Raw genomic sequence first — 129,340 nt, 5'->3', positions numbered from 1 at the left:
AGTTATTCCCAACAGGAGCAAAGTTACAGGCCACTCTTCATGGGTAATCATCTCTACCCATGTCCACCCATCTCCACCCATGTCCAGCCACACTCATATTGGCCTGAACTTGAGAAATCAATTTTTCTGAGGACTTTAAAGGGCTTTTTCTACTCAAGGATATCATAATGAACAAAAAATGTTTATATTGTGCTGAGTTATTCCCAACAGGAGCAAAGTTACAGGCCACTCTTCATGGGTAATCATCTCCACCCATGTCCAGCCACACTCATATTGGCCTGAACTTGAGAAATCAATTTTTCTGAGGACTTTAAAGGGCTTTTTCTACTCAAGGATATCATAATGAACAAAAAATGTTTAGATTGTGCTGAGTTATTCCCAACAGGAGCAAAGTTACAGGCCACTCTTCATGGGTAATCATCTCTACCCATGTCCACCCATCTCCACCCATGTCCAGCCACACTCATATTGGCCTGAACTTGAGAAATCAATTTTTCTGAGGACTTTAAAGGGCTTTTTCTACTCAAGGATATCATAATGAACAAAAAATGTTGAGATTGTGCTGAGTTATTCCCAACAGGAGCAAAGTTACAGGCCACTCTTCATGGGTAATCATCTCTACCCATGTCCACCCATCTCCACCCATGTCCAGCCACACTCATATTGGCCTGAACTCGAAAAATAAATTTTTCTGAGGACTTTAAAGGGCCTTTTCTACTCAAGGATATCATAATGAACAAGAAATGTTTATATTGTGCTGAGTTATTCCCAACAGGAGCAAAGTTACAGGCCACACTTAATGGGTAATCATCTCTACCCATGTCCACCCATCTCCACCCATGTCCACCCACAATCATATTGGCCTGAACTTGAGAAATCAATTTTTCTGAGGACTTTAAAGGGCTTTTTCTACTCAAGGATATCATAATGAACAAAAAATGTTTATATTGTGCTGAGTTATTCCCAACAGGAGCAAAGTTACAGGCCACTCTTCATGGGTAATCATCTCTACCCATGTCCACCCATCTCCACCCATGTCCACCCACAATCATATTGGCCTGAACTTGAGAAATCAATTTTTCTGAGGACTTTAAAGGGCTTTTTCTACTCAAGGATATCATAATGAACAAAAAATGTTCATATTGTGCTGAGTTATTCCCAACAGGAGCAAAGTTACAGGCCACTCTTCATGGGTGATCATCTCCACCCATGTCCACCCACAATCATATTGGCCTGAACTTGAGAAATCAATTTTTCTGAGGACTTTAAAGGGCTTTTTCTACTCAAGGATATCATAATGAACAAGAAATGTTTATATTGTGCTGAGTTATTCCCAACAGGAGCAAAGTTACAGGCCACAGTTCATGGGTAATCATCTCCACCCATGTCCAGCCACACTCATATTGGCCTGAACTTGAGAAATCAATTTTTCTGAGGACTTTAAAGGGCTTTTTCTACTCAAGGATATCATAATGAACGAAAAATGTTTATATTGTGCTGAGTTATTCCCAACAGGAGCAAAGTTACAGGCCACTCTTCATGGGTAATCATCTCCACCCATGTCCACCCACAATCATATTGGCCTGAACTTGAGAAATCAATTTTTCTGAGGACTTTAAAGGGCTTTTTCTACTCAAGGATATCATAATGAACAAGAAATGTTTATATTGTGCTGAGTTATTCCCAACAGGAGCAAAGTTACAGGCCACTCTTCATGGGTAATCATCTCTACCCATGTCCACCCATCTCCACCCATGTCCAGCCACACTCATATTGGCCTGAACTCGAAAAATAAATTTTTCTGAGGACTTTAAAGGGCTTTTTCTACTCAAGGATATCATAATGAACAAGAAATGTTTATATTGTGCTGAGTTATTCCCAACAGGAGCAAAGTTACAGGCCACACTTCATGGGTAATCATCTCCACCCATGTCCAGCCACACTCATATTGGCCTGAACTTGAGAAATCAATTTTTCTGAGGACTTTAAAGGGCTTTTTCTACTCAAGGATATCATAATGAACAAAAAATGTTCATTTTGTGCTGAGTTATTCCCAACAGGAGCAAAGTTACAGGCCACTCTTCATGGGTGATCATCTCCACCCATGTCCACCCACAATCATATTGGCTTGAACTTGAGAAATCAATTTTTCTGAGGACTTTAAAGGGCTTTTTCTACTCAAGGATATCATAATGAACAAGAAATGTTTATATTGTGCTGAGTTATTCCCAACAGGAGCAAAGTTACAGGCCACTCTTCATGGGTAATCATCTCTACCCATGTCCACCCATCTCCACCCATGTCCAGCCACACTCATATTGGCCTGAACTCGAAAAATAAATTTTTCTGAGGACTTTAAAGGGCTTTTTCTACTCAAGGATATCATAATGAACAAGAAATGTTTATATTGTGCTGAGTTATTCCCAACAGGAGCAAAGTTACAGGCCACTCTTCATGGGTAATCATCTCCACCCATGTCCAGCCACACTCATATTGGCCTGAACTTGAGAAATCAATTTTTCTGAGGACTTTAAAGGGCTTTTTCTACTCAAGGATATCATAATGAACAAAAAATGTTTAGATTGTGCTGAGTTATTCCCAACAGGAGCAAAGTTACAGGCCACTCTTCATGGGTAATAATCTCTACCCATGTCCACCCATCTCCACCCATGTCCAGCCACACTCATATTGGCCTGAACTTGAGAAATCAATTTTTCTGAGGACTTTAAAGGGCTTTTTCTACTCAAGGATATCATAATGAACAAAAAATGTTTATATTGTGCTGAGTTATTCCCAACAGGAGCAAAGTTACAGGCCACTCTTCATGGGTAATCATCTCCACCCATGTCCAGCCACACTCATATTGGCCTGAACTTGAGAAATCAATTTTTCTGAGGACTTTAAAGGGCTTTTTCTACTCAAGGATATCATAATGAACAAAAAATGTTTAGATTGTGCTGAGTTATTCCCAACAGGAGCAAAGTTACAGGCCACTCTTCATGGGTAATCATCTCTACCCATGTCCACCCATCTCCACCCATGTCCAGCCACACTCATATTGGCCTGAACTCGAAAAATAAATTTTTCTGAGGACTTTAAAGGGCCTTTTCTACTCAAGGATATCATAATGAACAAGAAATGTTTGTATTGTGCTGAGTTATTCCCAACAGGAGCAAAGTTACAGGCCACACTTAATGGGTAATCATCTCTACCCATGTCCACCCATCTCCACCCATGTCCACCCACAATCATATTGGCCTGAACTTGAGAAATCAATTTTTCTGAGGACTTTAAAGGGCTTTTTCTACTCAAGGATATCATAATGAACAAAAAATGTTTATATTGTGCTGAGTTATTCCCAACAGGAGCAAAGTTACAGGCCACTCTTCATGGGTAATCATCTCTACCCATGTCCACCCATCTCCACCCATGTCCACCCACAATCATATTGGCCTGAACTTGAGAAATCAATTTGTCTGAGGACTTTAAAGGGCTTTTTCTACTCAAGGATATCATAATGAACAAAAAATGTGTATATTGTGCTGAGTTATTCCCAACAGGAGCAAAGTTACAGGCCACTCTTCATGGGTAATCATCTCTACCCATGTCCACCCATCTCCACCCATGTCCACCCACAATCATATTGGCCTGAACTTGAGAAATCAATTTTTCTGAGGACTTTAAAGGGCTTTTTCTACTCAAGGATATCATAATGAACAAAAAATGTGTATATTGTGCTGAGTTATTCCCAACAGGAGCAAAGTTACAGGCCACTCTTCATGGGTAATCATCTCTACCCATGTCCACCCATCTCCACCCATGTCCACCCACAATCATATTGGCCTGAACTTGAGAAATCAATTTTTCTGAGGACTTTAAAGGGCTTTTTCTACTCAAGGATATCATAATGAACAAAAAATGTTTATATTGTGCTGAGTTATTCCCAACAGGAGCAAAGTTACAGGCCACACTTCATGGGTAATCATCTCCACCCATGTCCAGCCACACTCATATTGGCCTGAACTTGAGAAATCAATTTTTCTGAGGACTTTAAAGGGCTTTTTCTACTCAAGGATATCATAATGAACAAAAAATGTTTATATTGTGCTGAGTTATTCCCAACAGGAGCAAAGTTACAGGCCACTCTTCATGGGTAATCATCTCCACCCATGTCCACCCACAATCATATTGGCCTGAACTTGAGAAATCAATTTTTCTGAGGACTTTAAAGGGCTTTTTCTACTCAAGGATATCATAATGAACAAGAAATGTTTATATTGTGCTAAGTTATTCCCAACAGGAGCAAAGTTACAGGCCACTCTTCATGGGTAATCATCTCTACCCATGTCCACCCATCTCCACCCATGTCCACCCACACTCATATTGGCCTGAACTCGAAAAATAAATTTTTCTGAGGACTTTAAAGGGCTTTTTCTACTCAAGGATATCATAATGAACAAGAAATGTTTATATTGTGCTGAGTTATTCCCAACAGGAGCAAAGTTACAGGCCACTCTTCATGGGTAATCATCTCTACCCATGTCCACCCATCTCCACCCATGACCACCCACACTCATATTGGCCTGAACTCGAAAAATAAATTTTTCTGAGGACTTAAAAGGGCTTTTTCTACTCAAGGATATCATAATGAACAAGAAATGTTTATATTGTGCTGAGTTATTCCCAACAGGAGCAAAGTTACAGGCCACTCTTCATGGGTAATCATCTCCACCCATGTCCACCCACAATCATATTGGCCTGAACTTGAAAAATCAATTTTTCTAAGGACTTTAAAGGGCTTTTTCTACTCAAGGATATCATAATGAACAAGAAATGTTTATATTGTGCTGAGTTATTCCCAACAGGAGCAAAGTTACAGGCCACTCTTCATGGGTAATCATCTCTACCCATGTCCACCCATCTCCACCCATGACCACCCACACTCATATTGGCCTGAACTCGAAAAATAAATTTTTCTGAGGACTTAAAAGGGCTTTTTCTACTCAAGGATATCATAATGAACAAGAAATGTTTATATTGTGCTGAGTTATTCCCAACAGGAGCAAAGTTACAGGCCACTCTTCATGGGTAATCATCTCCACCCATGTCCACCCACAATCATATTGGCCTGAACTTGAAAAATCAATTTTTCTAAGGACTTTAAAGGGCTTTTTCTACTCAAGGATATCATAATGAACAAGAAATGTTTATATTGTGCTGAGTTATTCCCAACAGGAGCAAAGTTACAGGCCACTCTTCATGGGTAATCATCTCTACCCATGTCCACCCATCTCCACCCATGTCCACCCACACTCATATTGGCCTGAACTTGAGAAATCAATTTTTCTGAGGACTTTAAAGGGCTTTTTCTACTCAAGGATATCATAATGAACAAAAAATGTTTATATTGTGCTGAGTTATTCCCAACAGGAGCAAAGTTACAGGCCACTCTTCATGGGTAATCATCTCCACCCATGTCCACCCACAATCATATTGGCCTGAACTTGAAAAATCAATTTTTCTAAGGACTTTAAAGGGCTTTTTCTACTCAAGGATATCATAATGAACAAGAAATGTTTATATTGTGCTGAGTTATTCCCAACAGGAGCAAAGTTACAGGCCACTCTTCATGGGTAATCATCTCTACCCATGTCCACCCATCTCCACCCATGTCCACCCACACTCATATTGGCCTGAACTCGAAAAATAAATTTTTCTGAGGACTTTAAAGGGCTTTTTCTACTCAAGGATATCATAATGAACAAGAAATGTTTATATTGTGCTGAGTTATTCCCAACAGGAGCAAAGTTACAGGCCACTCTTGATGGGTAATCATCTCTACCCATGTCCACCCATCTCCACCCATGTCCACCCACACTCATATTGGCCTGAACTCGAAAAATAAATTTTTCTGAGGACTTTAAAGGGCTTTTTCTACTCAAGGATATCATAATGAACAAGAAATGTTTATATTGTGCTGAGTTATTCCCAACAGGAGCAAAGTTACAGGCCACACTTCATGGGTAATCATCTCCACCCATGTCCAGCCACACTCATATTGGCCTGAACTTGAGAAATCAATTTTTCTGAGGACTTTAAAGGGCTTTTTCTACTCAAGGATATCATAATGAACAAAAAATGTTCATATTGTGCTGAGTTATTCCCAACAGGAGCAAAGTTACAGGCCACTCTTCATGGGTGATCATCTCCACCCATGTCCACCCACAATCATATTGGCCTGAACTTGAGAAATCAATTTTTCTGAGGACTTTAAAGGGCTTTTTCTACTCAAGGATATCATAATGAACAAGAAATGTTTATATTGTGCTGAGTTATTCCCAACAGGAGCAAAGTTACAGGCCACACTTCATGGGTAATCATCTCCACCCATGTCCAGCCACACTCATATTGGCCTGAACTTGAGAAATCAATTTTTCTGAGGACTTTAAAGGGCTTTTTCTACTCAAGGATATCATAATGAACAAAAAATGTTCATATTGTGCTGAGTTATTCCCAACAGGAGCAAAGTTACAGGCCACTCTTCATGGGTGATCATCTCCACCCATGTCCACCCACAATCATATTGGCCTGAACTTGAGAAATCAATTTTTCTGAGGACTTTAAAGGGCTTTTTCTACTCAAGGATATCATAATGAACAAGAAATGTTTATATTGTGCTGAGTTATTCCCAACAGGAGCAAAGTTACAGGCCACACTTCATGGGTAATCATCTCCACCCATGTCCAGCCACACTCATATTGGCCTGAACTTGAGAAATCAATTTTTCTGAGGACTTTAAAGGGCTTTTTCTACTCAAGGATATCATAATGAACAAGAAATGTTTATATTGTGCTGAGTTATTCCCAACAGGAGCAAAGTTACAGGCCACTCTTCATGGGTAATCATCTCTACCCATGTCCACCCATCTCCACCCATGTCCAGCCACACTCATATTGGCCTGAACTCGAAAAATAAATTTTTCTGAGGACTTTAAAGGGCTTTTTCTACTCAAGGATATCATAATGAACAAGAAATGTTTATATTGTGCTGAGTTATTCCCAACAGGAGCAAAGTTACAGGCCACACTTCATGGGTAATCATCTCCACCCATGTCCAGCCACACTCATATTGGCCTGAACTTGAGAAATCAATTTTTCTGAGGACTTTAAAGGGCTTTTTCTACTCAAGGATATCATAATGAACAAAAAATGTTCATTTTGTGCTGAGTTATTCCCAACAGGAGCAAAGTTACAGGCCACTCTTCATGGGTGATCATCTCCACCCATGTCCACCCACAATCATATTGGCTTGAACTTGAGAAATCAATTTTTCTGAGGACTTTAAAGGGCTTTTTCTACTCAAGGATATCATAATGAACAAGAAATGTTTATATTGTGCTGAGTTATTCCCAACAGGAGCAAAGTTACAGGCCACTCTTCATGGGTAATCATCTCTACCCATGTCCACCCATCTCCACCCATGTCCAGCCACACTCATATTGGCCTGAACTCGAAAAATAAATTTTTCTGAGGACTTTAAAGGGCTTTTTCTACTCAAGGATATCATAATGAACAAGAAATGTTTATATTGTGCTGAGTTATTCCCAACAGGAGCAAAGTTACAGGCCACTCTTCATGGGTAATCATCTCCACCCATGTCCAGCCACACTCATATTGGCCTGAACTTGAGAAATCAATTTTTCTGAGGACTTTAAAGGGCTTTTTCTACTCAAGGATATCATAATGAACAAAAAATGTTTAGATTGTGCTGAGTTATTCCCAACAGGAGCAAAGTTACAGGCCACTCTTCATGGGTAATAATCTCTACCCATGTCCACCCATCTCCACCCATGTCCAGCCACACTCATATTGGCCTGAACTTGAGAAATCAATTTTTCTGAGGACTTTAAAGGGCTTTTTCTACTCAAGGATATCATAATGAACAAAAAATGTTTATATTGTGCTGAGTTATTCCCAACAGGAGCAAAGTTACAGGCCACTCTTCATGGGTAATCATCTCCACCCATGTCCAGCCACACTCATATTGGCCTGAACTTGAGAAATCAATTTTTCTGAGGACTTTAAAGGGCTTTTTCTACTCAAGGATATCATAATGAACAAAAAATGTTTAGATTGTGCTGAGTTATTCCCAACAGGAGCAAAGTTACAGGCCACTCTTCATGGGTAATCATCTCTACCCATGTCCACCCATCTCCACCCATGTCCAGCCACACTCATATTGGCCTGAACTCGAAAAATAAATTTTTCTGAGGACTTTAAAGGGCCTTTTCTACTCAAGGATATCATAATGAACAAGAAATGTTTGTATTGTGCTGAGTTATTCCCAACAGGAGCAAAGTTACAGGCCACACTTAATGGGTAATCATCTCTACCCATGTCCACCCATCTCCACCCATGTCCACCCACAATCATATTGGCCTGAACTTGAGAAATCAATTTTTCTGAGGACTTTAAAGGGCTTTTTCTACTCAAGGATATCATAATGAACAAAAAATGTTTATATTGTGCTGAGTTATTCCCAACAGGAGCAAAGTTACAGGCCACTCTTCATGGGTAATCATCTCTACCCATGTCCACCCATCTCCACCCATGTCCACCCACAATCATATTGGCCTGAACTTGAGAAATCAATTTGTCTGAGGACTTTAAAGGGCTTTTTCTACTCAAGGATATCATAATGAACAAAAAATGTGTATATTGTGCTGAGTTATTCCCAACAGGAGCAAAGTTACAGGCCACTCTTCATGGGTAATCATCTCTACCCATGTCCACCCATCTCCACCCATGTCCACCCACAATCATATTGGCCTGAACTTGAGAAATCAATTTTTCTGAGGACTTTAAAGGGCTTTTTCTACTCAAGGATATCATAATGAACAAAAAATGTGTATATTGTGCTGAGTTATTCCCAACAGGAGCAAAGTTACAGGCCACTCTTCATGGGTAATCATCTCTACCCATGTCCACCCATCTCCACCCATGTCCACCCACAATCATATTGGCCTGAACTTGAGAAATCAATTTTTCTGAGGACTTTAAAGGGCTTTTTCTACTCAAGGATATCATAATGAACAAAAAATGTTTATATTGTGCTGAGTTATTCCCAACAGGAGCAAAGTTACAGGCCACACTTCATGGGTAATCATCTCCACCCATGTCCAGCCACACTCATATTGGCCTGAACTTGAGAAATCAATTTTTCTGAGGACTTTAAAGGGCTTTTTCTACTCAAGGATATCATAATGAACAAAAAATGTTTATATTGTGCTGAGTTATTCCCAACAGGAGCAAAGTTACAGGCCACTCTTCATGGGTAATCATCTCCACCCATGTCCACCCACAATCATATTGGCCTGAACTTGAGAAATCAATTTTTCTGAGGACTTTAAAGGGCTTTTTCTACTCAAGGATATCATAATGAACAAAAAATGTTTATATTGTGCTGAGTTATTCCCAACAGGAGCAAAGTTACAGGCCACTCTTCATGGGTAATCATCTCTACCCATGTCCACCCATCTCCACCCATGTCCACCCACACTCATATTGGCCTGAACTCGAAAAATAAATTTTTCTGAGGACTTTAAAGGGCTTTTTCTACTCAAGGATATCATAATGAACAAGAAATGTTTATATTGTGCTGAGTTATTCCCAACAGGAGCAAAGTTACAGGCCACTCTTCATGGGTAATCATCTCTACCCATGTCCACCCATCTCCACCCATGTCCACCCACACTCATATTGGCCTGAACTCGAAAAATAAATTTTTCTGAGGACTTAAAAGGGCTTTTTCTACTCAAGGATATCATAATGAACAAGAAATGTTTATATTGTGCTGAGTTATTCCCAACAGGAGCAAAGTTACAGGCCACACTTCATGGGTAATCATCTCCACCCATGTCCACCCACAATCATATTGGCCTGAACTTGAAAAATCAATTTTTCTAAGGACTTTAAAGGGCTTTTTCTACTCAAGGATATCATAATGAACAAGAAATGTTTATATTGTGCTGAGTTATTCCCAACAGGAGCAAAGTTACAGGCCACTCTTCATGGGTAATCATCTCTACCCATGTCCACCCATCTCCACCCATGTCCACCCACACTCATATTGGCCTGAACTCGAAAAATAAATTTTTCTGAGGACTTTAAAGGGCTTTTTCTACTCAAGGATATCATAATGAACAAGAAATGTTTATATTGTGCTGAGTTATTCCCAACAGGAGCAAAGTTACAGGCCACACTTCATGGGTAATCATCTCCACCCATGTCCAGCCACACTCATATTGGCCTGAACTTGAGAAATCAATTTTTCTGAGGACTTTAAAGGGCTTTTTCTACTCAAGGATATCATAATGAACAAAAAATGTTCATATTGTGCTGAGTTATTCCCAACAGGAGCAAAGTTACAGGCCACTCTTCATGGGTGATCATCTCCACCCATGTCCACCCACAATCATATTGGCCTGAACTTGAGAAATCAATTTTTCTGAGGACTTTAAAGGGCTTTTTCTACTCAAGGATATCATAATGAACAAGAAATGTTTATATTGTGCTGAGTTATTCCCAACAGGAGCAAAGTTACAGGCCACACTTCATGGGTAATCATCTCCACCCATGTCCAGCCACACTCATATTGGCCTGAACTTGAGAAATCAATTTTTCTGAGGACTTTAAAGGGCTTTTTCTACTCAAGGATATCATAATGAACAAAAAATGTTCATATTGTGCTGAGTTATTCCCAACAGGAGCAAAGTTACAGGCCACTCTTCATGGGTGATCATCTCCACCCATGTCCACCCACAATCATATTGGCCTGAACTTGAGAAATCAATTTTTCTGAGGACTTTAAAGGGCTTTTTCTACTCAAGGATATCATAATGAACAAGAAATGTTTATATTGTGCTGAGTTATTCCCAACAGGAGCAAAGTTACAGGCCACACTTCATGGGTAATCATCTCCACCCATGTCCAGCCACACTCATATTGGCCTGAACTTGAGAAATCAATTTTTCTGAGGACTTTAAAGGGCTTTTTCTACTCAAGGATATCATAATGAACAAAAAATGTTCATTTTGTGCTGAGTTATTCCCAACAGGAGCAAAGTTACAGGCCACTCTTCATGGGTGATCATCTCCACCCATGTCCACCCACAATCATATTGGCCTGAACTTGAGAAATCAATTTTTCTGAGGACTTTAAAGGGCTTTTTCTACTCAAGGATATCATAATGAACAAGAAATGTTTATATTGTAATGAGTTATTCCCAACAGGAGCAAAGTTACAGGCCACTCTTCATGGGTAATCATCTCTACCCATGTCCACCCATCTCCACCCATGTCCAGCCACACTCATATTGGCCTGAACTCGAAAAATAAATTTTTCTGAGGACTTTAAAGGGCTTTTTCTACTCAAGGATATCATAATGAACAAGAAATGTTTATATTGTGCTGAGTTATTCCCAACAGGAGCAAAGTTACAGGCCACTCTTCATGGGTAATCATCTCCACCCATGTCCAGCCACACTCATATTGGCCTGAACTTGAGAAATCAATTTTTCTGAGGACTTTAAAGGGCTTTTTCTACTCAAGGATATCATAATGAACAAAAAATGTTTATATTGTGCTGAGTTATTCCCAACAGGAGCAAAGTTACAGGCCACTCTTCATGGGTAATCATCTCCACCCATGTCCAGCCACACTCATATTGGCCTGAACTTGAGAAATCAATTTTTCTGAGGACTTTAAAGGGCTTTTTCTACTCAAGGATATCATAATGAACAAAAAATGTTTATATTGTGCTGAGTTATTCCCAAAAGGAGCAAAGTTACAGGCCACTCTTCATGGGTAATCATCTCCACCCATGTCCAGCCACACTCATATTGGCCTGAACTTGAGAAATCAATTTTTCTGAGGACTTTAAAGGGCTTTTTCTACTCAAGGATATCATAATGAACAAAAAATGTTTAGATTGTGCTGAGTTATTCCCAACAGGAGCAAAGTTACAGGCCACTCTTCATGGGTAATCATCTCTACCCATGTCCACCCATCTCCACCCATGTCCAGCCACACTCATATTGGCCTGAACTTGAGAAATCAATTTTTCTGAGGACTTTAAAGGGCTTTTTCTACTCAAGGATATCATAATGAACAAAAAATGTTTATATTGTGCTGAGTTATTCCCAAAAGGAGCAAAGTTACAGGCCACTCTTCATGGGTAATCATCTCCACCCATGTCCAGCCACACTCATATTGGCCTGAACTTGAGAAATCAATTTTTCTGAGGACTTTAAAGGGCTTTTTCTACTCAAGGATATCATAATGAACAAAAAATGTTTATATTGTGCTGAGTTATTCCCAACAGGAGCAAAGTTACAGGCCACTCTTCATGGGTAATCATCTCCACCCATGTCCAGCCACACTCATATTGGCCTGAACTTGAGAAATCAATTTTTCTGAGGACTTTAAAGGGCTTTTTCTACTCAAGGATATCATAATGAACAAAAAATGTTTAGATTGTGCTGAGTTATTCCCAACAGGAGCAAAGTTACAGGCCACTCTTCATGGGTAATCATCTCTACCCATGTCCACCCATCTCCACCCATGTCCAGCCACACTCATATTGGCCTGAACTTGAGAAATCAATTTTTCTGAGGACTTTAAAGGGCTTTTTCTACTCAAGGATATCATAATGAACAAAAAATGTTGAGATTGTGCTGAGTTATTCCCAACAGGAGCAAAGTTACAGGCCACTCTTCATGGGTAATCATCTCTACCCATGTCCACCCATCTCCACCCATGTCCAGCCACACTCATATTGGCCTGAACTCGAAAAATAAATTTTTCTGAGGACTTTAAAGGGCCTTTTCTACTCAAGGATATCATAATGAACAAGAAATGTTTATATTGTGCTGAGTTATTCCCAACAGGAGCAAAGTTACAGGCCACACTTAATGGGTAATCATCTCTACCCATGTCCACCCATCTCCACCCATGTCCACCCACAATCATATTGGCCTGAACTTGAGAAATCAATTTTTCTGAGGACTTTAAAGGGCTTTTTCTACTCAAGGATATCATAATGAACAAAAAATGTTTATATTGTGCTGAGTTATTCCCAACAGGAGCAAAGTTACAGGCCACTCTTCATGGGTAATCATCTCTACCCATGTCCACCCATCTCCACCCATGTCCACCCACAATCATATTGGCCTGAACTTGAGAAATCAATTTTTCTGAGGACTTTAAAGGGCTTTTTCTACTCAAGGATATCATAATGAACAAAAAATGTGTATATTGTGCTGAGTTATTCCCAACAGGAGCAAAGTTACAGGCCACTCTTCATGGGTAATCATCTCTACCCATGTCCACCCATCTCCACCCATGTCCACCCACAATCATATTGGCCTGAACTTGAGAAATCAATTTTTCTGAGGACTTTAAAGGGCTTTTTCTACTCAAGGATATCATAATGAACAAAAAATGTGTATATTGTGCTGAGTTATTCCCAACAGGAGCAAAGTTACAGGCCACTCTTCATGGGTAATCATCTCTACCCATGTCCACCCATCTCCACCCATGTCCACCCACAATCATATTGGCCTGAACTTGAGAAATCAATTTTTCTGAGGACTTTAAAGGGCTTTTTCTACTCAAGGATATCATAATGAACAAGAAATGTTTATATTGTGCTGAGTTATTCCCAACAGGAGCAAAGTTACAGGCCACTCTTCATGGGTAATCATCTCTACCCATGTCCACCCATCTCCACCCATGTCCACCCACACTCATATTGGCCTGAACTCGAAAAATAAATTTTTCTGAGGACTTTAAAGGGCTTTTTCTACTCAAGGATATCATAATGAACAAGAAATGTTTATATTGTGCTGAGTTATTCCCAACAGGAGCAAAGTTACAGGCCACTCTTCATGGGTAATCATCTCTACCCATGTCCACCCATCTCCACCCATGTCCACCCACACTCATATTGGCCTGAACTCGAAAAATAAATTTTTCTGAGGACTTAAAAGGGCTTTTTCTACTCAAGGATATCATAATGAACAAGAAATGTTTATATTGTGCTGAGTTATTCCCAACAGGAGCAAAGTTACAGGCCACACTTCATGGGTAATCATCTCCACCCATGTCCACCCACAATCATATTGGCCTGAACTTGAAAAATCAATTTTTCTAAGGACTTTAAAGGGCTTTTTCTACTCAAGGATATCATAATGAACAAGAAATGTTTATATTGTGCTGAGTTATTCCCAACAGGAGCAAAGTTACAGGCCACTCTTCATGGGTAATCATCTCTACCCATGTCCACCCATCTCCACCCATGTCCACCCACACTCATATTGGCCTGAACTCGAAAAATAAATTTTTCTGAGGACTTTAAAGGGCTTTTTCTACTCAAGGATATCATAATGAACAAGAAATGTTTATATTGTGCTGAGTTATTCCCAACAGGAGCAAAGTTACAGGCCACTCTTGATGGGTAATCATCTCTACCCATGTCCACCCATCTCCACCCATGTCCACCCACACTCATATTGGCCTGAACTCGAAAAATAAATTTTTCTGAGGACTTTAAAGGGCTTTTTCTACTCAAGGATATCATAATGAACAAGAAATGTTTATATTGTGCTGAGTTATTCCCAACAGGAGCAAAGTTACAGGCCACACTTCATGGGTAATCATCTCCACCCATGTCCACCCACAATCATATTGGCCTGAACTTGAGAAATCAATTTTTCTAAGGACTTTAAAGGGCTTTTTCTACTCAAGGATATCATAATGAACAAGAAATGTTTATATTGTGCTGAGTTATTCCCAACAGGAGCAAAGTTACAGGCCACTCTTCATGGGTAATCATCTCTACCCATGTCCACCCATCTCCACCCATGTCCACCCACACTCATATTGGCCTGAACTCGAAAAATAAATTTTTCTGAGGACTTTAAAGGGCTTTTTCTACTCAAGGATATCATAATGAACAAGAAATGTTTATATTGTGCTGAGTTATTCCCAACAGGAGCAAAGTTACAGGCCACTCTTCATGGGTAATCATCTCTACCCATGTCCACCCATCTCCACCCATGTCCACCCACACTCATATTGGCCTGAACTCGAAAAATAAATTTTTCTGAGGACTTTAAAGGGCTTTTTCTACTCAAGGATATCATAATGAACAAGAAATGTTTATATTGTGCTGAGTTATTCCCAACAGGAGCAAAGTTACAGGCCACACTTCATGGGTAATCATCTCCACCCATGTCCACCCACAATCATATTGGCCTGAACTTGAGAAATCAATTTTTCTAAGGACTTTAAAGGGCTTTTTCTACTCAAGGATATCATAATGAACAAGAAATGTTTATATTGTGCTGAGTTATTCCCAACAGGAGCAAAGTTACAGGCCACTCTTCATGGGTAATCATCTCTACCCATGTCCACCCATCTCCACCCATGTCCACCCACACTCATATTGGCCTGAACTCGAAAAATAAATTTTTCTGAGGACTTTAAAGGGCTTTTTCTACTCAAGGATATCATAATGAACAAGAAATGTTTATATTGTGCTGAGTTATTCCCAACAGGAGCAAAGTTACAGGCCACACTTCATGGGTAATCATCTCCACCCATGTCCACCCACAATCATATTGGCCTGAACTTGAGAAATCAATTTTTCTAAGGACTTTAAAGGGCTTTTTCTACTCAAGGATATCATAATGAACAAGAAATGTTTATATTGTGCTGAGTTATTCCCAACAGGAGCAAAGTTACAGGCCACTCTTCATGGGTAATCATCTCTACCCATGTCCACCCATCTCCACCCATGTCCACCCACACTCATATTGGCCTGAACTCGAAAAATAAATTTTTCTGAGGACTTTAAAGGGCTTTTTCTACTCAAGGATATCATAATGAACAAGAAATGTTTATATTGTGCTGAGTTATTCCCAACAGGAGCAAAGTTACAGGCCACTCTTCATGGGTAATCATCTCTACCCATGTCCACCCATCTCCACCCATGTCCACCCACACTCATATTGGCCTGAACTCGAAAAATAAATTTTTCTGAGGACTTTAAAGGGCTTTTTCTACTCAAGGATATCATAATGAACAAGAAATGTTTATATTGTGCTGAGTTATTCCCAACAGGAGCAAAGTTACAGGCCACACTTCATGGGTAATCATCTCCACCCATGTCCACCCACAATCATATTGGCCTGAACTTGAGAAATCAATTTTTCTAAGGACTTTAAAGGGCTTTTTCTACTCAAGGATATCATAATGAACAAGAAATGTTTATATTGTGCTGAGTTATTCCCAACAGGAGCAAAGTTACAGGCCACTCTTCATGGGTAATCATCTCTACCCATGTCCACCCATCTTCACCCATGTCCACCCACACTCATATTGGCCTGAACTCGAAAAATAAATTTTTCTGAGGACTTTAAAGGGCTTTTTCTACTCAAGGATATCATAATGAACAAGAAATGTTTATATTGTGCTGAGTTATTCCCAACAGGAGCAAAGTTACAGGCCACACTTCATGGGTAATCATCTCCACCCATGTCCAGCCACACTCATATTGGCCTGAACTTGAGAAATCAATTTTTCTGAGGACTTTAAAGGGCTTTTTCTACTCAAGGATATCATAATGAACAAGAAATGTTTATATTGTGCTGAGTTATTCCCAACAGGAGCAAAGTTACAGGCCACACTTCATGGGTAATCATCTCCACCCATGTCCACCCACAATCATATTGGCCTGAACTTGAGAAATCAATTTTTCTAAGGACTTTAAAGGGCTTTTTCTACTCAAGGATATCATAATGAACAAGAAATGTTTATATTGTGCTGAGTTATTCCCAACAGGAGCAAAGTTACAGGCCACTCTTCATGGGTAATCATCTCTACCCATGTCCACCCATCTCCACCCATGTCCAGCCACACTCATATTGGCCTGAACTCGAAAAATAAATTTTTCTGAGGACTTTAAAGGGCTTTTTCTACTCAAGGATATCATAATGAACAAGAAATGTTTATATTGTGCTGAGTTATTCCCAACAGGAGCAAAGTTACAGGCCACACTTCATGGGTAATCATCTCCACCCATGTCCACCCACAATCATATTGGCCTGAACTTGAGAAATCAATTTTTCTGAGGACTTTAAAGGGCTTTTTCTACTCAAGGATATCATAATGAACAAGAAATGTTTATATTGTGCTGAGTTATTCCCAACAGGAGCAAAGTTACAGGCCACACTTCATGGGTAATCATCTCCACCCATGTCCACCCACACTCATATTGGCCTGAACTCGAAAAATAAATTTTTCTGAGGACTTTAAAGGGCTTTTTCTACTCAAGGATATCATAATGAACAAGAAATGTTTATATTGTGCTGAGTTATTCCCAACAGGAGCAAAGTTACAGGCCACACTTCATGGGTAATCATCTCCACCCATGTCCACCCACACTCATATTGGCCTGAACTCGAAAAATAAATTTTTCTGAGGACTTTAAAGGGCTTTTTCTACTCAAGGATATCATAATGAACAAGAAATGTTTATATTGTGCTGAGTTATTCCCAACAGGAGCAAAGTTACAGGCCACTCTTGATGGGTAATCATCTCTACCCATGTCCACCCATCTCCACCCATGTCCACCCACACTCATATTGGCCTGAACTCGAAAAATCAATTTTTCTGAGGACTTTAAAGGGCTTTTTCTACTCAAGGATATCATAATGAACAAAAAATGTTTAGATTGTGCTGAGTTATTCCCAACAGGAGCAAAGTTACAGGCCACTCTTCATGGGTAATCATCTCTACCCATGTCCACCCATCTCCACCCATGTCCAGCCACACTCATATTGGCCTGAACTTGAGAAATCAATTTTTCTGAGGACTTTAAAGGGCTTTTTCTACTCAAGGATATCATAATGAACAAAAAATGTTTATATTGTGCTGAGTTATTCCCAAAAGGAGCAAAGTTACAGGCCACTCTTCATGGGTAATCATCTCCACCCATGTCCAGCCACACTCATATTGGCCTGAACTTGAGAAATCAATTTTTCTGAGGACTTTAAAGGGCTTTTTCTACTCAAGGATATCATAATGAACAAAAAATGTTTATATTGTGCTGAGTTATTCCCAACAGGAGCAAAGTTACAGGCCACTCTTCATGGGTAATCATCTCCACCCATGTCCAGCCACACTCATATTGGCCTGAACTTGAGAAATCAATTTTTCTGAGGACTTTAAAGGGCTTTTTCTACTCAAGGATATCATAATGAACAAAAAATGTTTAGATTGTGCTGAGTTATTCCCAACAGGAGCAAAGTTACAGGCCACTCTTCATGGGTAATCATCTCTACCCATGTCCACCCATCTCCACCCATGTCCAGCCACACTCATATTGGCCTGAACTTGAGAAATCAATTTTTCTGAGGACTTTAAAGGGCTTTTTCTACTCAAGGATATCATAATGAACAAAAAATGTTGAGATTGTGCTGAGTTATTCCCAACAGGAGCAAAGTTACAGGCCACTCTTCATGGGTAATCATCTCTACCCATGTCCACCCATCTCCACCCATGTCCAGCCACACTCATATTGGCCTGAACTCGAAAAATAAATTTTTCTGAGGACTTTAAAGGGCCTTTTCTACTCAAGGATATCATAATGAACAAGAAATGTTTATATTGTGCTGAGTTATTCCCAACAGGAGCAAAGTTACAGGCCACACTTAATGGGTAATCATCTCTACCCATGTCCACCCATCTCCACCCATGTCCACCCACAATCATATTGGCCTGAACTTGAGAAATCAATTTTTCTGAGGACTTTAAAGGGCTTTTTCTACTCAAGGATATCATAATGAACAAAAAATGTTTATATTGTGCTGAGTTATTCCCAACAGGAGCAAAGTTACAGGCCACTCTTCATGGGTAATCATCTCTACCCATGTCCACCCATCTCCACCCATGTCCACCCACAATCATATTGGCCTGAACTTGAGAAATCAATTTTTCTGAGGACTTTAAAGGGCTTTTTCTACTCAAGGATATCATAATGAACAAAAAATGTGTATATTGTGCTGAGTTATTCCCAACAGGAGCAAAGTTACAGGCCACTCTTCATGGGTAATCATCTCTACCCATGTCCACCCATCTCCACCCATGTCCACCCACAATCATATTGGCCTGAACTTGAGAAATCAATTTTTCTGAGGACTTTAAAGGGCTTTTTCTACTCAAGGATATCATAATGAACAAAAAATGTGTATATTGTGCTGAGTTATTCCCAACAGGAGCAAAGTTACAGGCCACTCTTCATGGGTAATCATCTCTACCCATGTCCACCCATCTCCACCCATGTCCACCCACAATCATATTGGCCTGAACTTGAGAAATCAATTTTTCTGAGGACTTTAAAGGGCTTTTTCTACTCAAGGATATCATAATGAACAAGAAATGTTTATATTGTGCTGAGTTATTCCCAACAGGAGCAAAGTTACAGGCCACTCTTCATGGGTAATCATCTCTACCCATGTCCACCCATCTCCACCCATGTCCACCCACACTCATATTGGCCTGAACTCGAAAAATAAATTTTTCTGAGGACTTTAAAGGGCTTTTTCTACTCAAGGATATCATAATGAACAAGAAATGTTTATATTGTGCTGAGTTATTCCCAACAGGAGCAAAGTTACAGGCCACTCTTCATGGGTAATCATCTCTACCCATGTCCACCCATCTCCACCCATGTCCACCCACACTCATATTGGCCTGAACTCGAAAAATAAATTTTTCTGAGGACTTAAAAGGGCTTTTTCTACTCAAGGATATCATAATGAACAAGAAATGTTTATATTGTGCTGAGTTATTCCCAACAGGAGCAAAGTTACAGGCCACACTTCATGGGTAATCATCTCCACCCATGTCCACCCACAATCATATTGGCCTGAACTTGAAAAATCAATTTTTCTAAGGACTTTAAAGGGCTTTTTCTACTCAAGGATATCATAATGAACAAGAAATGTTTATATTGTGCTGAGTTATTCCCAACAGGAGCAAAGTTACAGGCCACTCTTCATGGGTAATCATCTCTACCCATGTCCACCCATCTCCACCCATGTCCACCCACACTCATATTGGCCTGAACTCGAAAAATAAATTTTTCTGAGGACTTTAAAGGGCTTTTTCTACTCAAGGATATCATAATGAACAAGAAATGTTTATATTGTGCTGAGTTATTCCCAACAGGAGCAAAGTTACAGGCCACTCTTGATGGGTAATCATCTCTACCCATGTCCACCCATCTCCACCCATGTCCACCCACACTCATATTGGCCTGAACTCGAAAAATAAATTTTTCTGAGGACTTTAAAGGGCTTTTTCTACTCAAGGATATCATAATGAACAAGAAATGTTTATATTGTGCTGAGTTATTCCCAACAGGAGCAAAGTTACAGGCCACACTTCATGGGTAATCATCTCCACCCATGTCCACCCACAATCATATTGGCCTGAACTTGAGAAATCAATTTTTCTAAGGACTTTAAAGGGCTTTTTCTACTCAAGGATATCATAATGAACAAGAAATGTTTATATTGTGCTGAGTTATTCCCAACAGGAGCAAAGTTACAGGCCACTCTTCATGGGTAATCATCTCTACCCATGTCCACCCATCTCCACCCATGTCCACCCACACTCATATTGGCCTGAACTCGAAAAATAAATTTTTCTGAGGACTTTAAAGGGCTTTTTCTACTCAAGGATATCATAATGAACAAGAAATGTTTATATTGTGCTGAGTTATTCCCAACAGGAGCAAAGTTACAGGCCACTCTTCATGGGTAATCATCTCTACCCATGTCCACCCATCTCCACCCATGTCCACCCACACTCATATTGGCCTGAACTCGAAAAATAAATTTTTCTGAGGACTTTAAAGGGCTTTTTCTACTCAAGGATATCATAATGAACAAGAAATGTTTATATTGTGCTGAGTTATTCCCAACAGGAGCAAAGTTACAGGCCACACTTCATGGGTAATCATCTCCACCCATGTCCACCCACAATCATATTGGCCTGAACTTGAGAAATCAATTTTTCTAAGGACTTTAAAGGGCTTTTTCTACTCAAGGATATCATAATGAACAAGAAATGTTTATATTGTGCTGAGTTATTCCCAACAGGAGCAAAGTTACAGGCCACTCTTCATGGGTAATCATCTCTACCCATGTCCACCCATCTCCACCCATGTCCACCCACACTCATATTGGCCTGAACTCGAAAAATAAATTTTTCTGAGGACTTTAAAGGGCTTTTTCTACTCAAGGATATCATAATGAACAAGAAATGTTTATATTGTGCTGAGTTATTCCCAACAGGAGCAAAGTTACAGGCCACACTTCATGGGTAATCATCTCCACCCATGTCCACCCACAATCATATTGGCCTGAACTTGAGAAATCAATTTTTCTAAGGACTTTAAAGGGCTTTTTCTACTCAAGGATATCATAATGAACAAGAAATGTTTATATTGTGCTGAGTTATTCCCAACAGGAGCAAAGTTACAGGCCACTCTTCATGGGTAATCATCTCTACCCATGTCCACCCATCTCCACCCATGTCCACCCACACTCATATTGGCCTGAACTCGAAAAATAAATTTTTCTGAGGACTTTAAAGGGCTTTTTCTACTCAAGGATATCATAATGAACAAGAAATGTTTATATTGTGCTGAGTTATTCCCAACAGGAGCAAAGTTACAGGCCACTCTTCATGGGTAATCATCTCTACCCATGTCCACCCATCTCCACCCATGTCCACCCACACTCATATTGGCCTGAACTCGAAAAATAAATTTTTCTGAGGACTTTAAAGGGCTTTTTCTACTCAAGGATATCATAATGAACAAGAAATGTTTATATTGTGCTGAGTTATTCCCAACAGGAGCAAAGTTACAGGCCACACTTCATGGGTAATCATCTCCACCCATGTCCACCCACAATCATATTGGCCTGAACTTGAGAAATCAATTTTTCTAAGGACTTTAAAGGGCTTTTTCTACTCAAGGATATCATAATGAACAAGAAATGTTTATATTGTGCTGAGTTATTCCCAACAGGAGCAAAGTTACAGGCCACTCTTCATGGGTAATCATCTCTACCCATGTCCACCCATCTTCACCCATGTCCACCCACACTCATATTGGCCTGAACTCGAAAAATAAATTTTTCTGAGGACTTTAAAGGGCTTTTTCTACTCAAGGATATCATAATGAACAAGAAATGTTTATATTGTGCTGAGTTATTCCCAACAGGAGCAAAGTTACAGGCCACACTTCATGGGTAATCATCTCCACCCATGTCCAGCCACACTCATATTGGCCTGAACTTGAGAAATCAATTTTTCTGAGGACTTTAAAGGGCTTTTTCTACTCAAGGATATCATAATGAACAAGAAATGTTTATATTGTGCTGAGTTATTCCCAACAGGAGCAAAGTTACAGGCCACACTTCATGGGTAATCATCTCCACCCATGTCCACCCACAATCATATTGGCCTGAACTTGAGAAATCAATTTTTCTAAGGACTTTAAAGGGCTTTTTCTACTCAAGGATATCATAATGAACAAGAAATGTTTATATTGTGCTGAGTTATTCCCAACAGGAGCAAAGTTACAGGCCACTCTTCATGGGTAATCATCTCTACCCATGTCCACCCATCTCCACCCATGTCCAGCCACACTCATATTGGCCTGAACTCGAAAAATAAATTTTTCTGAGGACTTTAAAGGGCTTTTTCTACTCAAGGATATCATAATGAACAAGAAATGTTTATATTGTGCTGAGTTATTCCCAACAGGAGCAAAGTTACAGGCCACACTTCATGGGTAATCATCTCCACCCATGTCCACCCACAATCATATTGGCCTGAACTTGAGAAATCAATTTTTCTGAGGACTTTAAAGGGCTTTTTCTACTCAAGGATATCATAATGAACAAGAAATGTTTATATTGTGCTGAGTTATTCCCAACAGGAGCAAAGTTACAGGCCACACTTCATGGGTAATCATCTCCACCCATGTCCACCCACACTCATATTGGCCTGAACTCGAAAAATAAATTTTTCTGAGGACTTTAAAGGGCTTTTTCTACTCAAGGATATCATAATGAACAAGAAATGTTTATATTGTGCTGAGTTATTCCCAACAGGAGCAAAGTTACAGGCCACACTTCATGGGTAATCATCTCCACCCATGTCCACCCACACTCATATTGGCCTGAACTCGAAAAATAAATTTTTCTGAGGACTTTAAAGGGCTTTTTCTACTCAAGGATATCATAATGAACAAGAAATGTTTATATTGTGCTGAGTTATTCCCAACAGGAGCAAAGTTACAGGCCACTCTTGATGGGTAATCATCTCTACCCATGTCCACCCATCTCCACCCATGTCCACCCACACTCATATTGGCCTGAACTCGAAAAATAAATTTTTCTGAGGACTTTAAAGGGCTTTTTCTACTCAAGGATATCATAATGAACAAGAAATGTTTATATTGTGCTGAGTTATTCCCAACAGGAGCAAAGTTACAGGCCACACTTCATGGGTAATCATCTCCACCCATGTCCACCCACAATCATATTGGCCTGAACTTGAGAAATCAATTTTTCTGAGGACTTAAAAGGGCTTTTTCTACTCAAGGATATCATAATGAACAAGAAATGTTTATATTGTGCTGAGTTATTCCCAACAGGAGCAAAGTTACAGGCCACTCTTCATGGGTAATCATCTCTACCCATGTCCACCCATCTCCACCCATGTCCACCCACACTCATATTGGCCTGAACTCGAAAAATAAATTTTTCTGAGGACTTAAAAGGGCTTTTTCTACTCAAGGATATCATAATGAACAAGAAATGTTTATATTGTGCTGAGTTATTCCCAACAGGAGCAAAGTTACAGGCCACACTTCATGGGTAATCATCTCCACCCATGTCCACCCACACTCATATTGGCCTGAACTCGAAAAATAAATTTTTCTGAGGACTTTAAAGGGCTTTTTCTACTCAAGGATATCATAATGAACAAGAAATGTTTATATTGTGCTGAGTTATTCCCAACAGGAGCAAAGTTACAGGCCACTCTTGATGGGTAATCATCTCTACCCATGTCCACCCATCTCCACCCATGTCCACCCACACTCATATTGGCCTGAACTCGAAAAATAAATTTTTCTGAGGACTTTAAAGGGCTTTTTCTACTCAAGGATATCATAATGAACAAGAAATGTTTATATTGTGCTGAGTTATTCCCAACAGGAGCAAAGTTACAGGCCACACTTCATGGGTAATCATCTCCACCCATGTCCACCCACAATCATATTGGCCTGAACTTGAGAAATCAATTTTTCTAAGGACTTTAAAGGGCTTTTTCTACTCAAGGATATCATAATGAACAAGAAATGTTTATATTGTGCTGAGTTATTCCCAACAGGAGCAAAGTTACAGGCCACTCTTCATGGGTAATCATCTCTACCCATGTCCACCCATCTCCACCCATGTCCACCCACACTCATATTGGCCTGAACTCGAAAAATAAATTTTTCTGAGGACTTTAAAGGGCTTTTTCTACTCAAGGATATCATAATGAACAAGAAATGTTTATATTGTGCTGAGTTATTCCCAACAGGAGCAAAGTTACAGGCCACTCTTCATGGGTAATCATCTCTACCCATGTCCACCCATCTCCACCCATGTCCACCCACACTCATATTGGCCTGAACTCGAAAAATAAATTTTTCTGAGGACTTTAAAGGGCTTTTTCTACTCAAGGATATCATAATGAACAAGAAATGTTTATATTGTGCTGAGTTATTCCCAACAGGAGCAAAGTTACAGGCCACACTTCATGGGTAATCATCTCCACCCATGTCCACCCACAATCATATTGGCCTGAACTTGAGAAATCAATTTTTCTAAGGACTTTAAAGGGCTTTTTCTACTCAAGGATATCATAATGAACAAGAAATGTTTATATTGTGCTGAGTTATTCCCAACAGGAGCAAAGTTACAGGCCACTCTTCATGGGTAATCATCTCTACCCATGTCCACCCATCTCCACCCATGTCCACCCACACTCATATTGGCCTGAACTCGAAAAATAAATTTTTCTGAGGACTTCAAAGGGCTTTTTCTACTCAAGGATATCATAATGAACAAGAAATGTTTATATTGTGCTGAGTTATTCCCAACAGGAGCAAAGTTACAGGCCACACTTCATGGGTAATCATCTCCACCCATGTCCAGCCACACTCATATTGGCCTGAACTTGAGAAATCAATTTTTCTGAGGACTTTAAAGGGCTTTTTCTACTCAAGGATATCATAATGAACAAAAAATGTTTATATTGTGCTGAGTTATTCCCAACAGGAGCAAAGTTACAGGCCACTCTTCATGGGTAATCATCTCTACCCATGTCCACCCATCTCCACCCATGTCCACCCACACTCATATTGGCCTGAACTCGAAAAATAAATTTTTCTGAGGACTTAAAAGGGCTTTTTCTACTCAAGGATATCATAATGAACAAGAAATGTTTATATTGTGCTGAGTTATTCCCAACAGGAGCAAAGTTACAGGCCACACTTCATGGGTAATCATCTCCACCCATGTCCACCCACACTCATATTGGCCTGAACTCGAAAAATAAATTTTTCTGAGGACTTTAAAGGGCTTTTTCTACTCAAGGATATCATAATGAACAAGAAATGTTTATATTGTGCTGAGTTATTCCCAACAGGAGCAAAGTTACAGGCCACTCTTGATGGGTAATCATCTCTACCCATGTCCACCCATCTCCACCCATGTCCACCCACACTCATATTGGCCTGAACTCGAAAAATAAATTTTTCTGAGGACTTTAAAGGGCTTTTTCTACTCAAGGATATCATAATGAACAAGAAATGTTTATATTGTGCTGAGTTATTCCCAACAGGAGCAAAGTTACAGGCCACACTTCATGGGTAATCATCTCCACCCATGTCCACCCACAATCATATTGGCCTGAACTTGAGAAATCAATTTTTCTAAGGACTTTAAAGGGCTTTTTCTACTCAAGGATATCATAATGAACAAGAAATGTTTATATTGTGCTGAGTTATTCCCAACAGGAGCAAAGTTACAGGCCACTCTTCATGGGTAATCATCTCTACCCATGTCCACCCATCTCCACCCATGTCCACCCACACTCATATTGGCCTGAACTCGAAAAATAAATTTTTCTGAGGACTTTAAAGGGCTTTTTCTACTCAAGGATATCATAATGAACAAGAAATGTTTATATTGTGCTGAGTTATTCCCAACAGGAGCAAAGTTACAGGCCACTCTTCATGGGTAATCATCTCTACCCATGTCCACCCATCTCCACCCATGTCCACCCACACTCATATTGGCCTGAACTCGAAAAATAAATTTTTCTGAGGACTTTAAAGGGCTTTTTCTACTCAAGGATATCATAATGAACAAGAAATGTTTATATTGTGCTGAGTTATTCCCAACAGGAGCAAAGTTACAGGCCACACTTCATGGGTAATCATCTCCACCCATGTCCACCCACAATCATATTGGCCTGAACTTGAGAAATCAATTTTTCTAAGGACTTTAAAGGGCTTTTTCTACTCAAGGATATCATAATGAACAAGAAATGTTTATATTGTGCTGAGTTATTCCCAACAGGAGCAAAGTTACAGGCCACTCTTCATGGGTAATCATCTCTACCCATGTCCACCCATCTCCACCCATGTCCAGCCACACTCATATTGGCCTGAACTCGAAAAATAAATTTTTCTGAGGACTTTAAAGGGCTTTTTCTACTCAAGGATATCATAATGAACAAGAAATGTTTATATTGTGCTGAGTTATTCCCAACAGGAGCAAAGTTACAGGCCACACTTCATGGGTAATCATCTCCACCCATGTCCACCCACAATCATATTGGCCTGAACTTGAGAAATCAATTTTTCTGAGGACTTTAAAGGGCTTTTTCTACTCAAGGATATCATAATGAACAAGAAATGTTTATATTGTGCTGAGTTATTCCCAACAGGAGCAAAGTTACAGGCCACTCTTCATGGGTAATCATCTCTACCCATGTCCACCCATCTCCACCCATGTCCAGCCACACTCATATTGGCCTGAACTCGAAAAATAAATTTTTCTGAGGACTTTAAAGGGCTTTTTCTACTCAAGGATATCATAATGAACAAGAAATGTTTATATTGTGCTGAGTTATTCCCAACAGGAGCAAAGTTACAGGCCACACTTCATGGGTAATCATCTCCACCCATGTCCACCCACAATCATATTGGCCTGAACTTGAGAAATCAATTTTTCTGAGGACTTTAAAGGGATTTTTCTACTCAAGGATATCATAATGAACAAGAAATGTTTATATTGTGCTGAGTTATTCCCAACAGGAGCAAAGTTACAGGCCACTCTTCATGGGTAATCATCTCTACCCATGTCCACCCATCTCCACCCATGTCCAGCCACACTCATATTGGCCTGAACTCGAAAAATAAATTTTTCTGAGGACTTTAAAGGGCTTTTTCTACTCAAGGATATCATAATGAACAAGAAATGTTTATATTGTGCTGAGTTATTCCCAACAGGAGCAAAGTTACAGGCCACACTTCATGGGTAATCATCTCCACCCATGTCCACCCACAATCATATTGGCCTGAACTTGAGAAATCAATTTTTCTGAGGACTTTAAAGGGCTTTTTCTACTCAAGGATATCATAATGAACAAGAAATGTTTATATTAAGCTGAGTTATTCCCAACGGGAGCAAAGTTACAGGCCACACTTCATGGGTAATCATCTCCACCCATGTCCAGCCACACTCATATTGGCCTGAACTTGAGAAATCAATTTTTCTGAGGACTTTAAAGGGCTTTTTCTACTCAAGGATATCATAATGAACGAAAAATGTTTATATTGTGCTGAGTTATTCCCAACAGGAGCAAAGTTACAGGCCACTCTTCATGGGTAATCATCTCCACCCATGTCCACCCACAATCATATTGGCCTGAACTTGAGAAATCAATTTTTCTGAGGACTTTAAAGGGCTTTTTCTACTCAAGGATATCATAATGAACAAGAAATGTTTATATTGTGCTGAGTTATTCCCAACAGGAGCAAAGTTACAGGCCACTCTTCATGGGTAATCATCTCTACCCATGTCCACCCATCTCCACCCATGTCCAGCCACACTCATATTGGCCTGAACTCGAAAAATAAATTTTTCTGAGGACTTTAAAGGGCTTTTTCTACTCAAGGATATCATAATGAACAAGAAATGTTTATATTGTGCTGAGTTATTCCCAACAGGAGCAAAGTTACAGGCCACACTTCATGGGTAATCATCTCCACCCATGTCCAGCCACACTCATATTGGCCTGAACTTGAGAAATCAATTTTTCTGAGGACTTTAAAGGGCTTTTTCTACTCAAGGATATCATAATGAACAAAAAATGTTCATTTTGTGCTGAGTTATTCCCAACAGGAGCAAAGTTACAGGCCACTCTTCATGGGTGATCATCTCCACCCATGTCCACCCACAATCATATTGGCCTGAACTTGAGAAATCAATTTTTCTGAGGACTTTAAAGGGCTTTTTCTACTCAAGGATATCATAATGAACAAGAAATGTTTATATTGTGCTGAGTTATTCCCAACAGGAGCAAAGTTACAGGCCACTCTTCATGGGTAATCATCTCTACCCATGTCCACCCATCTCCACCCATGTCCAGCCACACTCATATTGGCCTGAACTCGAAAAATAAATTTTTCTGAGGACTTTAAAGGGCTTTTTCTACTCAAGGATATCATAATGAACAAGAAATGTTTATATTGTGCTGAGTTATTCCCAACAGGAGCAAAGTTACAGGCCACTCTTCATGGGTAATCATCTCCACCCATGTCCAGCCACACTCATATTGGCCTGAACTTGAGAAATCAATTTTTCTGAGGACTTTAAAGGGCTTTTTCTACTCAAGGATATCATAATGAACAAAAAATGTTTATATTGTGCTGAGTTATTCCCAACAGGAGCAAAGTTACAGGCCACTCTTCATGGGTAATCATCTCCACCCATGTCCAGCCACACTCATATTGGCCTGAACTTGAGAAATCAATTTTTCTGAGGACTTTAAAGGGCTTTTTCTACTCAAGGATATCATAATGAACAAAAAATGTTTAGATTGTGCTGAGTTATTCCCAACAGGAGCAAAGTTACAGGCCACTCTTCATGGGTAATCATCTCTACCCATGTCCACCCATCTCCACCCATGTCCACCCACAATCATATTGGCCTGAACTTGAGAAATCAATTTTTCTGAGGACTTTAAAGGGCTTTTTCTACTCAAGGATATCATAATGAACAAAAAATGTTTATATTGTGCTGAGTTATTCCCAACAGGAGCAAAGTTACAGGCCACACTTCATGGGTAATCATCTCCACCCATGTCCACCCACAATCATATTGGCCTGAACTTGAGAAATCAATTTTTCTAAGGACTTTAAAGGGCTTTTTCTACTCAAGGATATCATAATGAACAAGAAATGTTTATATTGTGCTGAGTTATTCCCAACAGGAGCAAAGTTACAGGCCACTCTTGATGGGTAATCATCTCTACCCATGTCCACCCATCTCCACCCATGTCCACCCACACTCATATTGGCCTGAACTCGAAAAATAAATTTTTCTGAGGACTTTAAAGGGCTTTTTCTACTCAAGGATATCATAATGAACAAGAAATGTTTATATTGTGCTGAGTTATTCCCAACAGGAGCAAAGTTACAGGCCACACTTCATGGGTAATCATCTCCACCCATGTCCACCCACAATCATATTGGCCTGAACTTGAGAAATCAATTTTTCTAAGGACTTTAAAGGGCTTTTTCTACTCAAGGATATCATAATGAACAAGAAATGTTTATATTGTGCTGAGTTATTCCCAACAGGAGCAAAGTTACAGGCCACTCTTCATGGGTAATCATCTCTACCCATGTCCACCCATCTCCACCCATGTCCACCCACACTCATATTGGCCTGAACTCGAAAAATAAATTTTTCTGAGGACTTTAAAGGGCTTTTTCTACTCAAGGATATCATAATGAACAAGAAATGTTTATATTGTGCTGAGTTATTCCCAACAGGAGCAAAGTTACAGGCCACTCTTCATGGGTAATCATCTCTACCCATGTCCACTTATCTCCACCCATGTCCACCCACACTCATATTGGCCTGAACTCGAAAAATAAATTTTTCTGAGGACTTTAAAGGGCTTTTTCTACTCAAGGATATCATAATGAACAAGAAATGTTTATATTGTGCTGAGTTATTCCCAACAGGAGCAAAGTTACAGGCCACACTTCATGGGTAATCATCTCCACCCATGTCCACCCACAATCATATTGGCCTGAACTTGAGAAATCAATTTTTCTAAGGACTTTAAAGGGCTTTTTCTACTCAAGGATATCATAATGAACAAGAAATGTTTATATTGTGCTGAGTTATTCCCAACAGGAGCAAAGTTACAGGCCACTCTTCATGGGTAATCATCTCTACCCATGTCCACCCATCTCCACCCATGTCCACCCACACTCATATTGGCCTGAACTCGAAAAATAAATTTTTCTGAGGACTTTAAAGGGCTTTTTCTACTCAAGGATATCATAATGAACAAGAAATGTTTATATTGTGCTGAGTTATTCCCAACAGGAGCAAAGTTACAGGCCACACTTCATGGGTAATCATCTCCACCCATGTCCAGCCACACTCATATTGGCCTGAACTTGAGAAATCAATTTTTCTGAGGACTTTAAAGGGCTTTTTCTACTCAAGGATATCATAATGAACAAAAAATGTTTATATTGTGCTGAGTTATTCCCAACAGGAGCAAAGTTACAGGCCACTCTTCATGGGTAATCATCTCTACCCATGTCCACCCATCTCCACCCATGTCCACCCACACTCATATTGGCCTGAACTCGAAAAATAAATTTTTCTGAGGACTTTAAAGGGCTTTTTCTACTCAAGGATATCATAATGAACAAGAAATGTTTATATTGTGCTGAGTTATTCCCAACAGGAGCAAAGTTACAGGCCACTCTTCATGGGTAATCATCTCTACCCATGTCCACCCATCTCCACCCATGTCCACCCACACTCATATTGGCCTGAACTCGAAATAGTATATTACACTACAAGGGAAGAAAGTTGAAATTCCTGCCCTGTGTGATATGATGCCCGAGGCGAAGCCGAGGGCATCATGACACACAGGGCAGGGCTTTTAACTATCTTCCCGTGTGGTGTATACGATTTTTCTTTATACCTGGTCGAAAGTACGTTTATTAATTACATTTTTGAATACTATAAACAACACAACCACGTTCTGCCTTCAGCTGACAGGTCGGCCATGTTTTTTTTATTTGCTCCCTATTGACGCGCCTCTTTCGGACATACATAAAACTTTAATTTTTTTCCGTCTCCCTTTTTTTTTTTGTTGCGTTTTTGATGTCTGCCCCGCGACATTTGAAAGCACGAGCGAAGCGAGTGCGTCTGGTCGGCGGGGGCAGGCATCAAAAACAAAACCAAAAAAAAGACATAATTATACTTATAAAAAATAAAAATAAAAAATAATTATTTTTTTTCGAAAGAAATAAATTTATGCCTATGAACAAGATTTTTTTCCTGCCAATAAATAATATATAAATGAATACATAATCTTTCAATAATTAACCTCGCCTCTGCATCAAAATCTTTTATCACCTCATCCTCGTCCATAGAGTCATCAGATGATACTTTTTCAGTCATTTTATTATTGCAAGTACTTTCGTTGTCATTAATGCCTGGTCCCCCAGGCTATAGAATCTTAGCCATGCAGGGGGCCAGGCATTAATGACAACGAGTGTACACTGTTTACTTAAAATATCACAAACAACGAGACACGAAAACACTGACGTACATATAAATAAAGCAACGATCTATGATGTTATCGTCAAAAATTTTATTGATAAAGTGGTAGACGTTCAGTAGATGGCAGCAGCCGGCTGTTTCCGTAGGCACGAAAAAATTTTTTGCTCCCGGCGATGTAAGTGGGGCGCGTGTAACTCCACTAGGAGAGGGAAATGAGACTTTAGGCCTTAAAATTAGGGAGGGAAGTGCGTACTTTCGACTAAGGGATAAAGAAAAATAAATTTTTCTGAGGACTTTAAAGGGCTTTTTCTACTCAAGGATATCATAATGAACAAGAAATGTTTATATTGTGCTGAGTTATTCCCAACAGGAGCAAAGTTACAGGCCACACTTCATGGGTAATCATCTCCACCCATGTCCACCCACAATCATATTGGCCTGAACTTGAGAAATCAATTTTTCTAAGGACTTTAAAGGGCTTTTTCTACTCAAGGATATCATAATGAACAAGAAATGTTTATATTGTGCTGAGTTATTCCCAACAGGAGCAAAGTTACAGGCCACTCTTCATGGGTAATCATCTCTACCCATGTCCACCCATCTCCACCCATGTCCACCCACACTCATATTGGCCTGAACTCGAAAAATAAATTTTTCTGAGGACTTTAAAGGGCTTTTTCTACTCAAGGATATCATAATGAACAAGAAATAATTATATTGTGCTGAGTTATTCCCAACAGGAGCAAAGTTACAGGCCACTCTTCATGGGTAATCATCTCTACCCATGTCCACCCATCTCCACCCATGTCCAGCCACACTCATATTGGCCTGAACTCGAAAAATAAATTTTTCTGAGGACTTTAAAGGGCTTTTTCTACTCAAGGATATCATAATGAACAAGAAATGTTTATATTGTGCTGAGTTATTCCCAACAGGAGCAAAGTTACAGGCCACACTTCATGGGTAATCATCTCCACCCATGTCCAGCCACACTCATATTGGCCTGAACTTGAGAAATCAATTTTTCTGAGGACTTTAAAGGGCTTTTTCTACTCAAGGATATCATAATGAACAAAAAATGTTTATATTGTGCTGAGTTATTCCCAACAGGAGCAAAGTTACAGGCCACTCTTCATGGGTAATCATCTCTACCCATGTCCACCCATCTCCACCCATGTCCACCCACACTCATATTGGCCTGAACTCGAAAAATAAATTTTTCTGAGGACTTTAAAGGGCTTTTTCTACTCAAGGATATCATAATGAACAAGAAATGTTTATATTGTGCTGAGTTATTCCCAACAGGAGCAAAGTTACAGGCCACTCTTGATGGGTAATCATCTCTACCCATGTCCACCCATTTCCACCCATGTCCACCCACACTCATATTGGCCTGAACTCGAAAAATAAATTTTTCTGAGGACTTTAAAGGGCTTTTTCTACTCAAGGATATCATAATGAACAAGAAATGTTTATATTGTGCTGAGTTATTCCCAACAGGAGCAAAGTTACAGGCCACACTTCATGGGTAATCATCTCCACCCATGTCCACCCACAATCATATTGGCCTGAACTTGAGAAATCAATTTTTCTAAGGACTTTAAAGGGCTTTTTCTACTCAAGGATATCATAATGAACAAGAAATGTTTATATTGTGCTGAGTTATTCCCAACAGGAGCAAAGTTACAGGCCACTCTTCATGGGTAATCATCTCTACCCATGTCCACCCATCTCCACCCATGTCCAGCCACACTCATATTGGCCTGAACTCGAAAAATAAATTTTTCTGAGGACTTTAAAGGGCTTTTTCTACTCAAGGATATCATAATGAACAAGAAATGTTTATATTGTGCTGAGTTATTCCCAACAGGAGCAAAGTTACAGGCCACACTTCATGGGTAATCATCTCCACCCATGTCCACCCACAATCATATTGGCCTGAACTTGAGAAATCAATTTTTCTGAGGACTTTAAAGGGCTTTTTCTACTCAAGAATATCATAATGAACAAGAAATGTTTATATTGTGCTGAGTTATTCCCAACAGGAGCAAAGTTACAGGCCACTCTTCATGGGTAATCATCTCTACCCATGTCCACCCATCTCCACCCATGTCCAGCCACACTCATATTGGCCTGAACTCGAAAAATAAATTTTTCTGAGGACTTAAAAGGGCTTTTTCTACTCAAGGATATCATAATGAACAAGAAATGTTTATATTGTGCTGAGTTATTCCCAACAGGAGCAAAGTTACAGGCCACACTTCATGGGTAATCATCTCCACCCATGTCCAGCCACACTCATATTGGCCTAAACTTGAGAAATCAATTTTTCTGAGGACTTTAAAGGGCTTTTTCTACTCAAGGATATCATAATGAACAAAAAATGTTTATATTGTGCTGAGTTATTCCCAACAGGAGCAAAGTTACAGGCCACTCTTCATGGGTAATCATCTCCACCCATGTCCACCCACAATCATATTGGCCTGAACTTGAGAAATCAATTTTTCTGAGGACTTTAAAGGGCTTTTTCTACTCAAGGATATCATAATGAACAAGAAATGTTTATATTGTGCTGAGTTATTCCCAACAGGAGCAAAGTTACAGGCCACACTTCATGGGTAATCATCTCCACCCATGTCCAGCCACACTCATATTGGCCTGAACTTGAGAAATCAATTTTTCTGAGGACTTTAAAGGGCTTTTTCTACTCAAGGATATCATAATGAACAAAAAATGTTTATATTGTGCTGAGTTATTCCCAACAGGAGCAAAGTTACAGGCCACTCTTCATGGGTAATCATCTCCACCCATGTCCACCCACAATCATATTGGCCTGAACTTGAGAAATCAATTTTTCTGAGGACTTTAAAGGGATTTTTCTACTCAAGAATATCATAATGAACAAGAAATGTTTATATTGTGCTGAGTTATTCCCAACAGGAGCAAAGTTACAGGCCACTCTTCATGGGTAATCATCTCTACCCATGTCCACCCATCTCCACCCATGTCCAGCCACACTCATATTGGCCTGAACTCGAAAAATAAATTTTTCTGAGGACTTTAAAGGGCTTTTTCTACTCAAGGATATCATAATGAACAAGAAATGTTTATATTGTGCTGAGTTATTCCCAACAGGAGCAAAGTTACAGGCCACACTTCATGGGTAATCATCTCCACCCATGTCCACCCACAATCATATTGGCCTGAACTTGAGAAATCAATTTTTCTGAGGACTTTAAAGGGCTTTTTCTACTCAAGGATATCATAATGAACAAGAAATGTTTATATTAAGCTGAGTTATTCCCAACGGGAGCAAAGTTACAGGCCACACTTCATTGGTAATCATCTCCACCCATGTCCAGCCACACTCATATTGGCCTGAACTTGAGAAATCAATTTTTCTGAGGACTTTAAAGGGCTTTTTCTACTCAAGGATATCATAATGAACAAAAAATGTTCATATTGTGCTGAGTTATTCCCAACAGGAGCAAAGTTACAGGCCACTCTTCATGGGTGATCATCTCCACCCATGTCCACCCACAATCATATTGGCCTGAACTTAAGAAATCAATTTTTCTGAGGACTTTAAAGGGCTTTTTCTACTCAAGGATATCATAATGAACAAGAAATGTTTATATTGTGCTGAGTTATTCCCAACAGGAGCAAAGTTACAGGCCACACTTCATGGGTAATCATCTCCACCCATGTCCAGCCACACTCATATTGGCCTGAACTTGAGAAATCAATTTTTCTGAGGACTTTAAAGGGCTTTTTCTACTCAAGGATATCATAATGAACGAAAAATGTTTATATTGTGCTGAGTTATTCCCAACAGGAGCAAAGTTACAGGCCACTCTTCATGGGTAATCATCTCCACCCATGTCCACCCACAATCATATTGGCCTGAACTTGAGAAATCAATTTTTCTGAGGACTTTAAAGGGCTTTTTCTACTCAAGGATATCATAATGAACAAGAAATGTTTATATTGTGCTGAGTTATTCCCAACAGGAGCAAAGTTACAGGCCACTCTTCATGGGTAATCATCTCTACCCATGTCCACCCATCTCCACCCATGTCCAGCCACACTCATATTGGCCTGAACTCGAAAAATAAATTTTTCTGAGGACTTTAAAGGGCTTTTTCTACTCAAGGATATCATAATGAACAAGAAATGTTTATATTGTGCTGAGTTATTCCCAACAGGAGCAAAGTTACAGGCCACACTTCATGGGTAATCATCTCCACCCATGTCCAGCCACACTCATATTGGCCTGAACTTGAGAAATCAATTTTTCTGAGGACTTTAAAGGGCTTTTTCTACTCAAGGATATCATAATGAACGAAAAATGTTTATATTGTGCTGAGTTATTCCCAACAGGAGCAAAGTTACAGGCCACTCTTCATGGGTAATCATCTCCACCCATGTCCACCCACAATCATATTGGCCTGAACTTGAGAAATCAATTTTTCTGAGGACTTTAAAGGGCTTTTTCTACTCAAGGATATCATAATGAACAAGAAATGTTTATATTGTGCTGAGTTATTCCCAACAGGAGCAAAGTTACAGGCCACTCTTCATGGGTAATCATCTCTACCCATGTCCACCCATCTCCACCCATGTCCAGCCACACTCATATTGGCCTGAACTCGAAAAATAAATTTTTCTGAGGACTTTAAAGGGCTTTTTCTACTCAAGGATATCATAATGAACAAGAAATGTTTATATTGTGCTGAGTTATTCCCAACAGGAGCAAAGTTACAGGCCACACTTCATGGGTAATCATCTCCACCCATGTCCAGCCACACTCATATTGGCCTGAACTTGAGAAATCAATTTTTCTGAGGACTTTAAAGGGCTTTTTCTACTCAAGGATATCATAATGAACAAAAAATGTTCATTTTGTGCTGAGTTATTCCCAACAGGAGCAAAGTTACAGGCCACTCTTCATGGGTGATCATCTCCACCCATGTCCACCCACAATCATATTGGCCTGAACTTGAGAAATCAATTTTTCTGAGGACTTTAAAGGGCTTTTTCTACTCAAGGATATCATAATGAACAAGAAATGTTTATATTGTGCTGAGTTATTCCCAACAGGAGCAAAGTTACAGGCCACTCTTCATGGGTAATCATCTCTACCCATGTCCACCCATCTCCACCCATGTCCAGCCACACTCATATTGGCCTGAACTCGAAAAATAAATTTTTCTGAGGACTTTAAAGGGCTTTTTCTACTCAAGGATATCATAATGAACAAGAAATGTTTATATTGTGCTGAGTTATTCCCAACAGGAGCAAAGTTACAGGCCACTCTTCATGGGTAATCATCTCCACCCATGTCCAGCCACACTCATATTGGCCTGAACTTGAGAAATCAATTTTTCTGAGGACTTTAAAGGGCTTTTTCTACTCAAGGATATCATAATGAACAAAAAATGTTTATATTGTGCTGAGTTATTCCCAACAGGAGCAAAGTTACAGGCCACTCTTCATGGGTAATCATCTCCACCCATGTCCAGCCACACTCATATTGGCCTGAACTTGAGAAATCAATTTTTCTGAGGACTTTAAAGGGCTTTTTCTACTCAAGGATATCATAATGAACAAAAAATGTTTAGATTGTGCTGAGTTATTCCCAACAGGAGCAAAGTTACAGGCCACTCTTCATGGGTAATCATCTCTACCCATGTCCACCCATCTCCACCCATGTCCAGCCACACTCATATTGGCCTGAACTTGAGAAATCAATTTTTTTGAGGACTTTAAAGGGCTTTTTCTACTCAAGGATATCATAATGAACAAAAAATGTTTATATTGTGCTGAGTTATTCCCAACAGGAGCAAAGTTACAGGCCACTCTTCATGGGTAATCATCTCCACCCATGTCCAGCCACACTCATATTGGCCTGAACTTGAGAAATCAATTTTTCTGAGGACTTTAAAGGGCTTTTTCTACTCAAGGATATCATAATGAACAAAAAATGTTTAGATTGTGCTGAGTTATTCCCAACAGGAGCAAAGTTACAGGCCACTCTTCATGGGTAATCATCTCCACCCATGTCCACCTACAATCATATTGGCCTGAACTTGAGAAATCAATTTTTCTGAGGACTTTAAAGGGCTTTTTCTACTCAAGGATATCATAATGAACAAAAAATGTTTATATTGTGCTGAGTTATTCCCAACAGGAGCAAAGTTACAGGCCACACTTCATGGGTAATCATCTCCACCCATGTCCAGCCACACTCATATTGGCCTGAACTTGAGAAATCAATTTTTCTGAGGACTTTAAAGGGCTTTTTCTACTCAAGGATATCATAATGAACAAAAAATGTTTATATTGTGCTGAGTTATTCCCAACAGGAGCAAAGTTACAGGCCACTCTTCATGGGTAATCATCTCTACCCATGTCCACCCATCTCCACCCATGTCCAGCCACACTCATATTGGCCTGAACTCGAAAAATAAATTTTTCTGAGGACTTTAAAGGGCCTTTTCTACTCAAGGATATCATAATGAACAAGAAATGTTTATATTGTGCTGAGTTATTCCCAACAGGAGCAAAGTTACAGGCCACACTTAATGGGTAATCATCTCCACCCATGTCCACCCACAATCATATTGGCCTGAACTTGAGAAATCAATTTTTCTGAGGACTTTAAAGGGCTTTTTCTACTCAAGGATATCATAATGAACAAAAAATGTGTATATTGTGCTGAGTTATTCCCAACAGGAGCAAAGTTACAGGCCACTCTTCATGGGTAATCATCTCTACCCATGTCCACCCATCTCCACCCATGTCCACCCACAATCATATTGGCCTGAACTTGAGAAATCAATTTTTCTGAGGACTTTAAAGGGCTTTTTCTACTCAAGGATATCATAATGAACAAAAAATGTTTATATTGTGCTGAGTTATTCCCAACAGGAGCAAAGTTACAGGCCACACTTCATGGGTAATCATCTCCACCCATGTCCAGCCACACTCATATTGGCCTGAACTTGAGAAATCAATTTTTCTGAGGACTTTAAAGGGCTTTTTCTACTCAAGGATATCATAATGAACAAAAAATGTTTATATTGTGCTGAGTTATTCCCAACAGGAGCAAAGTTACAGGCCACTCTTCATGGGTAATCATCTCCACCCATGTCCACCCACAATCATATTGGCCTGAACTTGAGAAATCAATTTTTCTGAGGACTTTAAAGGGCTTTTTCTACTCAAGGATATCATAATGAACAAGAAATGTTTATATTGTGCTGAGTTATTCCCAACAGGAGCAAAGTTACAGGCCACTCTTCATGGGTAATCATCTCTACCCATGTCCACCCATCTCCACCCATGTCCACCCACACTCATATTGGCCTGAACTCGAAAAATAAATTTTTCTGAGGACTTTAAAGGGCTTTTTCTACTCAAGGATATCATAATGAACAAGAAATGTTTATATTGTGCTGAGTTATTCCCAACAGGAGCAAAGTTACAGGCCACACTTCATGGGTAATCATCTCCACCCATGTCCACCCACAATCATATTGGCCTGAACTTGAGAAATCAATTTTTCTAAGGACTTTAAAGGGCTTTTTCTACTCAAGGATATCATAATGAACAAGAAATGTTTATATTGTGCTGAGTTATTCCCAACAGGAGCAAAGTTACAGGCCACTCTTCATGGGTAATCATCTCTACCCATGTCCACCCATCTCCACCCATGTCCACCCACACTCATATTGGCCTGAACTCGAAAAATAAATTTTTCTGAGGACTTTAAAGGGCTTTTTCTACTCAAGGATATCATAATGAACAAGAAATGTTTATATTGTGCTGAGTTATTCCCAACAGGAGCAAAGTTACAGGCCACACTTCATGGGTAATCATCTCCACCCATGTCCAGCCACACTCATATTGGCCTGAACTTGAGAAATCAATTTTTCTGAGGACTTTAAAGGGCTTTTTCTACTCAAGGATATCATAATGAACAAGAAATGTTTATATTGTGCTGAGTTATTCCCAACAGGAGCAAAGTTACAGGCCACACTTCATGGGTAATCATCTCCACCCATGTCCAGCCACACTCATATTGGCCTGAACTTGAGAAATCAATTTTTCTGAGGACTTTAAAGGGCTTTTTCTACTCAAGGATATCATAATGAACAAGAAATGTTTATATTGTGCTGAGTTATTCCCAACAGGAGCAAAGTTACAGGCCACACTTCATGGGTAATCATCTCCACCCATGTCCAGCCACACTCATATTGGCCTGAACTTGAGAAATCAATTTTTCTGAGGACTTTAAAGGGCTTTTTCTACTCAAGGATATCATAATGAACAAGAAATGTTTATATTGTGCTGAGTTATTCCCAACAGGAGCAAAGTTACAGGCCACACTTCATGGGTAATCATCTCCACCCATGTCCACCCACAATCATATTGGCCTGAACTTGAGAAATCAATTTTTCTAAGGACTTTAAAGGGCTTTTTCTACTCAAGGATATCATAATGAACAAGAAATGTTTATATTGTGCTGAGTTATTCCCAACAGGAGCAAAGTTACAGGCCACTCTTCATGGGTAATCATCTCTACCCATGTCCACCCATCTCCACCCATGTCCACCCACACTCATATTGGCCTGAACTCGAAAAATAAATTTTTCTGAGGACTTTAAAGGGCTTTTTCTACTCAAGGATATCATAATGAACAAGAAATGTTTATATTGTGCTGAGTTATTCCCAACAGGAGCAAAGTTACAGGCCACTCTTCATGGGTAATCATCTCTACCCATGTCCACCCATCTCCACCCATGTCCACCCACACTCATATTGGCCTGAACTCGAAAAATAAATTTTTCTGAGGACTTTAAAGGGCTTTTTCTACTCAAGGATATCATAATGAACAAGAAATGTTTATATTGTGCTGAGTTATTCCCAACAGGAGCAAAGTTACAGGCCACACTTCATGGGTAATCATCTCCACCCATGTCCACCCACAATCATATTGGCCTGAACTTGAGAAATCAATTTTTCTAAGGACTTTAAAGGGCTTTTTCTACTCAAGGATATCATAATGAACAAGAAATGTTTATATTGTGCTGAGTTATTCCCAACAGGAGCAAAGTTACAGGCCACTCTTCATGGGTAATCATCTCTACCCATGTCCACCCATCTCCACCCATGTCCACCCACACTCATATTGGCCTGAACTCGAAAAATAAATTTTTCTGAGGACTTTAAAGGGCTTTTTCTACTCAAGGATATCATAATGAACAAGAAATGTTTATATTGTGCTGAGTTATTCCCAACAGGAGCAAAGTTACAGGCCACTCTTCATGGGTAATCATCTCTACCCATGTCCACCCATCTCCACCCATGTCCAGCCACACTCATATTGGCCTGAACTCGAAAAATAAATTTTTCTGAGGACTTTAAAGGGCTTTTTCTACTCAAGGATATCATAATGAACAAGAAATGTTTATATTGTGCTGAGTTATTCCCAACAGGAGCAAAGTTACAGGCCACACTTCATGGGTAATCATCTCCACCCATGTCCAGCCACACTCATATTGGCCTGAACTTGAGAAATCAATTTTTCTGAGGACTTTAAAGGGCTTTTTCTACTCAAGGATATCATAATGAACAAAAAATGTTTATATTGTGCTGAGTTATTCCCAACAGGAGCAAAGTTACAGGCCACTCTTCATGGGTAATCATCTCTACCCATGTCCACCCATCTCCACCCATGTCCACCCACACTCATATTGGCCTGAACTCGAAAAATAAATTTTTCTGAGGACTTTAAAGGGCTTTTTCTACTCAAGGATATCATAATGAACAAGAAATGTTTATATTGTGCTGAGTTATTCCCAACAGGAGCAAAGTTACAGGCCACTCTTGATGGGTAATCATCTCTACCCATGTCCACCCATCTCCACCCATGTCCACCCACACTCATATTGGCCTGAACTCGAAAAATAAATTTTTCTGAGGACTTTAAAGGGCTTTTTCTACTCAAGGATATCATAATGAACAAGAAATGTTTATATTGTGCTGAGTTATTCCCAACAGGAGCAAAGTTACAGGCCACACTTCATGGGTAATCATCTCCACCCATGTCCACCCACAATCATATTGGCCTGAACTTGAGAAATCAATTTTTCTAAGGACTTTAAAGGGCTTTTTCTACTCAAGGATATCATAATGAACAAGAAATGTTTATATTGTGCTGAGTTATTCCCAACAGGAGCAAAGTTACAGGCCACTCTTCATGGGTAATCATCTCTACCCATGTCCACCCATCTCCACCCATGTCCACCCACACTCATATTAGCCTGAACTCGAAAAATAAATTTTTCTGAGGACTTTAAAGGGCTTTTTCTACTCAAGGATATCATAATGAACAAGAAATGTTTATATTGTGCTGAGTTATTCCCAACAGGAGCAAAGTTACAGGCCACTCTTCATGGGTAATCATCTCTACCCATGTCCACCCATCTCCACCCATGTCCAGCCACACTCATATTGGCCTGAACTCGAAAAATAAATTTTTCTGAGGACTTTAAAGGGCTTTTTCTACTCAAGGATATCATAATGAACAAGAAATGTTTATATTGTGCTGAGTTATTCCCAACAGGAGCAAAGTTACAGGCCACTCTTCATGGGTAATCATCTCTACCCATGTCCACCCATCTCCACCCATGTCCAGCCACACTCATATTGGCCTGAACTCGAAAAATAAATTTTTCTGAGGACTTTAAAGGGCTTTTTCTACTCAAGGATATCATAATGAACAAGAAATGTTTATATTGTGCTGAGTTATTCCCAACAGGAGCAAAGTTACAGGCCACACTTCATGGGTAATCATCTCCACCCATGTCCACCCACAATCATATTGGCCTGAACTTGAGAAATCAATTTTTCTAAGGACTTTAAAGGGCTTTTTCTACTCAAGGATATCATAATGAACAAGAAATGTTTATATTGTGCTGAGTTATTCCCAACAGGAGCAAAGTTACAGGCCACTCTTCATGGGTAATCATCTCTACCCATGTCCACCCATCTCCACCCATGTCCACCCACACTCATATTGGCCTGAACTCGAAAAATAAATTTTTCTGAGGACTTAAAAGGGCTTTTTCTACTCAAGGATATCATAATGAACAAGAAATGTTTATATTGTGCTGAGTTATTCCCAACAGGAGCAAAGTTACAGGCCACACTTCATGGGTAATCATCTCCACCCATGTCCACCCACAATCATATTGGCCTGAACTTGAAAAATCAATTTTTCTAAGGACTTTAAAGGGCTTTTTCTACTCAAGGATATCATAATGAACAAGAAATGTTTATATTGTGCTGAGTTATTCCCAACAGGAGCAAAGTTACAGGCCACTCTTCATGGGTAATCATCTCTACCCATGTCCACCCATCTCCACCCATGTCCACCCACACTCATATTGGCCTGAACTCGAAAAATAAATTTTTCTGAGGACTTTAAAGGGCTTTTTCTACTCAAGGATATCATAATGAACAAGAAATGTTTATATTGTGCTGAGTTATTCCCAACAGGAGCAAAGTTACAGGCCACTCTTGATGGGTAATCATCTCTACCCATGTCCACCCATCTCCACCCATGTCCACCCACACTCATATTGGCCTGAACTCGAAAAATAAATTTTTCTGAGGACTTTAAAGGGCTTTTTCTACTCAAGGATATCATAATGAACAAGAAATGTTTATATTGTGCTGAGTTATTCCCAACAGGAGCAAAGTTACAGGCCACACTTCATGGGTAATCATCTCCACCCATGTCCACCCACAATCATATTGGCCTGAACTTGAGAAATCAATTTTTCTAAGGACTTTAAAGGGCTTTTTCTACTCAAGGATATCATAATGAACAAGAAATGTTTATATTGTGCTGAGTTATTCCCAACAGGAGCAAAGTTACAGGCCACTCTTCATGGGTAATCATCTCTACCCATGTCCACCCATCTCCACCCATGTCCACCCACACTCATATTGGCCTGAACTCGAAAAATAAATTTTTCTGAGGACTTTAAAGGGCTTTTTCTACTCAAGGATATCATAATGAACAAGAAATGTTTATATTGTGCTGAGTTATTCCCAACAGGAGCAAAGTTACAGGCCACACTTCATGGGTAATCATCTCCACCCATGTCCAGCCACACTCATATTGGCCTGAACTTGAGAAATCAATTTTTCTGAGGACTTTAAAGGGCTTTTTCTACTCAAGGATATCATAATGAACAAAAAATGTTTATATTGTGCTGAGTTATTCCCAACAGGAGCAAAGTTACAGGCCACTCTTCATGGGTAATCATCTCTACCCATGTCCACCCATCTCCACCCATGTCCACCCACACTCATATTGGCCTGAACTCGAAAAATAAATTTTTCTGAGGACTTTAAAGGGCTTTTTCTACTCAAGGATATCATAATGAACAAGAAATGTTTATATTGTGCTGAGTTATTCCCAACAGGAGCAAAGTTACAGGCCACTCTTCATGGGTAATCATCTCTACCCATGTCCACCCATCTCCACCCATGTCCACCCACACTCATATTGGCCTGAACTCGAAAAATAAATTTTTCTGAGGACTTTAAAGGGCTTTTTCTACTCAAGGATATCATAATGAACAAGAAATGTTTATATTGTGCTGAGTTATTCCCAACAGGAGCAAAGTTACAGGCCACTCTTCATGGGTAATCATCTCTACCCATGTCCACCCATCTCCACCCATGTCCAGCCACACTCATATTGGCCTGAACTCGAAAAATAAATTTTTCTGAGGACTTTAAAGGGCTTTTTCTACTCAAGGATATCATAATGAACAAGAAATGTTTATATTGTGCTGAGTTATTCCCAACAGGAGCAAAGTTACAGGCCACACTTCATGGGTAATCATCTCCACCCATGTCCAGCCACACTCATATTGGCCTGAACTTGAGAAATCAATTTTTCTGAGGACTTTAAAGGGCTTTTTCTACTCAAGGATATCATAATGAACAAAAAATGTTTATATTGTGCTGAGTTATTCCCAACAGGAGCAAAGTTACAGGCCACTCTTCATGGGTAATCATCTCTACCCATGTCCACCCATCTCCACCCATGTCCACCCACACTCATATTGGCCTGAACTCGAAAAATAAATTTTTCTGAGGACTTTAAAGGGCTTTTTCTACTCAAGGATATCATAATGAACAAGAAATGTTTATATTGTGCTGAGTTATTCCCAACAGGAGCAAAGTTACAGGCCACTCTTCATGGGTAATCATCTCTACCCATGTCCACCCATCTCCACCCATGTCCACCCACACTCATATTGGCCTGAACTCGAAAAATAAATTTTTCTGAGGACTTTAAAGGGCTTTTTCTACTCAAGGATATCATAATGAACAAGAAATGTTTATATTGTGCTGAGTTATTCCCAACAGGAGCAAAGTTACAGGCCACACTTCATGGGTAATCATCTCCACCCATGTCCACCCACAATCATATTGGCCTGAACTTGAGAAATCAATTTTTCTAAGGACTTTAAAGGGCTTTTTCTACTCAAGGATATCATAATGAACAAGAAATGTTTATATTGTGCTGAGTTATTCCCAACAGGAGCAAAGTTACAGGCCACTCTTCATGGGTAATCATCTCTACCCATGTCCACCCATCTCCACCCATGTCCACCCACACTCATATTGGCCTGAACTCGAAAAATAAATTTTTCTGAGGACTTTAAAGGGCTTTTTCTACTCAAGGATATCATAATGAACAAGAAATGTTTATATTGTGCTGAGTTATTCCCAACAGGAGCAAAGTTACAGGCCACTCTTCATGGGTAATCATCTCTACCCATGTCCACCCATCTCCACCCATGTCCAGCCACACTCATATTGGCCTGAACTCGAAAAATAAATTTTTCTGAGGACTTTAAAGGGCTTTTTCTACTCAAGGATATCATAATGAACAAGAAATGTTTATATTGTGCTGAGTTATTCCCAACAGGAGCAAAGTTACAGGCCACTCTTCATGGGTAATCATCTCTACCCATGTCCACCCATCTCCACCCATGTCCAGCCACACTCATATTGGCCTGAACTCGAAAAATAAATTTTTCTGAGGACTTTAAAGGGCTTTTTCTACTCAAGGATATCATAATGAACAAGAAATGTTTATATTGTGCTGAGTTATTCCCAACAGGAGCAAAGTTACAGGCCACACTTCATGGGTAATCATCTCCACCCATGTCCACCCACAATCATATTGGCCTGAACTTGAGAAATCAATTTTTCTAAGGACTTTAAAGGGCTTTTTCTACTCAAGGATATCATAATGAACAAGAAATGTTTATATTGTGCTGAGTTATTCCCAACAGGAGCAAAGTTACAGGCCACTCTTCATGGGTAATCATCTCTACCCATGTCCACCCATCTCCACCCATGTCCACCCACACTCATATTGGCCTGAACTTGAGAAATCAATTTTTCTGAGGACTTTAAAGGGCTTTTTCCACTCAAGGATATCATAATGAACAAAAAATGTTTATATTGTGCTGAGTTATTCCCAACAGGAGCAAAGTTACAGGCCACTCTTCATGGGTAATCATCTCTACCCATGTCCACCCATCTCCACCCATGTCCACCCACACTCATATTGGCCTGAACTCGAAAAATAAATTTTTCTGAGGACTTTAAAGGGCTTTTTCTACTCAAGGATATCATAATGAACAAGAAATGTTTATATTGTGCTGAGTTATTCCCAACAGGAGCAAAGTTACAGGCCACTCTTCATGGGTAATCATCTCTACCCATGTCCACCCATCTCCACCCATGTCCACCCACACTCATATTGGCCTGAACTCGAAAAATAAATTTTTCTGAGGACTTTAAAGGGCTTTTTCTACTCAAGGATATCATAATGAACAAGAAATGTTTATATTGTGCTGAGTTATTCCCAACAGGAGCAAAGTTACAGGCCACACTTCATGGGTAATCATCTCCACCCATGTCCACCCACAATCATATTGGCCTGAACTTGAGAAATCAATTTTTCTAAGGACTTTAAAGGGCTTTTTCTACTCAAGGATATCATAATGAACAAGAAATGTTTATATTGTGCTGAGTTATTCCCAACAGGAGCAAAGTTACAGGCCACTCTTCATGGGTAATCATCTCTACCCATGTCCACCCATCTCCACCCATGTCCACCCACACTCATATTGGCCTGAACTCGAAAAATAAATTTTTCTGAGGACTTTAAAGGGCTTTTTCTACTCAAGGATATCATAATGAACAAGAAATGTTTATATTGTGCTGAGTTATTCCCAACAGGAGCAAAGTTACAGGCCACTCTTCATGGGTAATCATCTCTACCCATGTCCACCCATCTCCACCCATGTCCAGCCACACTCATATTGGCCTGAACTCGAAAAATAAATTTTTCTGAGGACTTTAAAGGGCTTTTTCTACTCAAGGATATCATAATGAACAAGAAATGTTTATATTGTGCTGAGTTATTCCCAACAGGAGCAAAGTTACAGGCCACTCTTCATGGGTAATCATCTCTACCCATGTCCACCCATCTCCACCCATGTCCAGCCACACTCATATTGGCCTGAACTCGAAAAATAAATTTTTCTGAGGACTTTAAAGGGCTTTTTCTACTCAAGGATATCATAATGAACAAGAAATGTTTATATTGTGCTGAGTTATTCCCAACAGGAGCAAAGTTACAGGCCACACTTCATGGGTAATCATCTCCACCCATGTCCACCCACAATCATATTGGCCTGAACTTGAGAAATCAATTTTTCTAAGGACTTTAAAGGGCTTTTTCTACTCAAGGATATCATAATGAACAAGAAATGTTTATATTGTGCTGAGTTATTCCCAACAGGAGCAAAGTTACAGGCCACTCTTCATGGGTAATCATCTCTACCCATGTCCACCCATCTCCACCCATGTCCACCCACACTCATATTGGCCTGAACTTGAGAAATCAATTTTTCTGAGGACTTTAAAGGGCTTTTTCCACTCAAGGATATCATAATGAACAAAAAATGTTTATATTGTGCTGAGTTATTCCCAACAGGAGCAAAGTTACAGGCCACTCTTCATGGGTAATCATCTCCACCCATGTCCACCCATGTCCACCCATGTCCACCCACACTCATATTGGCCTGAACTTGAGAAATCAATTTTTCTGAGGACTTTAAAGGGCTTTTTCCACTCAAGGATATCATAATGAACAAAAAATGTTTATATTGTGCTGAGTTATTCCCATTAGGCCCTGATTAAAAAAAATGATTAAAAAGTATTTAAAATGATTTGTTTCTTAATCATTTTAAATACTTTTTAATCCTTCAAATCATCTCTAATCCTGTCTCTTATGGACATTTAACGTGTGAAATCATTTTTAATCATTTTTTTTAATCAGGGGGAGCAAAGTTACAGGCCACTCTTCATGGGTAATCATCTCCACCCATGTCCACTCATCTCCACCCATGTCCACCCATCTCCACCCATCTCCACCCATGTCCACCCACACTCATATTGGCCTGAACTCGAAAAATCAATTTTTCTGAGGACTTTAAAGGGCTTTTTCTACTCAAGGATATCATAATGAACAAAAAATGTTTATATTGTGCTGAGTTATTCCCAACAGGAGCAACGTTACAGGCCACTCTTCATGGGTAATCATCTCCACCCATGTCCACCGATCTCCACCCATGTCTACCCACACTCATATTGGCCTGAACTCGAAAAATAAATTTTTCTGAGGACCTTAAAGGGCTTTTTCTACTCAAGGATATCATAATTTCACCTTTCATTCGACTAATTCATTAAAAAAAAAAAATCGATATTTATTATTTTATATTTTTATTAGGTATTTATTTATGAGATCATAGATCTATTACAATAGATTCCTACTTTTGGACTATAAAATTTCCAGCATATATCTAAAATATAAGCCATCAGCAAAAATAAAATATAGTTTTTAGAATGAGTATCATTATTGTAATCCATCACTTTTATATCACAGCGAGCCGACTTAAATAAGGCACTAATTCCGCTAGTACGAAGGCTTTTATGTTTAAACTTGAAGCAGATCTTTATTTACTTGCAGACTGTATATTTTATCTTTGGTTGTCGCTCCGAGTACCTCAATAATATCTATACTATGAGCAATCTGATGTCTCTTGAATGAGTACACACTGAATGTGTGCTAATGTGATCGATCGATTCAACTATGTCATATTTACACATTAGACATTTTTTCCCTCGTGTTTATTTTATACCTTATGTCTTGATTCTGCTAACTAATTAATAACTTGACCTCTCCAGCTAATCTTAGGTATGCCAGTACCCTCAGTAGCTCAATTGACATTTTCACGTGTTGACTCCAGGACCATAATAGCAAAAAAGCGAATGTATATCAACAAAAAAAATAAATGTGGATAATAATTGTAATTGTAACCATGAGCTCTATTGTGTTTCAACTGGAGAATCCCTGCCATTGGAATACGTAACAGTCTTGTCATCAAACCCAGAAGAACCGTTTTTATAATAAAATTCAAAGACTCCAGGAAAAGTTACGACGAATTGAATTGACCAGTCATGAATCCAGTCTTTGATTTCAGAAGCCTCGGAAAATCCTCTGGCGTTCATGTTTGAAATAATTTTATGAGTATTTGGGTCTTTTGGAAACAGAATATAAAAATGACCGTCTCCAGGTATCAACTCATTGTCACTATTTTTTGATTTCTGCAAATCAACGCCAACTATCCAATCATCATCTGTACCCAGATTTTTTCCGTTCGCGATAATGATTTCTTTCTCATCTTCGCTCAATATTTCCGTAGGATTGTCAGAGTTAAACTCAACAGGAACTAACTGCTCCTGACATTCGTTCATGATATTTTTAACTAATTGCTCATAGACAGTAACATCTTCAATAGGTTTGTCATGATGAATGAATACCATCTCTCCTTCCATCTTGAGTGCAATTTTTTATATTTTTAATGCTTTTGTTTCTTATCTATAATTAGTCTCACTCTGTAAACAAATAAATGTTATTCAATTATAAGAAAAGTAAGTACGTACATACCTCATTTAGTTATCCTTGAGAGTAAAGACTTTCCAGGGAGTAACTCGCAATCGGAAAAATTTTAGGGACATGCGTACTCTGGACATGAAAAAAATAACAACAAACATGGATTTGAAGTAAAATCAACTCCTAGTTTGTTCAGAAATATAGAGAATAAATATCATTGTTCCGGAAACAATTACCCTAAATTTATATACATATATATATATAAATATATATATATTAACAACTAAATAGTTATACTGTTTGAGCAAAAAATAAATTTGAGGGGATAACTTTTAAACTCGATTAATTTTATTATAAATTTAAATGCTTATTAAGTATACATCCTTTTTAATATCTTATAATTTTAACAAGCATTACTAAAATTAATATATCTAAATTTATGACATGCAAAACAGATTAATGCCTCGCTATATTGTGAAAATTAATTTACTCACAATAAATTGCAGAATGGTATACACTTTATTTTTGGAATTATGAATTTATTATTATTCTTATTATTAGAAATTTGTAATTATATTGTAAATAAATAAAGGCGGAAATAAAATTTATTTATTTATTCATTTATTTATACTACAGTTATAAATAATTTCAAAATAACAATTATTTAGAAAAAAAAAAATAATAAATAAAATAAAAATGACAACATTGGTTACAAATAATTAAAAACCTCAATGTATAGTAGATTTGTATCTACTTGTAAAAATAAAGTTACATAAAATTTTAGATTGTATATGTTCTTTTTTGAATAATTTAAGGTCTAGTAATTTATTATTTAATCTTGCTAGAGCGTTAACTGAAAGCTATCAATTTCATTTTCTCTTTTATTTCAGTTTTTGGCCATAGAGTCGAAGCTCCTTGTGGTCATCACGAATACGATTATTTCATAATCAAAAAGTATATTGTAAATAAATATATGATCATATATAAGAATACAAATGCAAACTAAATTTATAATAACAATCAATTAAATTAAATTAATTAAAAAATTTAAACAAATTAATATATTTTTCAAACAATAACTTCTTATTTAAATAAAAAAATATTCACTGCAGAAGATTTTTCAACGACAATAGAAGATCTGACGGCTGAAAAAAATACCAGAGGCTGAATCCCCACCAGTAATTCCAGATCAGTTATTTTCTTCTTGTTTATTGCACTATCGGGTTTGTAGTCTTGAGACAAAACAATTTCTAGCAATATGAGAAATTTGTCGGCAGTTGCTGGTCACCTGAACATCAGCTTCAATGCACAAATGTTGAATAATTGAAACTACAATCAAAAATCAATAATGTCATTAATAATTTTATTTATTTGATTGATGTATTTTATGAGTCAAGTAAAACCCGTGAATTATATTAAATAAAAAATTAATTACTTAGTTTACAATAGCCAATATCAAAGTTAAATAAATCTGCAAGGCGGACAAATCTACCCGGTCCCCAGTATTTCGGAAAAAATTTATTTTTTTTTTTCTTTACCTTACATTTACTGAAGAGCTAACACAAAAATGAAAGAAAATCCGAAAAAAATTGATTTTTTCATTTTGATAACGATTAGACAATTTAAGGAACAAAACTTGTTCCTTTAATTGTTTTGCAAAACTTTGAGCAATCGGACCAGACAAACGGTTCAATGGATCAATCTGAAAATTTACAGGGTTTTTGAGGGTACATTAAGCTGTAAAATTACCTGGCAACATTATTTTTTTAACAATATGTGCAGAGTAGCGATGAGTCGACTAAAAAACCAGAAAATGGCCATTTTTTAAAGGTTTTTCAAATGGATATCACGGACGAAAAAAAATTTTTCTTTGAAAAAATCGAAAATGGAGCATGTAGGGAATTTATTCAAGTTTCTTAAACTGCCATTTACATTACTGTGCGACCATTATTTACTGAGATATCAATAATCAAAGACAAAAGGATCCTTTTTCATTTGAAGGCTGATATCTCAGCACCAAATTGACGTAAAGAGAAACAAAAAAAGCAAATTGTAGCTGAATAAATTTCCTAAGCCAGCCATGAATTCGTTTTTTTGAAAAAATATTTCCCGGCCCCGTAGACCTTAAAACAAAACCAAAAAATTTAGAAAAATTTTGTCTCGACCTTTTTCTTATGATTCCGCAAAAACCATGGCTCGAAAAAATATTTTGCTGAAAGATCTCCAAACTAGAGATTTCAAGCTTCAATTTGCTTTTTTTGTTTATTCGATACGATTATTTTTCACGAAAATAAAGCCTTCCAAAAATCACTAAAAAATTTATAAAATTTTTTCGTTCCTTTAATTTTTTGGATAAGTGTATTTAAAATAATTTAAATCGTCAAATTATTTTGAATTGAATTAAATGAAATAATAATATCTCGATTTCTTGTTCGTCAGATGATTCAAAATTATTTGAAATGATTAGAACTTTCGAATCATTTTTACTTTAATTGAATAAGAAATAGTATATTGTGTGACAAGGGATGAAACAAGACGATTTCAGACCAGGGTGAGGTTGGTTGCTCGAGCTGCAGGTGAGGGCTGACATTACCCGCAGTCTGAAATCGTGTTTTATCCTGAGTCACACACTTTATTTTTTCATGATTACCTGCATCGGAACTTCAGGTTTCTAGTAACTTTGACTACCACTAGTTAGTATGTATTTCCTATACCCCGACTATCCATTTTAGGACGACTTTTTCACCTGGACTACTATACTTGTAAAGAGTTATAACGAAAAACGTGCGCCGCGCGCAACCGATAATTGATAAAATAATAGTTTATTCAACAATTGTATTGCACAAAAAATTTTAAAAACTGATATGTTCGACGGTATTTATTATAAATTTTTTTTAGAAAATTTTCAATAGAAAAGTATAATTTTTTTTTTCTTGTTTTCCGTTATAACTTTTAGTAGTTTTATTTTATTTTATATTTGATTCTTGATTCTTTAATTATAATTAATAAAAGACAAAATTACCTTAATTGATTAAATCACATTTACAAAGAAGTCCACAAGAGCAGAAGTGAATGATAACACTTGTTGATTCTATGTTGATCCTATTAAACAGAAAAAAAAATTTTTATTAAGTTACAAGCTCAAGTTTATCTGTATTCTTCTGATTTTATTTAAAAAATAATCAAAAAAAATAGTTGGGTATTATTAATTTTTAATTACTAATAATTATTGAGTAATTATTGTAATCAACTATTAAATATTCAACTTATCTAATCAATAAATTGCTGCGGGTCGATTTTATAAATACTGTCATTACAATAAAAAATATATTAAATATATATGTACATCAATAGAATACAGAAAATTTTTTTGTTATTAAAATTCGTAATTAATAATAAAAATAAATAATTTACCAGTAATTTAATTTAAATAAAATAATTTGTAATTTTATTCGCGTGGTTTTTGCACTCGTATAGCAAACAGTGCAGCCAGATCGCGGACGAAAACTTCCCCTTCCCAAGCACCGTTGTGAGTGATGCTAAAATGGTGCGGAGGAAGGGGAACTTTTCGTCCACGATCTGGCTGCACTGCATGATAGCAAAATAGTATGACCGAATTATTGTTCGCTGTTAAGTTTGTTGGTGACACCTGCCAGTTGTCAGTAAGAAAGGTATCTCGATTTTTTAATTTTTTAAAAATAAATATCCATAAAAATGGTTATTTTTAATTTTAAAAATATGCGTCATTGTATTAAATATTGCATACTTATTTACAGCAGCTCCTAAATCATTAGTATATAATAAACGTATATTTGTTCAAAATAAACTCATAATTTATAAGTATTACTTAAAAAAAATACTAATTAAATATACTTGATCATAAATATCATCCCATACGTTACTTATTTACTATAAATTAATTTTATTTGTATTTATGAAATTAGTCTCTCGATAAATTGTTCAAATTTTGCGCCCATGAAGCCGCCATTTTTTCTCGAGTAGCGGGAACAGGAGAAAGTGTCCGTTTAAAAACAAAGACAGATGACTAATCACAATATATATTTTATTTTGATTTTTTAAAATAATATCCGACTCTAATCTCAATTAAATAGTAATTTTTATAAACATATCGATAACTCTAATCATTCATTACTTATTCGTTGTATTTAAAATAAAATTATGCTGTTCATTAAAAAAAAAAATCAACTGCTACGTCAGTAAATTTTTATAATATTTTATATCTATTTTCTACTTTATTAATTATGATTTATTTTTACAGATAATGAAGACAAAGAGGCTGAAAGTCCTACCAATACGCCAATCATAACTGTCGAAAAAGGCTCATGGAGCTCACGGGGTCTTGTCAGAGCCGGATGGAATGACAAAGAAGGCGCATCACCTACACCCGATGCTCGATATCAATCACGATAATTTATTTAATTAATAATACATGAATTTATTTGTTTTATTAATTATCGTTAATTGATATTTTAAGTATAAAATTTAAATAAAGAATTTGTGACAAACGTAGCAATATGAATTAATTAATAATTGTAATTATAATAAATGTTTTATAAGATCGAAAAAAATAAATTTTTTTTACGTAATAATAATTAGTAAAAAATATAAATTAAATGATTTGTTATTGTGATTAGTTAATTAAAATAAGTTGTACCTTTTAATTGTTAAAAAAAAAAAATGAATTAATGATGATCAAGGAAATGTAAAATTATAACTTAAGATAACTATAAGAATTTCTGATTGGTTGAATTTTTATACATTTGAATTTTGTATTTGAATGGAGTGAAAAGAGCGATGAAACAAAAATATTCAATCAATGCAAAACGAATATACTAGTCACATAACCATGTATATTTGTAATCTTGATGTGGAACTACATTGGTTGAAACTCTAAAATATGCAGTCAGCTATATTTTGAATAAATTTAAACTAAGGGTATTATTTTGCAAATACTTCAGATGATGTTACTTTAGCCGACGGTTTACAAAATTTTCTTTCATTGGAACATGCATGTTCAAACCATGATTTTCACGCTGGACAGCTTCTATTCATCATTCATAATATTGATTGAAAAACAATATATTTAACGACTTTGCGTCCCCGAAAACTTTAAATTTATTAAAATTATTTCGCCTTTTTTTAGATGTTGCTTCTTCTTATTTAATTTTACACGGAAAAAGATAGTACTGATTACTGATTTGCACAGTAATTGACGAAAAATATAGGGATAAATACATTTTAATCAATATTCTGAGCGATGAATAGAAGCTGTCCAGGGTACAAATCATGATTTGAACATTCATGTTCCAATTAAAGAAAAATTTTTTAAACCGTCGGCTAAAGTAATATCATCTGAAGTATTTGCAAAATAATACCCTTAGATTAAATTTATTCAAAATATAGTTGACTGCATATTTTAGAGTTTCAACCAATGAAGTTCCACATCAAGATTACAAATATACATGGTTATGTGACTAGTATATTCGTTTTGCATTGATTGAATATTTTTGTTCATCGCTCTTTTCACTCCATTCAAATACAAATGTATAAAAATTCAACCAATCAGAAATTCAGCTCCTCCCATCTTTTATCTCTTCCTTTTGAAAAAACCAAATTCTTGCCCTTATTAATTACATATTCATTGTTCTATTAAATAGTTATATCTTTTAGTGTATGTTGATTCAGAATTTTTTTAATTAACTTGCAGTAAACTAGAGAGAGAGAAAGAACGAAATAACTCGACCACTTTTTATACTAAATAAATTTCGTAGATTAAGAATGATGAGAAATCAATAGTGGATAAGAATTTATAGAGCTTAAAATTATTATATTAATAAATAAATTATTAAATTAAATACTTATTGTATTGATCAACTTCAATTTTTCTCAGCAGCAGACCGTGCAAGTGCAGCGTAGCAGCAGCACGATTTTTGGGCGAAACACGTGTGATTTTTTTTGTTCCATATTTAAAATATTTCTATCATATTTTGTCGTCAATTTATTTTTATTTACGATTTTTAATTTTTCTCTCAATTCTAATAATTTATTTTTTAAATATTTAAATTTACCGCGAAAACAATAAGAATAATAAATAAATTATTGATAAAAATAAAAACTTACGAGTATATTTTAGTCAAATCAATATAATTATTGACAAAAATGAATTTTAATAAAATTAATGAATTTCAATTTTGAAATTTGGCGCCAAGTTGGCATTACTGCGCGTCTCTGTTGCGCGTCGCTGTACTCAACGCTTACATTTTTGCTAAAGTGGGGGGAGGGAGAATGAAATCGCAAAATCGATTGCTGTGTATCAACTGACGGTTCGATAGCAGCAGTCAGTATCATTAATAATGGCAGTAGTAGTCTAGATCTTTCTTTACGTTTAAATAGAAACACAGTATTGCAGTTAATTCGTGAAATAATCCGTCAAATTTATTGCTCGTAGTCATTGTTTAATTAAATTGTGCAGTATTTGTAAAATTTAAATTGTGCAAAGTGTCTGTGGTGTCGTTAAGTGTCGAGTCTTTAGTGCAAGTGTAAAGTGTTGAGTGTTCAGTGCTAGTGTTGCTGATATGCTGATGCTGATACCTTCCTGATTCCTGAGCAAAATCATCTGGCATCGTCTGGTGGGAAGTAGCAGTTAAGTGACGTTTTTTAGCTGCAATGCACTTGGAGCAATTTAAATTAAATCTCCAAGTGTATTAGGACACCCTTCTGCATATTATTTCCCCACCAAGGTTTGTTCAAATACTCAAGTGTTTTTTTTTTTAATAATTTAAATATTTTTATATCATATTCTGCCGCTCTTTTATTTCAACCTACGATTTTAAATTTTTCTCCAATTTCTTATAATTTGTTTTTCAAATATACGCGACAGCTACTCGCAGCGCATTTCGGAATGCGCCCTTTAAAATAATGAAAAATTTAGTTGCAAATACTTTCATGGACTAGTAGCCTGAACTGGTCTGAACCATTTAATTATTCTGTGGGTTGATGTTGAATTTAAAATATTAAAGTCTATTTTTATGTCAGATAAAAATAGTATTGATACTTTATCTATTATGAGTATGATTGTAACTGACATGTGGTATTTTTTGAATTTTTAAGTAAATAAATAAAACGTAAGTAGAATAAAAATAAACAAAATTCATATTTAGATAAATTCAAGATCTGTACGCGCATTTTTTCAAATTTAATTATTTATTTAAAATTTATAAATTCTCTAATGTCTGCTACATTCACACTCATTATCTATTTGTGCCATTTAATTATCGTGAATCAGTGAATAGTGTTCATAAATTTTAAACTCAGTGTTCTTAAATTTTATACTTTAAAAATCCATTTCACGTCCGCTTAAGAACATCAAAACAAATGAGTAAATGTCACACTTTTTAATGATCTTGAAGTTAGCAGACAATTAAAAATTTTCGGATTTTTTTTCAACAAATCAATTACAAAAAAAAAAAAACTAAAAATATCCACATGTAGAAAATTTAAAAAACTACAGGTGCAATTTTTTCAAATTTTTTTTTTTTTATAATTTACCGTCTAAAGGAAAATCCAAAACTTATTAGACGTCGGCTAACTTAAGTGTCATCACTTTTTATGATAATTTAGTTGTAATTTATAAGAAAACTTTGAGAAAAAAATGATGAGTACAAATAACACCAACTTATAATTTTTGTTAAAATAAAAATTTCCGAATTTTTACTTATATTCTATCCACCGATTGGTTTGAAAAATATATAGATCATATTTTCAGAACTAAGAACATAAAATATTCGTCATTTTTATCTAGTGACGTAATCTACGTTACGAAAATTTTTATTTCTCAAAATTCATGATTTCTGTACTTCCAAAAATTAAAATATTAAAAAAGCTGATGAATAAAAAATATTGTCAGATACTTTTTCATTATATAAATTTTTTTCGACGCAAACTTCTTAGAAGAATCAAAATTATCATTTTCAAATTTCGCTGCCCGTTGAAAATTGAGCAAAAAATTTAAAATAAATGAAAAATACGTGCTGAGGTTTTTTCAATTAAAAAATAAATATAACACGATATATTATTATATTTTTTTTTAGTTAATACTTTATTTATTTATTTATTTAATATATTAATATATTATATTTATTATTATAATAATAATATATCTACATGCCACAAGTAATATCATACTCGGTAACGGCTGCTTGGATATGAGCATCCAGTGGGTTACTTTCGTCGACGCCTGGATGGCGATAACCATTCAGAAAATGACAAGTACCTGGTTCACTTGATGGAATTTCTTTAGGAAGGTTATCTCGGCTTCTTTCTTCTAATATAAATCCTGGTGTTTTAATCAGATGTCTAGAAAAAAAATTTGTTTTTATTATCAATTATAAAATTAATTTAATTAAATTAAATACACGGTACAAAATTTGCCGATTAAATCTGGAGTGAATGCAGAGCAGATGACTGCTTATTTATTTAATTTCCTTGGAGTGAAATTTACTCCGAAGAGGAGTTTAATTATGAGTGTGAATGTAACGATCCTGAAGTTAGCATGGTCCTGATGTTGGAAGACAATTAACAATTTTTTTCTCTATTAAATACAAAAAAAAATCTAAAAATATGCACCTTTAGAAAATTTAAAAAACTACAAGTGTAATTTTTTTAAATATTTTTTTTTTATTATTTATCGTCTTTTAAGAATTTGAAAATTAGTAGACGTCGGCCAAGTTCAGGTATCAAAGTTAGCAGACAATTAAAAAGTCTTGGATTTTTTTTTGAACAATTTGAAGAAAAAAAAATTAAAAATATGCACATGTAGAAAATTAAAAAGATTACAAGTGCACTTTTTTTTCATAATTTATTGTTTAAATAAAATCCAAAAACTATTAGACGTCGGCTAATTTATGATCTTGAAGTTAGCAGACAATTAACAATTTTTGAATTTTTTTTTCTACAGATCAATTACAAAAAAACAAAAAACTAAAAACATGCACATGTAGAAAATTAAAAAAACTACAAGTGCAATTTTTTCAAATATTTTTTTTATTATAATTTATCGTTTTTAAAAGGATCAAAAAATTATTAGACGTCGGCTAACTTCAGTATCATGCTAATTTCAGTATCATGTGAATGTAGCAGACCTCAGATAAATTTAAAATTATAAATAAATAGAGTAAATAATTAAAAAAAAAAAGTATTTATAAAAAATTCACTTATTGATTTCAAAATTTTTTAAACGCGCATTTTTTCAAAATTTTATTTTATTAATTATTTACTCTTTATTAATAATTTTAAATTTCTCTGATGTCTAGCACACTCACACTCGTAGTTTATTTTAATATTAAAGCTTTGAGTCGGAGTTAATGTGGATTTAAATAAAATCCAGACCAATCTGAATTCACTCCCGATTTTTTAGTGTATTTGATAAAATAATAAAAATAAAAACTTACTCATACGTAGTCGGACTGACGTTGACTCGTAATGGTTCACTAGTTGATTCAAATTTATTAGCAATCGTGACGTTGTGTCCAAATAGACAGTATCTTGGCATTTTTTTACCAACTACACCAGCCAATACCATTCCCGTATGAATTCCAATTCTCATCTATTTTAAATTATAATAGAAAAAAAAATTATTGAATGTCAATTTTAATTAATTTTTTTTTTGAATAATTTCAGTACAAGCGAGAGTTGATTTAAATTATAAATTAAAATTGAAATAAAAAATTTTTCGTGTTCAGTAGCAATTATTGTGCTAAATAATAGACTTTTTTATGAGTAATTGGAGTAAAAAGTCAGAAAAATTAATTATTTATTTAATTAAAAGCTCGTCTAAAAATAAATAAATTGATTAGATTTTATTAGAAAATAGAAATTTACAAAAATAAATTATTTTTGCTTTATAATTAACGATTAGAGTTTTTAAACTCGGAGCGATGCAGTTTGATAAGACATATTAATTAACCTACAGCATATATGTTCATGTGTATATATTTATATAGATATACACAGACATTGTGTGTATGATAAGGCTTAATTAATCTATTAGGAGAATGAGAGGCGAACAAGCTTGATCCCCCGAGGCAAAATGTGTCAAACTGCTTTGTTTTTCTTTTAACATAAAATTTCAAAGACCTAATTTTACCCCACGTTTATTGATTTTGTCAATATATGGCAATTAATTTAATATAAACGGATTAAATATTAAAATCGACGGGCTGTGATAATTTGAGTCAACAGTGGCGTCTAGTGAATTATAAAATTTCCGGTTAATTTATATATCGAACCTTTGTCATTGTATACGAGAATCAATTGCGATTATCCAATTATCGATTATCTCTCTCATTTGGAATATTAGTGTTATCGAGTATAAATTATGCGGTGATATATATTTAAATACTAAAAAATAATTCTATCGATCAATTCAACATCTACGAAATTTTTTAATTAATTATTTTTTTTTCTTATTAATTAAATGTGAGAAAAAATTGTAGAAAGTGAACACTGCAACCCGAAAATACTATAAATAGTAATTCTTATTTAAAATCCCGATGAAAAAAGATTTTATACAATTGTATAAAATTATATACAAAAAATGGCCCGATCCAATTGTATACAAACTGCATAGAAATTGTATACAATTCTATACAAATTGTACACAAGTCTATATAATTATATACAATTTTATACAAATTATATACAATTCTATATAATTATATACAATTCTATATAATTGCAATAATAGAATTGTATATAATTATATAGAATTGTATACAATTTGTATAGAATTGTATACAATTTCTATACAAATTGTATACAATTGGATCGGGCCATTTTTTCTATCCAATTATATATAGCCTATATATAATTATATATAGTCTATATATAATTATACATAGTCTATAAATAATTGTATAAAATCTTTTTTCATTGGGATAGGATTTTTTCTAATGGCGACAGTGACTACACGGAGAGAAATGTCAAGTAAATATGCCTATGCCTATACATTACTCTATAGTTTGTATAAGCAGTCGTATAAGACCGGCGTGACACAAAGTATAGAGTAATGTAATTATTACTATGCTGCATAGGCATATTTACTTGACATTTTTCTCCGTGAACACGGAGAGAAATTTATGGTAACAATTACAATATATTATGGTAACCATTATCATAATATTATAGTACCCATAACCAAAACATTATAGAAACCATTATCGTAATATTATAGTAATTATTATCATAATGGTAACCATTACCATACACGGAGAAAAATGTTGGCTCGAAGCCTACCAATTTTTTGAAACAGGAAGTAAAGCATACAAACAATTATTATGCTGTATCACAATAACTGCTACGCGCGAGAAACTTATCGATAAGTTTTAATAACAATTACTTTCATATGTTATAATAATTGTGATGCGATATAGTAACTTTTTGGATGTTTCACTTCCTGTTTCAAGTTTGCTCGACAACATAATAAAAATTGGTACACGGAAAGAAATTTTCTTTAAAAATTACCATTAAATTCACTGTAATCGTGGGACGAATGGCACGACCTAATCATTCGTCGGTAAGTGAGATAATTTTTAACTTTTTTCCAACAAATTTTACCGTATTCTACTGTAAATTTTATTCCGTTTTCGGTAAATTTTATTAAGTCTACCACAAAATAAATAAATTTTTTCGTAATTTTTATTACAAAAATGGTAATAAATAAAAGCACCGCATTATGTCCCACGATTACAGTGAATTTAACGTTAATTTTTAAAGAAAATTTCTTTCCGTGTAGGTTTTGAGCCAACATTTTTCTCCGTGTGGTAATAAAACCTTATGGTAATAACTCCCATAGTATATGGTAACACTTTTCAAAGTATCTAGGAACGATTACCATAATATTATGGGAATATTTCACATATATTATGCGAATGGATACCATAATATATAGGGTTTATTCCCATACGCACTTAGGAACCGTTACAATGTGGTTATAGGGTTTGTTCCAATTATGGGAACTGTTCCTACGTGTATGATAATCATTATAATAATTCTTTCACATGCGATATTGGAACTGTTGCCATAATGATGATAAATGTTCCCATGGCCATGGTAACTTTTCCCATAAAGTATGGGCCCATAAAGTAAAAAAAAAAAATTTCTGGATTTTAAACGAATTTGATTAAGTTGAATTTTTTTTTAAGTAATTTACATGAAGAAAAATTATATTTTACATGTTTATTGGATACAAAAGGAGAAAAAAAATTTTTGATAGTTTTTATCACAAAACAAACGTCATTAAATTTTTCAACTGACAATTGATTTTTGAAAAAGTTTATTAAAAAAAATTCCAAGTAACGCTTAATTATATTTACAGAAGTGATTTTGGAATGTTTAAAAACTATTTAAAATATAAAATTTTTTTTTATCAAATTTTGGGGGTACCCCGTTCTGCCTACGCTACCCCCTTTTGCCCCCCCCCCTTTCCCCTATATAAATTTCTTTTGGTGTATAACTCACTTTTTATCCCAACTTTTTATATAATTATTATGATTTATATAAAATATAAAAGTGACTGTTAAGTGACAAATAATAACTCAAATGAAATTATAAAATAGCGGTATAACTTAATAGAATGTAAGTTAAAGTTAAACAATAGGTATTCTTGTTTAAGTTTCTGATAATCCCGTATAAATTTACGCTAAGCCGATTACTTATTTATACAGCGAATATAATTTATTAGCTTTATTGTCAAGTCATTGAAATCATCGTACTATTAATTCAAATGTCTCATCTTATCCAATTTATTAACGAAAAAAAAAGTTAAAAATAATAATAATATTAATGAACTAACTTTTAAATCTATCAAAAGTTTACTCGATAATTTTTCGCTGTAAATTCAAATGAGCGGTCAATACTTTTTACTCTTATTTAATATTTAACAATAAAAATAAGATTAATGTTAAATATTACATACTTTAATAGGTTTTCCTTCGTGCGTTAAATGTTTAGAACATGTCTGTATCATTTTTAAAGCCATCCAAGCAATTTGTTGCGCATGTGTGCTCGTATTTCTGTGCAGACCGCAAGCAACACAATAAGCATCCCCTATTGTTTCGACCTAAAATTATGAATAATTTATTTAATTTTATCATTTATATAAAAATATATACATATATATATATATATATATATATATATATATATATATATATATATATATATATATATATATATATGTTATGGTTATAAATAATATTATCAATGCAGGTCATCTGAAAAAAAAAGGAACTAAAAATATATTAATGATCCGCTTACGATAAGAATCTGAAACTAATACTGATACTGAAATATTGATATTTTATATCTCGTAATCTCATTGTTAGTTACCATAATTATTTTTGTAATTATAACTTGAAATTAAATATAAACATGTGAGGGTAATTTAAATAAAAGCATTAGGGTAAATAAATTTTTAACTCGTAAGAGATTAAAATTATAATAGTAGAGCGCTAATAACGGAGTGCAACATTTACACGTCAAGAGTTGTTTAATTTTCTAGTAGAGTATCCTTTTGACTGTTTTCACCCGCAACCGTCGGTAATTTATACAGTTTGTCAGACTTTTAAGAATTTAATATCATCTTCCCTCACTCGTCTAAGTATTTAATTAAATTCTTTCGTCACATATTTTTTTAACGTCATTTTAATTATTTGATATACCGGTGACCATATTAGAACACTTGTAAAATTTTATTATTGATAAGAATTTGATATCTCGAATTATTTAATTGATTTTTATGGAATTTAGTGTAGAGATAAAGTAATTTCTTTTTTTTTTCACATTCCCGAGGGAATTTCTAATGGTCATGGTATAGAAATTGGAGATAAAAAAATCCTTGACTCGAGCTAAAAAATTCCGGATGATATTTATTATTGATTGTAAACTGTGCAGTGCAATTTGAAAAAAATTATTTTGGAGCGGACAGAAAAATTTTGAATAGCAACTTAAATCATATTTGGATGTGCGTAGATCTGATCTGAATTTTTAATTAAGATCTATACAGATCTGTGTAGGCCAAAGTAAAAAAAGCCAAAATCTCAACGGAAATTTGAATGAATTTCATACACAGAAAAAAAAGTTATCTTGAGTCAAGAAAATATTTTTGAAGAGAAACGTTTTCGGGAACCAAGTCAAGATTTTCTTGAGCCAAGAGAATTTGTCTTGGTTAAAAAAAATTCGTCTTGGTGGGAAAAGATTTCTACTTTATCTGAGAAAATTTAGGTCTCCAAAAAAAATTTTCTTGAATCAAGAATATTTACCTTCAGTCAAGAATTTTTTTTTTCTGTGTAGGATTCCGTTGGATCTCAATTATTTTTTTTCCCAAGATTTTATGATTTTATGTTTAGAATTTTTTTTCACTCGGAACCATTTGGAATTTTTATTGAAAAATTTTTAATACGATTTATCTCAAAATTTTCACGTAAAAAATTTTTTTTCTATCGCATAATTTAAATAAATTCTCGAAAATTTAATTACAAATTTTTGAACTTGAAGTTTTAAAAATGAGTATTGAATATAATGAATTAATAAATAAATGATTGAATTAATTAACGTAATTATTATTGATACGGATTTTCTTAATACGTCAAAGTAGGGTAAATGATTTAATAGGAGTGGAAAGATAGATTACTTTATAGACATCCAGTTGACCACAATACTGATCAAAACGTTCGTATAGATTCTGTAGCATATTGATAACCATCATTGGTGTGGCGGTAGAACATATTGCGGTAAATCCTACTATATCACTGAAGAGCATCGTAACATCCGGATAGGTCTTTGCCTCGATCGTTTCGCCTGTAATAAAAAAATAAAATTATCTTTATTGCATTTATCTATTATAGAAATTTTTATTCATCCAATTCAATTTAATTTGATGACAAAAAATAATTACACTGCAAAAAATCGCGAGTGATTACGGATTTTATTTAAATACAAACTCAATCCGTTACTCGGAGTCCCGGAGTTTAAAAAAAGATCACTCTGTATACGGAGTAAATAAGGAGTTTTTTTTTCCAACAGAGTGTGGATTTTATTAAAATCCCCATTCACTCCGGATTTACTTCGCTAATTTTTTAGTGTATAAAATAAATCATGATACTGAAGTAAACCGACGTCTAACAATTTTTGGATTTTTATTTAAACTAAATTATAAAAAAAAAAAAAAAAAAAAAAAAAGCGCCTTTAGATTTATTAATTTTCTACATGTGCATATTTTTATTTTTTATTTTTTTTGTAATTAATTTTCAAAAAAACAAATCCGAAAATTGTGATCTAAGAAATTTTTAGCATCATGAATTGAAAACGAAAATTTTCTTGACCCAAGAAATAATTTTCTTGGAGCGATTAAAAATTTCTAACGCTGAGATATTTTCTACTCTCAAGAAAATTATTATTTTCATTTCGTGATGCAAAATTTTTCTTGCGCCAAAAAATCCTTTTTTACCGTGTAGTTATATTGGCTTATTGTATTTATTCAATAATTATTATCATGATAATTTTTTTTTTCGACTTAAAGAGCTCGTGATATTCCCAAGTGATTGACGATTATTTACATTATCTTTGACTCTTTTATAATCGGGGTAAATATTTGGTAGCCCACCAGCCCAGAAGGGAGTATTGAAATTTTCGATAATACTGTTGATACTGAACGCCCTAAGCCTATACTTAACATTCGAACAGGGCAAAAGATTACTGAATAATTAATAAGCTATAAATCTAACAAGATTCCATTTTTTTTTCAAATTTAAAAAACCCCGCCTATTTTTCTTTTCCAAAAAAAATGTTTCTTTGATTTCATTAAAACTCTTATTTATTCAGATTTGATTAAACTGAGACTTGAGTCGGCTTTAGTAATTTTTTCCTTCAATCTCTCGAGATTTAAAATTTAAAAAAAATATGAAATGGAAAAAAAAAATATTTCTACGGCTAAAAATAGGTGACAATTCTCGAACGTCAATAAAAAAGGTTTTTAAAAATGAATACTGACATTTAATAATATATAATGATTACGTACCGAGCCAAAGACGTTTAGCAATATCAGGTGGAAATATAAGATGTAGTAAACTAACATTTTTTTCTCTCTCAGCGTCGACAGCACGGTTAGCCTCTTCAATAGAACTTTTCAATTTGTCCATACGTCGCCTCAACCCGTCCTGTTATAAAGAGAAATGAAAATAAAAAGAATAAAATAAAAAAAAAGAGAAGTAGTGATATTAAATGTGAAAATTTTGCCGAGAATAATATATCCATATAAGTAAATCCTTATTCATATGACATTCAATAAAAATATATTTTATTAAATTTTTTTATTCAATGTGAAAGACATATTCTATTGTATATGTATTTATATGGATATAGAAGTGTTTTTGTGGATGTGTATTTATTTATATTATACACGTTGGTAATAATGTGACAAGAGTGATTTAATAATATATATATACTTATATATAATACGGTTTGAATGATACGGATTACGATAGTCACCTGAGCCCTAGCTTGTTCGCCAACTAAAATTACGTCCCTAGTGGCATCATGAAGCGGAATGTCCGAAATAAATAGACCTCGTCCTGTGAGACCGTCTAGGCCATTGAGAAACGGTGAACTGACAAATAAAATTGAATCTGATTCTGAACAGTAGACCATTTGACCCTTCAATTCCAGCCCCTGGATTACAGTATAACGAAAAATGCTTTTATATATTTTTATATAGATTATGATAAATGCTTATTGTAGATAAAAGTATGATCCTGGAATGGACAGACAATCAACAATTTTCGGATTTTTTTTCGCAGATTAATTACAAAAAAATAAAAAAAATAAAATATGCACGTGTAGAAAATTAAAAAATCAATAGGTGCAATTTTTTTTTTATAATTTATCGCTCTGAAAAAAATCCGAAAATTATGAGGCGCCGGCTAATTTATGATACTGAATTTAGCCGACGTCTAATAATTTTTGGATTTTTTAAAAAAACGATAAATTATGAAAAAAAAAATATTTAAAAAAATTGCACTCGTAGTCTTTTAAATTTTCTACATGTGAATTTTTTTATTTTATTTTTTCTTCAAATTTAAGTGTTCGAAAAAAAATCAAAAAATTTTTAATTGTCTGTCAACTTCAGGATCGTGCTAATTTCAGTATTATATAAAAGTTTATTTAGTGCAGTACATAAATAATTATTATTTTGATAAACTGAAGACATAAAAAATTATGATGTTTTTAATAAGAAAAAAAAAACATGAAAATTTTTTTTAAAGAAAACAAAAAATTTGTTAATGAGTTTTTTAATGGATTCATTTTTCAATGGAGCCTAAAGTAAAATTAATTAGAAAAAAATAATTGGTCGAAAATAAATCGCGTGAGCTTTAGTGCTAAAGCATTTGGAGGCATACCAAAATAATGACGATAATCTAGCATCATTATTATCCGTAATCTAAATAAACGGTATCGACTCACCTCAGCCGGAAATTTATCAGCACCCGGTGGTTTCTGCAGCGCCAATACAAAGGGTGTATTCGCACGTTTTAAAATCTCATGAAATGTAAGTGTAACACCACGAGGTCGCGTGAATACAAAATACGTCGATATTTCACGACCAAGTCTATTGAGATTGTGACCGAAGATGCGCATGAATCCAACCCCTAGTTGCACTATTTCAAGCTGACGGTCCACAACAAAATGCCAAGGAAACGCTTTGCAAAAACTTGCAACTCCCATTCGTAAATCAACAGCTTTTTCGGATAATCTTCGTGATTCTGATGTCACAGCGTCACTACTGTCGTCGCATGTCGTGCCCAAATATTCATAACGTTCCGGTGTTATACGATACCTTCAATAAAAAAAAAACAATTTTTTTTACCCACAAATTTTAAAATAAATGATACTTAAGTTAGCCGACGTCTACACGGAAAGAAAATTATGGGAAGTTATGCTATGTATTATGGGAATAGTTCCCATAATGGTATAGGAATTGTACCCATACTATTATCGGGGTGCTTCCCATATATTATGGGATCCATCCCTACAATAGTATGGGTAAAATTCCTATATCATTATGGGAACCATGCCCATAATACTATGGGAACTATTCCCATATCATTATTGGAACCATTCCCATAATGGTATGGGAACTATTCTTATAATATTATGGAAACTATTCCTATAATGTTATGGGGACCATTCCCATAATATCATAAAATTTTTTTTTTGCAAAATAGTATAGAAATTTCCCTCATGATATTGAGAGATTCGAATAAAGTGTCTTTGACGCTACATTTATTAAAAAAAAAAAAAATTTGTTAAAAATTTTAATGTTTTTGTCAAATGCAAATTTTTTTTTCAATGTTTGAATTTTTACTTTTATATTTAATAATATTTCTGTGTATTATAGAAGTGATTTCCACACTTTTCTTTAAATTAATTTTTTCATGATAGTATGGGAACCATTCCCATAATTAGAGGAGCCATTCCCATAACGTTATGGGTATCATTCCCATAATTATAGGAACTATTCCTATAATTATAGGAACTGCTCCCATAATTTATGGTCGCAATTCCTATGTTGGTATAGGAAAAAATTTCACAAAATTATGGGAACAGTTTCCATAATTTTCTTTCCGTGTAATAATTTTTGGATTTTCCTTTAGACGGTAAATTATAAAAAAAAAAATTTGAAAAAATTGCACCTGTAGTTTTTTCAATTTTCTACATGTGCATATTTTTAGTTTTTTTTTTTTTTTTTTTTGATAACTTTAGGATCATAAAAATAATGATAATAATTATTATTTTAATTAATATGTCCCAGTTGAATATACATTGTATTATATTATTCATATTTTATAAATATACATTGAAATATATATTTAATAAATGTATATTAACTGAAATATTTACGTTTGCGCCAATTATTTATTTATTTTGTTCACGTAATTTTTTTTTCTTTCATTATCAAAGTATTTTAATACATATAAATATAAAAAATATATATTTAGCGTTATATCATTGCTGATATTTAAATATAAATGTATATGATAAATATAAAATAGTATGCATGACAAAATACCATTTGCCAATGAAAAAACACGCGCACGTATTTACAATCTATATGCTTTTACTCAGTATCAACTGATGAAATATATATGATCTGAATTGATAAAATTTAAATTTGAAATTACTAGGCTCACTGTACACGCGTACATACCATGTCAATAGTGTATATAAAAAAAATCTATATATATATATAGATGAATACGTTCATATATTGCCGTGTATCTTTACTTGAAACATTTTGACGCCGGTACGAAATAAAATTCAATTACAATTGAAATTTAAATTTATAAAAACATGGTATTGAGTTTTATAATATTTTTACATTGCTTTTACATCCCACGTGTTCTATTTATTTCATTTTTTCTCTTCATTCATTCAATCGAATGTTTTTCAGTGTCCAATTACAGCGAAACTGAATTTGCAATTTAAAACAAAAAATTGCGGAGGTAGAGAAAGAAATGACGCATTGAAAGTTGAAACAAAAAATATGAATCGTTAAAAAATTTCATTAAAATCTATTCGAATAGTTTTTAATTTTATTTCTTTAAATATTGAACGGATTTTAAATTCGAATTTTATAACTCGTAAGCTTTCGAATGATTAATAAATTTTTCAATTATTCAAAAATTAAAAAAAAATTTATCTCTGAAATAAATTTTTTCAATCCGCGGCAACTCTTACAAATCGATTTTTTAATTTACACCATAAAAATTTATAGTGCAGTTGAGGCTGAAATATCGCTCGTAATTTAAAAAAAAAAGTTTGCAAAATCTGTAATTAAAAATAAAAAATATCCACATACCTAAAGAATTTAGTATTGTATGGATCGGGTAGAATATAAACATCAGCTTTATCATTATAAAATTGTCGTGCAATGCCTTTGAGGCTACCGACAAGTAAATAAGCAATGGAAGGATGATCAGTCGTAAAATGAAGCTCGACTGCATCCGGAGTTGCAATACACACAAATTCAGCTTCTGTATTTGTACCAGATTGATGTTGTACCACATCATTCACGCCGTCGAGTGTCGTTAGAAATGCTTTCAGGTCATTTCCGAGACATCGAAATGCACGTTCGAGTAGACCAACGCAGGCTGTTGAAATTAATTCTTGACCCAAGTGGTCCAAAATCACATTCACTTCTATATCTGTAAAAACATTTTTTACATAATAATAATAATAGAAATTATTATTATCACTTATATAATTATACATATATATACTACACTATAAAAAATTATGATCCTGAAGTTAGCAGACAATTAGTAATTTTCGGATTTTTTTTTCAACAAATAAATTACAAAAAAAACAAAAACTAAAAATACGCGCATGTAGAAAATTTTAAAAACTACAGGTGCAATTTTTTCAAATATTTTTTTTGTTATAATTTATCGTTTAAAAAAAAGTCCAAAAATTATCAGACGTCGGCTAACTTCAGTATCATTAAAAAATTTGCGAAGCGAACGCGGATTAAATTCGGAGTGAATGCAGATTTACATAAAATCCGTAATCGCTCCCGGTTTTTTGCAGTGTAGGGGTGTGCGAATCGAATCGAATCGAATAAAATAATACGAATTATCCGAAAGTTTTATGATACTGAAGTTAGCAGACCTCTAATAATTTTTGGATCTTTTTTTAGGCAATAAACCATAAAAAAAAAAATATTTGGAAAAATTGCACTTGTAGTTTTTTAAATTTTCTACATGTGCATTTTTTTAGTTTATTTTTTTACAATTGATTTGTTGAAAAACAAAAATTCAAAAATTTTAAAATGTCTGCTAACTTCAGGATCATAAAGTTTTCGAATTATTTTTAACTTTTCAAATAACTCGATTTGAATTGCGAAAATTCTAATCAGCTTTAAAATATTCAATTTTTATTTAATGGAGAGCTTAGTTTTTAAAGTAACCACAAATAATATTGTCGTAGATTCGTGTCTGAGCTCTACTTACTTCTTACAAATATTTGAATTATTGGAAAAAATATTACAACTTTAAGTCGTTAAAAATAAAATTTTTGAATTATTCTTAAATTTTCTAATAATTGGGACAGTTGAAAATAATTAGAAAAATTTTAATTATTCGATTCGATTCGATACGAATAATTCATAAGTTAAAACTGTTCACACAGCCCTAATATTAACATATAAATCTACTAATTTGTTTTAAAATTTATAATTAAGGATTTCGAATTCACAAAGTGGATGTATATCAAAATATGTGTTAATAATTCTCTTGATAATTAACGCAAATTTAAATAGAAACTGACATGACATAATAAAATTGAATTATTAAACCAGTCAAGCCAGCTAGCTAGCCAGTAGTCTGGCTAACAAACTATGGAAATCGATAGTATAGCTGCTCTAGGCTTCTCATTAAATTTCACGTAGTAACTAAACTTCTACCCTCAAACTATGGTTTATAATACCCTTAAAAGTTTATGAAAAAGAAAAAAAAATAATAATAATAATAAACTAATAAGCGTGGCACTTAAGTTTTTTAAATTTTTATTGTATATGAAAGGAAAACAATAGATAACTTTTGAATTTTATGAGATAAATTCAGTTATGCGAACATTAAAGTTTTAGTTAATTAGTTATCAAAGCGCAGGAGAAGGTAATTATTTAATAATAAATACTGCAGACATGTTTTTGATGAGATAATGGACAGTAAAAATGAATATGAGATCGTAAAGGATTAATTTTATGTTAATATAATTATAATTATGGGTAGTTAATTTATTTACCATAACATATTTTCAATGATATAGTGGATCTAAAAAAGACATAAATTTTATAATCCTCGTAAAAAGGATATAAAAGATGTTTTACAGGAAAATGGAGGTTGAAAAATTTATAACATATATATTAATGGGTTTGAAAATTGGAAATTTCATTTGTGAAATTAAAGTGATCACATGTATCCACTGTAATCACTCCAAAACCAAGTGTGTAGTCGAATTTAACACACTTGCCGAATAACATTGAAACGCCATAAGCAATCTATAGATTTTCAACACACCGTGAAACGTGTTTTAAGTGACTACAAAAAACTATAGTTTGTTTATGGCCTTAAACATAGAACACAGTTAATATGTGTTAAAATAATACACTTGTAACACACTTGGTTTTAGAGTGATAGTATATTGCATAGTTAGGATACTAAGATAGTCTTTAGGTGGTGAGGGCAATGTTTTCAGCACGAGTCGTAGGGTTACATACACGGGCCGAAGGCGATCTGAGTGTCCTACTATTCATTATTTTTTATTCAACAATTGCCTGATTTACGCGATTAATGACAATCTGCGAAGCGAAGTGTAGCTGTTTAGCAACACGGTGTACCCACAAAATTACAACAAACCGTCGGCTGTAAAATTCAGAATTCATATTTAATTGATTTAAAATTTACTCGGATGTTTTAATTATTAATTTCAATATTTGTTAACAAAATAAATACAACACAACAATGTGGTATAACCCACTCCCCATATGATGAATTAAAGTAACAATATTTGGCTCCCTGCCTTTATAAATCCGGAATAATTTCTCATGCAAAAATTTCTCAGCATTAATTACTCAAACAAAAATTGATCCGACACAAAAATTTCTCGCTATATATTATTTGCCTTGAAATTCTTCAAGAAAATATGCCTTGAGAAATTATTGCTGAGAAATTTTTGCATGAGAAATTATTGCATGAGAAGAAAAAGACGGTCGCCACCATATTTAGTGTACTAGCCATTCAACATGGATTTTGACAAAAAACTTTAAGTCGTTCAACGAGTTCTTACGATGTTTAATAGATGGAGCTCAGTTAAAAATCTTGAGACGCGTGGTGAAATGTCATTTCAACACTCACTTTTCACAACGCCGGTGGAAGTCGAGGACATCTATTTTGATTTAACTCAACTTCTTTGCACCGGTCGATAAAAAGCCGTTTAGGGTTCGCATAGCAGATGTCATAAAGCGCGCAAATCAGGCCTGCGTTAAATAAAAAATTTTTTGTGTTAAAATGGTCCTGGGCGACTTTGCAAAGTCTGCTCGGATGTTTCTGAAGATTGGAACGATTTTCGCGCACCAACAAAAAAAAATTTGAAAGTAAAAAATCTACTGGATTACTAGATTTCTTAAATGTTTTGCACATAGATGCTGTTATATATATGTCAGCCGAAAATCTCAGGTCAACTTCAACCTCCAGAACTCCTTAAGCAGTCGAATCACATGAATTTTTTTTATTTTCGTTGCGCGAAAAATGTTTTGATCTTCAGGTACATCTGCTCGGTGTGAATGAAGGTGTTGAAAATTTTAACACTGAATCATTTACACCAGAGCGCGAACTCAAAATTTTTTACAGTGTGTTGATTTTGAAGTATTTAAAATTATTTTTGGATGAAATCAATACTTGTAAAGATACTACGAAGTAAACAAAAATGGAAATTTAGGATATGGCTTAAAAAAGTCGAAATGGCCGGAAAATTAAGAATTTGTCCTTTTGTGAAAAAAAGATTACTAACTTTCGACTTAATAAATTGAAAGGATAAATCATTTTTATAGCATCAACTTTATCAGTATATACTTATAATTTTTCAAAGCGCAACGGATCTCGAGAAAGAGGAAGTAACCGGAAAAGGATATCTTTTCACTTTGCCGGGGTTGATATCGCAATTTCAAAGGTCATTTTCTATGAAAAAGGGCGACATCTCCGATTTTCTCATTGTTACAAAAGAAGTGATAGTAAATCTATGTACATTAACTTTTTTCTAAGCCCATCGGACTTCGAGAAACAAAACATTTAGCCCTAAAAAAATACATTTTTGCTTTACGAAAATTGGTATCGCACTTTTGAGTCATTTTTCTGTGAAAATCCTCCGAATTCTCAATTTTCTCATCATTTAAAAAATTTTAACTTTTTAGCCCCATTATTTTTTTGCTCCATAGTAGTATATTATGAAAAAAAAAGTGATTAATCACGTAATTGACATTGATGAGTATAACGAAATTTCGGTTAGACGATAATAGGTTTTAAAACGTTCATAATATTTCAAAAAATATGAATAGTGGCTTGTAATAAAAATTACGATGACCTAAATTTGAGGAAAAAAAAGAACGAAAAGTATGATATCGATTCTTGAGACACAAAAGATAAATTTTTAATATCATTTAATGTAAATAATATATGACATAGTCAGTATGTAATTTTTTTCCAATATATGAGTGTGTGGGTAAATGGAGACCATGTGAGTAAATATATGTAATAAGAATGGACCGAAAACGGTTGGCGACGAGCACGTAATATAAAGGCCGGTGATATGACTCTAGTTACTCGTGGCTGGAAACCAACACACGTAAACTCAGTGAGATGTAGAAGATGTCAAGAGCAGAGATAGGATGAACTGAAAAAAAAAAAAGGAAGAAGAAGAAGATAAAAAATCCACGAAAGAAAGAAAGAAAAACGTTGATACGAGTACACAGCAGCAAAGAAAGAGAGTATTAGTAGAGCTCTTGATAAAACACACACGTTTTTAAGGCTCTCTTTCTTACGAACTGCACAGCCTCACGACACATACAGGTGAAAGCCAATTTTACTCCCTTACGAGTACACACGGAAAAACTCCATTTCTTTTTATTGACACGGGCGTATTACTAGTGACTTCTTAAAAAAGTGTGCCGTGTGTGAGAGTCATTCGTTGCACATTTACCCCAACCACCCGCCCGACCAGCACATCGCGAATTAATAGCGTGCACTTTATTTCCCTGTTAAATTGTTAAACTTTAATGTCTACTTATTTACGATCTATTTTATTTTACGATCCACCTAAATCATCAATTTCCAATAAATATCACAAAAGTTATGTTGGTAATAAAGTATACACCGGAAAAAATTGTGATAAAAAATTAATAATAGTCACAGTTTTCAATGAAAAATTACTCTTTTTTGGTAATTTAAATTTACTAGCAAAATTTTGACAAGGAAAATTAATTTTTTTACTAAAAAAAAGTTTGTGGCCGTCTAATTTTTCTGGTCATACAGTCAATTTTGATCAACTTTTTTCGTGACAATTTATTGTATTTATTGCTGTACACGGAGAGAAAATTAATGAAATGGTTCCAATAAATAATGGGACCTATTCCCATAATATATAGGAACTATTCCCATGTGTGTACAGGAACTTCTACACACACGGGAAATATTCTCATAAAAATGTCAGCCGTTTCCATAATAGTCATTTTTTCCATAATAGCAGAGAATTCAGGCCAGAGATGTCATTTTTTTATTTTAAAATTTTTAGTTGCGTTGTGTAGAAAGGGTGGGCAAGTTTGACAGTCTAAATAGTCTCCAAATTAAAATTTTTTTTCCAATGACCCATTTTACCTGTCAGTTTTTTCTAGATCTCAAAAAATTTTTTTTCAAATTCAAAATCAAGTCTAGTAACGAAAAACTGATATTTATATAAATTTATACAAAAAATTATTATATAGGGGAGGGTGGGGCAGAGCGGCCCCCCTGAAATTTTGGGTATCAGGCGTTTTGAGCACCTGACAAAATATCCCCGACAAAATATCTCCGGACAAAATATCCCCATGAAAAGAAAGCAAAAATAGTGAAAGTGGCAACTATTACATAATAATATTATGGGGGACATTTTGTCCCCATAAATATCCCCATGATAAGAATGCAAAAATAGTGAAAAAAGCCAAAAAAACTGACACAAAACTGGGGATATTTTGTCCAGAGATATTTTGTCGGGGATATTTTGTCGGGGATATTTTGTCAGGTGCTCAAAACGCGTGGAACCGAAATTTTGATAAAAAAAAATTTTTTTTTTTCGACTAATTACTATAAATCCAATATGTTTGCGCATTTTTACCCTTACGCATGACATTTGGGGCAAAATGAACAAGCCCAAAATTTTGAAAAAGTGATTTTTTCAAATTTTTATCGTCAAGTTAAAAAAAATTAGTATAATTCCACATTTCTAGCCCTACGCATAACACCTGGGGCAAAATGGACCAGCCGAAACTTCCGAAAAAATTATTTTTTCATATTTTTCGACCGTTTCTCTATGTAAGAGGCAAATTTGGTCACTAAAAATTTATAAAAATAAAAATTTTTATTTGAGTTGTTAAATTTTTGAAATAAAGTAAAACTATAGAATTGTTTTTTTTTTTTTTATTAAATAACAGTTAGTAATTAAGGTAATCGAGAGTGAACGATTTATTACACCTTAAAAAATTTTTTTCGAGTAATATAAAACCAAAAATCGTTGTCAAGAGAAAGAAATACATTCTTAATGATGAAAACAATTAAAAAAAAAAAAAAACGAAAAAAAAAAATTTTTATCATTTTTTGGAGGGGGGCTGCTCTGCCCCACAAAAAATTTTTTTTTTTTCAGAATTTTGGCAAAATGTACATAAATTTGTTCGAAATAGGACAAAAGTAAAGTGATCTGATGGCTGAAAGCCACAAAAAGTAATAATTGGCTTAGGGGGGCCGCTCTGCCCCACCCTCCCCTATTAAGATAATAAATTAATAAAATACTTATTAATTAATTAACTTTGTAATTTAAAAATCCAATTGTTCAATTAATTCACCTGTAAATTAACAAAGCAGATGTAGCAATTCAAACAGAGTTTATGTCTCTACGTCTTCATCAAATGTCTCTTTGTCTCAACTTCATATATACATATATCTTTGTTTTTCTATTATTTCACTCATCAACTAAATTAAACTTTACCAACACTGTCAAAAGTTTACATACATTACAAATACTGAATAAATTATATATTTACACCCAGTAACACAATGTCTCATACATATAAATTAAAATTGTTTTTTCAGATTTATTATTTTCCCTTTGTGTACTAAGTAGTACATTTTTCTTTGTCGCATGTCAGGTGACAATACTTTTTTTTTCATAACATTCTTTCAGTTTCTAATGAAAAGATATTAATTTAAGGATTAAAAAAAAAGTTACAGACTTAATTCAAAAATATGCGTTTAAATGTAAAGTTGGTAATTAATATTTGCATATATTTTCATTAAAATAAAATTACACGCGTAGTAACATCATCTTTCAAATACAAACTACGTTGAGAGGCGAAGCTCTAAAGCTTCATCTTATTCATCTCTTATTTGCATATTATATTTTTTTTATACATATATATGTATGAAGTTAAAGAAAAAAAAAAAGTGCACATAAAATGCACGTCACGTACTACGTAAATGTCTCTTGAGTCGTTTGACATAGTGAAAATTGTGTGATAAAATTTTAAATATCTGGGAAACCATAAATCATTTATTAGTAAATTGTAAAATTACACTTGTATTATTTGTTTAAATCAGGTTGAGGTAAAATGGGCATGGTAACAAAAGAATTAAATTTGGGATTTAAAAATAAAAATCTTTTACAGACGAGTGAACTCGAATTAAATAAAATAGTTTTAATTAGTATTTTTTAATACGTAGTAAATTCTAAGTACTGCAGTACTTAGGACTCCAATTAGCGTTGAGTACAAATACTTTATAATTAGTATACAGTTGTTTATAATTACTACATCTATTCGCACTTACCAAAAGTTTTATAGTAGTTTTAAGCAAACGTGTGTTTTCAAGTGTTATTAATACGGATTTAAATAAATTATAGGAAAAATCTTAAATTCAATTTTTAAAAATCCCGCCAATATTTTGGTGACGATTTAGTGCAGTTTTAAGTTTATCCAACGTTGAGGGAGATAGGAACTGTGAAATATAAAAAAAAAATTTTTTTTTTTTATTAGATCAAAGTTTATGTATTCAAAAATATGTACCTAGTTTTATATGAAAATTCCGAATATTTTTCAAGTTATAGTCATTTTTGTGACAGGGCGTCAGCTGACGTTGCATCGACTAAAACTTTAAACGCGTTTTTCTCGAAACTACTTTTTTTGAACTGGTGGCATCTGTAATTTGCATAAACATCAACCGATTCGCAACTTTTTTTTCCGTATTCGTCTATTCAGTAGCTAAAGATGCACGTAGGGGATTTTGAAAATTTTGATTTTTAAGATTTTTTAAGGCTGTTTGAATCCAAAAAAATGAGAAAAAAAACGAAAAAATTAATATGTCGCCTTTGTTTTTCAAATCAAAATTTTCAAAATCTCCTACATGGAACGATAACCACATGTATACAGATTACAACGCGGCTTGGTTTTTTTGTTTCTGATAATCCGTTTTTGAGTTAGAGATGAGACCGTGGTGGGGGAAATTTTTTTGTTGCTCCACAAAAATGCTTATAACTTTGTAACAACATGATATTTTTTAATGAAAATTTAGGAGAATTATCTTCAATGTATACTTTATAAAACAAAAGAAACCCGATCCCCAAATTATTTTATTATTCCAGTCAAAAAAATTCCCGAAAATCACCTATTTTTTCGATCCTCAGTGGCTATCCCCCTTAGTTAAAATTTTCTATCCCTGATTTTAATCCCTATTTTTTTAATTGATAAAAAAAATCGGCGTGAAATAAAGCAGTAGCGAAGTGAAATCTTAAATAATCTGTAGGCTTTCAAGACCAAGTGGCCGATACTCTTATCAGATTTTTTCTGAACTAACGATGGTCTTAAATCACTTCAAAATTGATTGTAATTCTCTCCCACAAGATAAACTTCTATTTCCGGGCAGTCTTATTGGAAATACACTAAAAAACTGATAAATCGTTTTTTTTTTATTTTTTTAAATAAACTTTTACTTTGTTCTTAATTTTTCCCGTTTCAAAAATTTAATAATTACGTTAAATTCACTTGAGCTTCAATGCGAAAATAATCGAGACGTGGCAAAAAAATAATTTGCATAAAAAATTCAAGATTTTATCTTTTATGTCATACATATTTATATAAAGTTATTAAATTATAAAAATTTATATAACGTATTACATCTGAATAAATTTCCTCAGTGATAAAAAAATAAAAATTTTATCTTTTATATTCTAGATCAACTTTTCTATAAAAAAAAATTTATTTTTTTTTCTTATAATATAAGCATAATAGTAAAGTGAATTCTTTTTTTTATAAGCGTTTATATTTTTTCCTGTACCCGTGCCCAAGAAAAAGATCCGTACAGTAGATATTGTATTACTTTCGAGGGTCTTTCAAAAGCTTTTTTTTGCAAAGAAGATAAAATGCTTGAGAAAAGCTCAGATAAGAGAAATAATTAATAATAACAAAATATATATAAGTATTTATAAAGAAAAATGATAAAGACATAAATTAGTCTATCGGTTTCACAAAAAAAGTAAAAGGATTAAATTTTAACTTGTGACATAAATAGTATGTTAGTTATTGTTACACTAGAGTGTTTTCATTATTTTTATAAATTTAATTTTTTTTATTTTCGCGTTCGTTTTATTTTATTTTTCGGTCGTTCTTTTCGACACAAAGAAACGAGTGTAAAAGGAAAACAAAAATTCTTTGTGCATGACCAAAGAAAAGTTCATTATACATACGGAGCGAAAAAGTAGTCACTCGGCTCTGTATTCTTTGCTTTTCACTTTAATATTTTTTTTTTATAACTTATCCTCGGGCATTTTGTCGACAAACCTTCCGACACTTTTTTTGTTTTGTTACATAGATAAAAAAATATTTTAAATATATGGATAAAATTGTGTGATAAATTTTTTACATATTTTTACTCGCATGAAAATACCATATATGATAAATATATATGGAAAAATATATAATCAATATGGGACCATGTGAGTGGCCAAAACGATATATATTTTCTTATATATAATATAGTAGGGGAGGGGGGGGGGCAAAACGGGGTACCTAAGGAAATACTAAGTTTTCGAGGACTAAAATACGCTAAATCTTTTTGTTTTTAATGATATTCGAGGTAAATAGACAAAATTTTTAGCTGCCGTTAAAAAATAAGATTTTTATTTTTGGCGGGCAAAACGGGGTACCCTTAAAAAAAGTTGAAAAAAAAAAAATTTCTGACAATTGATCAAATTTTATTACTTGTATCTTTTATATGTAATATACATAAAGAAAAATTACATTTCACATCATTGGTGGACACGAAGGCAAAAAAAAAAAATTTTGTGGGGCAGAGAGGCCTCCCTCCAAAAAATGATATTTTTTTTTTTTTTTTTTTAAATTGTTTTCATTATTAAGAATGTATTTCTTTCTCTTGACAACTATTTTTGGTTTTATAATACTCAAGAAAAATTTTTTTAAGTGTAATAAATTGTTTCTCCTCGATTAGCTTAATTACTAATTGCTATTTAATAAAAAAAAAACAATTCTGTATTTCTTATTTATCATTATTTTGAACCCAAAAAACGTGTTTTTTGATTTTTTAGATTGCAAATTATTTTGCATTATTTAAAATATTTTATCAATAAAACAATAAAATATTATTTTCGAATATTTTTAGTAGCCAAATTTGCCACAGCTATAACAAATCAGCCGAAAAATGGATTAATGTATTATATTTTATTTAATTTGACGATAAAAATATAAAAGAATCATTTTTTAAAAATTTTCGGCTGGTCCATTTTGCCCTAGGTGTTATGGGTAAGGCTAAAAATGCGGAATTATATCAAATTTTTTTTAATTTAACGATAAAAATTTGAAAGAATCATTTTTTCAGGATTTTCGGCTGGTCCATTTTGCCCCAGGTGTCATGCGTAGGGCTAAAAGTGCGCAAATATATCGGATTTATACTAATTAGACGAAAAAAAAAATTTTTTTTTTTTCATAAAATTTTGAGGGTACCCCGTTTTGCCCACCCTACCCCGTTTTGCCCCCCCCTTCCCCTAAGTGTTAGTATAATTAATTATATACGTAAGTTTATAAATTAATACATGTATTATATATATTTATAATCATATATGTAAACTTATAAGTTAGCACATATACACAGAAAAAAAGAATTTCTTGGCGCAAGGAATATTTTGTATTATGAATTGTATATTGAATTGGAAAAAAAAATTCTTCTTAGCTCAAGAAATCCTTTTTTTCTGTGTATGTATTACATATATTGATAATTATATATGTAAATTTGTAAGCTAGCACATATATATATATATATATATACGTATTCTGAACACAATGTTTGAATCTTATAACAGAGAGGGGAAACCAGAAAAGAATAGATTTTATTTATTCTTACATATATGGGGACTTATATGCTTCTATATATCGAAAAATATACAAAAATTTATAAAGTTAAATACATGGTACATATATCGTACCATATAATGATGAATTATATATGTATTCTTATTTGTTTCCATATATATAAATAATATATTGAAGTTATACGGAAATATATGAAATATAAGAGAAAACATATATAGAAATATAATAAAATCAGCCAAAATTTATATATAGTTCTACGTAAGATTTTATGTATTGTCACATATATATTTATATCTGTAACATATTTTTTAATATATGTTTACCATATATGATATTTTCATGCGGGTATTCATAAAAAATTTTGACATATTTTTCCTTTCATAGATCAATTTACGTTTTTTTTTTATAGATATTAAAATATGTAAATATGTCGGATAAAGTCCTTTGTATGGAAAGATGAAGAATTTAATTTTCAATTAATAAAAATATAAAGCTTATTTATAAATATAGATAAATATTTTTTTTGTTTTGTAAAATAAATATTTAAAGACATTAACATTAGTCAACGTTAAATAGGAATGTCGTAATCCCTCTTGCTTAGAATTTATACTGGAATTACTTTACGCAAATCCCGTACACAATACGACACGAGAGGCTTTATAAATATTAAGTTTCGCTATATATATATTTAATATGAGAAATGAAACAATCTGATAGGAGTCTTACCGCAATCGTAGTTTAGGGTCTCATAAATGTCCTCAAGCAAATTGTAGTTCTCTTCGCAGTCAACATTATAAAGTAATTTCTCTCTGCGAAAATAAACAAATATATTTATTTTTATGTATACTCTGTACATAAAATCTTGATAAATTTATTTCTGATAAGTCATCAAAATTTTTTTCTTTAAAATTTCTATTTAGAATTTTAAAATTTGACTTTAAATTTAATCCTGGTCAGTAACAAAAAGCTGATAAAAAATCTCAATATTTTTTTTAGTTTTTTTTCTGCTATTGGGAAAAAAATTTGAACGTAAATCTGTCGGCTTCATTCGAAAGTTGAGAATTTCTGTAAGAAAAGAAAGTTAATGAGCTTTACACTATTTTTTTTACTGACGGTCATTTTCAATAAAAAAAACCAGATTTTTTTTTGCCAAATCATTCAATAGAATGGTAAACAGATTGATGGAATTGGAGCACAAAATTTTGAAAATAAAATTATCGAAATTAGAGCTTGAGAGTTTAAAAAAAAATATATGTACACTGTAAAAAATTAGCGGAGTGAACGCGGAGTGAATGAATTTTTATCTATTTAATTCCCTCGGAATTTTACTCCGAAGGGGAATTTCGAAAAATATTCATTATAAAAAAAATTACTAAAACATAGTGAGCTTAGGTCTTTGATATTTAGCCATTTATATTGAGTACGTAAATAATTACTAGCTCCCTGTCCATATATTCACGCGAAATGATAATTATTCACTAAATGAACAATTTGACCTCTTAAATTTTGACATAAGCTGCACATTGTTAGGGGAGGGAGGGGCAAAAGGGGGTACTTAAGGAAATACCAAGTTTTTGAGGACTCAAATACGCTAAATCTTTTTTTTTTAATGATATTCAAAGTAAATAGTAGAAATTTTCAGTTACCGTTGAAAAAAAAAATTTTTCATTTCTGGCAAAGTGGGGTACCCCCTAAAAAAGGTAAAAAAAAAAAAATCCTGGATTTTAAACGAATTTGATTAAGTTGAATTTTTTTGTAAGTAATTTACATGAAGAAAAATTATATTTTACATGTTTATTGGAGACAATAAAAGAAAAAAAAATTTTAATAGTTTTTATCATAAAACGAACGTCATTAATATTTTTCAACTGACAATTGATTTTTGAAAAAGTTTACCAAAAAAAATTCAAAGTAACCCTTAATTATATTTACAGAAGTGATTTTGAAACGTTTAAAAACTATTTTAAATATAAAATTTTGGGGGTACTCCGTTTTGCCCCCCCCCCCTTCCCCTAAGTATAATTATTAACATCTGAATGAATTATTTATTTAAATAATTATGTTTCTAATTAGCAGCTGTTTCTATTAAATATTAATTTACTCAAGTATTAAAACTCCGGACTGGAGTGAATGCGGATTTAAATACTCCTTTTGCGGAGGGATTTTTGAACTCCAGAACTCCGAATGACGGAGTGAATTCGGATTGAAACAAAATTCGTATTCACTCCCAATTTTTAACAGTGTATATATTTATTTATTTATTTATATGTAGAAAATATATATAAAGGTCAAGTGAATAATGTTTGGTGGAACACAAGCCAGAACGAAATTGTACGAAAGCTTTCGAGATTGATTGGTGAGCTCTTGCGTGACCTGCTCTCTCAAAGTTGTAAATGCCGTAGCTCCAATCACGCTAGTGTAGTCGAGTATATTCTCGTGTATAGTTTAACGAATAGGGTAGATACATTTTGTCGAAGTTCACTTCAATCAATTGAACGACTGCGATACAAAAAAAAATCACAAACAAAATAATAAATATTAGACAGCAAAGAATATTACTTTTTTTTTTTTTTAACATAAATCATGTCTATTAATCTCTGGTCCAAAAGTTAACAACAATAATTTGTATATTTTTGTTGAGGGAAAAAATTTCTAGCTGCTTGATAAATTAATAAAACAGTAATGAAATATAAAAAATGATACTTACAGTGACGTGGAAGTTGAAAGTGGAACTTCACCCTGACTCAAAAGAGCACTTAAGGCGACAGCTATTACTTCATTCTAAAAAAAGAGATAAAGAAAAAAGTGTGAGATTCATTTTTTATAATAAATTACATGATTGATAGACCAAATAAATCAATAGCCAACAATTGGAACAAATCGTTAGATATTAATGGCAGTACTTTTTTTTTTGGTATACATATTTTTTATTTTTATTTGTTCGTGGAAATTTTTTTATCGAGCTTTAACTCACTAATGACTTGGCTGTTTCGTTCAATACGCGAGTTAAAATTCACACAATGACTTTTATATTTTTTTTTATTCATTATTCAAATTAAAAACAATTTTACCCCTTGTTAAGCTGAAACTAAACGTCGAAAATATTTAAATCGATATTTTAAATTTGCCGGGTTACAGAAAAAAATTAATTTAATTAAAATTACAGTACAGTATTGTATTGCAATTAATATTTTTTTCATGCACACAGATGTTACTCACAATAAGTGTGTATTTGATCATTATACTGTACTTGCACAGGTAAAAAAAAATTTAAAGAAAAATGTTGGGGTAAAGCTAATTGCCACTGAAATAAATAGTCTTATCATAGACGACTTTTAGTAGACTAAAAAATTCATATTGTTGACTGAAACTAATTTTAGTAAGGTACAAAGAGAAGAGTCTAAGCAAACACATAAAAAAAAAATGTTATAATAATAAAAATAAATTTGGGAAGCCCATTTCCATTTAGTTTCAGCACAATAACAAGGCCATAAATCACGTGAGATTATCCTTAGCAAGATGATCAAAAACACCACAATAACACGGTAATCATCCAGGTTATTTAATTGTTTTTTACTTCTACTTCTTTATTAATGACCCTAATTTATAACACGTATATATGTACAGCAGTATGGGATACGACAGAATACCTTACCGAGTAATTAATCCTTGCGGCTCTAAACACTGAATGCAATTAATTTTTATCTACTTTTAAAATCCGTCATAATTTTACAATTATTTTATTAAAAAATTTTTTTTCGACGCGATACCCAACAGTTTTTTTTGCCAGGTTTAATTCCTCTACGTGCTTTTATGTCATATATATTCACTGAATCTATAACGATTTATCAATATTTGATATAAAAAAAATCATACTTTTTCTGAACAGGATAAATTTTTTTTTTTTCATTTTTCGGTGTCCAATTTTACCCCGAGTATCTAATTCAGTCTAAAAATTCATTTTAATTTGAAAAAAAGTCCAAGACTTCAGTGAGTTATAATTAATTTTTTTTACACAAAATTTTTACGCCCCGTTTTACCCCAAGTTTTTTTTGCCAGATTTAATTCCTCTACGTGCTTTTATGTCATATATATTCACTGAATCTATGACGATTTATCAATATTTGATATAAAAAAAAATCATACTTTTTCTGAACAGGATAAAAATTTTTTTTTTCATTTTTCGGTGTCCAATTTTACCCCGAGTATCTAATTCAGTTTAAAAATTCATATTAATTTGAAAAAAAGTCCAAACTTCAGTGAATTATAATTAATTTTTTTTACACAAAATTTTTACGCCCCGTTTTACCCCAAGTTTTTTTTGCCAGATTTTATTCCTCTACGTGCATTTATTTTATATATATTCACTGAATCTATCCGCATGAAAATACCATATATGATAAATATATATGGAAAAATATATAATCAATATAAGTGGCCAAAAACGATGTATATTTTCTTATATATAATATAGTAAGTTTTAATATAATTAATTATATATGTAAACTTATAAGTTAATACATGTATTATATATATTTATAATCATATATGTAAACTTATAAGTTAGCACATATATGTATTACATATATTGATAATTATATATGTAAATTTGTAAGCTAGCACAAAGACTTCAATAAATCATAATTATTTTTTTACACGAAATTTTTACGGTCCATTTTACCCCAAATTTTTTTTTGCAAAAATTTTTTTTCCTCAGTATATACCTAGGGTATTTCGTTATGCCCCAACTTTTCCTATACACATATATTTACACAAACATTTATTATATTTATTAACTTTCCCTCCATTTTATTAAATAAATTCAAAAAAATTTATTTAATGACTTCCCTCAATAAGTCATAAAAAAAATGCTTTATTATTTATAATATACGTTTTTAAAGTATAATAAATATCCCAAACAATATTTACGTGCATGTTGTCTCGCGAGACGGCGCCATTGGATTCTTAAAAGTTTAAAAATACGTAACATCCTTGGCCCATTTACGTTATTTATTATCATCTATCATAATTATAATTATTTATCAGTGCTATTGTGTATTTAATTGTTTGAACAATTGAATTTTATGATAATAAATTAATAGTGTTGCTAATTGATACTAAATACACAAGGGCATTAACATTTATAATTAATATTGATGATAACGATAATGATGATGTTAATGATGATTATAATTATCATCGTGGGTTATAGTAAAAACAATCGATATGAAGCTTTAATAAATTCACTCGTCCGAGATCGAGCGTCATCGTGGCATGTCGTTGAATCTATTACCCACAGAACGCACACCTGACAACTGGGTCAGGAATTAGTAGAATCCGTTTCTCGGGAGTCAGCATTAATGTAAAAGAGCCATCGTGCAAATGTCTCGATGCTTGGGCAAGGGATGCTGCAGATCGGTGCACTACGAGACCGACCAAGAGAGAAAGAGAGAGAAAAAGAGACTAAATATCACCAGAGAGATGTGTCCTCCTACGGCAAAGTTACACTACTCAACCCGCTGTACTCATTCATTATGTAGTCATTGTATTTTACTCGTGTACTTTACAATTTAAAGAGTATTCATTAGCATTTATATGTATATATACGTATAGATTTTTTTTAAAAATATAACAGTACACAGAAAAAAAAGTTATCTTGAGTCAAGAAAATATTTTTGAAGAGAAACGTTTTCGGGAACCAAGTCAAGATTTTTTTGAGCCAAGAAAATTTGGTTGGTTTAAAAAAAATTCGTCTTGGTCGGAGAAGATTTCTACTTCACCTGAAAAAATTTAGGTCTCCAAAAAAGATTTCTTGAATCAAGAATATTAACCTTCAGTCGAGAATTTTTTTTTTCTGTGTAGATGTTTATAATTTTGTCTTTATTTTTTGCCATAAAAGATTCACTTTTGTCTCGAAAATCGCGATCTCTAATGCCAAGGGTTAAAGAGTTTCAACATTTTTTGAGATAATCATAATTAAATGACGATTAAAAAAAAAGTTTAAATAATGCATGCGTATATCAATTATTTATATTTTTTTTATGAAAAAAAACGATTATTATATTTTTAAATCAATTAATATTGCGATGTGTCCATTTTTATGACAGAGGAATTTTAATGAAAAAAAAATTAAGGCTCTATTTTTTTGTAAAAAATTTTGAACATCATATTAGGGATTTATAAACAAATGTTTGATATTAATTATAAATTTATTACTGAGAGAATATTTCGTTAGTCGAGTATTGGTTGCACTTACTAAAGGCTCATGAACACATTACACAGAAATGTCAACTTACAGCGATAAAAAAATTTTTTTTTTTAAATAAATAATTTACTATACGTTGAATTTTTTGAACGAAGAAAATAATTGTCAAATTAAATGCGTATTTATTTAAGGAGGACAGTCACTGTGAAATTTAAAAAAAAATAATTTTTTTTTATTAGATCAAAGTTTATGTATTCCAAAATATGTATCTAGAGTTTTATATAAAAATTCCGAATATTTTTCAAGTTATAGTCATTTTTGTGAGGGGCGTCAACTGACCGTTACATCGACTAAAAACTTTAAACGCGTTTTTCTCGAAACTACTTTTTTTTGAACTGGTGGCATCTGTAATTTGCATAAATATCAACCGATTCGCAACTTTTTTTTCCGTATTCGTCTATTCAGTAGCTAAAGTTGCACGTAGGGGATTTTGAAAATTTTGATTTTTAAGATTTTTTAGGGCTGTAGAAATCCAAAAAAATGAGAAAAAAAACGAAAAAATTTTTAATATGTCGCCATTTTTTTTCAAATCAAAATTTTCAAAATCCCCTAGGTGGAACGATGACCACATGCATACAGATTACAACGCGGTTTGTTTTTTTTGTTTCTGATAATCCGTTTTTGAGTTAGAAATGAGACCGTGGTGGGGGAAATTTTTTTGGTGTTCCACAAAAATGCTTATAACTTTGTAACAACATGATGTTTTTTAATGAAAATTTAGGAGAATTATCTTCAATGTATACTTTATAAAACAAAAGAAACCCGATCCCCAAATTTCTTTATTATTCCAGTCAAAAAAATTTCCAAAAATCACCTATTGTTTCGATCCTCACAGTGATCCCCCTTAGTATACATAAATTTATATGTACTTGTAAAAAAGTCTGACTTCGAATACGAAATTTTCGTTTTTATATGAAACTATTTTACGAAATCAAATTGTACCTCATGATTTTGAATTAATAATGAAAAGTTTCATTCTTACTTCAGTAATTCGAATAATTATAATTATTATTCGACTTGTACTCGAGTTAAGGCTAAATCTTCTTATTTTTACCCTAGTGTATTATCATATTCACGAAAGTGGTCTTGGTTTATTGTGCCCAAACGTGAGATGCAAGTAAGTTTGAAATTTGTCGTATGAGAAACTTGATTTAACGCCGTTTGCCCAACTAATAAAGTTTATTTGTCGTATTTGATGATCAATACTATTTACTTGCTCTGTAAAACTCACTTAGTAAAACTTTTAATTGCGAGGGCCATTAAATCTCAGTAAGATAAGAAATTAAAAATAAACTCTTTGTTGGCGCTTAGATTCGAAAAAAAAACTTTAAATAAAAGATATCGTAATAATTTACTCTTTGTGCTGTTCTATGATTTGTTATCTTTAAAAAAAAGATTTCAAGCGGTTGTTACATTCGTTTGACAGTTTTGTGATTTATTGAACAAAAAAAATGAAAATACAAAATATCGCGTGTAATATATATATATGTAATATATATATATATATATTTTTTATTACTCCTTCTTATCCATTTTCATCTTTAACATTTTTTCTCTCGCTCCACGGTTATCTTTTTAGTTTATTTCGTTTTATTTTTTATTTTTTTTCTATTACACGATTCGACGAGTACGAGGCTAAATAAAAAAGAACTAAAAGTATGCCAGTGTAGTAAAACTTTTGACATTTCTATTTCGATGTTATACCGTGACCCAATTTCTTATTCGATAAAAGATCAAATATTATTTATATTAATTATTAATTGATATTTTACCTTCTTATTTATCACAAACTATAAAAAGTTTATTGATATTTCATTCACTTTTAATTTGATAAAATTAAAAAAAAAGCAAATAAAATCAATCAAAAAATTGTAGAGCTAAAAGTATGAGAAAACTTCTTATTCATCTATAGAAAATCTACTTTTTAAATAGGTATGGTTCCATAGAGATTTATGGGGATGGTCTTTATACGTCATGGACATACTCTTCATACAAAAGAAGAAACCGTTCCTCAAAATTACGACACTTTTTTGAATAATATATTGTAGGAACCATTCTCAAAAATTATCAGAACCATCCTCAAGTATTATGGGCATCATTCCTAATAATATTATATGGGAGCCATTTTTAAAAACTATGGGAATCATTTCTGTAAATTTCTAGAAATAGTTTTTATAGTAAAAAAAATATTGCCCGTATTATACAAGAATGGTTTCTATAAAATAATTTATATGGGAACAATCCTTAAAAATTATGGGAATCATTCCTATAATACTTTACAGGAACTATTCTCATAACCATTATAAGAACTATCCTTGTAATATATGGGAATGTTCTTAAAAATGATAGGAACCATTCCTACAATACTTTACAGGAACCTTTTTTATAGCCATTGTAGGAACCATCCTTACAATATATGGGGGATGTTCATGAAAATTACGGGAACCATTCCTATCAGTTTCTAGGAAAAATCCTCATACGGAAACCATTCTTTCAACCATTATAGGAACCATCCTTACAATATATGGGGGATGTTCTTGAAAATTACAGGAACCATTCCTATCAGTTTCTAGGAACAGTCCTCATAATTTACAGGAACCATTCTTATAACCATTATAGGAACCATTCTTACAATATTATATGAGGACTGTTCTTAAAAATTATGAGAAACATTCCTATAAATTTCTAGGAACAGTCTTCATACTTTATAGGAACCATTCTTTCAACCATTATAGGAACCATCCTTAGAATATTATATGAGGTCTGTTCTTAAAAATTATGAGAAACATTCCTATAAATTTCTAGGAACAGTCTTTATACTTTATAGGAACCATTCTTTCAACCATTATAGGAACCATCCTTACAATATTATATGAGGACTGTTCTTAAAAATTATGAGAACCATTCCTATAAATTTCTAGGAACAGTCTTCATACTTTATAGGAACCATTCTTTCAACCATTATAGGAACCATCCTTACAATATTATATGAGGACTGTTCTTAAAAATTATGGGAAACATTCCTATAAGCTTTTAAGAACAGTCCTCATATTGAAATATTGCCCATAATATACAAGAACGCTTCCTACAGAATAAAATTATACACCACGGGAATAATTCCCATAACTTACAGGAACCATTCTGTTAATTATTTCTTCCCACGTAAGAGCTGTAAATGCGTGAGCGGATTATAATGGTTGAATTATTACAAAAGAATGAATTTATCGGGTTCATAATACGCTTACACACCATATGGAGGATGAAATATTGTTGTTTGCAACAAGCGTCAAATTTCCATAAACCATAACGTCCAACAACACCAGCAGGAACAACTAACGTAGCGTTAGCTTCAGGCACTTGACGTTATGATTTATTTATGTTTGATGACATTAAATGTTCCAAGGCTGCATGGGCTGGGTTCTGCCTATAATTTTATACTCATTTATCATTCAAATATATTCTTACACATATATATTAAATATATAGCCACGCATTAGTACAATTTATTATTAAAATTTTGGTATTTGAAAAAAATTAATCGTGATAGAAATAATGAACTTTTAGATTCATTGTACGATATACTATATTACAATAATCATAATCATCAGAAAAAAAGTTTAATGGTAATGAGATCTATAAAAATAAATGATTAAATTGAATAAAAAAAAAAAAATGGAATTGGACTCGAACCAACTTTCTGGTGACCGCTCGTTCCAGTCAGCTGCTAAATTTTTTAAATTTTAATTTCGCTTGTTCTATTTCATTACAAAGATACTTCACTTGTAAGTTTTTAAATTTATTTCTATAATAGTAAAAATAAATGCTGAAATTATTTAAAAAACTATAACTCAGTAGTTCACGTCCTTGCATTTAAGCTTTAGCTCTTATATGAAGTTACTGGGCTACCATATAAATAAAAAAATTATTATCGTACTCAAAATTTTATTTTCTCTTGTGAAAAAAAAACTGAACAATAATGAAAATGTGTTGATCTTAAACATCACGACTCATAAGAGAGCAAACGGCTTTTTAGGGTAAAGTGCACTTTTCTTTCTCAACATCAGGACTCTCATCGCGTTTGATGTCTCACCAAAAAGAGCATACACGGGTATAAACTAACCTGTTGACTCAAAAACATTGCTTACGTCAAAATTAATTGCAACATATTTTTTTTTTATTTTTCCTCTCTCAATTATACTCAATACAAGATTTTTCTTCACTCAATATCAAATTAAGAAGTTAATTTTGCTAATTTTTAAATATTTTTATGCATATTGAAAAAAGCTCGACTGTATGAAAATATATACGTCCAAAAATTTATATAACATATATAATAATTAGGGGTGTGCGAATAATTCGTAAGTTCGAATTATTCGAGTTTCCGAATGATTCGAAAAAATTCGAATAATTCGGAAAAATTTCGAATAATTTGAATTTTTTCCGAATTATTATATTATTCGCAAATTTTTGAGTATTTTGGATTCGGAGCTTGTTTATGTTCGATATTAGAATATGAAATTAACAATTAATATACATTTTATTTAAACCATGAAATATAATTACACAAATAGAAAAATTATTATGAAAATTTGCACAAATTTTTGTTTAAACGGAAATTAATAATTATAATTATCTTATATATAAGAACTAAAATGAATTCAAAAGATCTCTTGCCAATATTAGTATCTAGATTTTTTATGTTACTGACAGAGATGAACATACATTGAAATTGAGCAATTGTTTTCTCCGGGTAATTGATTTTTAATCAAAAAGTATATTAGTAGTAAGTAGAATATTTTAATACACGATGGAATGGAATTCAAATTGGAAACAATAGAAAATCCAGCGATATTTCGATAATTCGCGAATTGTTCGAATTAATCAAAAATTTCCAAATTATTCGAAATCTTTCCAATTATTCGATTCGATTCGAAAGATATTCGATCAACTCTAATATTAATTATTTGCGCATAAATATATTTACATATATGTGGAAAATAGATTTTGACATATTTGTGTCAATACTAATGCAAAATTTATTCAACATTTTTTTTTGTGGATTTTAGCTGCTAATATTTAGCTCTTAGTTCAAAATCGTAAGTTCTGTATTTTTTTCAAAAACTCATTAAGAGTTTGAATTATGATACTGAAGTTAGCCGACGTCCAATAATTTTTGGAATTTTTTTTAAACAATAAATTATTAAAAATAAAATATTTGAAAAAATTGCACCTATAGTTTATTAAATTTTCTACATGTGCATATTGTTATTTTTATTTTTTTTTTTAATTAAGTCGATGAAACAAAAATTCGAAAATTTTTAACTGTCTGCTAACTTCAGGATCATTTTGAATTTATGAATTTTCAAAATAAATCAGATCACAATTTTTTTTTGAACTAAAAAAAAAACTTAAACAAATTAAAGGCTGAAAATTAACACAGCTCTTTTCAATATGCAAAAATTACATCAAAAGATTAGACAAATCAAAGATTAAAAAAAAACTTGTTAGTTTGCTGTGAAATGATTGATACATATATTGGCAAAAAATAGACATTCAATCATCTAACAATTATTTCTCTATCTATCTTTATCGTCACAGACACATATCTCTCATATATTTTTTTTATTAGTAGCGTAAAAATAAAAAAAATGAAGGATTTTCAGCGGGTGTAGCAGCTGACAATACTGTAATCTATTTCACTTGTTTTTTATCTTTTCATTAAAAAATTTTTCTACTTTATCCTTTTCCATTTACAGTTAACAGAGTTAAATAAAATACTGTTAAAAAAAAAAAAAACGCGCGGAATTAATTTTATCCTTTATTTTTAGAGTAGTGTGAAAAAAGTCATCCGAAGAATTTTATTAATCAACGGCAAGATATCTCGCGACGGATTCATCTGTCTTTAAAACTCTATAGTACTAGGTGTCGTTGAAAATTTAACTACTCGGTAATTTAATTAACTACTTCGTAAACTTATCTCAGAGAGTAATTTAAACAAATTTTTTTTCACTCTTTATTATTTATTATTATTATTATTATTATTATAATTATTATTATGCGAAATAGATGAGGAAGAAATATAAAAAAAAAATTTTATGGAAGGAAATGTTAAATTCATTGAAGTGATGGAAAATATGATATTTAAAAAATATAAAAAGCCTCAAAATATCGATTGCGGTGTCTAGGTAAACCCAATAACTCTCTAGCACTTCCAAGTAATTTAATCGCTTCGATACCCAACGAGATTTTCTCTTCCCCTTTTTAGGATCCGCGGGGATGTTATCGGAGCTTTAGTAAGACGAATAGGCCACACACTGTCGTAAACTTGTCGTAATTTATTCTTCTAACTCATACACAATATTTAAAAAAATATGATAAAATAATACGACATATTGAATTAAATTAGACCCAGCGGATAAACGGATGAAGATAAAAATTTTTTTTCAACAAGTATTATTGTTTGATCCATTAAAATTGACTTTAAATTCTTCTTTTAGACGATTTAACTTCAACCGATTACCTTCAAATTGCATTATGGATTTAACTATTAAATATCTGAGCATTCATATTAAAAAAAAAATTTTTTTTGTAAAATTTATTATTGTATTATTTTAATGATGCAGATGTACGCTCTGTTATTTTAGAGAATAAAAACTGGGAGAGTGAGACATTTAATTTTTTATTGGAATATTTTATTTCACAGCGAATTGATAGAAAAAATAATTATTTAGTTCACAAAAAATAAATATTGTAAAAAATATACAAAAAAAATTTCCCCCGGGATTGCAATTTTTAAATAAAAACAAGACGTTTGTTAATAAACATTTCAAAAAATTTTTAACTTCCCGCTAAGAAAATTGTAAATTTTCAAAAATTCGGGAAGTTATTGGTTTCGGTCCGATTTACGAAAATTGAATTTCCATCAGATGTCGACGTTTCGAGGTCCTAGGAAGCTATCCTGACTAATTTCACGATGATGTCCGAGTGTATGTATGTGTGTACGTACGTACGTATGTATGTATGTATGTAAATATTTATAACTCTTGAACGGATGAACCGATTTTGATCGTTGAGGTGTCATTCGACGCGGCTTGTTAATGTCTTGAGGCCGTAAAAATTTGAACTTAATCGGTAGGGTGCGTTCAGAGATATTTCAAAAATAAAATTTTTTCGAAAATGTTTTATTTGGATAACTTTTAATTTGCTCGATGGATTGATTCCAAAATCTAATCAGCTCTAAAACTCTATAAGCCGCGTCGAATGCCACCTCAACCATCAAAATCGGTTCATTCGTTCAAGAGAAACCGTTGACGAAAGAATTCAAAAAAAATTTTTTCCTTGGTTTTTTTGAAATTTCTCAAAAACGGCTAAATAAATCAATTTCAAAATTTGATCAGCTTCAGAACTTGATAAAACGCGTCGATTGCCACCTCAACCATCAAAATCGGTTAATTCGTTCGCGAGATATCGTGGGAGAAGGAAATGCTAAAAAATGGTTTTTTACAAAACAATGGCATACAAAAGTATTTGCGAGCTCGAAGAGCTCGAAAATGTATTCACAATAATGTTTTCGAGCTCAACGAGCTCGAAAACAGCGGGAAGTTTTGGGGCTGGCCCGCAGGGTCAACTGACAGACCGATTTTTTTTAAAAGGGACCACTAGTTTGACCGTCTGAAAAAATGATTTTTGGAAATTTTGGTAATAAAAAACTAGTCGAAAAATTCAAAATTCAGCGAGTTATTCAAAATCTCCCGCTCTAAAAAAAAGTCACTGCTGAAGTGACAGCGAACTTCACAGTTCATGAAATCAAAAAAACCAAAAAGTTTTTTTGAACTAGAACATATTTTCCGTACTATGACCCTCAGGCTAACGAAAATTGGAATTAAACAAAATGGCGGAGTTTTTAAAAAAAATTTCAAATTTCGCGCGAAATTTTGATGATTTTTGGCCCGCCAAAATTACATTTTTGATTCGATCGGAAAACTGGGGATTCATGGTACGTAGAAACATGTATAAAAGAAGCTGCAATTCGAATCAAATCAATCGGATAATTTGTCTTCGAGTTATAACCAGCAATTTTGAAAAATGTGTTTTCGAGAACCGATAACCGGCTGCTCTTCAGATGACTCTAACTCAAAAAAACTATTCGAGACATGCACTAGAAATTTCAGTATGTTATTTTTTAAGCTATAGACTAAATATGCAAAAAATTGATTTTTTCAAAATTCCACAGTGGTGTCTCTCAAACCAAAACATTAATATTTTTAAAAAATGAATTAGATTATTTACTATTGTTAAGAATGAAATGGACAGAAGAGAATAATTATAGAATTTCATATCCATTTCCATGATTATTTTTCGATATCGAAATTTTTGAAATTGCTAATAGCAAGTAACAAATAGCAAATAGCAAATATTAAATTCCACACCGCCGTCCATCTCAAGCATTAAATTTGCAAGACCATAATTATCAATATTATAATTACTATCTTTTTCTCGATTGAAATGAAACTAAATTTTTTTCTTTTTTTTTATGTACACTGTAAAAAATCACCGGGGTAAGTCCAAGCGGTGTAGGTGTTAAAATCGGCAGTGTTAAATTTCAACACCGAAAGCGGTGTGAAAATAACGCCGCTACCGGTGTAAATATTTTGTACCGGTGTTATAATATTTTACTTTGTGAATATTTTTACTTATTCGATCACTATACTTGTTAATAAATGATATTTTTTATTAATTTTCATAAAGAACTGACATTTTTTGTCTTTTATAATCTTTAAAGTTAATACTCCAAGCGGACGCAATTTACCCCGCTTTTACACCGGTTACCCCGCTTTTACACCGGTTTTACTCCGCTTTTACACGGGTTACCCCGATTTAACACCGGTATTTTTAACACCGGTGTATTACTCCTCCTACACCGGTGTAATTTTATTTTAACACCGGGCGGAGTTAAAACGAGTCCATTTTTAACACCGCTCTTTTTACAGTGTAGCAAGTAACAAATAGCAAATAGCAAATATTAAATTCCACACCACCGTCCATCTTACAGCATTAAATCTGCAAGACCATAATTATCAATATTATAATTACTACCTTTTTCTCGATTGAAATGAAACCAAATTTTTTTCTTTTTTTTTATGTAAAAACATTACGTCTTTTGATTCACAAATCCGAATACCATTTCAAAGTGAATATATATTAACCGTTGAATATTCAACTTGTCATCCGGCATGGTCACTACAAGAACACAAGTAATAAAAGTTATACTTGAGTAACTTTTTTATAAATTTTATTTTATGCTTCACTTTGACCTGAATCGGTCTAAAAGTTTACGTATTTACATGCTTTGTCAAAGTTGCTTCATATATATTTCAAAAAGTTCACTAAATTTTTTATAAAATAACTCCTTTCTCTTTTGTTTAAACAAACGTACATATACATATATATATATGAATGTTTACAAACACATAAAGATATAAAAATCAAATAAATTTTTTTCAGCAATATTTTTGATTGTTGTGAGATTAAAAAGCCGATTTGGCAAAAAGCTCACGATTTATTTTTTTTTTATATACACATATATACTTTTAGTACCTATTTGTACACCTACATATATATGAACACAAACAAAGGATGTAAAAGATAAACATCTAGTATTTCGAGTGAACAAATAGAACAAGTTGTCTCGATATATATTTGAGTAATTGTTAAATTTTAATTATAAATTTAAATTAATAATTAAAACTCAACAATGAAAATTTCAATCATTTTTTTTATCGATAAGAATTCAAAATTTTTTTAATTAGAATTCTTAAAAAAAAAAAAAGGAGTAACTGTTTTATTAGACTGCGGAAAAATGAAATGAATGAGAGGATTTTTTTTTTTTTTATTTCCGACGAATGAAATAGCAAACAATTGTTATAATAGTGAATAGATAAGAGAGAAAGCGCAAAGTCACATTTACGTACGATGATGATTAATACCCGTGACTTATTCTTAGTATACTAGTGTCTTATTATTCCTGTTCTTATATAAACTTTCTGAAGCTTTCATCAAAGATCTCTAATTATACAAGATAAACTTAATTATCTGGAATCATAAAATTTCAATTTGCCATAACTTGGAAAAGTTTAAATTAAAGTTGTTATGATCACAGTATTTATTCATGTCAACTAAAATATAAGATAATATTTCATTCCACTAGTGTAATAATTGACGATCTTGAAGTTAGCAGACAGTGACAAATTTTCTGACTTTTTTTTCAATAAATAAATTACAAAAAAAAAGAAAACTAACAATATACACATGTGGAAAATTTAATAAACTACAGGTGCAATTTTTCAAATTATTTTTTTTTTTTATAGTTGATCGTTTTTTAAAAAAATCAAAAACTGTTAGACGTCTGCTAACTTCAGTATCATAATTATTAAGGATTATGGAGTCAGCAGACAATTTGTAATTTTCGGATTTTTTTCAACAAACAAATTACAAAGAAAAAAAAATATATATATTAGGGTGGGTTGAAAAAAAAACTTTTCTTAGCATGGGGGTGGAATTTGTACCTTATAAAAAAAAAAAATAATTTTTCAAGAAAAAAAAAATTTTTTTACTCAACATTTTGAGGTGGCCCACTCGTTTTTAAAATAAATAATTGATCAAACGGGGTAGTCCCAACGAAAAAAATTACATGGTGTTCTACAATCTGTAGGGTGTTCCTTTGAAAGCTAATTGAAAGTCAGGAGTTGAAAAAATTTTTTTCCTATTATTTTTGTAATTTAAGTAAAAAATTCAAAAATGAAAAGCATTTTCTTTTGAATTAAAATGAAAGTGAAGTAAAAAAAAATCACATTCGACAATTATTAAATGTTTTCCACGATTTTGGACAAAAAAAAATTTTTTTCGTTGGAACTACCCCGTTTAATCAATTATTTATTTAAAAAACGAGTGGGCCACCTCAGAATGTTAAGTAAAAAATTTTTTTTTTTCTTGAAAATTTTTTTTTTTTTATAAGGTACAAATTCTACCCCCATGCTAAGAAAAATAAAAAAAAAGTTTTTTTTCAACCCACCCTAATATATATGCGCTTTTAGAGAATTTAAAAAACTACAGGCGCAATTTTTAAAAATATTTTTTTTTTAACAATTTATTCTCTAACAAAAAATCCAAAAATTATTAGACGCCGGCTAACTTCAGTATCATAATTATGACTTGTAAAAAAAATAAGACATCATTTTTTAATATTTATAGTTTACAAACTCTTGCTTATAAAGTGCTACTAATTAAATTCCTCTAATTATATTTTTTTAGAGTGCTTAATTTAAATATGCCGTTGAAAAAAATTATGTCATGCTCTTTACGAATCCGAGATTGTAACCGTAGAAAAAAAAACACCATTCTAAAAATTTTTTATTTTGTTTTACTGTAACTTTAAATAACTCTTGGTTTTGTTGTCTTCGTATTTTTTTATGGCCATAATTTTTAATCCTTTCTTTTTAGAACTAAAATTAAATAGAATTTTTTATTTTAATTATTTTATTTCTCTAATTAACTTCAAAAATAAATTTAACTGATGTGTTTTTTCATTGAATGAAGGTGCATAAGAACCAGGAAATATTTATCATAGGGTGGAAAAAAAATAAAGACCTGAAAATCGATGATTTAAAAGTTTGAACTGTAAGCATAAACTTAAAATTTTTTTTTCAGTACAAAATCGAAAAAAAATTAAAATATTTTTTATCTCAAACTTTTCAGAACATTATCATTTAAATTTCTAAGTATATTTTAAGTAAAGATTTAAAGCTACTAGAAAATTTTTTACATCTCGGTACCATTTTACCTAAAGTTTAAACTTTCAAAGTTTCTTAATCTTGTAAGAAATATTAAATTTTTTTTTTTTAAATATATTCAAAATAAACGATCATACCCCAGTAATAGTATCCTACCCGTATGAAAAAACAATATAGGGTTAAAATATATAAAATCATATATGATTGCAACAAAAAAATATATGATATATTATAAAAAATCATATAGAGATTTTGGCCGATTTGATATAAAATTATATACAGTAGTAAATATATGGATTCCATATATATAACTTATATGTTTTTTATATTAAGCTATATATACATTTACATTTACCTTATAATATATTGTATTGATATATTTCCTTTTATATTCAAAAAATATAAAATTTTTATATGAAATGAAATATATGGTAGCATATAATTTATATTATATATGGCACCATATATTTTCTTTGTTATATTTAAGTATATATTTTATTCGGTGTATGTATATGTATATGGGTATATATATTCGCATCGAATTAACTAATTTTGAAAATTTTAACTGCAATTTAAAGAGTTTATTAAAATTTAGATCTAATTTAATTGGAGTTGGTCATACGGATAAGAAACTTTTTTTTCCATACACAATATAAATATATGTTTTTATATATGATCAGAATATATTTTTCGTATATGATAGAAATATATATTTTTATGTATGATAAAAATATAGTTTTCGTATATGACAAGAATATATATTTTCATATATGATAAAAATATATTTTTTGTATATGATTGAAATATATATTTTATATATGCTAAACATATACGGACTCGTATGTGATGAAAATGATATTTTTTAATATAAAAAAAAATATATCATAAAATATAGTTGAATTGACCACATATATTTTCTGATATTTATCATATATTTTCACATATATGTTATTTTTATACGGGTAGTATCGCTCTAAACGCGATCTAATGTTTTTTTTTTTTAAAAATTCTTAAAAAAAAACATTTGTTTAAAAAAAAAATCCAGTAATTAATAAAATAAAAATAGTATATTACATACCTAGGCCAGTAAAATAAGAAAAGTCTCAGAGCACATGTAATTGTTGGCCGAGGCGAAGCCGAGGCTGACAAACATGTGGTCTGAGGCTTTCTTTTTTACTGGCCAAGGTGCGTATACTATTTTTCTGCTCGACGAAGCCGGAAAGTTGCAACTTCGTTTAGGGCAGCGGCCCGAAAGTTGCCACTTTCCGGCCGGAGGGCAGAAAAAAAATTTACCGATGGTTTAGTGAGTATGAGGACAGCAGCTCTGAGGTGCTTAAGATTAAGCGTCTGAGTGTCTTCTTGATCGTCGATCTCTTCTCCTAGCAACGAGGAGGTGATTTGAACAGAGGATTGTCTACAAGTTTTAAGCCTATTATTTTTGCTATTAAGTCTTCCATCATTGCTATACTTTCTTCCAACACTAGCCCCACTACTCTCACCACGATCATCACAATCATCCTCATCATCCTCATCATTTACTCTCCTTCTGTATGCACGTGAGAATGGGCATGCCATTTTACTCCTTCTGTTGTTCACACCACCAGCGCTATATACCACCACTAAGCCTCGTGGGAGGTCAATGTTATCTCTACACCTAAACAGTAACCCCTGACTAGTTACTCCGACCCTCTATTAATTATCCAGGCATCTCTGTGTTTATTTATGTTAATTACTGCTTAACATTCACAATATCATTCCCATAAATTTATCTTCAATTCCAAATTTAAAGATTCTATTAATTTATCAAATTACTAAATAATGTTATCAATTAAATGCAAACAATACTTTAAATTTTAAAGGTTAATCAATTTTTTAATTTCCACAAATTTTATTTTTATGGTCTAATGAGCACGAGGTCGTAACTCACGCGTTCACATTAACTCTTATTTTTTCCTGTATTTTTATCATCGATTCCACAATTTTATAAAAAAACTAAAAGTTGTTATTGTTTTTTTTTTAAATTAATTGTCATCTTATTCAATTAATTTTTTTTTCTTAATGATAATAATTAATTAAAATTATTTTTTTATTTAAACAAAACATTAAAAATAAAAGTTCGCGCGCAATTCACGAGGACACATTTAATAAATATATGTATATATAATACACATTACGATAAATGTTTATGTTTGAGCGCGTAGCGCCATACTGGTTGGGAATTGACCGAACGAGCAACTTCCAACCCACCCACCAGTTTCCAAGCTCTGGGATCACCAGCGTGTGAGGGCGAGGGTTAAACAAGGACAATATATAAATTTATATATGTATGACAGAGATAATATACATTATTCTCATTTTGCGCATGCGTTTTTACCATACATATATATACATTTAGATGGAAAGCCGCGCGGGCGCTTCTATTCCGTTTTATACTCTCACCTGACCCTCACAATTTAGCTGAAAAAATAAAAAAACTTATCACCTGGTACTCAAAACCCTCATATATATTTATATAATTGTTTGAAATTTTACTTTTTTTTTTAATTGATTTTATTTTTGCTGGATTGGAAATTTTTATATCAGATTTTCGCGATGATTTTTACCGAGTACCTTTCAAAAGGACGTTAATTTAAAGTTAATTTGTGGGCATCGTGGAACTAATGGATCTCTGTCCATCTGAAAAAGGGTTGGTAACTAAGTTTTACGTACATTTTCCCGATATACAGCTGAGAGATGGCCCAGTGGGAACGTGGCCAGACAACGATTACCCGATCGATCCATGTCAGTGAGGTCGCTAAAGAATAAAAAGCATAAAAGATAAAATATATATGTATATAAAGAAAATATCATATAAGTAAGATTGTGTATGAAATAAAAAATATAAAATAAAAAAAAATCCTTGATCGGTCGGACGTATTTTCTAGTCATTTGAGTTTTATAGCTTTTACTTTGTTTCAATATTTTTTTTCGTACTGATGATTTAGTGAAAAAAATTTCAACAAAATTTTTTATAAATATTTGTTTTTAATTTACAAATAAATTTCGAGCTCAAAATTTTAGACAAATAAATTTTTTCATCACAAAATAATGAATCGAGTATTGGATCGATCTTAACGCGGTAATAATAATAAAGTTTATCTTATTCGAAAGGTTTCACTGGTAATCCCAGAGGACGAGGTCACTCGACACATTAGTCGAATCTTATTAACAACTTTTACTTGGTTGGTAATAATAAAAATAAGTGAATATAAAAAAAAAAAAAAAAAAAAGAAAATGAAATGAAATCAGAAGCGTTGAGTAGAAAATTTGAATTACTCACGGATTTTAATTTATGGGTAAAATATATATTTAAATGGGTTTTTATCGAATTTTACTCCGATGCTCAAATATGTAACTCGAACAAACAAATCGAATTAACTATTGACACGGCGACTCTTTGCATAGGACAGCTAAACCAAGTACTGAGTACTCGATTCGTGCGGTTGCTTTTTAAATCGAGGGCTATTGGGTACAAGTCTAGGTTAACAAATTTTTTATTAAGACCGGACCGTTGTCTAGTATGCAGGGAAAAATGACTGAAATTGTAATTAAATAATTTTATTTAGAAAAATATTTAAATATAAGGCACGGCGGAGCAAAACGGGGTAATCCAAAAATTTTATACAAAAAAAATTTTGTTTTTTGAAGATTCCAAAATTACTTTTGTAAATTTAATTGATCATTATTTTGAATTTTTATTGTTACACTTTTTCAAAAATCGAGTGTCAGTCAAAAAGGTTAATGACTTTTGTTTCATCCAATAATTATGTAAAATGTCATTTTTCTTGATGTAAATTACTTATGAAAAATTTTAATTTAATAAAATTTCCCGACAAAAAACAAATTCTAGTTTAGTCCTCAAAAGCCTCAATTCCTTTGATGTTTTATTTGCCGCTCAGAAAGTAACTCTACTTTAGTACTCAAAATCCTCAATGAGAACTATAAGGTCTAAATTTTGAATTATAACTAGGCCTCAAAATCCTCAACGAATGAAAAGTTATACTTCGGACTTTGAAAAATTTTAGTTAGAAAAGGGAGGGGAGAGAATACGTCGAATGAGACTTTTGAAGTTCAAATGCGGATAAAATTATTCCTGTATGTTTTGAGTATTTTGAGGCTCAAATCCAGATTATGTTATTCCAGTTTAGTCCTCAAAGTGGTAAAATGGGTCGTAACTACTACTTTGAGGACTAATCCAGGATAATTTTCTATACTGTTGTCAATCTTTAAATTCTAAAATGATCCTCAAAAACCTCTTTGAGAACTTTGAGACTTGAATCCGAATTTGTTTTTTGACTCGGATCATTTACTAACCAGAACTTTTTTTTCACTTAAAAAAAAAATAAATAGCGAATTTGAATCCTGGAAATTTCATGTTTCCTTTACCCCGTTTTGCCCCCCCCCCCCCCCCTTCTATATGAATATGTAAACTTTTGGACCAATAGTATCTTTGGAATTCACACATAAAATTAAGACAAATAGTAAAATTTTCTAAAAAAGGTCATGAGAGCAAAAGCAAAATTTCGATCTTTTCAAAAAAAATTTTCAAAAATTTCATCCCTTCTGCTTTGACTTCCTGTTTTTTAAATACTTAAAAAAACGTCAAAAATAGTGTCCATTAATAAAAAAAAAAACAGAAGTTTTAGTTGAATAAAAAAACATTAGCGAGGGATCTCAAAAAAGTAAAAATAAATATTATAAAAAATAAATTAACTTGAGCACTAAAATATGCACTTTCCGTTGGATTAACTCGAGAAAAAGCCAGCTGTATTATTTCATCTAAAAGAACCTTAGCAAAAAGTAAAGTTACACAAAAACCATTATATTTATTTACTCTATTTTTTTTATTTAATACTTTTCATTTTAGACTTACTGAGAAGTATAAATATTGTACAAATTCAACAACTCATTGTACACAGAATTAAAAAAAAAAACATTGCATGTTAATTCGCCGTAAATTGCACGATTCAAAAAACTAAAACCGCGGTGGAAAATCAAGTTTGATTTATTTTATTTTTGTAAAAACTAACAGCAATAACGTTAACGATAGAATTGAAAACTTGTTTAACGACATGAGTTCTCGTCGACTTGCTAATTCACGACATAAACTTCCTCCAAGTGTTTTCCCTCCCTCATTTCTTCAATAGATATAATATATATCAAGGGGAGAAACGCTTTTCACACAATGGTTACAAGAGACGTCGTTTAATCGAACCCCACTGATGATATTTTCTTATATATATGTATATATATGTATAGAATAGCTTTTATCGCACTTTACTATGTAATAAATCAAATGACCTTTTGCATTCAGAGATCTTGTATTTGCTATTTCTTTTATTTTAAATTCGCTTATATATTCTTGAGAGTATCTCCAAGTACTTTAAATAATTGATATCTTACCATCCTCTCCAACTTTCTTCTCATTATTATTATTTTCTTTTTTATTCTTTTATGTATTCATACATTTTTAATATAACTAAAGAATTAAACTTTTTCTCAACTGAAATGAATTTTTTTTAAATTTAATGTTGGATATGGAATAAATTGATAAACCATATGGAAATACTTAGTAAAGTTTTAGCTTTAATACTTTTATATATTTATATATATATGTCTTTTCATATAAACGTTCTTGAGCCATGTTCCTTTTTATTTTTCTTATTTTCCTTCTCATGTACACTGACTGCACACGCACATACAAATATCCACACTCACACACTTGTCATCACAACGGAGCATCGATCGACCCGGTTACTGATCACATACATGAGGTCGTGAAATCAAGAACTGTTGGTTCGATTCATTAAACCTCATTCTTATATCCCCTTAAAAATTTTTTAAATATTTTTATTTGGAGTCAGTGACGGAACGAAATATTTTTTTAAATGTCAATACAAAAATATCGATATTCATTTTGGGAATTTTTCTTAACATATTTTGACAGCGACTTTTTTTACATTTTTCGCTGGTAATTGTCGCAATAGGATCTGGAGGCACGGGTTTTTTGAAAAATTTTTAGTTGCAAATGTTGTGGCATAACCCGCGTGAAAATATCATATATGGTAAACATATATTAAAAATATATGTTACAGATATAAATATATATGTGACAATACATGAAATCTTATATAGAACCCGTATGAAAAAAATATATATCCGGATATATCCGGGCAAATCTGGAATATGTCGCATATATGCATATATATATATATATATATAAATATATGATTCATATATGCAGATTTGCCCGGATATATATTTTTTTCGTATGGGAACTATATATAGATTTTGGCCGATTTTATTATATTTCTATAAATGTTTTTTCTTATATGATTTCATATATTTCCGTACAACTTCAATACATTATTTATATATTTGAAAACTCATAATTTTAAAATATTCAAAAATAAATGTTATTTATATATGGAAACAAATAAAAATACATATATAATTAATCATTATATGGCACGATATATGTACCATGTATTTAACTTTATAAATTTTTGTATATTTTTCGATATATAGAAGCATATAAGTCCCCATATATGTAAGAATAAATAAAATCTATTCTTTTCTGTCTTCCTCTCTCTGTTATAAGACTCAAACATTCTGTTCAGAATATACATATATATATATATGTGTGCTAGCTTACAAATTCACATATATAATTATCAATATATGTAGTACATATATGTGCTAACTTATAAGTTTACATATATGATTATAAATATATATAATACATGTATTAACTTATAAACTTATCGTTTTTGGCCACTTATATGGTCCCATATTGATTATATATTTTTCCATATATATTTATCATATATGGTATTGTCATGCGGGTAATGATTGATATCTCAGAAAATTTAAAAGGAATTTTGTTGGTACGTAATGGAGGAAATTTCTTCTTAACAGTAAAAATATATAAAGTTTATGGTAAAAATTTTTTTGAGGTTTGAATCGAAATTAGTTTAGTATTTTTGTCTGTATTGTGAAAATTATTGACAAAATTATAGAAGAAATTTTGCTATTAGGGACCTCGATATAATGGAAGGAGGGGCAAAATGTGCAGGTGGTTTCTGAAAAAAACTTGTATGTAGGGGTAACATGGAAATCATGAGGGTTTTGGTTTACCCAAAATTTACAAAAAAGTTTTAGTGAGGTAGAGTAAAAAAAAATCTGAGTTCTTAAACTTTTGAAAGAGAGCTTTTTCTGTCTCACATTTTTCATTTTTTTTATTACCGGATTATTTATTCCAAAGTCCTATTTCTGAACTTCAATATTAGAACTAGTGAAAATAATTTACTCTATTGAAATTTTTTTTTTATGGTGACTGACAGATTCAGAGATGAAAATAACTGTGAAATTTCACCTAAAAATTTCAATACGTTAAATTTATTATTTATTTGTTTCAATCGGCGAAAAAAAATATTGGACAAATGACACGGGTATAAGCTTCTATCAAAAGGAAAAAAGGATATAAAGTTTTCATAGGATTGTATAAAAACTGCCTCAATTTCGGTGGTTATCATCGGAAGTTTTGTTAAATCGTCTCTTGACAAGCCTATCAATCAAACTTGATCTTGTCTATTCGCTAGCCTATACATCCTGCCTCACATCCTGCATATAAAAAAGATACTTTTTTATCGAGGTATATATAATACATACATTCATATATATTTATATACACAAGCTTCATGAAACGAAGACAAATAGAATCCTCGTCGAAATGAAAGATTTAAATGTATCTGCACAAAAGTTTGATTGTTTTCAGTTTATTATTATTATAATATATAACCAATGATAGGGAAATGTTTTATCAATTATTTCGAGTAGTAAAAGTGATAATGAAATTATTAAAAACAAAAAATGGTAATCGGAGCGTATTGGTCACACGCAATCGTGCGTATAACGGTTATAAATATTTGAGAATGAGGGTTGATCGCGGATAAAATCCCGGACCGCATTGAAAATTTTCGGTCCAGCTGGGTGAGTGGGTTGATCGGACGCGCATGTGAACCGTGAAGAGATATAGCTGGTGATAAAATGATTATTTTGCTTAAACGAGCGCAAAGCCCGCGTAAAATCGATTCAAATGAGATTTTGTATATTACGTACTGTATGTATCTGGTGTAGGTTAATAACTAAAGTGTATTGGTGACTATTACTGTCGATGTATTTGGACATAGGCATGGGTATAGATTGGCTTGTTACCGGAATAGAACACCGTTCCAACACTTTTGGATTTCCGGACACTATTATATACGGACGTGCCTAAATTCGATCGATCGTGTCATCGTTGGAAATAAACTCATACTTGCTCTCTCACTTGTTTGGAGATACGACGGGTGAAAACACGTCGTCAATGTAACCCTCACGTAATAAACTCGTAACTTCATTTTAGGATTTTATCGGTTAAATATAAATGACAACTCCGCTTGAAACGGATTGACAAGTGATCTGGATTATTTGATTATTTATCAAGTAGTCTTTTTTTATCTGACATTTATTTTTAAAAAGTTCATCTGGATTTTTAAATATTATATTATTTTTATTATTTAATTAAGGGAGGGTCAGTCAAAATTAGTTACTTATTTTTTTTCTATCTAAGCCATCATTTGTTTCTTCCACAAAATTTTTATGAGAAATTTGGAATTTCTGGTAACAGACTCACGGCTGCCCAATTTCAAAACACAGTAACTGACAAAAGTAAAATTTTTGAAAAATGAGTTGAATCTGTTCACAAGATTTCACTGGAACTAAAAATACTAAAAAATCGATTTTGAAAAATTTGTCTCTTACTGTGTTTTGAAATTACCCGTATGAAAATAACATATATGGTGAAAATATATGGTGAAAATATATGGTGAAAATATATTGTGAAAATATATGATAAATATCAGAAAATATATGTGGCCAAATTAACTATATTTTCTGATATATATTTTTTTATATTAACAAATATAACTTTCATCATATACGAGTCCGTAGGGGAGGGTGGGGCAGAGCGGCCCCCCTGAAATTTTGACCAAAAAAAAAATTTTTTTTTTTTCGACTAATTACTATAAATCCGATATGTTTGCGAATTTTTACCCCTACGCATGACATTTGGGGCACAATGGACAAGCCCAAAATTTCGAAAAAGTGATTTTTTCATATTTTTATCGTCAAATTGAAAAAAAATGATTATAATTCCACATTTCTAGCCCTACGCATAACACCTGGGGCAAAATGGACCAGCCGTAACTTCCGAAAAAATTATTTTTTCATATTTTTCGGCCATTTCTTTATGTAAGAGGCAAATTTGGTCACTAAAAATTTATAAAAATTAAATTTTTTTTTTTTAGTTGATAAATTTTTGAAATAAAGTAAAATTATAGAATTGATTTTTTTTTTTATTAAATAACAATTAGTAATTAAGGTAATCGAGAGTGAACGATTTTTTACGCTTTAAAAAATTTTTTTCGAGTAATATAAAACCAAAAATAGTTGTCAAGAGTAAGAAATACATTCTTAATGATGAAAACAATTTAAAAAAAAAAAAACGAAAAAAAAAATTTTTTTTATCACTTTTTGAAGGGGGGCCGCTCTGCCCCACAAAAAAAAAAAAAAATTTTCAGAATTTTGGCAAAATGTCCATAAATTTGTTCGAAATAGGACAAAAGTAAAGTGATCATATGGTTGAAAGCCACAAAAAATAATAATTGGCTTAGGGGGGCCGCTCTGCCCCACCCTCCCCTATATATTTAGCATATATAAAATATATATGTCAATCATATACAAAAAATATATTTTTATCATATATGAAAATATATATTCTTGTCATATACGAAAACTATATTTTTATCATACATAAAAATATATATTTCTATCATATACGAAAAATATATTCTGATCATATATAAAAACATATATTTATATTGTGTATGGAAAAAAAAGTTTCTTATCCGTATGACCAACTCCAATTAAATTAGATCTAAATTTTAATAAACTCTTTAAATTGCAGTTAAAATTTTCAAAATTAGTTAATTCGATGCGAATATATATACCCATATACATATACATACACCGAAAAAAATATATGCTTAAATATAACAAAGAAAATATATGCTGCCATATATAATATAAATTATATGCTACCATATATTTCATTTCATATAAAAATTTTATATTTTTTGAATATAAAAGGAAATATATCAATACAATATATTATAAGGTAAATGTAAATGTATATATAGCTTAATATAAAAAACATATAAATTACATATATGGAATACATATATTTACTACTGTATATAATTTTATATTTAATCAGCCAAAATCTCTATATGATTTTTTATAATCTATAATATAATATATCATATATTTTTTTGTTGCAAACATATATGATTTTATATATTTCAACCATATATTATTTTTTCATACATGTAGACAGCCGCTCAATTTAGTATTTTTTTTTTTTTCAGAATTATTTTATGAAATTTTTTTATTTCAGTCCCATCTTGCCCGAAAATTGAAAAAAAAAATTTTTTGCCCTCTGCTCTACAAATAAAATTTTTATTGAACGAATTTCGAATTTAAAAAAATAGCGTAATCGAAAATTTTTATTCGTATTGCTGCGTATAATTTATAGATATAATTTAAATACCAAGTGCCCGAGTCTCTCGTAGATACTCAACTCCCTCGCGATTTATTATTCAGTGAAATAAAAAATAAAACCACTCCCGACTGATTATAAATTTTCCTGTGGAAATGATACTTCACTTTTTTCTTGCCACCTATATTTTATCACCGTCACGCAAGCATCAAAGATCACACGCAACCTTTTCACTTGGTTTGATTCTCATCTGATGATGATTCTCATTTTCATCCTCATTCTCACTCTCATCATTATCACCTATTCTTAGCACGCGTTAACTCCCGAGCTATCGATTAACGCACACGTGCTAAGAATCACGAAAATTTTTTTATTTATCGGTACTTAGTGACTAGCAATAAATACTTTATAAGAACATTTATAATTTAAGTGTTTGGTATTTCGGAGCTGGGTACTTTTTCTTTTTGGTCAGACTTAAGTACGTTTGTAAAGGTAGCTAAAAGCAAAGACAGATTAAAGAGAATGACAAAATAAAGACAAAAAAAAATATCTTGCAGACACCGGATATTTGGTCTTGAAAGGCTTTTGCGACCTGTCCACTCTCTTACATTACATTACACTACATTAGTGTATAGTATTGGTGATGTATATATCTCATATAGACATAGACAATGTAGAAGCACAAGCAACCGACGACGTGAATCCTTTCAAGGGTCAGAGTAAAAAGAAAAATAAACTTTTATCTTAAAAGAAGAAAAAAAAAATAATCTACAAAGTTGCTATTTTTAAAGAATTTTATCAATTCGCCTCAACTTTTTTTTTTGTATCAAATGTTTTGTGTCTGACATTTTCCTCTTATTAACTCTCAACTCTCTTATCAAAAGTAAAAATAGTCAAGTTTAAAATTGCAACGAAAAAAATTATTTATTCATACCTCTGAAAAACTGGACATACATTTCTAATGAAAATTTTCTTGGTGATTTTTTCAGAAATGGCGCGAATTATTTAAAATCCATAATAAAATTCTGTCCGGTGTGAAAATTTAAATGTTGCCATAAATACTTTATTTTATGTGTCGCATGTGCCCGCAATGGTGCAATTGCAATGTCCTTGGGAAAGCCTCTGAAAACCCAATCGGTACAGTCGATTACTTTATTGGTTGGGACGCTAGTAAAGCCGTCCATTAATTTGAGAAAACCCGAGCCAGGATTCGAACCCTAGCATACGGAATTACGGACAAGCAGTGAGCCAACTCCACCACTAACGGAGCTAAATTCCTGGTACAGTTTATCGTGAGTCAGTGGAAAAATTTTAAGCTACAGCGCGTCAATACTGAGGTGTGTAATTACATTGTTTTGTAGTAAAAATATTTATACCCTGGCTGATCCGAATTTCGGTAATTTACTGTAAATTATGATATTTCTATGGCAAATTTGCCGCGATTCGCGATAATTTACTGAAAAATACCACAATTTACTGTAATTTGCGGCATTTTTACCGTAAGCACCGTGTGTTTTTTTATTTTTACAGTGCACCCTAGTGGAAATTTTTCTGACTTTTCTCTGAAAAAGTCTTTAGAACTGAGTTTTTCAGAGAAAATTCCGAAAAATTTCCACCAGGGCCGCACCTTACGGTAGAATACCGCAGCCTTACCCCAATTTTACAGTAAATTACCGGCCTCTTTCCGCAAATTTACGGTAAAGATGCAGTACTTTTACCGGAAAAACTGCATATTTACCGTAAAATACCGTAGTTCAGGTCCTCCAGGGATTTCTACTGGTATTCAAGTAATAATTATTTTTGAATTTCTTAAGATATTCTCAGTATTTTTTCGAAATATAATATATTTTTCACAAGTTTTCAAAAATTTACTTTATATCTTATATGAAATAAGTTATCATTGATAATACTCAGATCACAAACGAACAAAAAAATAATTTTAAAAACTGTTTTGATGAAAATTCTATAGCCTGAGCTTGATAAACTTGATAAAGCTCTGGTACCTTTATAGCTAACCTCTAACCCAATATCATAGCTCACTACAACATTAACTCCAGCAAAACATTCGTACATAGAAACCTCTAGCCAACCGCACACTACGCAACTATACATTAAACTTTGCACGTGTGGATTAGATCAAAACTTTATAAATTTAACCATCCTCTAGGATTTCATTAATCTCACTTTTTGTTATTTCCACCCCTTTTTGTAGTCCATCTCCCCAAATACATAAATAAGTACCCACAGCATCAACATTAATTGCAACATAACCAACAAATTTAAATACCACTAATTTAGACCGCCTTGAAAGCCCGCCATTTTAGAAAATTAAAAGCTACATCAGTAAAAATTTATCCCACACCTGATTAAGGGGTTAGGGGTACTCAGGGGTATGAAAAAATGATGATTTTCAATAATTTTTTTTTTGTAGTTAATTACTTTATTTGACAAAAATAAAAACATAGCTTTATTAGAACACGTTTCGATTTGACTTCACGAAAATTTCAAAAAAAAAAATTAATAATTCAAAAAGTTATCGCTGTTTTTGTAGAGCCCGTTCCTCCCGAAGTCCTTTGCGGTGATCATCATAAGTCCTTGGAGATTCATCTAAAATCAATCGGACAAGAAAAATTAGTTTTATTAATAGATAATCTTGTGCCTGATCGAAGCTTTTTTTTTTTTTTTCGAAATTAACAAAATGGCGGCCTCAGGAAATTTTTTTCAAATTTTCGAGAAAAAAACCGACAGTTTATTGTTAAAAAAAAATCGAAATTTTTGAAAAAAAAAAAAATCCTTCGATCAGGCACGAGTTTTTAATGTATTTCAAAAGTACAATAAATTTTATTGAAATCTACCGAGCAGTTTTTAAGTTACAGTGATCACCAGTTCAGAAAACATAGTTTTGAGAAAAACGCATTTAAAGTTTTGCTATGGATTTATGTCGAATTATAAGAATTATTTAATAACTTACACTGAGTCATCTATTCCTGGACCATATAATAGCTCTTCAGCCGACATAGCAGCTTCCAAAATATCGATTTGCTGGTGCCTACGTTGCAATCGACCTTCTCGGGTGTTATCATTAGCGCGCTTATCTGCTACTTTGATACGTGCAGCATCCATTCTTTCTGCATACCGATGAGAATTAGGCCCACAATTAAGTCCTAGTGTATTCATCAAGACTAATAATGAATTTATACCCTCATTAAATATACACATAGCAACGTATGCAGCTATTTGTACGATAGTAAAACTAGTATTTACCGTTTTTGGGCATATTTTCCATACTAGTTGGTTAAAGCTTTCATTATTATTCTGATTGAATCCACCTACACATCTTGAAAGTAAATTTTCATTACTAAGATCTTCGTATATAGGCTTGATAGCTTTTAAAACATCAGAAGGTAAAGGAGAATAATCGTGAGAAAAGGTATCAAGCTCTCCTCTTGCTTCAGCGCGCTGGTAAGAGCACCAAGATTCTTCGCCTTTTGGACACATATCATGATTCGGTTTTTCATCACTCGAGCCGTAGTGATAAAAGGTTGCCATTATAGCAGATTTCATATTTTCAACAGGAAGGAATATATTCATTTCCACAGTTATTACATGCAACTACAATTTTGAATCCCAGCCCACGTGTACTTGCTGTTTGAAACACTACATTTCCATCACATTTTTTACATTTTATAAGAGCAGAAATTGCAGTGAATACCTGAATAAAATTTATTATTCGAAATTCAGTACTGCTGTCTTCAGGTACATCATCTTCAGTGTTTTGTTTTAATTTTTTAGAAGATGTACTCTGAATACTTTCATCACGTTCGGCTGTTTTCGGATTAAAAACATTCTTTCTTTTGACTGAACGTGACTTATTAATTTTTTCAGAACTCCGAAGTTCTCTTGAAACCTTTCTAGAATCACGTCCCATGGTTAATAATTTAATTCACTTGAGAAATAATTTATCACAAAACTATCGACTGATCAGTGCAACGACTACAGGTATACTGGCAACCAAAAATTATTTTTCAGTTCTTGTACTACCTACAAATTGTGAATATATGTAGAAGGATATATATATATATAGAAGGATATATATATTTATATATCCTATATATATATATATATATATATATATATATATATATATAATAATAAATACATTAAAATGGGGAGATATTCATGACAATGAAACCCGAAAGGTCGGTTGCTTGCAGCTGTTTCTAGCTACCTGCTCTCGAATGCCACGTAGCACCCGAGCGTCCTTTGGTCATTGTTAAATAACTCGAAAAGAATTTGTCGGATTCACTTCAAATTTTCACACAATATTTTTAAAATATTATACTTTAAGAAAATGCAAAAAAAAAAAAATCGATTTTTTGAAAATTCTGACTACCCCTAACCCCTTAAACAACTGAATTCGACCGAATTAAAAATTTTAATTCTGTTAGGGGAGGGAGGGGCAAAAGGGGGTACTTAAGGAAATACCAAGTTTTCGAGGACTCAAATACGCTAAATCTTTTTTTTTTTTAATGATATTCAAAGTAAATAGAAGAAATTTTCAGTTACCGTTGAAAAAAAAAAAATTTCATTTCTGCGGGCAAAATGGGGTACCCCCTAAAAAAGGTAAAAAAAAAAAAATTTCTGGATTTTGAATGAATTTGATTAAGTTGAATTTTTTTTAAGTAATTTACATGAAGAAAAATTATATTTTACATGTTTATTGGGTACAAAAGAAGAAAAAAAAATTTTAATAGTTTTTATCATAAAACAAACATCATTAATATTTTTCAACTAACAATTGATTTTTGAAAAAGTTTACAAAAAAAAATTCAAAGTAACGCTTAATTATATTTACAGAAGTGATTTTGGAATGTTTAAAAACCATTTAAAATATAAAATTTTTTTTTATCAAATTTCGGGGGTACCCCGTTTTGCCTACCCTACCCCCTTTTGCCCCCCTTCCCCTATATTCTGTCGAATTCTGCAAAACATAATTCAACTGAATTGAAAATTTGCTTTCTAATCAAACAGAATAAAACCGATTAAAAAATTTAAAATTCGTTTTAATTCAGTTTAATTCGGATTCAGAACCATAAATTGGAGAATTATTTTCGAATTAATCAGAATTAAACCGAATGGAATTATTTAAATTCGTTTTAATTTGGACAAATTCTGGTTTTCCTGCCGAATTAGACAGAATTCATTTTTAAGTTAGGTACCGAATTAACAAAATTTATCTGAATTAAATAGAATTGAAAATTTAATTCTGTTTAATTCGATTGAATTAAGTTGTTGAATCAGGGACCTCGTTCATTAAATAATTATTTGTTAAAAAAAATGCTCACACAATAGCTGTGATAAATAAAGTTGTCTAAAAGTATCCATTTCTATCGATACTATATATTTTTATTTCAAAACTTAAAAGTTTTCCCGTAGTGAGGCGCGAGTTTAAGAATAATGGCCGTTATACTTACAAACAGCTGAGACAAAAGATATATTACTGTAACAAAGTCCATTACAGTAATAGTAATAGTAATAGTTATAGTTAAAGTTATCTAGTCTACGCTAAGCTTGAGTCAACACATAAAATTAATTATATTAATGCCATTAATAAACAGCTTAGAAATAATTTATTACAAAAAAAGTCGTATCATTTCATGTAATTTATTACATACGACACGTAATTCCCCCGTGTCTCTAAACAGTATTAATAATAATAACGACATTTGTTAATTCTCTGTAGTATTATGATGTTACTCATGCCGACATGATAAAAGGGGGCAGCAATATCACGTTAATATATATACATATATATTATTCAGCTTGTTAAACATAACCTAATTTGTCCATCATCTCATGCGAGGTATAATCAGCAGTAATAGGAATCTTGTTGATTCAAATGTGTTATAAGGTATATGTAGAGGGCAAGAGGGGGAGGGGGTGATATTGTATGCTAGCAAGTTGACCTAATATACGTAATAAGTAGTTAAGTTTAGCCTCTTACTCTCCACTTGTATGCTCTTACTCATACTCTACTGTGTTCATAGAATCTGAAATCACCTCGAGGAATATTATGATCGATTTTACATCACCCGAACTACATATATATATATACAGCCCATACATCATCAATAATACGTAATATAGAGTAGGGTACATACTTTTAACTCATCGTATAGACAAGCTGAGTCATAAATTTTTATGGTTCAAGTACAGGCTTCTAGAATAGGGGGTTCGTTGTTACTTCTTACACCTAAAACTTATACTTGCATCACTACTCATACTTTTTAGAGAGCAAGAGTAAGCGTAAGAGTTAAATTATCGTGACAGCTTATTTCCCGACGGTGAAATTATGTTGTTTTTTATCGTAGATATATACGGCGGACAAGAAACATGAGTTTGTTGTGATAACTAACTATGACTATTAAGAAAATAGGGGAAGATTATAACTTTGAATGATTTTTTATGTTTACTTATGTAGATGTGTGTGTGTATAGTTATATTTATGGATCTGTTTTATGGTCAACAAACAAACTGAAAAGATAATAGATGGTAGTAAACTGTTGTCATGTTAAATGTAGGCTTTACTGGTTTGTTGTTTTATTTAATCGATCGTGGGGTGGGTATTGAAAAAAATCCAATGGACGTTCATAGATTTTTAAAGTTGTGAACTAGGAAAAGGAAAACAAAATAATATGAAATTTTTTAATTTGTCGAAAATTCGGTTTGCAGAAAAAATTGAAAATGTTCTTGGCGGCAACTGAAACCAAGACTTAGAACTGATTAGATTTTGAAGTCGGTCAAGTGGTTTACGAGGTGCGGAAGAAATAAAAATTAAAAAAATTATTCTTCAAGATATTTTTCGTATAACTCATAAACCACTCACTTGATTCACCTCAAAATCAAACCAGTTCTCAGTCTTGGTGAGTTCTTTTGATTGCCACGAAGAAAAATCAAATCGGTTGATCTGTTCTGTCTCATAGTTTTTTGAGCTCGAAAAGAAAAAATTTGTTTTCATTCGCTTCTATGTGCTAGCGATTTTCTAGAAGACTTCCCGGGTCAAAATATTTAGCCTCAATCTAGCCTCATCGAACCCACACAGAAACAAAGGATTTCTTGGCACAAGAAAAATTTTTCATTATGTAATGAAAACAAAAATATTCTTGGGACTAGAAAAAATTTCTTAGCGCAAGAAATTTCTTCTCGGCTCAAGAAAATTTTTTCTCGCCCCAAGAAAATTTTTGTTTTCAATTTATAAAGTGAAAAATTTCTTAGGGCAAGTAAAAAATTTCTTGGGATAAGTAAATATTTTTTGCGTCAAGAAATCCTTTTTTTCTGTGTAAGTAAGCCTCCCTGAGTAAAAAAAAGCATTTTGAGCCTCAAATGATGTTCAAAAAGCATCAATGAGCCTCAAATAATGCTCAAAGAGCCTCAAATAGTACTAATCAATTTTAAATTACAATAGTCGAGTACTAGGTTCATTTGAGGCTGGATTGACGCTTTCTTGGGTTCGATGAGGCTAGATATTTTGACCCGGGTTGCCTGATACCCCTGAGGCCTTCAAGCTTCCATTGGATGCCCTAACTTTTAATCAGGATTGCCGTCTAAGAAATTCTACAGATAATCTAGACTCAGGTTCCTCAGTTCGAAAACAGCGGGAAGTTTTGCGGTTTTCCCGCAGGGTCAACCATTTTTCAGATTCTTTTATTGGATTCGCAATTTTTTATTCTTCAAAATTATTTATAATGCGAAAGATTTCTTTTTCAAATTTCTTTTTTACGTTTCACTCAAATTCACACCTGAATAATTCTTATTACAATCTTTAAAAAATGTAAAAAAAACACTCTCTTAAATTTTCCCCTTTTAGCCCGAAACCAGATTTTAGTAATTTTCTCAAAATAGAATAACAAGTTAGTGATTCACCCTCTCCAAAATTAAAAAATTGAATTTATTTGTTAGCCTCTCATTTTCCCAGCCCTCGGTTTATGGAAGTCGGATTGTCACATAAATATTTTTATTAAATTTTAAAAAATACTCAGAGACCCAACCGGAAAAACGGCTAGTACTAGACATTCTAAATGATATTGATTAAAAAAAAAAGTCCACTTCCTCAGCTTTGCTTATATAATATAATAAAGTTGTAATCAATCTTGCTGTGACAAGTTCTGAGAGATTGAAGTAAAGGGATCGTCGCGCATCTGATAAATAGAGAGTAATATATATGTGTATACAAACCCCAAAGGTGTAGGTGTGTTAACGAGCGTGAAACTGAAGCCTTCCAGGTGTATTGCTGTCACGTAAACCACTTAATTTTCTCGGAAGGAAGAAAATTACAGAATAACCGTAAGATCTAACGGCATATCTCTCGGGAATAATTGTTTATTTTTATTAATATCTTGTAAAATGCGATATTAAAGTCTACAAATAACGAAAATAATAAAATTTTAAGGAGCGAAAAATAAAATGAAATGTGATTTGATCGCGATAGCTGAGAGAATTGAAATAAAAGCTTAAAAAGCGGAGGAAATGTCAATAACGAGGTTCTGGTTCGAAGCAACAAGACAAGTTTAATTGAAAATGCCATCACGTTTCTTATATATCGATAATATAATCGAAAAAAAATACGTGGGAATGAACATTATTGGTACATCGGTTTATTTTAAATGTAAATCATCCCCTCGATAATTAAAAATTTCATTTCCGGGTTCACATTTCACAAATATTACATACTCTATTCATTGAACGACACGGGTTTTTTTTTTTTTTTTTTCCAAGGCTGTGATAAACTAAAAACCATAAAAATTTTTGATATATTTGAATATTTGATGCAGCATTTAATCGCTCGCAGGCTTCAAGTTATCGGACTAAAAAAATCTATGAGGTAAAAGAGCTAGTACCCGATCACTCATATATTTGTAAATCTATATTTAGTAAAATTAAATAAATATAGATATAGAAATTCATGAGTGATCGTGTACTGAGTTTCTCACCTCATACTCTCTTAATTTGAATCAGTGAAATCTCACTGGTTTACTAGTAAAACTCACTGATTCGACCAGTGGTTACTCAGTGAACTTCACTGTTAAACCAGTGAATTTTAATGGTGGACATAAAAGTCACTGATTCATCAGTGAAAATTTCCACTGATTCAACAGTGAGTTTCACTGATTCACCAGTGAGTTTCACTGACTCAACAGTGAGCTGATATAACTTTCATGATAACCCAACTTATACATATAGGGCATGATTACTTACGTAAAATGAATAAATTAAAAACATATTTACGCAAATTTACTATATCCAACTTTCGTTACATTAACTGTATTAAAATTATTCAAAGTAATGTGAAAAAAAAACTGCACTCAAACTTTCTTCGAAATTTTACAAATATAATGGTCGATTAAATTATAAAAATGATCAAGGCTTCGAGGATAGCTTAAATTAAAAACATAATATAATTTATGTAAAATAGAAAATGCAATAATAGGGTCACAATTTAACTTGAAATGTATTAATTAATTCAATCGACATTAATACACAAACATCAGGTTATATATAACTTTCTATAACCGGTATAACTAATCATAGGTCGCTGTTGACAACGGAGACTCGAGGTACTTAAATTTTGCACTGGTTTGAATTAGTGAACCCAATACTCACTGGTTAACCAGTGAGCAACTTTGAATCTCACTGATTCACCTGTGACTTTTTTACTCACTGAGTGAACCAGTGGATTTCTCACTGATTCAAATTAAGAAATAGAAATCGTTTTTGAATAGATTCCGTTATGGCTTCTTATGGAAATCCATACTATGCTAGAAATTCATAGAAAAAAAATTCAGCGTAGATTCTCACATGACGTTTTTGGATCGATTTCTATATGATTTCGAATAAAAATCCACTTCATGTCAAAGATTCATAGAAAACCCAGCATACGTTCATAAATTCTCACATGGTGTTTTTGAATGGATTCCTACACTGTAAAAAATCACCGGGGTAAGTCCAAACGGTGTAGGTGTTAAAATTATCGGTGTTAAATTTACCCCCGAAAGCGGTGTGAAAATAACGCTGCCACCGGTGTAAATATTCTAGTCCGGTGTTAAAATAACGCCGCTACCGGTGTAAATATTCTAGACCGGTGTTAAAATAACGCCGCCACCGGTGTTAAAATATTTTACTTTGTGAACATTTTTACTTACTCGATCACTATACTTGTTAATAAATGATATTTTTTATTAATTTTCATAAAGAACTGACATTTTTTGTGTTTTATAATCTTTAAAGTTAATACTCCAAGCGGACGCAATTGACCCCGCTTTTACACCGGCATTACTCCGCTATTACACCTGTTACCCCGCTTTTGCACCGGTTTTACTCCGCTTTACAGCGGTTACCCCGCTTTAACACAGATATTTTTAACACCGGTGTGTTACCCCTCCTACACCGGTGTAATTTCATTTTTACACCGGGCGGAGTTAAAGCGAGTCCATTTTTAACACCGCTCTTTTTACAGTGTATAGGAATTTTAGACCATCTCAGTTCAATGCCAAATTAAAAATCTACTGTCTGAAAATTAGACAATGGGATCTCATTGTTCCTACAGAATTTCATAGAGCCCTATGGGAATTTCTATCTGGAATCATTGATCGAAAATTTTTCCCGTGGATTCCTATAGAGTCTATACTTTTCTTCATAGATTTTCACAGACATCCAGTTTCATACTACGGACTGTCATACAATTCCATGCATTTTTCGCAAGGGTAGTTACTGTAATTCGTAGGAAATTAATAAAGATTTAAAGGCTTGTTAACGTTCCTCGATGCACGTGAAAATGTCATGGGACCTATGTAGAAATTCTAAGCAATCAAAAAATAGTTTGAACACATTATTGTCATATCTGAATTAGTTTACCCAGAGAAACTTCTAATTAATATAATTACATGTAAAGTTTCATCATGCAGACATTATTTATTGATTAAATGTTTTAATGACTGTCGTTATGAAAATTAGGAACGTTTAATGTCAAGGGTGATTAAATTTAATCTAGTCACTTGATAAATTTTATATACACATGAATTTTAATTACTTTTAATTATTAAATTACCAGACAAAATTAAATTTTTATTATCTCTATGATCATTTTCACTGATTATTTTTTTTGTTCTTGCTGGTTTTGAGGTGTGTAATAGTAAAAATCACATTGTCCATATATATTAATAATAATAATAATATTATGATTAAATAATAGAATGACCTCTTGATGTTCCATTCCTGATGCTCGTAGCAATTATCAGCCCGGTACAGTGCAGTCGAGAGCAACTGATGCTCGTTGCTTGTGGCAAAATCATACCTATCCTAAGCAATTCCATAACTAAAATCAATAAACTCCATTTACGTCTTGTAATGCACTTATATATAACGTAACTATATAATAGTGACATTCCAAACAAGCTAAATTATTTATTGTCTCTACAAATTCAATTTACTCTATTTTATATGTATTAAAATATAAATTCCAATTATTATTATTATTATTATTATTATTATTATTATTATTATTATTATTATTATTATTATTATTATTATTATTATTATTATTATTATTATTATTATTATTATTATTATTATTATTATTATTATTATTATTATTATTATTATTATTATTATTATTATCTATATTATTAAGAGAATAAGGAAAATTTTTTTCCCGCCATATCTATATGATAGAATTCGTTAATGTTATTGAAATTGGTATCATTAGATAGGTCTTGACTTGAATTTGTGCCTATTCAAACTTTAAACTCTTTTTAAATGCCAAGTATTGAGATAAATAGATTTATCTATATCATTCGAATTACATTTAAATTACGCGGGAAAAAAGACGATCGTATTTATTTTCTTTAAATAAATTAATACTTTAATTATTCTGTCACTAAATATGACTGAATGTCACTGAATATATAGCTATATTATTTATATCGCGTTACTTATTCCAAAATGACAGATTTTTATACTCCCTTTTGGTTTTTGGAAGCTTCTCAAAGCCAAAAAAGTGTGCATAGAAAAAAAAAGGATTCATTGACACAAAAAATCTTTACTCGCCTAAAGAAAATTTTTACTTACCCCAATAAATTTTTTGCATTGTGAATTGAAAACAAAAATTTATTTAGAACTAGAAAAAATTACTTGGTGCAAGGAATTATTTCTTGACCAAAAAAATCTTTTCTCGCCCCAAGACAATTTTTGTAATTAATTTATAATGCATAAAATTTCTTGGTGCAAATTAAAATTTTTTGCGGCAAGAAATCCTTTGTTTCTGCGTATTTTATAAATTTAGTAGTGATATTTAGGCAGTCACGTAGTGACTGCAGGTTGCTCGTTATTATTATTATTATCACAAAAAAAATTCACTTTTAAAAAGTAAGGCCCATTTTACCCCATTTTTGGAATTTTTTTTAGAATGTCATATTGATACTAAATATTTATTTATATTAATTAAATGAATTTATGAAGTAAACGAATAAACAAAAATCAATATGAAAATGTTAATTAATTAAATGTTTTCCGTGTATACTTTATGTATATCTTGGATTGCTTCATACTTTGATATTAATTAAAGTAGTACAGAAATGTAATAATTGAAGTAATAGTAAACATTGTCGACTCACTAAACAATCTACGAAGTATGAGTCATAGAATTACTACTAAAATATTTGTTATCTTCTCTTTCCAAGAATGTTGGGTCACTTGAAATACATACGGCAAATACGTATAATATATTCTCATTGACGTATAGTTTCTTAATCACTCGGCCCTTAATGACAGAGATAAAAGTTCTATGACCTGTTTCCTTCTAATTATTCATAAACTGTTTCGTCAGACTAATGCAGTCACATAAAATTTGAGATTCGTGATCAGTGTTGTGGCATTAGAATTTTTGAATCGACGTATTTTATTTATATATCACCATGTTTTTATATTTGTTGTGTGTTATTTTATTTACCAGTGCGATTGTCCAGGTAATTATGCAAAATAATAAAATTTATTGTCTGAATTTTTGTGGTATTTATTTTATATCCGCAGTGCAATTGTACTGAAAATAATTTTGGTCGGTTCATAGGAGAATTCAAAATTATAATTTACTATGTCTGGGGTTCCAGAATATTTGTTGGTACAATGCAGAACATAGTTTAAAAACTTTTCTAAATTTGTACGGCCACGTGTATTGCGAACACAAAATTTTGTAGGTTAATTGCCAACCAATTTCCAACTAAAAATTTTATTTTCTGTTCGGTTTTTCATCACAATTTTTGAAATTGATATTTTTTATAGTTGACTATCATAAATATTTTTATATTAGCCCCGCCTGAAAATATCATATATGGTAAACATATATTAAAAAATATATGTTACAGAATAAAATATATATGTGACAATACATGAAATCTTATATAGAACTATATATAGATTTTGGCCGATTTTATTGTGTTACTATATATGTTTTCTCTTATATGATTTCATATATTCATATATTTGAAAACTTATAATTTTAATATATTCAAAAACAAATGTTATTTATATATGGAAACAAATAAGAATACATGTATAATTCATCATTATATGGCACGATATATGTACCATATATTTAACTTTATAAATTTTTGTATATTTTTCGATATATAGAAGCATATAAGTCTCCCCATATTTGTAAGAATAAATAAAATCTATTCTTTTCTGTCTTCCTCTCTCTGTTATAAGGTTCAAACATTGTGTTCAGAATATATATATATATGTGCTAGCTTACAAATTTACATATATAATTATCAATATATGTAATACATATATGTGCTAACTTATAAGTTTACATATATGATTATAAATATATATAATACATGTATTAACTTATAAACTTACATATATAATTAATTATATTAACACTTACTATATTATATATAAGAAAATATATATCGTTTTTGGCCACTTATATAGTCCCATATTGATTATATATTTTTCCATATATATTTATCATATATGGTATTCTCATGCGGGAGCAATTAACAATAATGCGAAATTTTATTACAAATGATAGAATTCAGTTAAAATAATTTTTTTTCTGTTTTCTGACCGAGATTTTTGTCCATACTGTAGTCAAAAATAAATTTTTTGACGATCAATTTGTTAAAAGTTAAAGCTAGATCCCATTTATTAAAAAATTAATATAAAATATTGTTCATTATTTTCATAAATTCATAAATAATAAATTTTTTTTTTTTCTAGACAGCACCGACTGAATCGACGGCAATTAATTTTAATGAAGAAAGTATATTATCAACTGTAAGTGAACCGATGACCACATGGAAGTCATTAATTGTTAATGAAACAATTAATTTAGCCACGCAAACGTCTGAAACACAGACCCCTGTTATTTCATTAAAATACACGAACGTTTCTCGAAATGTCGAATCGAGTGGTGAAATTATTACAGAAACGCCTGAAGCATCAACAACGGTCTTGAAAACTGACACTGACGAAATTATATCTATAGACACTGTGACTCCTGTCGACGAACCTATTGTCTTTACTTTGAAACCATATACAGTGGGTGCAACTATAATTAATGCTACAGAAATTCCTCACGCTTCAACTATTATATCAAAAATATATACTAACGGTGAAACAGCTGCTGAAACACCAGCTTCTGAAGCACTAACTAATTTATATACATTAAAACCAATTAGCAATGAAGAAATCAGTTTCACATCCGAGATAACTACAGAAGCATCACAAATTTCATCTACTGCTGAAATAAGTACAACACCAATTACTCAAGCTCCAACTATTTTTACTGCATCGGAATCAACTACATTCAAAACTAGTACTCTTACACCTGAAAAAACTACAGGAATACCAACTACAGAAGTTCAAATTGACTTTAGTACATCAAAATCAGTTGCAGATGATGCAGTTACTAGATTAACTACTGAATCAATTACAGAAAAACCAAATGTAGAAACTCAAACTGTTACTACTACACAACAATCGACTACAGACATCAAAACTAGTACTTTTGTATCAGAATTAGCTACAGAAACTCCAACTACAGAAGCTCAAACTGTTTTTACTACACAACAATCGACTACAGACATCAAAACTAGTACTTTAATTTCAGAGTTCACTACAGAAACTCCAACTACTCAAGCTCAAACTAACTTTAGCACATCAGAATCAACTACAGATGATGCAGTTACTAGATTAACTACTGAATCAATTACAGAAAAACCAACTACAGAAGCTCATACTGTTTGTACTACACAACAATCGACTACAGACATCAAAACTAGTACTTTAATTTCAGAGTTCACTACAGAAACTCCAACTACTCAAGCTCAAACTAACTTTAGCACATCAGAATCAGCTACAGATAATGCAGTTACTAGATTAACTACTGAATCAATTACAGAAACTCCAACTACAGAAGCTCAAACTGTTTTTACTATACAACAATCGACTACAGACATCAAAACTAGTACTTCAATTTCAGAGTTCACTACAGAAACTCCAACTACTCAAGCTCAAACTAACTTTAGTACATCAGAATCAACTACAGATGATGCAGTTACTAGATTAACTACTGAATCAATTACAGAAACTCCAACTACAGAAGCTCGAACTGTTTCTACTACACAACAATCGACTACAGACATCAAAACTAGTATTTTAATTTCAGAGGTCACTACAGAAACTCCAACTACTCAAGCTCAAACAAGTTTTACAACATCAGAGCCAACTACGAATATCAAAACCACTTCTTTTACCCCTGAAATAACTACAGAAATACTCGAAACTTCTACAACCACACAGCCCGAAACAACTAATGCAATACCTACCGAATTAACTTTGGCCGAAGTTTTTATAAAAGTTCTTCAGTCCTTGTCTCAGTCGGCCACATCGCAGTCGCCAAAAATTCCAAAAGCTCCAACCCCGCCAAAATTTACTTACACCCCTTACAACTACCAGTTCGTTCTAAAATCGGGAACACCCAACAGCTGTAGTTGGTATCAAGTTAAATGCACTGATTATTCACCATTCGATAACAATAATCACTGTACTTATACACTCATAGGTGATTGCAATGACTACAAGCCATATCAAATTTTGTCAACCCATCAAATAGTTCAGCCCTCATATTATTCATATTTATTCAACTATCAGTATATTTACAAACAGCAATCTTACCATCAGTGTATTATATATCAAGTTAGATGTGTGTACTACAGTTTAATCTTTGATCAATTTGATTACTGTAATAATGAGTATTTAGGCAGATGTTCGTCATAAAATTGGTGATTAAATTAACTCTTGAATTTATTAACCAACCGGAAATAATTTTATTATATTTTTAAATAAGATATTTATGATTAATCAAGACGATAAAGTGTAATTATAATTGTCATCATTTCATATTATCTGTATGAATGTACTTGAGAACAAATCAGTGTAACGGAGATTCTCTGAATTGAAAAATAAAATTTGATGTAATCTGATTGTATGTCTGTATGATGTAAAAATAATAAGACGATTGTATCTATCAATAAAAAACTAATAGTAATAACAGATAAAATTTGTTTTTATGTTTACTTCAAACGATTAACGCGTCATAACATAAAACTCTTGGTAATTTATTGTTATCAGTTCCCGAATTAAAAATGATGTTTCTCAATAGTGATTGATTTTATCAATTGTTATTATCTACACTTATTAGACACAGAGAGTTTATGTGTATAAATACTCGGGAAGGAATAGCCTGAGTACTAGAGTTAAAATAATAACCGCCTATTTGTAAAGTGCATAGGAGTTTCGGTATGAAGTTATTTATATTCTGTATCAGCTTAATTGGCATTGCCGCTATTGAGGTATGGACTTTATTGTTTCAATTATTCGTTATTTAGTTAATTAATAATACTGTTGACTAATTAATTGCAGTGTTATTAATAAATATTAAATTATCTAGGCAAAGCCAGTTAAACAGTCAATATGGTTGACATCAATAATAGATGTCGATGATCAAAATGAAATTACTCAAGTTAAACCAGGCCCAGTTCATCCACCAGCTGTACCACCAATCCACCATCCATCTCATCCAGTTCATCCACCACCTGTACCACCAGTCCATCATCCATCTCATCCAGTTCATCCACCACCTGTACCACCAATCCATCATCCATCTCATCCAGTTCATCCACCAGTAATACATCCCCATCCTAACCATCCATCTCATCCAATTCATCCAAAACCAGATGATGAATCTTCGGAATTTGATGATTTAAAACCAACTTCTACATCTAAACCACATCCACATCCACCAAAACCAACTACTACTTCTAAACCACATCCACATCCACCAAAACCAACTACTACTTCTAAACCACATCCACATCCACCAAAACCAACTACTACTTCTAAACCACATCCACATCCACCAAAACCAACTACTACTTCTAAACCACATCCACATCCACCAAAACCAACTACTACTTCTAAACCACATCCACATCCACCAAAACCAACTACATCTAGACCTCATCCACAAGAACCATCTTCTACTCAACCTTCCAGTTCACGTCCACCAAAACCAACAACTCCTCAACCTCCTAGTTCACGTCCACCAAAACCAAGCACCTCTTCCGAACATCCAAGTCTACCTTCTACTACAAATCGGTCAACAACTCCAGTGATTGTTGAAACTTCTACCGTACCTTCTACTACAAGTCGTTGGTCAACAACTACAGCAGTTACTCCAACTTTTCCATCAACAACTACCCCCTGAACTTCAACTGAGGCCGATACTCAACCATCAGCAGCATCATAAACTTCATTAGATTCTGATATAACCGATGACATCTTCAACTAAATGAAGCTGTCATACTACCAGGCGACTAAAAAAAGTCATGTGTGGTTACTTCCATACAAATCTACTCTTAAAGTTTTATAATCTAGAAATTTGTGATTAGCTGCTTTGATAAACTAACGTTGAATAAAATTATTGGTTCATTTCTTCTCCATTTAAAATTTCTTTTATCCGTTTTTTAATCTTTTATAGTACGTAGATATATTTGTTAGTAAATGATAAGAAATATATGGCAATGACGATCTCGTGTTGTGATTGTGAAATCGCAAAGAAAGCTCGAATAAAATCAAAGAAAATAAGATTGGTACAATCGTTTCGAGAATTGACTAGACGAGGAAACAATTCAACAAAGAATTTCATACTAACATTGTACTTTTTTTTTGTTAAATTTTTTTCTCTTACTCTTTTATGTTTTTTTCCCTTCTTTTTATTTTCTAAAAGACCGCTAACACTGCCCAAAGCTAATACTACGGGTGAACCCGTAAAAGATATTGATAGACACGAAAAAAAGCACTTACCTGAAAATAGCTTCATGTTCCTTTACTGTAAAAGCGTTCGTGCACGTTCCAATGAACAGTTTCATATTTTCCTCATGGACAAGATCACCTTAGATAAAAAATGTTTTATTTTTTATATATCATAAACTTTATATAAAACAAATTTATCATAAATATATTTCGGTGATAAGAATCTTTAAAATTCTTACAAATATTTCCATAAAAAAAAAACTATCAGAAATAAGGTAAAAGTCTCGATACCCGCTCACTTTTAATTGAAGTGAGATTAAATCACTCAATATAAATTAATAAATGAAATGAAAAACCAGATTTTTTTTTATAGTTATTTTTTGAAGCTTCGAGTATTAGAATAAAATTTAAGTTTGAAGAATAATAGAGATAATTAATTATTATTAATTTTTTAAATAAACTCTTTGAGTGTACCCATAGTCGCTCACTAAAAGTTGTCATGTACCATTACTCGACCAACACATGGCCCTATAGTCGCTCAAAGACAATATCAATTAAACTGTGATAAGTTTATTGCTTTGGACAAATAATTTATAAATTATACTACTTTATTCTTTTATAATATTAAATTTCATGAATTTTGTAGATATATTTAATAAGATACACGGAAAAAACAGAATATTAAAAATTAATAACTAATAGTAAAAAGTGGAATCTGTTATCAATAATTAGTACTATTATGTACTTAATGCGAAGTAGTTTACTAATTTTTGTAGATTCCTAAAAACTACTATCAATTATTTCAAAAAGTAAGTAAATATTATTACTTTTAGGTATATAAATACGTGACTTATTAGTGAAAATTAATTAATTTATGGCATACATCTATTTAAAAGTAATGATTGGTCGAATTAAGAATTGCTATCTTAGA

General features: G+C 32.7%; 5 protein-coding genes and 1 long non-coding RNA gene across 9 annotated transcripts; 2 read left to right on the top strand and 4 right to left on the bottom strand.

Annotated features, from left to right (window-relative positions):
* Positions 1-48,908: 48,908 nt before the first annotated feature.
* Positions 48,909-50,286, bottom strand: LOC130677670 (uncharacterized). The gene is made up of 2 exons (XM_057484501.1): positions 50,144-50,286; positions 48,909-50,091 (listed from the first exon to the last, which is right to left on the bottom strand). Exon 2 carries the CDS (start codon positions 50,029-50,031, stop codon positions 49,522-49,524), a length of 510 nt encoding a protein of 169 aa, XP_057340484.1. The 5' UTR covers positions 50,032-50,091; positions 50,144-50,286; the 3' UTR covers positions 48,909-49,521.
* Positions 50,287-50,771: 485 nt separating this feature from the next.
* On the bottom strand, positions 50,772-53,629 carry LOC130677671 (uncharacterized). Its single transcript, XR_008991687.1, has 3 exons — positions 53,504-53,629; positions 53,112-53,191; positions 50,772-51,418 (listed from the first exon to the last, which is right to left on the bottom strand). It is a non-coding gene; the product is annotated as an uncharacterized LOC130677671 (long non-coding RNA).
* A 4,561-nt stretch (positions 53,630-58,190) lies between these two features.
* On the bottom strand, positions 58,191-128,540 carry LOC130677900 (head-specific guanylate cyclase). Of its 2 annotated transcripts, XM_057484810.1 has the most exons (12): positions 128,461-128,540; positions 102,105-102,189; positions 84,049-84,122; positions 82,068-82,150; positions 70,023-70,368; positions 67,628-68,000; positions 66,656-66,835; positions 66,186-66,324; positions 64,800-64,966; positions 63,084-63,227; positions 59,560-59,714; positions 58,191-58,465 (listed from the first exon to the last, which is right to left on the bottom strand). In XM_057484810.1, the coding sequence occupies exons 1-12, from the start codon at positions 128,523-128,525 to the stop codon at positions 58,270-58,272; spliced, it is 2,007 nt and encodes a 668-aa protein (XP_057340793.1). In that variant the 5' UTR covers positions 128,526-128,540; the 3' UTR covers positions 58,191-58,269. The 2 variants fall into 2 exon arrangements, with proteins under 2 accessions (XP_057340793.1, XP_057340792.1); XM_057484809.1 differs by lacking the exons at positions 102,105-102,189; positions 128,461-128,540 and adding an exon at positions 100,689-101,610.
* Positions 112,418-114,106, bottom strand: LOC130677908 (uncharacterized). 3 transcript variants are annotated; one of them, XR_008991732.1, is made up of 3 exons: positions 113,299-114,106; positions 113,006-113,198; positions 112,418-112,641 (listed from the first exon to the last, which is right to left on the bottom strand). XR_008991732.1 is itself a non-coding variant. In XM_057484821.1 (3 exons), the coding sequence occupies exons 1-3, from the start codon at positions 113,318-113,320 to the stop codon at positions 112,638-112,640; spliced, it is 237 nt and encodes a 78-aa protein (XP_057340804.1). In that variant the 5' UTR covers positions 113,321-114,106; the 3' UTR covers positions 112,418-112,637. The 3 variants fall into 3 exon arrangements, 2 of the variants coding, with proteins under 2 accessions (XP_057340804.1, XP_057340803.1); XM_057484821.1 differs by having other exon boundaries at positions 113,006-113,216; XM_057484820.1 differs by having other exon boundaries at positions 113,006-114,106.
* Positions 122,844-126,664, top strand: LOC130677901 (mucin-2-like). Its single transcript, XM_057484811.1, has 2 exons — positions 122,844-123,053; positions 124,312-126,664. Exons 1-2 carry the CDS (start codon positions 123,003-123,005, stop codon positions 126,370-126,372), a joined length of 2,112 nt encoding a protein of 703 aa, XP_057340794.1. The 5' UTR covers positions 122,844-123,002; the 3' UTR covers positions 126,373-126,664.
* Positions 126,806-128,103, top strand: LOC130677907 (uncharacterized). The gene is made up of 2 exons (XM_057484819.1): positions 126,806-126,947; positions 127,046-128,103. The coding sequence occupies exons 1-2, from the start codon at positions 126,897-126,899 to the stop codon at positions 127,859-127,861; spliced, it is 867 nt and encodes a 288-aa protein (XP_057340802.1). The 5' UTR covers positions 126,806-126,896; the 3' UTR covers positions 127,862-128,103.
* Positions 128,541-129,340: the final 800 nt, after the last annotated feature.

The sequence above is a fragment of the Microplitis mediator genome, chromosome 11, assembly GCF_029852145.1.
Source record: "Microplitis mediator isolate UGA2020A chromosome 11, iyMicMedi2.1, whole genome shotgun sequence".
NCBI lineage: Eukaryota > Metazoa > Arthropoda > Insecta > Hymenoptera > Braconidae > Microplitis > Microplitis mediator.
This window is presented reverse-complemented; position numbering and strand designations above follow the sequence as displayed.

Coding starts and splice junctions, on each gene's coding strand:
- LOC130677901 (XM_057484811.1), top strand. CDS start 123,003: ATGTTTTTATATTTGTTGTGTGTTATTTTATTTACCAGTGCGATTGTC. Junction 123,054..124,311: donor TTACCAGTGCGATTGTCCAG/GTAATTATGCAA, acceptor TTTTTTTTCTAG/ACAGCACCGACTGAATCGAC.
- LOC130677900 (XM_057484809.1), bottom strand. CDS start 100,970: ATGGCATGCCCATTCTCACGTGCATACAGAAGGAGAGTAAATGATGAG. Junction 84,123..100,688: donor TCATACTCACTAAACCATCG/GTAAATTTTTTT, acceptor CTCTTTTTTTAG/AATGAAGTAATAGCTGTCGC. Junction 68,001..70,022: donor TACAATACTAAATTCTTTAG/GTATGTGGATAT, acceptor TTTTTATTGAAG/GTATCGTATAACACCGGAAC.
- LOC130677908 (XM_057484820.1), bottom strand. CDS start 113,625: ATGAATATATTCCTTCCTGTTGAAAATATGAAATCTGCTATAATGGCA.
- LOC130677907 (XM_057484819.1), top strand. CDS start 126,897: ATGAAGTTATTTATATTCTGTATCAGCTTAATTGGCATTGCCGCTATT. Junction 126,948..127,045: donor TTGGCATTGCCGCTATTGAG/GTATGGACTTTA, acceptor TAAATTATCTAG/GCAAAGCCAGTTAAACAGTC.
- LOC130677670 (XM_057484501.1), bottom strand. CDS start 50,031: ATGGAAGGAGAGATGGTATTCATTCATCATGACAAACCTATTGAAGAT.